General features: G+C 43.5%; 1 long non-coding RNA gene across 1 annotated transcript; it reads right to left on the bottom strand.

Moving 5' to 3' along the window:
• Positions 1-49,951: 49,951 nt before the first annotated feature.
• On the bottom strand, positions 49,952-97,843 carry LOC137521037 (uncharacterized). The gene is made up of 4 exons (XR_011021999.1): positions 97,648-97,843; positions 92,998-93,095; positions 77,421-77,518; positions 49,952-50,031 (listed from the first exon to the last, which is right to left on the bottom strand). It is a non-coding gene; the product is annotated as an uncharacterized lncRNA (long non-coding RNA).
• Between the last annotated feature and the right edge of the window lie 46,336 nt (positions 97,844-144,179).

The raw sequence follows: 144,179 nt of genomic DNA on the forward strand, positions 1-144,179 counted from the left end.
CAGTCTTGCTTTGCAGTGCTGGGTCGGTCCTGGTTTAAATCCCAGCCAAGGCACTATCTGGAAGGAAATTGTATATTCTCCCCGTGTCTGCGTGGGTTTCCTACGGACACTACATTTCCTACCACATCCCAAAAATATAATTGATAAGTTAATTGGCTTCCCCCTACATTGGTGCTAGACATACACTACATGATACATACATAGATATATGACTATAGTAGGGATAAGAATGTCAGCCCCTCTGTAGGGCAGTTAGATGACAAGACAATATACTCTGTACAGTGCTGTGGGGATCCGTTGAAAAAGGCGACTGAGCTGCCGGTATGAAAAGGGTGCCTCCATAGACATCAATGTTATTACTGCAATATCGGCTACAAGGTGGTGAAAAGGGCACCCCAGTTTTGACATAGGCTACAAGCGGGCACCCTTTGGTAGCCCATATTTTATTTAGCTAGTTTCGGCTACAGTAGGGCACCCCTTTGTAGCCCATATTTTTTAAGCTACAAGGTTTTCTGCTACAATAGGGCGGCCCTTTGTAGCCCATATTTTTTTAAGCTACAAGGTTTTTGGCTACAGTAGGGCACCCCTTTGTAGCCCATATTTTTTATTCAGCTACAAGGTTTTTGATTCTGCTACAAAAGGGCGCCCCTTTGTAGCCCATATTTTTTATTCAGCTACAAGGTTTTCGGCTACAAGGTTTTTGATTCTGCTACAAAAGGGTACCCTTTTATAGCCGAGATTTTTGATTTGGGGGTACAGGGGATGTTAGGATTAGGCATCACAAGCGGGGGGGGGGGGTCTTAGGGTTAGGCACCACTAGGGGGTTTGGGGTTAGGCACCACCAGGGGGGGTATAGGGTTAGGCACCACCAGGGGAGTCTTAGGGTTAGACACCACCAGGGGAGTCTTAGGGTTAGGCACCACCTGGGAGGTCTTAAGGTTAGGCACCACCTGGGGGGTCTTAGAGTTAGGCACCACCTGGGGGGTCTTGGGTTAGGCACCACCTGAGGGGTCTTAGGGTTAGGCACCACCTGGGGGGTCTTAGGGTTAGGGACCACCTAGGGGGTCTTTCGATTAGGCACCACCTGGGGGGTCTTAGGGATAGGCAGTAAGCACCACCAGGGAAGTCTTAGGGTTAGGCACCACCAGGGGAGTCTTAGGGTTAGGCACCACCTGGGGGGTCTTAGGGTTAGGCACCACCAGGGGGGTTAGGGGTAAGGGAGGGTTCTGTGTGAGAGTAGCGGGAAGTTAGGTCATAGTAATCACCAGGGGCTGTCTTAAGGTTAGGCACCACCAGGGAGGGATTAGGCACCACCAGGGAGGCGTTAGGGTTAGGCACCACCAGTGGGGTTAGGGTTAGGCACCATCAGGGGAGGGTTCTGTGTGAGAGTAGGGAGAAGTTAGGTCATAGTAATCACTTTTCTCAGCTATATCTAGAGCCCTTTTATAGCCCAACAAATTTTGCCTATAACAGCATCCTTTTTATAAACTAAAACTAGCTTTTTTGGCTACCCCAGGAGACCTTTGTAGCCGAATTTTGGATATATGGGCTACACCAGGCACCCTTTGCAGCCAAATTTGGCATATATGGGCTATACCAGGTGCCTTTTGTAGCCAAATTTGGAATATATGGGCTACATCAGGTGCCCTTTGTAGGCGAATTTGGAATATATGGGCTACACCAGGCGCCCTTTGTAGCCAAAGTTGGTATATGGGCTACACCAGGCTCTCTTTTTGTAGCCGAATTTGGCATATATGGGCTACATCAGGCGCCCTTTTTTTCAGGCGCCTTTTTCAAATAGACGCGTGCTGCGGAAGATGTTGGCGCTCTATAAATAATAATAATCATAATTAAGGACCCCAACATATTTTGGTGGAGCCATCATTGCAAGATCATACAAGGCATGGACTCCTTAACCGTAAATATCAGCTATAGTCTCCATTTCTGTCCATTCCAGTATGTGCAGAACTATTTTAATTAACTGAAATGTACCATTTTACTTTGACTATTAAGAAACCTTTGAAGATGCAGCTTATATAGCCTAGCCCTTAGCCTTCAGTCATGTAAATTAAAATATATGTTAATGCAACTCCTCCAGGACCACTTGGCCTTCCAGCGAGTGTAATACTTTCTACGGTGAGATGGGAAATCACATAAACTGTGAGCAATATTATGCTACTGATATCTCACTGTCAGGGATTAAATCAGGGGAAGTCTCACGCTGTGGCCATTTCATCACAGAGACTCCCTGTGGACGCTGGAGAAGCTGGCTGGTTATTTATTTAATTTTTTTTTATCTTTCGTTCTCTACTCGTCTCCGCATAGGCGAAAAAAAAAATCACATGATCATGCTGATGTTTGTGTATATCATTATAACTTCCCATTACAATTATTCACCAAGTGTGAGATGTAATTGAGATATATGGTGCAATTTAGTTTTATCGCTAGGGGAAGTTGCTAAAAATACAAAAGCATAATAAAGAAATGGTGGGCTTTTTTTATTATTATATAAGCTCAAAAAATATATATATAAAAATGATTGCGGCGCCGGTACAGTAAGCACAACTGTTTTATTTGGTGGAAAGTAAAGCAAAAAAAAATATATAATTTATCTCTGAGCAGAAAAATCTTGCTTCATTCCATTTCGTTTTTTGCATTCGGTAATTCCAGTTATATCTTCGGGGACATTCAGTGGTAAATGGTATGCAGGACTTGATTTTGTGAACCACCCAATGCATTTTAAGTGTTCTCTATAGTGCAGCAGGATTTCTAAAAGGCCAAGCACAAAGACCTCAGATTGCTATTAACAAACAAGTACTATTATTTATCAAGGCCAATTCTGCTGAGAAATATCAGTAGATGAGGAGCAGATGTCGGATTGACAATAACATAAAAAAAATGAAAAAAGAAAAAAAAGGAAAAGAAAAAAAAACATAAAAAAGTCCTACTGTATTTTTTAAAAGGTCACATTTTTGAAGGATAGGAAATACATCACTGATGCATTTCACCTGTTTCTTGCTTTGGAATACTGCTACATGTGCGTTTGTCATCCTTTTCAAAAAGCAAAATGGTTTTATTCAGTTATGCAATTAGGCAGGTCAATGATTTATTATAGGCTGCGCCCCGGCTATTGTGTCTGTGCAGCGGGTAAATACTGTCTGTGAGACTCTGATATTCCCTGAGCTGTCGGTAGTCTCGTTTTCAGTGTCATCTTAAACACTCAGCAGACACTAGCCAGGTTTCCGTCAAGCACCTACATTTTAATTTGCTTCTTGCTTTTTTTCTTTCTTTCTTTTTTTCCCCCATCCTACTGAATTGAACAACTCCACTGCTTGCAGCACAGCAGATGTGTGGGGTATGGCTCTCTGCAAAACAAATAGCAATCATATGTTAGCCTTTGTAGTGAGGGCTCTGAAAGAATACACATTTCAACTGCTGATCAAATGCTGTCTGCTTCAGAAGATTTATCATGATCTTATGAAAAAAAGATGGAGTTTTCAATTGTAAGATGTTTGTAATTTAAATGTATTGTAGTGTTAATGCTTTACGGAAGAACAAAAAAAAGAAGAAATGGACATAAACATATTGTGAAGATAAGTAGATAAGGTATGCAAAACGCTCAATGATTTAAAAAACTATCATGCAATGGGGTTGTTTTATTTAAGTAAAGTTACTGTACGCAGGTTGCGCAAGTACAAATCTTTGATGGGGCCACCAAATCCTTAATTTGCCTCTTCTTGATGTCCCTCACAGCCTGGGGACCCATCTCACAAGGGTCATAAAACAAGTGTGGCCATCAGGATAGTCACACCTATAACACGTGTAGCCACAAAAACACCTGATCTGGAGTATCAGAGAAAGAAAAGGTTAGTAGCTGGAGCCCCTCTACAGCTGTAGCCATGGGCTGCCCCCCCATCTACGCCCCTACCATGCCAATTTCCACTTCTGCGGAAAATCAGCTTTCCGCCATTGCCGATTACCACTACTGATTCCACTTTCCGTTACCGATTTCTGCATTCCGATGTGTTTTTTTGCGGTAATTTTTGTGGAATTTAATATCGATTTTCTCAAAAACTACCAGGTCTTTTTGAAAGATTGTTTTTCCTCTTGTTACCACTCTTCTGCTTAACATACCCTAAAAATTTGACTTTAGAGGTTAATAGCAACGCCCCCATAGGCACTAGAAACACCAAATTTTCAGGGTTTGTTAAGCAGAAGAGTGGGAACAAGATGGGAAAAATCTTTCAAAAAGACCTTGTAGTTTTTGAGAAAATTGATGTTAAAGTCAGCGGAAATTTCCACGATTTATGCAAAAATCCGCCTGCACACTTGCATTACCGATTTCCAAATTCCGATGCAGAAATGCAATTTTCGATCGGAAATCCAAATGTGCATTGCGCTACATCTTGCTAGCAGTGCATGTGTTACCTAGAAAATGTACTGTAGGTTGCGTTATTTGCGCAATGTGCATTACACACTTGGTGTAAGTATCAGTAAAATTGGTGTGTCCTGCCTGCATGTTAACAGGCAGTATTCTTGCAACTCTAGTACTGGCAAAAATATTTCATATAAAAAATATTGCTGTTGTGTTCCACTGTAGTATGGACAGCCATTATGCAACCTCTTCTGGCTCCAGGTTAAAAAAATACAGTCATTATGCCCTTCCTCCTTTAAAGGTATAGGTTGTATATCTCTATAGTAGTCGCAATTGTAGTGCCTATTATTATAGTGACTTTCACTTTAATGTCTCCTGTCATAATCCTATTATTGATCATGTCATGTCCTCTGTGATAGCCCCCTCCATTACAGTGTGCAAAGTCGCTGTCCCCTTCATTATAGCGCTCCTTGATGTGACCTCCTTCATTATAATGGACCTTACTATAGCCTACTTCCCCATTATGTTGTGCCTTTGATAGAATCCTCCATAATCGTGTTCCCAGCCATAATGCTCCCAGTGCAACAGCCATAGCTCCATCTGCAGAGATCATCCATGGACTCTAAGTACTTATCTTTTCCCTGGACCTGCTTCTTGCTACCGCTGTCCATATTCAAACCTGCATGAGAATCCTTCCTTGTGTGATCTGTTCCTCACACCCAACGTAACCTGAAAAGCTGTCCTGGAGAACAGATGAGACATGGTGGGAAGAAGAATTTCAGAAGAGGATATTAGGATTGAGGAAATGTAGCTATACTTACACTCCATGTCAGTCTCTGAAGTGGAGACAAGAAGACTGAGATTGTCCCCAGGTATGGGCCCCAGCTCAAATAACTTAGTAACACCACTGTGTAAAACCAATGTCAATCATTGACGTTGGCTTGTTTACAGTAGAGTACCACATTGTTGCTTGTGTCAGTGTCAATGTATCACTGACCAGACTGTGTTTTTGGCGGTATTGTTGGGTTATAGTGTGAAGAAACTGGGCCCAGAAAGTTTTTTGTGAGGTGCCCTACACTTTTTTTTTTTTCAAATAAGTTTTATTGAAGAAAATGTTTTTCGTATACAAACATGCATTACATTGATAACATCAACCCACTCACCCCACCCTATCCCAATCTGAAATTCCACCCCCCCCCCCCCCCCCCCCTGCCAACCTTATTTCCTCTCACAGTCCCCAACCACACAGAATCATTTGTGAGCTTACACATCAGTGTCATAGGCAACACCATGTTTCTTAAGGTGTTCTAACCACGGAATCCAGATACTGTTGAATTTTAGGGGACAATTCCTCTGAATATAAGTTAATTTGTACATGGGTATGGTAGCATTTACTATTTTGATCCAGGCTGCCACGGATGGGGTCTCTGACTGTATCCAATGCAGGACAATGGTTTTCCTGGCAAAATATGAAAGTATGTCCCAAAGCAGAACTAATCTCCTAGAGGGTGTAATGTCGCCTGAAATCCCCAGTAGATGTGTTTTAGGATCCAAAGAAATAGGTATTTCAAATATTTTTTGTAGCAATTCGTTAATCTATATAAATACTAAATAATAATAATAATAATAATAAAAATCTGATCCCAATATAGCTGAATGTTTGGACAATTCCAGACCATATGCATAAAGTCTCCAGGGGACTGCCTACACCTAGGACATTCATCAGATCTGTCAGGGTACATATTTACTAACCTGGCTGGAGTGTAATAAATACGGAATATAAGGTGCCCTACACTTTTAAGGTTATCAAGCGAAGGGATAGCTAGAAATGAACGGCTTCAACCCCCTTACTTACTGGTGGTGCTTGGTGCAAAAAGAGCCTGCGGCACACCATGATGCAATAGAAGGCAGTTGACGCATTCTGGACATGCAGGTCCTTAGTTGACTAAAGACCTGTGTGTCCAAAACATGCCAACTGCCTTTCTTATCCTTGTGGATGTGCTACAATAAAGTTTGTGGATTTCATTGCATCATGGTGTGCTGCGGGCTCTTTTGCGGAAATTGGGTATAAAGTGCTATGCTTACATAGGTGCATGGTGCTACCATTAACAACAGTCACCAATCAGGTAAAGCTAGCACTCCCACATATATTCAATCAGCCCATAAGTAGAACTGTATTTTTTATCAAAGCCAATCTTTTTAAGACAGCTGTGGGTCCTTTCATCAAGGCGGAACAATAAGGGCCTGAACATTTTACGGAAAGGCTCATACCCACACTGGTCTGAAATCGGCCATGGGGGACGATAACAACCGCCATGGCTGAGAATCAGACCAGAGTGGGTACAGCTGAACAAGACAATTGCTAAAGATCTGGCATCACATTGTTCTTTCCGTTCGCCCATCCGCTGGCAGCCAATCGATGACAAGGCGCTCTTCGTTCACCCGCCCCCTGCATAGCAACATATGCCACATCAGCCAAAGGCTGATGATGCGTATGAACACCATCATGGCTGCTCTGTTGCCTAGTAGCAACTATTAGGTAAAAATGACATAACCTGGGCAAATCCAGTGTATTGTTGAAAGCAAATCCTAGTCGGTACTTTAACCATCACAATGTATGAGTGAGATATGAATTGTCATATTTTGGTCATCATGGTTTTTTTTGTGTGTCACTTGTGGCAAAGAAAAGTTAGGGTAAAGCTGCTTCTAAATAAAAGAAAAAAAAATATTAAACCTATTTATAGATTGTTCTTTGATTTTTACAGGACTGTGCATGAACACTGCTATTTAAAATTACAGAGAGTTTATCTTATAAAAAGTATAATCCCTGGCCTTCACACAAAGCTAAACATAGAGATGTAGTGTTATATGCAGAAAGGAAAGATGGGACATAAAATTTCCCATTTTTAAACATGGCTTTAGAGATTAGATGGCAGTCAGACCTGATCTGCTTGCCAGAACATTAATTTATCCCTGGAACCTGCTGAGATATGTATAAGCCTAGATGTTCAGCTACCCACTTCGCTACACTTATCTCTGTACCAACACTGGGGGCCGGTAGGTTGCTGGTCAAAACATTCTGAACTCAGCTGATAGCCTTTTTCCTCCAAGGGTGGTACAGTGCACAAGGGAGTCTCTTCTGTGACTAATAGACAATCTGTTGTGTTCGGAGATCGTTAAACAGAAAGACAGGAAGACGGGAGATGTATATGGGATTCAGAAGGAAAACAGTGTCCCCCTTTTATTCCATATCTCTAAGTGAGAACACCAACAGCTGCTCGTGTTAAGGCTCTCTAAAAGTTACAACACTACAATGTAAAGAGCTGGCCTGACATATTCCTAAATATTATACCATCTGCTAGCATTGCTGAGGCCAAAATCCACAATGATTTTTTTTCACATTATTTTTATTTTTTAGTTATTTGTTTATCACATACAGTGACATAAAATCATATAATGGGAGATAGGAAGAAACAAATCATATCAGCAAAACACTCTACAGTATAAAATGTGATTATTTACTAGGAATGAAGGGAAAGGTATTTAGGAGATCATGTGTAGTTAAATATATGCCATGCTTTCAGACTAACACGTTGACACGCAGTGGCGTAACTAAGGAGCTGTGGGCCCCGATGCAAGTTTTACATAAGTAATTATTATGAGCACAGGACAAATAGAGAGCTAATACTGCAGTTCAGGGAGGACCCCTTGGGGCCCCTCTGACCCAAGGGCCCCGATGCGGTCGCAACCTCTGCACCCCCTTGCTATGCCCCTGTTGACACGGTTGACACGGTATAGATTTAAAAGACAAAAGTGAGAGGGATATGGAAGCGACCATATTTATTTCCTTTCCGCATAACCTGGACATCTTGCTGATCCTCTGCATCTAATACTTTTATCCACAGACCCACGAACAAGCAACTAGCAAGCAGATTAGAAGTTTGACTTACAGAGGAACTGTAACCAAAGATTGAACCTTATCCTATATCAGTAGCTGATACCCTTTTTTCCATGAGAAATCTTTACCTTTTCTCAAATAGATCATGAGGGATGTCTGTATAAGAGGCGATCTTTGGGGGAGGAAGGGGGGGGGGGGGGCAAGTGGGGCCTGCAATCATGTTCACCATGCCCATTTAGGTGGTAGTGCAGGAAAGGGCTACAGAAGTCTAGCTGTTTGTGATCTGAACAGTAGTAAGTCATTTACAAATACACAGATCTTCCTATTTTGTTTTATGCACCTTATATTTTGCACAGACGTCCCTTTTATTGCTTAGGTTTTTGTCTTCAGCATGCTTTACTGTACTTTGCCGCTTGTATTTTTGTAATTAATTTCTACACTGACATGAAGCTTGCCGAATGTCAGATTAAGTTACGTGCAAGAGCCTCAGCCTGAAGGGCCCAGGGGCTTTTAGGTCAGTCAGTGGAGCATGACTTAGAGCTGGGGGGGGGGGGGGGGCTCGGGCTGGAGCCTCCAGATTGGCTGGGGATGGGTGCTAGGCTGACTGGGGAGATGGAGATGGGTACTAGGCTGGCTGAAGAGCTGGGGATGGGTACTAGGCTGGCTTGGGTGCCTAGGATGGGTACTAAGCTGGCTCAGGATGGATGCTAGGCTAGCTGGGGAGCTGGAGAGGGATGCTAGGCTGGCTGGGGAGCTGAGAATGGGTACTAGGTTGGCATTGGTGCCTGGGATGGGTACTAGGCTGGCTCGGGATAGATGCTAGGCTAGCTGGGGAGCTGGAGAGGGATGTTAGGCTGGCTGGCGAGCTGAGAATGGGTACTAGGCTGGCTGGGGATGGGTGATAGGCTAGCTGGGGAGCTGGGGGTGGATACTAGGCTGGCTGGGGATGGGTACTAGGCTGGCAGGTAGTTAAAAGCCACTAAGCCTGTTTGATTACATTACGTATTGTAATTGTTCTTATATTGGTTGGCTTAGTGGCCTTAATTGTTTTTGAACAATAAAAAAGTGTACTGCATTAGAGGCGGACAAGCCCGTGGGCCTGGTGGTACGGTAACATGTATGGCCTACACTTATGGCTCAAGGCCCCACATATGACACTCGCCCCAGGCCCTGTGTACTCTAAGGCCGCCTCTGGTCTGTATGGCTGATATTGTGGTAAAGCCCCTCTTACAGTGTGATGTCAGGAACACAAGTGCCTATAGCACTCTGAGCCAATTCGCTCTTACCTTGAGACACTGTTTTATTAACCTGAGGAATCGGGTGAATGCCCACAAATCCCATTGTCCAGTGTTTTTGAATAAATTATTTTTGTAACGTATATATTTCCTCATCTTGGGGTACTTTTTTCTTTCCTTTTTAACTGTTTTAAACCATTTTACACATCCTTTCCCTTCCAGTATAGCCCGTGTACAAGGCATTAGAGATGATATATCATGGACATGTTTCATGTGGCATTACATTGGTTATTGATACTGATATTTCAACATTGCTTACTTTCAGTTTAGATATTTGTACCATTGGCATTGTGGAAAGTGGAAAACCCACCTAACTAAAAATAGTGCTAACTCAGCAGATATGTCTAAAACTAAAGGGAACTGAGCACAAAAAATTGACATTGAACCTCCCCATAAGGGAGGTTTGTAACACTGAATGTTGTAGGGGCAGGGTTAGGGAGAGTGCAAATTGGCTACCTACAGGGTTGGAGGTGTTTCTCCTCATCTAGCCCCCCGTCCCTGTGACGGTCACCACCACCTCATATGCAGCAAACTCACTTCAAAGAACCTACATCTGAAGCTCGCTCCCAGTGGCAATGCATGCTGGGAGCTGTATGTCGCAATGCATGCCAGGAGCTGTAGTACATCTCCCTGGTGGAAGATACACGCACATCTACAGACTACAGCTCCAGGCATGTATTGCGGCATAGAGCTCCTAGCGTGCATTGCGACAGGGAACGAGCTTAGGATGTAAGTCCTTTGAAGTGCTGCTGGCTGTGAACGGAATAGCGATCATCACAGGGATGGGGGCTACATGAGCAGCGCCCCTATGTAACCACTTAAGCTCCCTTTAACCCCCCTTTCCACAGTATTCAGTGTTACAAACCTTCTTTTTTCTGTGCTCTGTTGCCTTTAACCCCTACTACAGAATAACACTTAAAGAGGGGGAGTCTGTATGGCTGACGTTGAGGTGAAACCCCTCCCACAGTGTGATGTTATGAACAAGGTCCTGACAGTTTGCTGTCTGTGAACCACATTACATTGTAGGAAATAATGTAGGAAACAACAAACATTCCATACATATCACCTGGCAGAACTAAAAATGTCACCACCAGTGATACATTTTAGAAGGTAAATTAGGGAGAGGAAAGTAAGGAATTTTATTCATGATGTTATTTTCACGACAGTTCCTCTTTAAAAAGCTGCGGACCACCAAACGCAGATTGGCGGCGGGTTTGCAGTGCTTGTCCTTCAGCGATGCATGTATGCATCATCTCGCGAGGAATGAGATTTGATGGGAACTCACGCTCACACGAGCTGCGCTCCCATCAGTGTGTGCAGCCTGCCAGCCAATGACCGACACTGGCAAGCTGTTCATTTTATTTATATATTCATTTTAGTATGTATATAGCACTGACATCTTACGCAGCACTGCACAGAGTATATTGTTTTGTCACTAACTGTCCCTCGGAGGGGCTCTAATACCTACAATAGGCATATGTCTATGTATATATTGTGTAGTGTACGTATCGTAGTCTAGGGACAATTTAGGGGGAAGCCAATTAACTTATCTGTATGTTTTTTTTTGTTTTTTTTGGGGGGGAGGGGGTTTCTTTTGTGAAAAATTTATTTTTTGATTAATATACTTTAAACTACAAATAGCAGCAGCAATTAAGTACCACCAAAAGAAAGCTCTATTTGTGAGAAGAAAATGAGGTAAAATTCATTTGGGTGCTAAGTTGTATGACCGAGCAATACACCATTAAAGTTGTGAAGTGCTGAATTGTAAAAAAATGTCCTGGTCACTAGGGGGTATAAACCTCTGGTCTTCAAGTGGTCAAATGCCCTTTAGAGCCCTTTGTTAACCTTCTGTAATGCTGGGGGTCATACTTTCTGACCACACAGCGCAACAAGGCTAAGAGCTGGATAATTGAAGAGATTACACGGGCTGCCCAGAGCAACTGCAGCTCTGGGCTTCCGATATCGCTGCAAATAAAACACAATGGCGGCGCAGTGCGATGTTGCGCTGCCTTAGTTCGCATTGTGCTGCCTTAGCGATAGCAAGCATTCAGATAGGTACAAGACAGGACTATAGATTGGAGCGTAACTAGTAGCAACCGCAGCTCACAGTCACATCCACAGAAGCAGAGCAAGCAGGATAACAACAGTCACCAGCAAGCATCCACCCAGGCAAGACTACAGGATAGAACGTAACTACTAATAGCAACCGCAGCCTATAGTTACGTTTCCAGAAACTAGAGTAGCAGGAATACTACAGTCACCAACGTGGTGATGGCAGAATCCAAGCTATCTGGATAATGGACTTCACTGATCCACCATGGATGCAGCGAACGTCCATCAAGCATGGAACTAGGCAATACACAATAATAAGAAAAATAACAAACGGCTCAAGTAACGGATAAATATATATTAGCAAGTCTGCATATATATTTATCAAGAACAAGCTAAAGCACAAGTAATAAGGTCACATAGAACTACAAAAACAGAACTATATAGAGTAACAAGGTGCCCAGTAGATCAGCGTACTGACCACTATGACGGGTGGGGTATCAAATGGGAGGCAGACTTTTATGCTGGCATCAGCCAATGGATGCAGGTATGTAAATCTCCACACAGCTGAATGGTAATCACTCAATCCTGAGCTGGCTTGATTACCATTTGCTAGCTGGCTGTGAATGCAAAGGACTCCCATAAGAAATACCTGCAGTATTATGTAACAACATGCATGCAGGAAATCCAGGGCTATCTGGCAGCAGCTCAGCTGCAACAAGCAATTGATGGAATGATGACAGCATCCTGAGCTTCCCAGAACTGCAGAGCGATTGCAAATGACAATGAGACCCATTGCAAATGCACAACTGAATGCAAGCAGATAAGCCAGAACTGTCCGTTTGCAGCTCCACTGCAACAGACAGAATACGCTACAGGAGGGATCATTACACATTCATGTTGTTTTTTTGTTTTGTTTTGTTTTTTAAAGCTCTAACTAGACCATGATTAAATAATGAATACATATATAAGCATACATTAGTCAAAATACTTTACAGCAAGAAGTGACCAAAAATAATTTATTGTGTTGCTAATCATAACTAATTGAAGCAGTGCTCCTTCTCGAGCACGGCTATGCAGTGGAGATTCACTTCTCCTGTTAATATCGTTTTGATAATTCAAACTACCAAATGGTTTATTTTTTTGCAAGATTAGACAGAAGAAAACATAAATAAAGGAGGTAACAAAGAGACAACAAAGTCTACACTCTTGGGTTTGCCCTTTATATGTACCAAAATGATTCTATGAATTCTGTCCAGCAGGTTCAGAGTGAGCTGAAGACTAATTAACATGTGCGGCTGTGATAGACAGACAGAGACAGGATGTCTCTTTTCTTGCAGAGCTTCCTTCAAGACAGCTATGTTAAAATCAGAATGAGAAATGAACCAAGTTGCTGAAGGAGTGGAGGTGTGGAGCGGAGGTGTAAGGTGATAAGATAAGATTTAAAGAGGATCCGCACATAAAGTATAGCATAATAAATAATTTAGGAAGCCCATTTTTACCTCAATTATCCTGATTTGAGCATCAAAAATCAAAAAGGCTTCTTATATCTATATATTACTGTATTGTGTATTGGTAAATTACCCCGCCCTCCCAGTGGTGTTTAGGCTAGGCTATGAAGTCATGCAGCCTTCACCCCCTGAGCACTTTGGGAGATCATGTGATATTCCTGCTCAGTTCAGAGAGGGGTAAAAGATCCATTCCAGATTTGATGGGAATTCACCTTGCCAGCAGTAAAGATATTGGCATCATTGATACATTGAAAAATGTACATCAGGAGGGAGGTAAGATTTTAAAATGGGCAAACACTGACTAAACAATTTATAAATCAATATTGTAAAAAAAAAAAAATTAAGACATTTTTTAATAATTAAAGCGGAATATAACCCTGCATTTCAACTTTGCTCTAAAACATTATTTACAGCATATTATATGCAAAAAAGCATTTTTTTTAGTAGACCAGCATTGGAAGGGTTAAACACAGAGGTTTACAGTTCTGTGGAGAGATATGCAGAAGTTCAGATAGATACATTCTATTTAGTTAAATGTATCTATTGAGAAATGTTACACACTCTTTGGCTGTCCTCCAGCTCCTTCTCAGTCAGAGACAGTGAGTCACATGCCACACTTAGATACATTTATGTAAACAAAATGTATCTATGTCAGCTTCGGATGCGTCTGCAGAAATCTCCCAGAACTTTAAAGCCCTGTGTAACCCTTCCAATGCATATAATATACTGTAAATAATGTTTTAGAGCAAAGTTGAAATGCAGGGTTATATTCCGCTTTAAGTTATATAAAATTCCTTTTAAAAGTGCAAGTACACGCCAGTATATGTAACAGTTACTGTTGCCTGCAGGGATGAGGACTCAATTCCTTAGGGGACAGCTGGGGCCCGAGTGATGTACAGACATGAGGGGGAAGGAGGGGCAATGCACAGCATACGATGGACCAGCTTCGAGTGGGAGGGGTAAGGAGGAGAATAATGTGCTCAGCCTGCATGGCAGAAACAACTCAGAACTCTGTCCTGTGCAAGAGTTCAGGTCCAATTTATAAATCTGAGTTGTGCATGTTTTTTTCCCAATGGTAAATTTAAGCACTTATAATATACCGTATTTTTCGGAATATAAGACGCTCCGGCATTTAAGACGCACCTAGATTTAGAGGGCAAAAATCAGGAAAAAATAAATAAACTAAACCTAGGTGCGTCTATGGTGCAGGGGCTTCTTATGGACCTCCAACGCCCCCAAAACTGTCTTTATCTAAGCTACACTGCCCATCTATACTAACACCTGCTACACTACACTTCACTTCACCCCTGCTGCCCCCATCAACTACACATTACTTCACTAACCCCTACTACAACTACACTACACTACACTACAGTATACTACACTTCCCTCACTAACACCTGCAGCCAACCCAAACTACACTACACTTCACTAAGTAACCCCTTCAGCCAACCCAAACAACACTACACTACACCCCTGCTGCATCTCACCTGATCCTGTCGCCGCGATCCTCCCCTCCTCCATCTGCCTGTCATCACCCGAGAGTCGCAGCAGCCGTCATCTGAGGGTCCCATTAGGTGTCATCAGAGGGTCCAGCAATCCCATCCAGTATCCCCGCTCTTTAAGTGTCCAGGTTGCCGGATCCTCTTCGCTGCAGTCATGCTTGTATGCAGCCTCGGGGTGATCACGCGGTGATTACGCGCTGCCGGGGCCGCCTTCCTCCATAGTTACAGCGTCCTCTTCTTAGATACAGTGCCCCGTTCTGCGTGACGAGCGGCGCACGTGCGCCTGACGTCATGCGTGACCCCGGCGCACATGCGCCGGTCGTCACACAGAAGGGGGCACTTTATCTAAGAAGAAGACGCCGTAACTATGGAGGAAGGCGCCCCGGCAGCGCGTAATCACCGCGAGCCTGCATACAAGCATGACTGCAGTGAAGAGGAGCCGGCGACTTGGACACTTAAAGAGCGGGGATCAGTCGGGGATACTGGATGGGATTGCTGGACCCTCTGATGACGGCTGCTGCGACATTGGATGACGGCGGACAGACGAAGGAGGCTAGGATCGCGGCGGCAGGATCCGGTAAGTATGTTATGGGGCGAAAATACCGTACCTTTGGAATATAAGACGCACCCACTTTTTCCTGGGAAGAAAAAAAACTGGGAAGAAAAAGTGCGTCTTATATTCCGAAAAATAAGGTAACTGCTAATAACAGTGGCCACTGGCCAGACCTTCATAAAACTTTTGAGATCTTAGAGACGTCTTTTAGCATCTTGCATTCTTCTTGTATTTGGCTGGATTGCCACAACTGGCATAGTTGGCAATTGTTTTTAACTCTCACATACTAGATAATCTTCCACAAGTGAAAAGATTGGGGTCCAGTTTGGTGGTCTCTTCTACTCCACCCCGAGACTGACTCATCTCTACTTGCCTTTCAGAAGGCTAACACCAAACACTTCAGTGACAAAGTGCAAATTAACTGAGATGTTCAAGCCTTAAATATAACATACTAATATAACCCTTTGCAATCCAACCCCCACCAAACAGACCAACAGCTAGCAGACATTTCATACAACAAAGCCTAACTGAGAGCATATTGAGGTCCTGAACCTTTTACAAAGAGAGCACATGCAACATGCATCAAACCAGTTTTACGGGAGCAATTAACTTAGAAGCTCACACCATTTATAAAAATGGGCTTTAATGACATAAAGATAGAAAACATGGACACAGAGATAGCTATGACTAAGGAGCGATTGTGAGGCTCTGATACGCGTGAGCTGTTTTGCTATGTCCAGCATGCTTTGCTTTCAATAAAGATTGGACTTTTTATTCCACCGGTCGAGCAGAACCTTTTTCTGTACGTGAAATATATAGTTCCAATGTTTGTAAGAAGATTTCCATTTTATTAATTTCATTTTTAATTGCAAGGGTTTAAAACAGTGTTTCATATATGCAAATGAGGCAGACAAATGCAGATGCAGCTCTCCAAAAAGTAAATAGAAGCCAAAACACTTGTATCTGGCTGAACAAACACTGCTGATAAAAGGATAGTGCTAAAAAGTAAAAAAAAAAGTAATTATTGCTCTCTGTGCTTAAGCTAAAAATGAGAATGTGAAACTTCAGGAAAGAGCTATATGCCATTAGAACTATGCATACATTTAATTATCTCCTTAGTGGGTTTTTTTTTTTTTTCAGTTCAAGTTTGCTTTAATTTAAAAAAATAACACTTCATCAGGACTACTGGAACAATTCATTGGTGGTAAAATACAACCATCACCATTTGATGTCATAAAATATAAATTTTATCAATTAGACATGACAAGACAAAGAACATTTATATCATGTTTTTTACCAGGAGCATTAAGAAGCCTTGCCCAAAGACTCCTTACTGGTTTTTACATACTGGCTTGAGCTGGGATTCGATAGTACCTATGAATGGGCCGCCGGTAGACTTGGGGGCAGGATACAGCCAATATATGGCTTACCCTGCTTCTGCACAAGTACCGGTGGCATTAATTACTATTCAAAATCCAGGTCAACGTGGATGGTGGGGAATGATGTAATTCGACTTCCAGCTATCGCTGAATTACAGTGTTTTAAAAGTAATCTAAGCTCCGTCTTCTGAGGGCGCTGAAGTTACTCACTGTGCGCCGCTATAGCCGCAATTCCTATTACGGCCTATGTTTGCGCCGGGTGCGCCGAAATCTCCTGCGCTGTTTTAACAGCGCTCGGGGATTCAAAAACTGCCTTACCAGTATGCTATCCAGCTGACATGAACACATACATGAACACATACAGTACATTAACATGAACAGATACATACACAGCAGACTGTATTATTGATTTTAAACTGTGGATATTAATATAGATTACATTTTGCACACCTGGGATTATAGGTTATTACAGTGGGTTGCAAAAGTATTCGGCCCTTTGAAGTTTTCCACATTTTGTCCCATTACTGCCACAAACATGCATCAATTTTATTGGAATTTCACGTGACAGACCAATACAAAGTGGTGTACATGTGAGAAGTGAATCGAAAATCATACATCATTCCAAACATTTTTTACAAATAAATAACTGCAAAGTGGGGTGTGCGTAATTATTCGGCCCCCTGAGTCAAAACTTTGTAGAACCTCCTTTTGCTGCAATTACAGCTGCCAGTCTTTTAGGGCATGTCTCTACCAGCTTTGCACATCTAGAGACTGAAATCCTTGCCCATTCTTCTTTGCGAAACAGCTCCAGCTCAGTCAGATTAGATGGACAGCGTTTGTGAACAGCAGTTTTCAGATCTTGCCACAGATTCTCGATTGGATTTAGATCTGGACTTTGACTGAGCCATTCTAACACATAGATATGTTTTGTTTTAAACCATTCCATTGTTGCCCTGGCTTTATGTTTAGGGTCGTTGTCCTGCTGGAAGGTGAACCTCCGCCCCAGTCTCAAGTCTTTTGCAGTCTCCAAGAGGTTTTCTTTCAAGTTTGCCCTGTGTTTGGCTCCATCCATCTTCCCATCAACTCTGACCAGCTTCCCTGTCCCTGCTGAAGAGATGCACCCCCCGAGCATGATGCTGCCACCACCATATTTGACTGTGGGGATGGTGTGTTCAGAGTGATGTGCAGTGTTAGTTTTCTGCCACACATAGCGTTTTGCATTTTGGCCAAAAAGTTCCATTTTGGTCTCATCTGACCAGAGCACCTTCTTCCACATGGTTGCTGTGTCCCCCACATGGCTTGTGGCAAACTGCAAACGGGACTTCTTATGATTTCTGTTAACAATACCTTTCTTCTTGCCACTCTTCCATAAAGGCCAACTTTGTACAGTGCATGACTAATAGTTGTCTCCCACAGAGTCTCCCACCTGAGCTGTAGATCTCTGCAGTTCGTCCAGAGTCATCTTGGGCCTCTTGACTGCATTTCTGATCAGCGCTCTCCTTGTTCGGCCTGTGAGTTTAGGTGGACGTCCTTGTCTTGGTAGGTTTACAGTTGTGCCATACTCCTTCCATTTCTGAATGATCGCTTGAACAGTGCTCCTTGGGATGTTCAAGGCTTTTGAAATCTTTTTGTAGCCTAAGCCTGTTTTAAATTTCTCAATAACTTGATCCCTGACCTGTCTTGGACCTGTCTTGTGTGTTCTTTGGACTTCACGGTGTTGTTGCTCCCAATATTCTCTTAGACAACCTCTGAGGCTCTCACAGAGCAGCTGTATTTGTACTGACATTAGATTACACACAGGTGCACTCAATTTAGTCATTAGCACTCATCAGGCAATGTCTATAGGCAACTGACTTCACTCAGCTCAAAGGGGGCCGAATAATTATGCACACAACACTTTGCAGTTATTTATTTTTAAAAAATGTTTGGAATCATGTATGATTTTCGTTCCACGTCTCACATGTACACCACTTTGTGTTGGTCTTTCATGTGGAATTCCAATAAAATTGATTCATGTTTGTGGCAGTAATATGACAAAGTGTGGAAAACTTCAAGGGGGCCGAATACTTTTGCAACCCACTGTATGTGTTAGTAAATTATACAGATTTTTCATACTGCAGAAATATTCTTAATGTAAACCTATTTTCTTTTATTATTTATATTTTTTTTTGTATTTTATTTTGTAAAAAAAGCTACAGTATATTCTGTTATGCTAATCAAAACAATGACATCTATCCTTAAAGCTGAACTACATACTTTCTGCATGCAAAATAACCCTTTATAAGGCCTAAAGACACCAAAATAAACTGCATAGTTTTAAGATTTGTACATAATGCAAGCAGTCATAATGGCTGTCTCCAGGGACACGGGCTAGCATCTTTCTCCGGGTGATATGCGCTCTGCCTAGTGCAGATTACATCAGTTGTCCCCAGTGCACTTGTAAGGAAGACCTTGAAGTCTTTGGCAAGGGAAAATTCCCAGATGGAATCTAAAGATAAGCTATAGACTATATAAAGATATTTTTTAAAGTAAAAGAACATGGTCGGTATACTGTACACTGTGATGTGCAAGCATTCTGTGCACACTGATTTAGAAAGAATAATAGATGATGGGTTCCCTTCAGACAATATTTTCAATAATAAATAATTATACATCTTCATCTACAAATATGGTAGATGTGGAAATAGTAGATTTCATCTTCCTGGGATTAACACTTTGGGGACTGGCTGCCTAACCCCCCTTAAGGACTAGGCCATTTTACATGGGGGGGCGCATTTGGGGGGGGGGGGGTCAGGCAGCCGGATCCCCAGTATGGCTGGGTAGGTATGGTTTTCCCTGTGTGGCCAGGTGTCCCCCATATAGCCTGCAGCCTTTACTCACATCCCAGGCTCCAGCGATGAGCAGCTGTAGACCCCTCCGCTCCCGCTGGCATCCTCGCTTGTACTGACATTAAGTTTCGGGTCGCAGCTTGATGACATCATCAAGCTGGGACCCGACACTTACGTCAGAGCGAGTGGGGGTGCCGACCAGAGTGGAGGGGAGTGCCGATGGCTAAGGGAATGTCAGGAAAGAAAGTGGATCCTCGTCTTCCCAGCAGCAGCTCTAACAGTGATCACTACGATCTGCCAGTGATCATGTGATCAGGAGCCAATCGCGATGGCTCCTGATCACTGGGTGGAGATGTCAGCTGTCATATGACAGCTTAATCTCCCCTCTCGGGTGCGTACGATCGCATTGAGAGCGGAAACAGCAGGTGGCGTAAATCCTACGCCGCATGAGGCTTAGACAGCCACAAGTGCGGCGTAGGATTTACATGCGGCTGTCCCCAAAAGGTTAAAGACTGCAGCCATGAGATTGAAAAACGCTTGTTGATTGGAAGGAAAACTATGGCAAATCTGGACGATACTAAAGGAAAGAGATGTCACTTTACCTAGAAAGATCAGGATTATGAAAGCTATGGTCTTTCCAGTAGTAACATATGGCTGGGAAAATTGGACTATAAATAAGGTCAGGCGTAGAAAACTGATGCTTTTGAACTGTGGGTGTGCAGAAAGCTACTAAGAGTTCCCTGGACTGCCAAAAGATGTAAGCAATAAACAACGGAGAAGGCACACAACAGGCTTTTCAACTTGTGTTTATCTAAACTTTAGCAAATACACAACATGTTTCGGGGGTTACCTCCTTCATCAGGTGTAAACCTGATGAAGGGGTAACCCCGAAGCATGATGTGTATTTGCTAAAGTTTAGATAAATGCAAGTTGAAAAGCCTGTTGTGTGCCTTCTCCGTTGTTTATTGGATTATTTGAAGTGGATTGGTGACCCACTGGAGGATCAAGCAGCGGCGACTCAGGATAACCTAACCTGAGTAGGTTACCGTTGGTTACATCTGGTTGTGAGAAAAGATGTAAGCAGTCAATATTTAAATAATAAGAAGACCATATTCTTTAGAGAAATCTTTGATACTTGGAAAAATTGGGTGGAGCAGTGAGGAGAACTTACAGGGACACATTTTATTCAGTGCACCGGGAACAATGGCACTACAATAAGACACACTGCCCTGCACAGCCAAGCTGCATTATCATGCCCTGCTGTCAGTTGGCTGACCAGAGAGCAAGGCTAGGGTTGACTACTGCTATGTAGTGTCCCTCCACCAATATCTGCACCACCCTCTACTACTAATTGTCACTGCCAAATTTCACTTATAATTATACACTGGGTATCACTATTTATTATTATTTAGTATTTGACGATGGTGTTATCCATTCATTCGTATCCGACTATTGGTGATCCTATGGGTTAGCTCTCTCCATGCTGTCTGTACCATTTCTGCCAGTTACCTTAAACTCAATCCTGTGTCATGGTGTCAAGCCAACGCGTTCTCTGGTGGCCTTGTTGCTTTTTGCCTCGGATCAGTCTTTCTCTAAGGAATTTGATCGTGTCACATGGCCGAATTATGTGAGTCTCTGAGTCTGGTGATCTTGCCTTCCAGTGACATGTCTGGTCTTATACTTTCCTATGCTTCTTTTTTTGTCATCCTTGCTGTCTATGGAATGCAAAGCAATCGTCACCAGCACCACAACTCAAAGGAGTCATTTTTCTTCTATCTGCTTTTCTTGGGGTCCAACTTTCGCAGCCATACATGGTTATGGGGAAAACGATGGCATGAACCAGTCTACATTTGTTCGTAATGTTAATGTCTTTGCTATGTCTTTTCATATAATTTGTCTTTGTCTATGTCTTTGCATAAAAATGTATGGAAAGGCTCTCAAATGTATTTAGTATTTATATAGCACCAACATTTTCCACAGTGCTGTACAGAGTATATAGTCATGTCACTAACTGTCCCTCAGAGGGGCTCACAACCTAATCCCTACCATAGTCATAAGTCTACATATGGATCATAGTCTAGGGACAATTTAGGGGGAAGCCAATTAACTTATCTTTATGTTTTTGGGGTGTGAGAGGAAACCGGAGTGCCCGAAGGAAACCGACGCAGACACGAGTAGACCATACAAACTCCTTATGATATTGCTCTGGTTAGAATTCGAACTGGGAACCCTGCACTGCAAGGAGAGAGCTAACTGCTAAGCCACCATGCTGCCCTAGTAATTAACATTACTAGGCGCCTCCAAATTACCTGCTGGACACCTGAGTGAATCAGGCCTGGTGTTCTAGGTTTTTTTTTCCTTTTTTATAATGTAATGCCATTGCCTTATTTGTTTCTTATATTTTATAACTGTGGTTTAGTGATATTGTTAATACAAAAAAGCAGTAATGAAAAATGAGAAGAGTATGTGCAGATCTTTTGTAAATAACAAATATTTGATTTCCATGTGCTCTTTCCTGTGTGTGTGTGTGTGATTTTTTTTTCTTCCATTAAACACAGGATTGAGTGTAAAATTTACATTTCCTCTGAAGAGCTTACGGATTCCCGTGTGGACGCTGCTGAACAGAACCCCAGCAGACACTCAGATTATCTGCTGTCAGTTCCCTGCAAATTCCATGCTGCTCTCTGCAAGCCTTAGGGGAGATTGCCCTATCACGTGCTGCAGAATCACCTTCCCTTCCATCTTCAGTGATCCATCGCTTAGCTGTTTTCTGATCGTTAGCTTGCCTGTGTCACATTCATTAAGCTTTACACATTTTTTTTTTAAGCCTACACTTGACCAGGAGAATTCCGTGGGTTTTTCTCTGTGTCCCCTTTTGCCCTAATGTAAACAGCACAGTAAGAGCGCAATTAATAGAACATTGTATCTGGCAGAGTGCAGCTGTCATGTACATTATAATGAGCCTTCATTTTAAATGCATTTGATTTTAGAATTCATGGACTTGGCTTTACCCAGGCCTGTCAAATGTCAGGTATTTTCATTATGAGAGATAAAAGTGGTACACAGTGCCGGATTCTTACAGAAATCTAATTTGGGCATTGTGTGTACATGTTAAAAAAAATGCAGAAACCATATGAGCCGTATAGAAATAACGGGTCTGGAAGTGAATAAACAATGAGTACATTTACGATGTAAGCTTTGTTACTACTAATGATGGCGCTGATTAAAAATAGGAACAACAACATAAGTAACACTGTAATGGATCCATGCATATAAATTCCCTGTCATATCCTGAAAAAGAAGTATGTAATAAAATTACAGTTGTTTCTTCTCCTACATATATTTTCTTCTGCCTTATCCAGTTTACACCATCTTGAAGATAGCAGGCATCTCCTATGTATCTTGCTCCTCCTCTGTACTGGGCAGCAGGTGTAGGATGCGATCTTTTACATCTGCAGCTTCCTGAAAAAGGGAGAAGGGCACCATCTGTAATATTTTATACCTCACCTTTTTACTAAGGGCCCGTTTCCACTACACGCAGTGCAATGAGGCTACATAGCAGCATTGCACCGCAGCCGAACTGAAACCAATGCACGGCAATGGAACAGTTTCCATTGCATGCTGGTTAACCAGAGCGGTGCGGAGGAATCAGGGGGGGGGGGGGGGGGGGGGAGGATTATTAACAGTGTCTGAGACAAAATATTGGAAGGTTTTCAGAAATCGGTGCAGAACTGTCTCAGACATGCTAAGACATCACTAGATTCTGTATTGTCGAATTTCATATAAAATAAACCTACCATTCCGTTCGGGGACATTTCCTAGTCCCCTCTCTCATGTTTTCGCCGCTCCCCGCCGCATTAAACAATTAAAAAATAAGTTTTAAAAATCTGTTTATAAACATAAAAAATGGCTGCTAAAACCGGAAGTACATCAGTGAAATCGGTGCCCGCTGGACGTCTCCGTGCACGAGAGCAGCGTAGGTTAGAGCATGCGCTGTATGCCCTCTCTGATGCTGGATCGTTATCAGCGCACATGCCTTCTCTGAGCCGGCTGCAATACACAGATCAGTTATTGTACGTTCAGAAGTTTTGCAGCCGGATGTACCTAGAGAGAGGCAAGCCCAGGCAGCTCCTTTCAATGCCAGAGGAAGATGTCTCACGGCCAAAGATTATAAAAATCAGCTCTCTTCTTGGTCAGCAGCCTCACAGTCATCTCTCACTGACAAGTTGAGAGAGCAGAGATGCTGCCTAATGTAAATAACAAACACTCACACACACACACACACACACACGGGAGCGAGCATAGAGGGGCGTGGAGGGGGCGTGGAGGGGGCCTGCATAACAGATAAACATCACTGAAGAGTCAGCCCCTTCCAGAGATGGGGCGACAAATCCGACAGAAGATAGATACGTTGATTTATTACACTCGCTCTGCAACTAAAAAGTGCTGAAGTAAGCCAGATCATGTTAGATTAGGTTTAGGAACCTATAGAATAGAAGAAATAAGGCTGAACATTTTGTTACAGAGTCTCTTTAAAGAGACTCTGTAACAAAATGTTGAGCCTTATTTCTTCTATCCTATAAGTTCCTATACCTGTTCTAATGTGGTCTGGCATACTGCAGCCTTTTCTAGTTGTACTGTCTCTGTAATAAATCTTATCTTCTTTCCTCTGTCAGCTCTGTCGGGCTCAGGCTGGAATGTGTGGAAGGTGCAGCACTGCTTGTGATAGGCAGAAGCTTTACACACCCTCTCCAAGCTCTCCTCTGAGCCTATCACACTCTGGTTAGCAGCCATGTCTTTTGTTTGTAAACACTGTCTAAAACTGGCAATTACAAGCCAGGATTGCAGCAGGGAGTGGAAGAAACAGCACAGAGGGGCCCAGGAGAACATAATGAATAGAATGGTATGCTTTTTATTATAAGAATTTTAGAGTACAGATTCTCTTTAAAGAGGAACTTCAGCCTAAACAAACATACTGTCATTAAGTTACATTAGTTGTGTTAATTAAAAAAGATAGATAATATAATCTCTTACCCACCCTGTTTTAAAAGAACAGGCAATTCATGAGGGCAGCCATCTTTTTGGTTGAAAGGAGGTGACAGGGAGCATGAGACACAGTTCCAAATGTCCTGTGTGCTGATCACTCCTCCCAGTTGCTAGGCAATGTGAATAACAACATAGGAAATCCCATCATGCATTGCACAGCATCAGGGAAAAAAGCCCAGGCAGTTTTCTTCGATGGGTTGAGCTTAGCTAAAAATGCAGCTAAAAATGATGCTTTGGCAGTGGCGTTTCTACAATAGGGCGCAGGGGGGCGTGGCGCACCGGGTGACAGCCAGGCAGGGGGGTGTCACCATGACCCCCCATTGTTGCAGCCGCAGACAGTGCATGAGGGGAAGAGCAGCGCTGGAAGGAGGGGTGACAGGGATAGCGGTGGTCAGGGGGGAAAGATCCCCCCCCTCCCTCACCTGGGTCCCCTCCTTCTGCCTCTCTTCCCCTCTAAATGACAGCGGGGGCAGCGGGCAACTTAGAGTAAGGGCAGGGTGGGCAGAGACTACTCACTTTACTTCTGCGTTCCAGCAGCTTGAACGCTGGGTCGCCGTCACGTGTCTCTTCTGCGCCTCCATTGCTGTGACACGCATTGGAGGCGCAGAAGAGGCACGTGACGGCGACGGAGCGCTCCAGCTGCTGGAACGCAGAAGTAAAGTGAGTAGTCTCTGCCCGCCCGCCCTTACTCTAAGTTGCCCGCTGCCCCCGCTGTCATTTGGAGGGGAAGAGAGGCAGAAGGAGGGGACCCAGGTAAGGGAGGGGGGGATCCTTCCCCCCTCCCCGCCGCTGCCCCCATTGCCCCTCCTTCCAGCGCTGCTTCCCCCCTCCTGGAGCAGCTATACTGGGGGCAACTAAACTAGCTATACTGGGGGCAACTAAACTAGCTATACTGGGGGCAACTATACTAGCTATACTGGGGGCAACTAAACTAGCTATACTGAGGGCAACTAAACTAGCTATACTGGGGGCATCTATACTAGCCATACTGGGGGCATCTATACTAGCTATACTGGGGGCAACTAAAGTAGCTATACTGGGGGCAACTAAACTAGCTATACTGGGGGCAGCTATACTAGCTATACTGGGGGCAACTATACTAGCTATACTGGGGGCATCTATACTAGCTATACTGGGGGCAACTAAACTAGCTATACTGGGGGCAACTAAACTAGCTATACTGGGGGCAGCTATACTAGCTATACTGGGGGCAACTATACTAGCTATACTGGGGGCAACTAAACTAGCGATACTGGGGGCATCTATACTGGGGGCAGCTATACTAGCTATACTGGGGGCATCTATACTAGCTATACTGGGGGCATCTATACTAGCCATACTGGGGGCATCTATACTAGCTATATTGGGGGCAACTAAAGTAGCTATACTGGGGGCAACTAAACTAGCTATACTGGGGGCAGCTATACTAGCTATACTGGGGGCAACTATACTAGCTATACTGGGGGCAACTAAACTAGCTATACTGGGGGCAACTAAACTAGCTATACTGGGGGCAGCTATACTAGCCGTAATGGGGGCAGCTATACTAGCCATACTGGGGGCAGCTAAACTAGCTATACTGGGGGCATCTATACTAGCTATACTGGGGGCAGCTATACTAGCTATACTGGGGACAACTATACTAGCTATACTAGGGGCAACTAAACTAGCTATACTGGGGGCATCTATACTGGGGGCAGCTATACTAGCTATACTGGGGGCAACTATACTGGGGGCATCTATACTAGCTATACTGGGGCAACTATACTAGCTATACTGGGGGCATCTATACTAGCTATACTGGGGGCAACTAAACTAGCTATACTGGGGGCAACTAAACTAGCTATACTGGGGGCATCTATACTAGCTATACTGGTGGCAACTATACTGTGGGCAACTATACTAGCTATACTGGGGCAACTATACTAGCTATACTGGGGCAGCTCTGGGGGCAACTATACTATCTATACTGGGGCAGCTATACTGGGGCAACTATACTAGCTATACTGGGGGCAGCTATACTGGGGGCAACTATACTAGCTATACTGGCGGCAACTATACTAGCTATACTGGGGGCAACTATACTGGGGTAGCTCTGGGGGCAACTATACTATCTATACTGGGGGCAGCTATACTGGGGCAACTATACTACCTATACTGGGGCAACTATACTAGCTATACTGGGGCAACTATACTGTGGGGAACTAAACTAGCTATACTGGGGGCAAATAAACTAGCTATACTGGAGGCAACTAAACTAGCTATACTGGGGGCAACTATACTATCTATACTGGGGCAGCTCTGGGGGCAACTATACTAGCTATACTGGGGGCAACTATACTAGCTATACTGGAGGCAACTATACTAGCTATACTGGGGTCAACTACACTAGCTTCACTGGGGCAGCTATACTGGGGGCAACTGTACTAGCTATACTGGGGGCAACTATACTAGCTATACTGGGGGCAACTATACTAGCTAATACTTTAAATTACAGTTAGCCCCACCCTCATCCGGTCATGCCCACGCCCAGTTTTTTTGCCGGTCGTGGCCACGCCCATTTTTTAAAGGGGGGGTGTCTTTTAATACCCAGCACCAGGTGCCAAATGCCCTAGGTACGCCACTGTGCTTTGGTAAGAAAAACAAAGTTCTGATGCTGTGAAACTGTTAAAGAAACACCAAGCCTTTTCAGTTCTGCTGAGTAGAATTTTAGTCCGGAGGTTCACTTTAAACTGTAGTAAAATAGGCGGAGCTAGGAAGGTCTCTAAGACAGTGCAGTGTATGAGGGGAATTGCTGTTGCTGAGGTAACCAATATATCTGCTGTATTGATACCAGCAGGCTCTGAGGAGGAATTCAGCAGAGGGGAGGAGCAGTTCACAAATCATGTCCAGTCTACACTCTGCAGAACTGCTATCAAGCACTTCTTAATCTGCAGCAGCTCAGGGACGGATTTGCACTTTTCTTACCTGTAGTGAGGCTCTAGAAATTCATGCTAAACTACTGCTATTACCTAGGATTTAAGAAGGTTCTTACTATCATGCAGAACTGTTCTCCCTGCTGGTTAGAACAATTTAAGAAGAAAAAACGGTCAGTAACGGGTTGATAAATCTGGCCCAGAGAATCTGTAGCATGCTGCAGATTCTTGCACAGCCGCATCCGCCCCATCTCCTCCATTCACTTCCGCATCAGGGTAATGCGAATGGGAGTGGAAGTGATGCGTAGCTGCATCGCATCCCTTTGGCTCCCATTCGCAAATGGAAACAGGCCCTTAATGACAGTCATCTGCCACAACTTGCTCATGACATTTAGCAAAAACATCAGCATTATGCGTGCTATGTAGATGTTTAGCTGTATGTAGTCTAACCCAAAGCCAGATTTATAGTTTTTGTGCCCATAGGCTGAGTATGTTGTGGCTCCCCTTTCATGTGCAGTAGTGCCCCTCCCCTTTCATGTGCAGCCCCCTCTTCTATCTGTATCATCCATGTAATGAAGCCCTCCTCCTTCATGAACAGCTCCCTTGGGCATCTGGGCATCAGTTCCCCTTTTTCATGTGTTGCACTTCATTTTTCAGCCCTTTCTTTCATTTGTAGCAACCCATCTTTCATGTTCGGGATCCCCCTTGGGCTGCAGCTGCCAAAGGCCCAGGCCCTTGTGGCCTTTTCAGAAATCTGGCCCTGAGTCTACCCCCCCCCCACCGCACACTTCACTTGTTCCAGAATCAGTGGCTAGAGGGCTTTCCTCTCCTGCGACTGTCTCTGCATCTTCAACCTCTATCTCCCTTCTTGCTGATGTCATATAAGTGCTCTCTACTTGCCTCTATTCATAGGGAAAGAAATTCCAAAAACTGCCTCTTTGCCCTCCTCCTTTGAATGCACCTTTCTCACCTGCTTGTTTTCCAATCCCCACCCCATCCTCAAAAGCTAGTATGTGGTCTATCAAGTTTGTTGGGCAGACTACTAAGACCACTTGGAACCATAAAGGTACCTAACCTTTTATACTGATGCTGTACTATGATCCCATTCTGAATTAAAGTGTACCCGAGGCGAATGCTATCTGTGGGCTATATGGACACAGAGGCATGTTCCATACCCAGTGACATTCCTCTATGCCCTCTCTGCACTGCTCTCTTTTCCCCCTGATGGGGCGTCATTTGCAGGAAAGGTACTCCTACAGAATGCCCACTTTGGCGTTAGAAGCGCTCCTTGCCCACTTTTCGCTGCCCCTTCTCCACCCCTTTCCTGCCCCTCTCCGTCCTTCCCCAAGCCATGCTTTGCCTCTCTCTGCCCCTTCCACACCCCTCTGTGTCACACAGCACAGCTCTTAGCTCTATGAGCTATGTGAGAGCTGAAATGCTGCAGAATCGTGACCTCTGGGGTTGCGACCATCTTGAAAAAGAAAAAAAAAACTTCCCTGTAATCAAGCAGATGAATGGAGCATCTTAGGACAGTTAGGAGCCGATTGTTAAACTCAAGGAGAAGATCTTAGTTGTTTTTTTGTCTTTTTTCTGCCTCAGATTCTCTTAAAGCAAACCTGAGGTCTTAATCTTTTTAAAATAAGTGCTTCATTTTTACAATAATTATGTATAAATGATTTAGTCACTGTTTGCTCATTCTAAAATCTTTCCTCTCACTGATTTACATTTTGACATTTATCACATGGTGACATTTTTACTGCTGGCAGGAGATGTCAGTGGAAGGAGATGCTGTTTGCTTTTTTTGCAGTTGGAAACAGCTACAAACAGCTATTTCCTTCAATCATCAAACAATAAACACCCCGATACTGCGCTCATATAAACGAGTAAAAGTCCAGACTTAGCAGGCAAAAAAACACTGATCAGTGGATTGTAATAGTGGGAGCGCTATTCCCAGATGCGTTAACCATCAAGTCTTTCATGTATATGAATAAGCGCTCAAAACTTGCTTGCACATCGATTTTAGGTGAAAATACAGGAAAGATAGCCCCCCCCCCCCCCTTTCAGGGAAAGACTCACCAGATGTTGCGGCCTTCAGGGCCCATTATCGCTTCCGGGGTATTGGCCACCCCACAGCCTCACTGGCAATCCACCATCTGCTGTTCAAGATCTGGGAGGTGAAGAACTCTGCTCATCCGCTTGGTCTACCTGTTCGCCGTCAGTGAATGGTGAAGGAGGGCTCTTCTGATCATCATTATATCGGACAGGGGACGACACCCACAATAAGCGTGCCGACCGCACAGCTGGAGCTGCCAGGCCTGCAGGACAGGACAGAGCAGCAGGCAGGCTTCCTACAATGCAACAATTTTCACAGACAAGAAACTGCCAGGACCATGGTCCTCACAGTTTCCTGTGGGAGGTGTTTCACCACAATATCAGCCATATAGACCCCCCTGATGATCAGTTTGTGAAAAGGAATAGATTTCTCATGGGAAAGGGGATAACAGCTACTGATTGGGATGAAGTTAAATCTTTGGTCACGGTTTCTCTTTAACTAAATTATGCAGTGCTGTTTCTTGTGGGGAAGAGGAGGCAGTTGGGTTATGCCACTGTTCCTTCCTCACAGGTCTGTCAGTTACAGGTACATTAATAAAAAAAAAAGGTTGCACAGCAGTAAGAACCACCTGCGAGGGAATTTTTTGATCCGAACCATGTCAGTAAAGCTGCAGGGCTTCAGTTTATTGTAAAGAATGGTAGGTCTTGGAATTAGGTACAAGAAGTATTTTCAATTGGATAGAGCACTGTGAAGCATGTACTTTAATGCATGTATAGGTAAATGTGAGTGTTAATTTCATGTTTTTGTGCCATATTGCCCCTTTAATGTGATTCAGAACATAGTTAATGGACACCCGACCTGCCATGTGACATGATGAGATAAACATAGATACATGTAGCACTACCCCTGCTAAATAATTGTCTGAAGTCCATTTCTGTTTTCCAGTACACCAAGTGATAAAAACTAGAGCTGTTATGCAAATGAGCTTATACAGTAGCTTTTTGAATTCAGGCCATTTTCCTGAAAAGTAAATAGACATCAAAAGAATGTTATCTGAGTGAAAAAGGCATATGAAAAGGTTTTAGTGCTAGAAAGTCCAATAGGTTTTTACTTCTGTTTGTTTGTCAGCCCAGCAAGGCAGATTTGTCACAGCTGCTGGTTAGAATTCAGTCTTCAAAATGAAGCCCTTAAACTGGACATTAAAATATAAGACTCATTTCTCTGTTATTTGTACCTTTAGTAAAATATATACATTTCATTCAAATACATACATTTCATTCATTTTTTATTGCATCTCAATCAAACCTCTCACATTTTAGTCAGAAAAAAAAATTGCGAGAAAAATTAGGGGGCCCCCAATTCAGAAATTATCACTACCACTTTCAAAACTCAAGTTGGTTTCCCCACTCAGATCACAAAAACATGTTTTCATAAAAATTCTATGTTCAACAATTAAATTAACATTAAAATTAATTTCATCTTTAATAAAGCAAAGAAAATAAGTAACTTGTAAATTAGTGTCAGCAATGACATTTCCCAACTATCTGTCACCAAATCTCCCCTTTAAAGGACCATTCCAGCGAAAAAAGTAAGCAGTTACAGTTTTGGACTAGTCCAATTCCTCATGGGGGATTCTCAGGGTTTTCTTTGTTTTCAAAAGCATATCCTGTATGGCAGTTGCCAAGTGTAACTGACAAAATAGTTTGCAAGTGAGTAGGGAGGCTGGCTGATATCTTACTGTTTTAGCAGTTAAACTGCCATTCAGGAAATGCTTTTAAAAATAAAGAAAGCCCTGAGAATCCCCCATGAGGATATGGACTAGTCCAAAACCAGTCAGTTCTGTCAGATTTTAACTGCTTCCTTTTTTTCGCTGGAGTTGTCTTTTAACCTGCTACGCTTGTATTGCAGGTTGCTGAAATAAACATTCAAACTTCACTGGCACTTTCTTTGAAGATGTATTTTGACCTCACACTTCTGATGATAAACACGCCGGCTGCCTTTTACCTACTGTAAGGCGCTAATAAAATAAGGAAGATTGATTTTGTTTAGCCAGGAAGAAAGGCCCAGAACACACCCATCCAATTTATTGGAATAATCTCAAACATTATCGACCTTAAACTATTCTTAGAGACTAATTAACTTACACGTGTTGTTGGCAATTGCTTTGTGTTCTTTGCGGTGGATATAGCACTCTTTTTCAGACATCCCAGCGACCTGAGATTCTGCTGTAAATGATTTATATAGCTGGGAGACTTGACATGGAGCGTGTGCTCCCCACCGAGAGGCTAGCAGGCAAGGAGCGCGGGTCTGAGTTGTTCTTTTTCATGTCGATGTGCTGGTAGCTTCTTTAATATTGCAGACTTGCAGCATTGGAGGGGATGATGAAAGGCTACAGTCAGCAACATTGCTCTACGCATTGAAATGCATGAATCACAAATGTATGTGTTTGTATTACATGTGCTTGTATAATAAAGGGAACTGGAACAATACTGAATAGGATCAGTGAGGAAATACAGGACAGGAATAACCATTGCTGTCTGCAGACAGCCAATACAGCAAGATTGTTAAGTGGAAATTACAGAAACCAATGATGCCTTCTAAAGTATACTATTGTTCAGGTTTAAGCCTATCAGGCAAAAGGAAACATCAGGAAAAATATGTCCGTTTTGGGCACTCTGGATAGAGCTTAGTAAAGGGCTTTAACCAAGAATTGAACTTCAACCAAGTCAGTAGCTGATACCCTCTTTCCCAAGAGAAGTCTTTGCATTTTCTTGAATAGATCATCAGGGACATCTGGTATGGATGATATTGTAGCAAAACCTCTCCCACAGTGTGATGTCATGGCCATGGCCCTGACAGTTTCCTGTCAGAGAGCATCATTGCATTATTATGGCGGCCATAGCCCCTTAAGAGAAAGTGTCATTAGGACCTTGCTGAAACATAGATTGTAGTGTAACTATTTCAACTAATGTACCCTTCTTAAACTTGAAGATTGTATACAAATGTAAGCGGACTGCAGAGTGGCGCAGCGGAAGTGTGCTGGGCCCATAACCCAAAGGTTGATGGATTGAAACCATTCTCTGCTAGGTATGATTTCATTTTTGCACCTTGCTTTATCGCATGGGCAAAACGGTTTCCATAGCCCTGTAAGAGAAAGTGTAATAAGGGCCCTGCCATAACATAGATATTACGGTAGCTAAGACTACTCCTGGGCCTTTCTTGTAGTTGAAGAGATGAGTGAACTGTGACACCACACTTAAAAAAAAACAACAACCAAAAAACTGCAAACAGAGAAGCTTCCCCATATTGGAGCATTGGATTTGGTAAAGTTTTAAGCCAATGTGTTGTGAGACACAAGTAAGCTTTAGGTTAGCAGGAATGGTTGCATGGCCACCTAGCTTTTTATCCTTCCCAGGCCAGCTAGGCTGGCTTCAGCCTGTAGTGTTGGTAGTATAGTGGTGAGCATAGCTGCCCTCCAAACAGTTGACCTGGGTTCGATTCCTGGCCAATGTATGTGAGTGTGCTTTTGACATCCTACAAATCCCTGGAAGACAAGATCCTCCTCCTCCAGAGGAGGCGAGGGAGGAGGGAGAATTACACTCCCTGATTGATGTATACACATGCAGTAGTGTAGGCCTGCAATTTAGCATTGAATGTGATTTCTGCCCTTAAAACACTGCTTTGTGTGTAAACTAAATTTTTTTCTGGGACTTTTGACGTGCATCCCAGTCAACCATGTTTCCCTCCAGGTGGTAGATGCCTTGAAACATATTTTCCATCACTTTTCTGCCACCATAATTTTTTCTAATTTTTCAAGTTCGCCTCCCCATTGAAGTCTATGGCGGTTCGCGAATGTTCGCAAGTTCGCGAACGTTTGCGGAGGTTCGCGAACCTAAAATCGGAGGTTTGCGCCATCTCTAAATACCAGTTGCCTGGCTATCCTGCTGATCCTTTGCCTCTAATATGTTTAGGCAACGACCCTGAACAAGCATGCAGCAGATGTGGTGTGATATTATTGTCAGATCTGACAAGATTAGCCGCATGCTTGTTTCTGGTGTGATTCAGACAATACTGCAGCCAGATAGATCAGCAGGGCTGCCAGGCAACTGGTATTGTTTAGAAGGAAATAAATATGGCAGCCTATTTATTCTTCTCACTTCAGTTGTCCTTTAGGCTGGAAATAAAAATATGCAATGCAGTTTTACCACCGTAACAAATTCTTAACTGATTCCGGACCGCATTAGTTGAAATCTACGTCCTGCAGGTGGCTGCGCAGCTCTTATGGGACATAGATTTCAACCAGCCTGCCACGTGCTCCCACCACTACCGCCAATCTTCCCACTCTGCCCCCGTCGTAGTTCACTTGCCCTGCCGTCTATATGATGGCAGAGCCGTGTGAGCCAGTCAGAAGCCGCTTTCATTGGTTCCTGTCCTGACCGCCTGATCACTGTGAGCCATTCACACTAGCTTACAGTAGTGAACAGGGTCAGGAGCCAATGAAAGTCCGGTGCACAGAGCTCTGCTGTCATAGTGACGGCAGAAAGAGGGGCCTGCGGCAATGAGAGAACGGCGTGACCGGCGAGAGCAGTGGGTATGTGCAGTGACTCGTCAGTGGCCAGAGGATGCTGGTACGCAAGGGGTTAATCTATTTACCACTAGAAGCTCACATATAATTAATGATCTCATACATTCATTTTCAGTATCGGTTTACCTTAATCCTTTTATGCGTTAACTTTTTATTCAACTTTTGCACACTTTGTACATTTCAGAACCCCGCTAGGCCTCCTTTAAGAGTCAGGGTTGAAGTCTGAGTTACAGACCTTCAGGGGTGTTGTGATAGCGGGCAAGTAGTAGGCAAGTCATGAAGGTGAAGGAGGAACTGCAGGTACTTGCTTCAGACAAGACTACACAGAGTACAACTAGTATCACATCAATAACCACAGTCTTTGATGAAATGACCCCTCGGCCACCAATGAGACAATCTACAGGTATGCTAAGCAATCATGTGAGTTATGTTCGTTTTCTTGGAATTTTATGATAGCTGATGGACTGAGTGCTAATTATTTGCTCAAATCTTAGCTCACTGTTCAGGTAAAATCCATATTAAACCTCAAAGCCTTTACAAAACATCTCTCCTTAAAACGTATGGATCAAATATAATCGTTACCAACCGAAAATATAGAATGCCATCTTCAAATATCCTTAAAGGTGTACTTAAACAATCCTTTTATACCAAACCATCACACGTATAACTACCTCTTTTAAGTCGGCAAAACCAATCCTGATATAAAATAAATTATACACTAATGCTCCCTAAGGGCATAAATCTGCAACAAAGATTATTTTCTGGCTAAATGCAAAGCTTCTCATACTAATTCAGAACATGCTTCTCTTTCCCAATATTTAAGTTACACAATAAAATACTTAACGTTAGCCTAAGTTGCATTTAGTATGATTATCTGAGAAGTATCGTTCCGAGAAGGACTAAGCCTGGTTTTGCAGTGCAAGAAAAAAAAAAAAAAACCCCTCTGTTTGGAATTTATTATAAATAGAAGTAAACAAAACAGTTAAAGGATAAGCACATGCACAATTACGGTGGCCATACATCTGTAGTTTTGGCGGCCAATGGACTGTTAGAGTCAATAATTATTATCAAATCTGATGAAAATCGACGCAACCAAGGGCATGCCCAATCAACAATTTGACCAATTTCGGGCTAAAATTGGTTGCATGTATCAATCGGACATGCTGGAGAATCTCGGGCCGACATGCTCGATCGTGTGCGCAGTGGTAACGGCGATAATCACTAACAATGAATGTGACGGAAGCTCCCAGCAGCTGTCCCCCCTGATGTTTTATGTCTTCCCAGTGCCCTGCAGTCTGACATCCACATTAAAGTGGACCTGAGGTGAACTTTTACTCATTGCATAATTGTGTTCCTTTCCTATTGTTTATAGGGCAGTCCTCAAGCCAAATACTTTTTTGTTTTTGTTGTAATACTCTAATTCCCTATAAACTAAATAAACCACGCCCACAGGTTTTCAGAGAGCCTTGGCAGTAGCAAGGGCTCATGGGAGCTCAGTCTGGGCAGGAGGAGGAGGAGGTGTTACTAGCTATTGATTTCAGAGGCAGAGGGGAGGAGAGAGGAGGAGGGGGGATTAGGCTGAGTGCTCAAGATACAGATAAGCCTGCCTCTGTGTAATGTTTACAAACAACATGGCTGCTGTCATTGTATCACAGGAAGAAATAATCATTTTCTATTAAAGCTGTTTGCAGCTAGATTTGCTGTGTAAACTATCTAAACTTTAGATAAGATGTATAGACAAGTTACTTGTTATAGTTAGTTTTTCATCTCGGATCCGCTTTTAGTGATTTAGGCAATTGTGCCCCACGTGGCAATTGAGGAAGTACAGTGCAGACACTTGGAGAGCGGCGTGACAGGTAAAGTGTAACTGCACAGGTATTGGGGGTACATAAAACATTAGGGGGAACATAAAACATTACGGGGGACTGCAGCTGGGGTTGGAGATGTGGTGTGGCGGCATCACAGGGCTGATTCCCTGCAGTTTATGGCCAACATATCTCTCTTCGATCAGAGAGAGATCTGTTTCTCAGTCGATCGCTGGCAAAATCACGATATGTATGGCCACCTTTAGAGTTGCTCGTGCATTGCGGAACACCTGAAGAACCATGTGATCGGTTTGATAAGGTGATAGATTTGTAAGGCACTGATTTGCTGTGATCATTTCTGCTTTAGCCTACTCATGAAGTGACACATGATGAAGGCCATGAAATCAGAAGCTTATAAATCTCTCAAAGCGGATCACATGCTGCTCTATAAGTTTGCATCAAACATGCTTTCTACCACACAATGGGGTTGAGAAACTAAGTCATGGTAAAATTGGTGGGCACACATTGTAGTGGATCTGTGTATCTACTGCTGTATCCTAAAATTAAAGTGTTTAAAAAAAGCACTGTACAGATGATGTTTCTTGATAGAAATAGCCAATAATTTAAGTTGCATACAAATTGTACCAAAACTTGCAAGTTAATTGATGATTTTTGTTTTTTCCTTTGAATACATATTCTTCTTCCTTATCTAGCCATATGAAAAAATCCCACAGGCCACTTTAGCCTGCTTGCTCCCACAGACCACTTTAGCCTGCTTGCTCGTTTTCTCCCTTTTGATGACTCATGCAATCTGTACTTCACAACAACAGTCATCAGAAGGGAGTCAATAAAAAGTGATATGTGAAGTCAGCAAGTTCACCTACACTACTCAGGACTTTGACTGGGTGAGGCTTGGTCTGATCTGTTCGCCGCAAGGGAGAGCGATGAATAAACTGATATGTTGATAGATCTCATGCTAAATATAGGATCTGTTCATACATGTGCATTATTGATGGATCCACAGTCTCCGTTACAGCCAGTGGAATGCTGGGCTGTGTGGTACACAATAGTTCTGGCCCCCGATGAAAGTCGAACATGTCATACATAGCAATGCTGTGTATGACATGTTCAATGCAATGAACATGGAGAAAATCTGAATGAGGGATTCTTGCCATTAACAGTGCACTGCTGTCACCGGTCATGTCTTAAATTCATCATAGAGTGGATCAAGCCTAAGATAGGAGAAAAGATATTCAGGGTAAGGAACACCTAAAAGGTTTATCTCGGCTAAGAACAATATGGAGTTCACAGTGAATCAAAACACACATATACTAGTTTTCTATCTCTAAGATAAAGATTACTAGTGTTGCAAGTTGCAGCACATTCTTCATTGTGCCAATTCCACAGTTAATCCGACAATTATTTTGGCAGCCTCGCAGGGTCTCTCTTTCCCAATGCATATGCCACACGCCTTGAGAAAGGGAGACCCTGTAAGGCTCTACAACTATTGGATTAACTGTGGAACTGGTACAATAAAGAGTGTTCTGCAACTTTTGAAATTGGTGTGTACAACCCATTCCCTGGAGGTAACAAGTGGTATTGCTTACATCACATTGCCAAGCACCCAGATTTACTTCGATGGTGTGCCTACTCTACCTCTGACTGCAAGATTGCTATAGTGATGTCATTCACATCATGAATGAAATAAACAACTATTAGATATTCTAATAAAAAGAAGTACATGTGAATGAAATAAAATGCTCACATGTAAAGGAGAACTCCAACAATTTTTTTAGTACACCATTTCAAAGACAAAACTCTGTGTGAGAGTAATCTCTCTCTTGCTGGTGATCCATAAGGAATCTTTCAATTGTTAGATTTCACTGTCTTTGTGGCCTTGAGCACTAATACTTATTCTACTCTACTGTTTTGTCAGTTAATTTACAAGCACCTACAGTGTACATCAAAATACTATAAATTATCAAACCTCTAAGGGAGATGCAAGATGTTTGAGGAGAGCAGAGAGCTGCTATAGAGCTATATGGAGTGAAGAGGCAATACCAACATTTTGAAACTAATAACTTAAAAAAAGGGAAAAAAGGAGTAAAAGTATTCTATGACAAACCAAATTAAACACTGGTGTTCTCCTTTATGAAACCTTATCATGAAAAATAAACACCATATAGCAAGAAATAGTGTTGTAGACTTATAATTCTTATTTTAAGTTGAAGTTTTATTTTTTGCAAGGAACAGTAACAATGTACAGTGAAATCACAATAAGAATCAATTTAGAACATAGAGTATATTGATAAATAATAATAATAAAGCTGTCCAAACAGCAGCAGCAATAGTAGGCTACTGTTCGCCAATTAGAAAACAAGAGTGGTCATGCAGCAGTATACTATAACTTTTCATGAAATAGACATTAATCCATGTGAGTACTAGTAAGATATTGTGATACATGTCAGTAACCAAGAAATAAGGAAAAGAAAGAAAAAGAGAAAGACTATCCAGTCCCAAGTCCCTCAACACCTTACAGGTAAGTAATAGGCAACCCCACCTCCACCAACCCAAGTGTACACATGGTTAGGATCCATATCAGTCAAGGATTGGGATAAAGTACAGACCAGCTGGGTCCATATTCCTATTCTCCCATATAGCTCAGATCTTCAACAATCATTCTCCAAATCCAATATCAGTTATGTAACTTGAAAATGTATAATGAGCTACCACAAGGCAATACTTCCAACAGGGGTTACTCCAGATCTTGTGTAAAGAGGAGCTATCCTATATCCTCAATCTCAAGGGGTTGCATACTGAATTAAGCAAGTTAAATTGCCATTTAAGATTGCCAAAAGAAGAAGTTCCCTCCTGAGACTGAATGTGGCTAATAGTTTTAATATAAAATAGAGTCAACACTGTAGGATCCAGGACAGAAGAAAAAATGTAAAAGTCTAGGATTAACTCAAAGCCTATGCATGGTGAAAGTCGTTTTCATGGCTAAGGTCATGTTAGAACCCATACCTCTATTGGTGACCTCTTGTTCTTTATTTTGATGGGTGATTTGAGACTGGGCCCATGCATCTTTGATAGCATTCATATATTGGCCTTGAATTAAAGCCTTGGTGGCATCTCACTCAGCTTGGGAGGAAGCAGTGCCCTTGTTCAATATCCTATATGACCTAATGGATGATGTGAGAGCTATATGCTTGAGTAAATAAACAACAAGTGAATGTTTGATTTTAGAGTTAAGCCCCCTCACATTCCATGATATAAATTTAACCATAGCCATACCAGATATATTTAGCATTGTAGAAGTATAGGCTGATAGGAGAAAGAACACCCACCTAAACAATGCAGAAGGTATATGAGAGAGGACTGGGCCTAAAGAAGGAAGAAAGGGTGAGAAGAAAGAAAAAGATAGAAACCTAGAGTACAGTAAGTCAACAGTATCTCCCCTAAAAAGGGTAAACCCCACATCCCCACCTCAAACTTGAGGTAATGTCTGATCCCATAACATAACTACCAAAGTATTATTACTTAGGTATATTGCCTGCGGGGATGAATACAAGTCACATAGTAAACCATAAGTAACCATCGTAAGTTGTTGCTGATTCTCATGTATGTAGGTAATAAGAAAGGCACAGCTTGTCCACTAAGGTGCATAACACCTATCGTCAGTGGCAGTCATGTAAAAATCAATGACTCAATGAGTTTGCGGTGTAAAATGCCCCCAGGTTTGAATCATAGAGAAGACAGGTGAGGTCAACAGGCACTGCATGCACTAACCAAAACCCCTGCAAAACAACCCCCACATGCATAATTTTATTACAAGAGTAGTAATTCACAGGTATATAAGCAAAACTGTATATAAACCTCAGAACTATAAACAATAAACAGTGATACAGCAACTCTGATATATAATTGAAGTGCAAGGAGAACTATATAGAAGTTACTGTATATGAGAAAATATGGCTAATGCATAGACACAAACACTTCATTATTAATTATGAAAGTAGGCTATGAGACAGCTTATCATCCCATAAAGCAGTGTATGCCATATGACGGCACCAATGGTCTAATAATTGTCTTGAAAACTTGAGATAAAAGTTCCACAGTACAGACATTTGTTAAACCATCAACATGCTTTTCAAGTAACAACATATCGTTGAGTGTAAAAAAAAAAAAAAAAAAAAACAGAACGAAAAAAAATAAATTAACATAAATCGGCTGGAAGCAACAACAATTCCAAACATGAAATGGGTAGGCAATCTAGGCCAGCAAGTAATGCATGTTTACAGCAATAGAGACAGGGGCAGGATGCCCATTGTCCAACATTCAGGTAATGAGCAAAGAAGGAGGAGAGGGTCGGGATCGATGACCCATGCAGAAACAAAGATGTGAGACCAAACCGGTACTCCTTCCTGGATCCAACCCGCCAAGGCTTTCTCCAAAATGCAAGGAGACTCAGAGGCTCCACTGTCCACCATTGAAGGACGAATTGGAAAGCAGGAAAGAGTCTAATGTGGACAGCTTGAAACCCCCATGTGTCCAGGTCCCAACTCACAGGAGCTCTCATATTCAACTACAAGTCTTGTGATGCGGTGCCCCCATCCTGGATCCAGCCGGCCATGACATCCTCCGGAGCACAAAGAGAGCTATGAGTGCTGCCATCTGCCATTTTAAGACAGGCTGGAAAGCAAGATGGGTATAAGGAGCATGGCTTGAAATTTCAATTAGGCCAGGTCCCTCCCTTTATAAGTCTATTGTTCCAAGTTCCATTCTTCTTTTATGCAATGCCATAAATTCTTTTAAGACTTCTTCAACTGCTGGGGGACTGCTATGAATGTAAAGCTGAGCCAAGCCATTCATCCTGTTTTGACCCATAGTACTGCGCAGATGAGTTTTCAAGAGTTTCAGGGAACTAAAACACCGCTCAGCTTCACATGTGGTAACTGGGAGAACACATAAAATCCGTAGAAGTGTTGTAATATTTGGATAGGCTAAATCATTAGCATTTAAAAGAGCCTCATATGGTGTAGCAGGAAGATTTTCCTGTGTCTTCTAATAATTTTTCCATAGCTGCAGTTCAGCGTGCAATGTTCTTGGAGAGGGAAGATCATCTTCATATTTTGAAATGAAGTTTAGGAGACCCTCACCAGGAAAGTCAGTAGCTGTTGCAATCACTGATGGAACAATGGTTAGTGCCATTATTGATGTCTTCTGATGGTTAGCAAACCGTGATTTCAATTCAGTAATTAAGTAATCAAGGTATGGAACAGAGAGGATACGCCTGAAATAAATTTCAGTAGTTTCAGCAGGAATGTTACTCCTCAGAGTTTGTTTAGGACAGCGGCGAGGGGTAGATGGTGTAACACCAAATCTGGATGCTAGAGCTACAGCTTGTTTAAACAGTTCTGAATGTACATTGTCAATGTCTTCTCTAATTGCTGATATAGTAGAACTTACTCCATCAAGGCTTGAACAAATTTTTACAATGTCATTGGCTTTGGCTTGTAGAGATATAGTAAGTCCCTTTATGTAAGACATACAGTACTGTACCACAGTTAAAGCGATGATGTGATCAAATGTGGTCAAGGCAAGAAAGATAGCTTTAGCATCAACAACAGTGTCTCTGCTCCATGACATAAGACTCTCAGGTGGTGGATCATAAATGTCTTGAAAACAGTTAACTATTGCTGGATATAAGTCCAAGAAAGTCTCTAATGCATGATGCCTCTCTATCCAGCGGGTTCGGCAAAGTGACTTTAATTTTGTTCTTTGTGCTACAGGACATTCTGTCATGATGGCAGCTTCTAAAGCAGTCTGCCGCTTTGGATGGGAGTCAAAAAATGTGTGTACCCTATCTATTAACCCAAACATGTTCCTAACTATAGGCAGGCTTGAAGCTGACATGATTGCAAGGTTTAAAACATGTGAGCAACAGTGTCCATATACAGCTTTAGGATGAGCTGCAGATATGATGGCTGCAGCACCTTTAACTTTTCCAGCCATTGAACCAGCACCATCATAGCCCTGGCCTCTAAGTTTATCTACATTCAGTCCAGATTTTTCAATACCACTAAGAATCTGATTAGCAATATGCTGCCCAGTAACACCATCACTGCAATCGATGAACTGTAGAAACTACTCTTTAATGCAGTTCTGCTTACTCACAAAACGAATTACCAAGACTAATTGTTCTTTATTGCTGAAGTCAGCAGTTTCATCAGCAATGACACTAAAGAAATCTTGGACATCAGATACAATACCTCTAGTCAAAATTTTACCACATATTTCAATTATTTCATTCTGGATAATTGCGCTGGTATATGTTGCATTTTTTGCTGCCTTTTTTAAATGTGCTTTAAGAGCAGAATCACCTTCACTTCTGTATTCTAAAATGGCTTTGAAGTTACCTTTGTTTATAGATTCACATTTGTTGCTGTCTCTGTGTCCTCTCAGTGCGATATTCTGTCTACCACATAAGATTACAGTGCCGATGATGGTCTTAAGTTTTGCCCTATTCTCCTCAAACAGTGCAGCTCTCTCTTGGCAGAGATAATGATCCACAGCCTTTTGCTTTCCCTGGTAGACACTCTCAAAGTCGGTGGCGATGGCAACAGCATTACAGTGTGTAACACTAATTTGATGTTTATCTAATGCTGTGGTCATTCTATTCCAGTTAGCATAGGGGACTGAAACAAAATTTTCTGCTGCTGACGAAATCTTTGGGCTAAAAATTGAACAATAAACACAGAGACCAGCATCTAGACACTTAGAATAGGCTAGCCATTTGTAGTTAGAAAGGTACCCATAATGAAATTTTCTTTGTTTTCCATACATTAATTTCTTAGGGAATTTAAAGTCTACGGGTGGTTTATAGAAGTTGTGCAAAAAATCAAACTTCTCCGAGTCTGTCAAAATATTGGTCAATACATGGCTTATATCTAGTCTTGGAGTAGACTCCTTCTCTACATGCCCTCTTTCGATGCAGCTCTGTTCTTTCTGTGTCTGCTCTGTTACTGTGAAATTTTGCTCTGCTGGAACCTCCTCCGTTAGTGTGCAACTTTGCTCCGCCTGCACCTCCTCTGTAACTGTGCAACTTTGCTCCGCCTGCACCTCCTCTGTAACTGTGCAACTTTGTTCCGCCTGCACCTCCTCTGTAACTGTGCAACTTTGCTCTGCCTGCACCTCCTCTGTAACTGTGCAACTTTGCTCCGCCTGCACCTCCTCTGTAACTGTGCAACTTTGCTCTGCCTGCACCTCCTCTGTAACTGTGCAACTTTGCTCTGCCTGCACCTCCTCTGTAACTGTGCAACTTTGCTTCGGCTGAACCTCGTCTGTTACTGTGCAACTTTGATCTACTTGTTCATACAACTTTTCTATGCAGCTCGCTTCTTTCCCTGCATTCTTTATGCCTATGCTGTTCTGCAAACATGTATTCCGCTTCTCACTTTTTTGTTCACTGAAGTATACCCCTTTTGCTGATGCATTATCTTTATTGGCTGCTGTTTTAAAGTATTTCAGGATGGCCCCTTTTTGGGATGATGGACGTTTTGACATGTTTACTTTAAGCTATAAATGTAAAACAGAAAAAAATTGATATAAATTACTTATCTGGAACATACATAAGTAACAGTTAACTTTATGAAGTTGGCTACTTTGGGCAGATTACATGTAAATTAGGTGAATTAGATCTTGTAAATTGGTTGAAAATCTTTTTTAGCATCCAGATAAGAATATCTAAATGTCTGGAGGGATAAGCTCAAGCTTGAACAAAGCTGCCCACAGAGACCTAAAGCAGGCTGTAGGGACACAGACATAAATCAAAAACAAAATGGAAAGGCTAGTAGCACACAGATCACTACTAGTGATGGCCCGAACCGTTCGCCTGGCGAACCTTTCTGGGCCTCTTACTACTTCCGGGTCGCAATGACCCGGAGTAGTACGCCTGCGCTGCCCGGCGGAGCGCGTCCTAGATCGCGCTCCCGTTGCCGGGCACTTTCTGCGCATGTGCGTGACGTCATGAGTGACGTCACGCTCATGCGCAGAGAGTGCCCGGCAACGGGAGCGCGATCTAGGACACGCTCCGCCGGGCAGCGCAGGCGTACTACTCCGGGTCATTGCGACCCGGAAGTAGTAAGAGGCCCAGAGTAGCAGAGCGGTTCGCCGGCGAACGGTTCGGGAACCGTTCGCTACATCTCTGATCACTACACGGAGGCTGCAGACACAATTCCCTACACAGATCGTTACACGGAGGCTGCAGACACAATTCCCTACACAGATCACTACATGGAGGCTGCAGACACAATTCTCTACACAGATCACTACATGGAGGCTGCAGACAATTCCCTACACAGATCACTACATGGCGGCTGCAGACAGAATTCCCCACACAGATCACTACATGGAGGCTGCAGACACAATTCCCTACACAGATCATTACACGGAGGCTGCAGACACAATTCCCTACACAGATCATTACACGGAGGCTGCAGACACAATTCCCTACACAGATCATTACACGGAGGCTACAGACAATTCCCTACACAGATAACTACATGGCGGCTGCAGACACCCATAATGTAAATACAAACCCCCGTTTGAAGTGAGACTCTCACCCTCCCTCCGGTACTGCGTTGTCCGACTCTCCCCAGTAGCCTGTCACAGACCTTCTAAGTTCAGCACAAAACAGAAGAGCGGCCAGCGGCTCGCAGTGATCGCACGTACACCTCAAATGCAGGATGTGACTAATAACATCACTTCCGGCATTTGAAGCGCACCCACGGTTCCTGTGAGCTGCTGGCCGCTCTCCTGTTTCTATGGAAATGCTGAACACAGAAGGTCTGTGATATGCTACTGGCGAGAAGGACCAGAGGGCACAGTGGGACCGAGGTGGAGGGGAAATAACGAGCAGACGGCCAGGGCCGGTTCTAGGTGAAATGAGGCCCTGGAACAAAAAAACCAAAGGGGCCCCCTACATGACACTTGCTGTAAATACTGTGCCCTTTTCAAAACATATGCAAGTGGCAAAGCAACAATAAATGTACAGTTTGACATTAGGCAGGGATCCCCTCCAAACATATTAAAGTAGCATTTCATATAAATAGGCAGGGGTCCCACAAACACATTGAGGCAGCATTAAGGCATACCTCCCAACATTTTAAAATTAGAAATCGGGAAACAGGCAACACCCCTAACCACACCCCCAACACACATCCTAGTCACGCCTACCATAAAGTTTTTTGAAGATTTTTTTTAATATTGATGCCCATATATATTTTTAAATAAATATATCTCTCATATACCCTGCCCGTGGGTGGGGCTAACTGTAATGTAGTTATACCAGCTAATGTAGTTACATAGAAAAAATATGAAGTAAATGCACATAATGACAGACAGCGTTTCCCCAGTAAATGCACATAAGAGACAGCGTTTCCCCAGGAAATGCACATAATAAGAGACAGCGTTTCCCCAGTAAATGCACATAATAAGAGACAGGTTTTCACCAGTAAATGCACATAAGGGACAGCTTTTCACCAGTAAATGCACATAATAAGAGACAGCTTTGCACCAGTAAATGCACATAAGAAGAGACAGCTTTTCACCAGTAAATGCACATAATGACAAACAGCCAGTGTCCCCAGTATATGTAGCCAGGGATATATGTGCCCAGTACGTGTAGCCAGAGGTATATGTCCCCAGTATATGTAGCCAGGGATATATGTGCCCAGTATATGTAGCCAGAGGTATATGTGCCAAGTATATGTAGCCAGAGGTATATGTCCCCAGTATATGTAGTCAGAAGTATATGTGCCCAGTGTATGTAGTCAGGGGGTATATGTCCCCATTATTTGTAGCCAGGGGATATATGTCCCAGTATATGTAGTCAGGGGGTATATGTCCCAGTATATGTAGTCAGGGGGCATATGTCTCAGTATATGTAGCCAGGGGGTATATGTCCCCAGTATATGTAGCCAGGGGGTATATGTCCCCAGTATATGTAGTCAGGGGGTATATGTCCCCAGTATATGTAGCCAGGGGTATATGTCCCAGTATATGTAGCCAGGGGGTATATGTCCCCAGTATATGTAGCCAGGGGGTATATGTCCCAGTATATGTAGCCAGGGGTATACGTCCCCAGTATATGTAGCCAGGTGTATACGTCCCAGTATATGTAGCCAGGGGGTATATGCCCCCAGTATATGTAGCCAGGGGGTATATGCCCCCAGTATATGTAGCCAGGGGGTATATGCCCCCAGTATATGTAGCCAGGGGGTATATGTCCCCAGTATATGTAGCCAGGGGGTATATGCCCCCAGTATATGTAGCCAGGGGGTATATGCCCCCAGTATATGTAGCCAGGGGGTATATGCCCTCAGTATATGTAGCCAGGGGGTATATGCCCCCAGTATATGTAGCCAGGGGGTATATGTCCCCAGTATATGTAGCCGGGGGTATATGTCCCCAGTATATGTAGCCAGGGGGTATATGTCCCCAGTATATGTAGCCAGGGGGTATATGTCCCCAGTATATGTAGCCAGGGGGTATATGTCCCCAGTATATGTAGCCAGGGGGTATATGTCCCCAGTATATGTAGCCAGGGGGGGCAGTATATGTAGCCAGGGGGTATATGCCCCCAGTATATGTAGCCAGGGGGTATATGCCCCCAGTATATGTAGCCAGGGGGTATATGCCCCCAGTATATGTAGCCAGGGGGTATATGTCCCCAGTATATGTAGCCAGGGGGTATATGTCCCCAGTATATGTAGCCAGGGGGTATATGTCCTATATGTAGCCAGGGGGTATATGTCCCCAGTATATGTAGCCAGGGGGTATATGTCCCCAGTATATGTAGCCAGGGGGTAAATGTCCCCAGTATATGTAGCCAGGGGGTAAATGTCCCCAGTATATGTAGCCAGGGGGGGCAGTATATGTAGCCAGGGGGATATGTGCCCAGACTGTATATGTAGCCAGCAGGGGGATATGTCCCAGTATATGTAGCCAGAGAATGGCTGGCTTCCAAACATTCCACCCAGCTGCTGCACTTGCCTGAGGGGAGACCGCTCGCATCACTACTCCAACGAGCCTCACTTCTCCAGGCAGTCTCTCCACGGTCTGGACTTGAAGTGTCCAATCATGGCCAGGGGGAGGAGCGCGGGCCGGCCGCTGCATGGCGTGGTGACGTCACGTCATCCGGAAGGTAGCCATGGAGACCAGTGGGACGCCATCACCGGCCGCCGCCGCCGCCGATAAGGTAATGTATCTGCTCTGGGCCCCCCGCTCTAGTCAGAGTCCTCCTCGCCGCACACAGATATGAGCAGAGGCGGCAGCTGCGCATCTGTGGCTGCCGCTGCTCAGATTGGAGACATATTTTGCGAATACTCTGACTTCCGGTCTTGGTGCAGGGGGGTGTTCTGTACACCCGGAACAACCCCTTCCGTGCGCTTCTGGCAGTATCTGCTCACTGCTCACCTACCCTCCTGAAAATCTGACTTTCACCTAAAATCAAATAATCAGAAAGGATGGGGCGGAGTTTATGGCAGTGTTCCCACTTATCACCAACCCATTTCCTCCTCTTCCTCACCCCATTTACTCATAAATGGGAAGAGAAGAAGAGGGAATGGAAGGGTAACAGGAGGGAATATCGCTGCAAGCCTGCCTCTTCCTGTCTGAAGATTTGACTTAAAGTGTCCCAGAGCTGGGAGGTCCGCACATGCGCAGAAGGCCACAACTGACGCGACTGAGCCTGTTACCGAGGTTGATAGCGGCTGAACGGTATACCGTGGGAGGACGGCGAGGAGCCCACACATGCTTATGGGGCGGGAGGAAGCCCCGGGTAAGTATTGATTCTTCTTATTAACTCAGCTCTGGTTTACTTGAAGCTGAAAGTCAAACATTTTAAGGAGTGATTACTGGAGAGAAACAAACAAAACACAAAAGTATGTGAAACCAGCATGAACATACATCTGCGCTTACAGTAGCTTAAATAGCTTTGCTTTTGGTCAGGTGTGCTTTAAGTTGGGGCATCAGGAAGGGGTTTGTGTTTAAAGGATACCTGAGGTGACATGTGACATGATGAGTATGTGTATGTACAGTGCCTAGCACATAAATAACTATGCTGTGTTCCTTTTTTTTTCTCTGCCTGAAAGAGTTAAACATCAGGTAAGTAAGTGGAAGTTCCTATCTGAGTCTTGACTGGGTCAGACTACAATGTGACCCTCACTAATAAGAAATTACAACTTCTGAGAGCACGAAAGAGATAAAATGGGGTCAATAGATTATAGATTTTAGCTCTGGCATACTTCAATGAATGTGTCACTGAGCAAAAACAATAAAACAGTAAAAAACTAATAAGTAGATTCAAATATAAAATAAAACTGTGGAATATCTTAAAAAGACATTTTAGGAGAAAGAGGATAGATACAATTGTTTATTTAATTCGTTTATTTTCACCTCGGGTGTCCTTTAAGGACAACTGACATGAGAGGGATATGGAGGCTGCCATATTTATCTCCATTTAAACAATACCAGTTGCCTGGCATCCACCTGATCTTTCACGCAGCAGTAGAATCACACACCTAAAACAAGTATGGTACAAATGCAGTCAAACTTAAGTCAAACATCTGATCTGCATGCTTGTTCATGGTCTATGACTAAAAGTAATGGAGACAGAGGATCAGCAGGACAGCCAAGCAATGTGCATGCTTAAAACAGGGGTTCTCAAACTGGGTGTTGTGGCAAGCTGGTGCGCCTCAGCATTCATCCACATCCTTTGGGTATTGCCATAAGATAATGCAACTGCACATTGATATACAATGGGTGATCACTTGGAGGTGGGATGCTGCCTAACGGGCGTCGATGACTACTTGGAGGGGAAACATCACCTAATAAGCATCACTAGCTACTTGAAAGGAAGGAAATGCAGCCTAGTGAGCATCACTAGCTTTTCAGAGGGGGGATGTTACATGCTTCCTAATTGGGGGTTATCACTGACTACTTGGAGGGGGAATGCTACATGCTTCCTAATTGGGGGTTATCACTGACTACTTGGAGGGGGGATGATGCCTAAAAATCATCACTAGCTACTTGGAGGGGGAATGCTACATGCTACCTAATTTAAAGCGGACCCAAACCAAACATTTTTTTTATGCAAAATATTTAGTTGCACCACTCTGACACATACAAAGATAAATAAACACTCCTTCAAACCTATGATTATTTCAGTGCATGCTTTTCACCCTTCTCTTTTCACAACTAGGGTCATACAGGTGGCAGCCATTAGCAATTCCTCCTTTGCTGGACACCATCTACTCCACCAGTTTGCCGGATTATGTGCCGGCAATATGAAAGGAAGGGAGGGGTTCCTCCAATAAATGTAAAATATTTTATATTTGTCATCTTGCAGCTGAAAAAAGGCTGCTATTTATTATTATAATTTAGAAAATAGATTTTATTTCTGAAATCTTGTATTTTTAATGAGTCCACTATAAGGCGGGGCGGTGGGGGTTATCATTGACTACTTGGAGGGTATGATGATGTCTATTAATCATCAATAGCTACTTGGAGGGGGGGGGACACGCCTATTTAAAGTCATCCCAGCATTTCAGTAGTTGTTTTTATCCAGGGGTGCCTTGGACAATTTTCAAAGCCATCAAGGCACCCTCACCTCAGTTTGACAACCATTGGTTTAAAAGGAAACAAATATGGCAGTCTCCATAGTCCTCTCAGGTCAGTTGTACTTTAAATATTTAGTTGAATGACTATTAATTTAGATGAAAACGATGTTGGATAGTCCAGGAACAAAATCATTAGCAAACACATAGCTGATATCCCGTCCTCCCGTGCCATATTCAGATATACCACTATTGGCAATAGCGAAATGCCCTTTACACTTCAGCATTGTTCTCTTCACTGTCTCACAACATAAGGCTGCAAATGTTGCTGTAATGCAAAGATGGCAAGACCAGCAAATATAGTTCTTAGCTTGTAAATCATTCTACAGTTTAAAAAGGGCTTGCTTTAAAATAGCTTCAATTAAGTAAGATATGACAGCCATGCATCATAATTGGGGGCATAAATATCAATTTAATGTGCACTTCCAAGTTCATACAGTTCAATCAGATATACCATTTGTGTCTCACTGTGTGTAAGCTATCCAGATAATGATATATAATTCTGCCCAAACATCAAGGCAGAGATGCATCAGTATGCAGTAGGCATGTGCTTCACTGTCAAGGGGAGACAAAGATATAGTCATTTTAATGAAATATTATCCTAAAATGTGAGGTGCAAATTATAAGATAAACAAAAAAATGGCAGGAAATAGGAATGCTGCAAAGAGGGAAATGACACACACAAGCAAGGGTCAATTAAAAAAAAGGAACCACACACTTTATTTAGCGCAGCTGTGACTGTTTTTACAATTCCTAAATGGCCATATTCAAATAAATCATTTCTTTCCTATGTCCACTAAACCCTGCTTTTCTACCTGTACAACATAAGCTATTGCCAGGAATGGGGATTTTTGGCAATGGCTACATTTTAGAACCAGGCTATTGGCACAAGATGAGAGCCGGTAGTACAGAGACTGGATTGCTATGCCTGCAAGCCACATCCCACACAGAGGGAAACTTTAACCCTTGTCTACATAATCCCTTTACATTTACCAAAATCACTCTTTTTGTTGAAAATATTGTGTAGCCTTCTCTCAAATGTGGAGACAAAGCTGTGATAATAAAGCTAGTTCTCTACAGTTACCTATTCAAATTCACATCTGCGATGACAAACAATGGCTGGACAGTGATAGTTTGAATTTACATATGATGGTTTAGCAATGTTGAAGTCTTTTGTGTTTACAGTTGCAATAATGCAATAACATTTGTAAAGTGCTTTTCTCTCATAGGACTCAATGTGCATAGAAATGTCTCAGATCAATACATGGTTGCAGGCTGTACTGTATTACAGAGGAAGTAGTCAGGTGTTCATAAATACCAGACTAAACGGGTGGCTTTTCAGTGTCGACTTAAATGCTTCCTGCTTCCAGAGCTGGAGAAGTCCTGATTGGGTGTGGAAGAGAGTTCCAAAGTGTAGGGGTAGCATGACAGAAGGCTCTGTCTCCAGAGGTTTTGAGGTGGACTTTAGAGGTGACCAAGTTATGATATCCTTTTGATCTAAGATTTTTTTAAATTTAATTTTTATTGAAGAAGTTTAAACAACCTAATAGAGTTTTGTAGTTGGTTGAGAACATAGCGTCAACATTTTAACAGGAATTGAGCTTAAATGCCCCTATATAGTAATTAGAACGGTAGCAAACATACCCTGAAGCCAATCAATAAATAGAAGAAGAGGTGCACAAAACCATAAGCCCAGGTCACTCCGAAGTGCTCCAAGCCAAATACAGTTCCAGCAGGTCAGGGCAGTGAAAAGGCACAAAGCGGCTGGGCACATCCAGTAAAAACAGGCATTTATTATGGGCAGCACGGTGGCGTAGTGGTTAGCGCTCTCGCCTTGCAGCGCTGGGTCCCTGGTTCGAATCCCAGCCAGGGCACTATCTGCAAAGAGTTTGTATGTTCTCTCCGTGTCTGCGTGGGTTTCCTCCGGGCACTCCGGTTTCCTCCCACACTCCAAAAAACATACGGATAAGTTAATTGGCTCCCCCTAAAAAGAATTGGCCCTAGACTACAGTACTTACACTACATAATATAAACATATAGCAATGGTAGGGATTAGATTGTGAGCTCCTTTGAGGGACAGTTAGTGACAAGATCTATATATATATATATATATATATATATACACTGTACAGCACTGCGTAATATGTCAGCGCTATATAAATAATAATAATAATAATAATTGTATATCCATTAAAAAACAATGCATAAGACCGGAGCAATAGTCAGTCAGGAGAGAGGGTGACAAGCATGAAAAAAACGTCTACAGCTGTTTCGCACTCTGCTCGGAGCGCTTCATCAGGTCCTGATGAAGCGCTCCGTGCAGAGTGCAAAACAGCTGTAGACGTTTTTTTCATGCTTGTCACCAGGGGTCGAGTCCTGCGTGGACGCGAGTGAACAGCGTTCACCCACTTTTTCTTCAGAGTGAACGCCGTCCACCCTGGCTTGTGTGGAGGGAGCAGAGCAGAGAAGGCGAGCTATGGGGACAGTGGGGATGGGCGGACATCTCCCCCCCATCCCTTACCTTTGTGCTCCCCTTCCTGCCTCTCCCCTCCAGCGTTGTTAAGTGTCGGGCCCGGCAGCGAAAGTGGGCGGAGACTTTCCGCCTTCTTCCAGCCACAAGGGACGCTCCGCTCTGTGTGCGGCTAGAAGACCAGACTAGCCGCACACAGAGCGGAGCGTCCCTTGCGTCTGGAACGAGGTAAGTCTCCGCCCACTTTCGCCGCCGGCCCGACACTTAACAACGCTGGAGGGGAGAGAGGCAGGAAGGGGAGCACAAAGGTGAGGGATGGGGGGGGGGAGATGTCCGCCCATCCCCACTGTCCCCATAGCTCGCCTTCTCTGCTCTGCTCCCTCCGGGTGGGGGGCTGGGGGCACACCTGGGTAACCTGGGCACATATACCCCTGCCTACATATACTGGGGACATATACACCTGCCTACCTATACTGGGGACATGTACACCTGCCTACCCATACTGGGGACATATACACCTGCCTACATATACTGGGGACATATACACTTGCCTACATATACTGGGGACATATACACCTGCCTACATATACTGGGGACATATACCCCTGCCTACATATACTGGGGACATATACACCTGCCTACATATACTGGGGACATATACACCTGCCTACATATACTGGACACATATACCCCTGCCTACATATACTGGGGACATATACACCTGCCCACATATACTGGGGACATATACGCCTGCCTACAAATACTGGGGACATATACCCCTGGCTACCTGGGCACATATACCCCTGCCTACATATACTGGGGACATATACCCCTGCCTACATATACTGGGGACATATACACCTGCCTACATATACTGGGGACATATACCCCTGCCTACATATACTGGGGACATATACCCCTGGCTACCTGGGCACATATACCCCTGCCTACATATACTGGGGACATATACACCTGCCTACATATACTGGGCACATATACCCCTGCCTACATATACTGGGCATATATACCCCTGCCTACATATACTGGGCATATATACCCCTGCCTACATATACTGGGCATATATACCCCTGGCTACATATACTGGGCATATATACCCCTGGCAACATATACTGGGCATATATACCCCTGGCAACATATACTGGGCATATATACCCCTGGCAACATATACTGGGCATATATACCCCTGGCTACATATACTGGGCATATATACCCCTGGTGACATATACTGGGCATATATACCCCTGGCTACATATACTGGGCACATATACCCCTGGCTATATATACTGGGCACATATAACCCCTGGCTATATATACTGGGCACATATACCCCTGACTACATATACTGGGGACATATCCCACTGGCTACATATACTGGGTACATATACCCCTGTCTACATATACTAGGCAACTATACCTCTGGCTACATATACTGGGGACTAGGGATGCTCAAATTCGGCTTCGGGAGATATCCGGATTTTTGCTATCCGGATATCTCCCAGTAATGCTGTGCGGGCTGGTCAAGCTTACCTCTCTGACGTCTTCTTCGGTCGTCCCTCGGCGCCTCCCACGATGCGCTCCATGCGCGTCACGTGATTACAAACACTTCCTCCTTCAACCCGGAAGGAGGAAGTGTTTGTAATCAGGTGACCGCCGCTTGGAGCGCATCGTGGGAGGCGCTGAGGGACGACCGAAGAAGACGTCAGAGAGGTAAGCTTGACCCCCCCGCCCAGCCCGCACAGCATTACTGGGAGATATCCGGATAGCAAAAATCCGGATATCTCCCGAAGCCGAATTTAAGCATCCCTACTGGGGACACCTATAGACCTGGCTACCTGGGAGTACCTATTTTGGGGGAACTGCTGTCAGATTATCTGCATTTTTGTGGAACCGCTGTTATGTATTTTGGGTAACAGCTGCCAGATTATGTGTATGTTAGGGGAACGGCTGCTGCCAGATTACGTGTATTTTGGGGAACTGCTGCCAGATTGTGTATGTTTGGGGGACCACTACTGCCAGATTATATGTCCTTTGGGTGTTACGTGTATTTTGGGTGATCCGCTGCCAGGTTTCGCGTATTTTGGGGAACTGCTTCCAAATTATGTGTATGTTGGTGGAACTGCTGCTGCCACATTGTCTATTTTGGGGGAACCACTTCCATATTATCTGTATTTTGAAGGAACTTCTACCAGATTATGTGTCTTTTTGGTGAAATGCTGTCAGATTACATCTATTTTTGGGGGATACACTACGGCAGAGCTCAAACTTCCTCGGCAGACCTTTTACATCACTGCTAAGGTCATGTATATTTAGCCCCACCCATGACCACGCCCACGGGGTGCTTGACCATGCCCATTTTTCGGCGCGCCGCAGGAATTCTCCGAGTGAGTCCACTCACTTCTTTTCCCAGGACTAGACCCCTGCTTGTCACCCTCTCTCCTGACTGACTATTGCTCCGGTCTTATGCATTGTTTTTTAATGGATATACAATAAATGCCAGTTTTTACTGGATGTGCCCAGCCGCTTTGTGCCTTTTCACTGCGCAAACATACCCTGAAGCTTTTATATGTTAGAGAAAAGAAAAAAGAAACTTAAAAAAAAAAAAAAAACTTTAAAACACTGGGCAAAGGAGGAGTTGCATTTTGTACTACTATGAACTTTTGATCTAATATTGTGGCGGGTGTGATGCAGTTGCAACAAGTCCTTCAGGTATCTGGGGCCAAGACTGTGCAAAGATTTGAATGTCAATAAGCTAATCTTAACCAAAAGTCTCAATTTTATTGGTAGCCAGTGGAGCAAGTAAAGGGTTGGTGTTATGTGGCAATGGCGGCGTTGGCTAGTTAACAGCCTTGCAGCGGCATTCTGTACTAATTGCAGGTGGTGCAAGGCTTTTGTTTGAAAGGCCTGTGTAGAGATTATATTATAATAAGAATCATGTTATAGGCTGAGGCTTCCAGGTAACGTACATGTGGTTCCAGCAGTGGCTATTTGGGCACAAGGAGAAGCTGGGAGAAGGCTCTCCCTGGGACAGACAATGAAAGGGAATATATTACAAACATATTCCCCTACTGATTGCCTAATTTGTCCCTTTGAAGGAGTAATTCGGGATTTGTCTATTGCCGGCACCCAAATTACAGTGATTTAATGAGAAATTGCCCCTGTGCCGCCATAGCCATAACTTACATTACAGTCTATAGCAGCGACCAAATCAGGCGTTACATGATACCATGCAGGCACCGAGATAGCATGACTCATCCCGTGTAATCTCTGCAAGTGTATATGCTAAATGACCAAACATGGTAAACTTCTCATCCCTTTAGTCTCGTATTTCTCTTCATTATTACTGCATTTAGCACTGGCCACAGGCTTCCATCTACCTAGGTACTTACCTTATCTTTTTTTATTATTTCACCTTGAATTCACCTTAAAATAAAAGGTATTGGCAATCATTCAGCTTTTAAGGATACATCCGGCAAAAATCTGTTATAAAAATTCTTACCTATTGCTGTCAGTTCTGTCCAGCAGGGATAGATCGTGTCCCGCCCTCTCAGTATTTGCTCTATCCAGTCTAGGCGGGTCCTGTGAATTGGAAGTATTCAATCCACACCTGCACAGTCTAAATTTGGGATTGGCCGCAAGCAGGTGCAGTTTGTTTCCTCAATGTTCGCTTGCACATGCGCAGTTAATATTTCCGTACGAACTGTACGAACTGTACAAACTGCACCTGCATGTGGCTATTCCCGGATTCAAACTGCTCAGGCAGGAGGTTGAATACTTCCAGTTTACAGCCTCTGACCTCCGAGATCAGGACACAGACCGGACCGAATAGAATAAATACGGAGCATCTCAGGGGGGAAAGGAGGATGCGATCCATTCCTGCTGGACAGGACGGACAGCCATAGGTATGTGTTTTTATACAACATTTTTGCCGTATTTATCCTTTAAGTGAATAAGAAAGATCACTGCTAAATACACATATATTCTCTTTGTGCCCCTAAAAGCCAGACACACACACCCAGAAGCACTATTGTATAGCGAGCCTATAACTTATACATTTTACAGAGCCTTACTTCTCGAACATGCATACAAGGTTTCAGAGCTTTAGCTCCTCATCTCTGCAGGGCATGGATTAATATACAGTAGCTTTATGAGGTGAGACTTTGGATCAAGTAGTACAGACTAGTATCGAGACAGCTCATGATGACCCAAAACCACTGGGGAAGTAAAAGTGGTTCAAAGAAACTGAAAAATACTTACTAAAAAAGTTATGCTTAATATAAATGTATCTTCTTAAAGCAGAAAGTATTAGCAATCATTCAGATTACCATAAGCTATCTTATCTTAATATGTGCTGTGTAATTATAACACATGGATCGAATTAGCAGTTTCAATTAGTGGCTACAAACTTAGTGGCAGAAGCGGAGTGATTTAGCAGCGGTTGGACTGAATTAGTGGTTTCAATTAGAGGCTATTGACTTAACGGTGGTAAAAACATGATTTGGCAGTGGTAGGAGCAATGGCTAGGGGGGAAGCTAGTGTTGTGACCTGACTTTGCCTGCCTAATGTCTGCCATGACATTTGGCTTCTAGCCATCCAACAAGACCTCTGCCAGCTCTGCAATCAGCCTGTTCATCAAATTTGTCCTCTCCACACCGCGGTGTCTTCCCTGTTCTCCCTGGGCCAGAAACGTGTAGCCAGGGATGCTCACCGGATACTCTCACGAGTAATCACGAGTGATTACTCGTGATTCAAATGAGGTTTAATTGGCGCAGGTGTGTGGCGGGCATACAAGGGGTTATTTACCCATAATTCCGCCATCCACCCTGCATTCCAAACAGCTTGCACGCGTCCTATTGGTCGTGTTGCAAGCCTCACACCAGTGCACTTCCTCCTTCCGGCTTGCAAATTTGGTGATTGTAGTATGTATGGGTGCTATTAACTGCTAAAGTCAGCATTCTCGTTCATCCCTAGTGATGACTGCATCAGTTGCCTGGAGCATAAATCTCCGTAGCAATGGGTGGGCATCATTTGATGGTAAAGCAACATGAATAGTTGCATGTGCCCACCAACTCGCTGCCCTTTTACGAATAGTGAATTTGCACTTGAGATTTCTCCTGAGTAGTGAATGACCTCCTACAGTTGATTTAAAAGGCCAGGTTTTTACCAGTGAGTGACAAGTGGGTGGGACTTAGATCAAATCACAAGCTTTATTCTCTTGGGGCTCAGTTTCCATAGCAACCTCTTTTTTATTATCTACACTATTCACTTTACTGGTACATAACCTTCACTGAGCACTTTCAGTATTTAAAAATGAGCTGAAAATGAATCAATATTACAACCCGAGACACTTAAATATATTGGTTCAATAACAACATGTTTTTGAACAATTTTGCTCTCCAGAAAGTTATGCAGATTTGCATGAATATTTAATCATCTGTTCATTTACAAAAGTGATTTTAATACACACATTATGCACATTCGCTGCTCGTAGATTATTCATGATAAAACAAAGAAGCTGAGAGACATCAGGTCTTTAGTGAGGAGTTACTAATAGCTGCAACTGATACTGGCCAAGCCTTCAGCCCTCTAATGTGTATCTTTGTGTGTGGCAAGGGCTCCCTCTAACCCCAATTTTAAAATGATGTGTTGTATTTGTTTAGAAAAGTCTCTTTGATTATCTTCCCTGTTTTCTTCCCTACTGACAGGTTGTTGATGTGCTTTGTTTAATATTCTAATACAGGCATGTCCAAAGTCCGGCCCAAGGGCCAAATGCGGCCCACCAAGCCTTCTCTGGTGGCCCCTGAAACACTCTACAGTTGTTAAAGTGAATGTTTACCAACTTAAAAATAAAAAAGTCAGATACTCACCTAAGGAGAGGAAAGGCTCGGTCTTAATGAGCTTTGCCTCTCCTCTCCCGGTGCCCGTTCCCACGCAGGATCCCCCGTGGCAGTATTCGACCAGTTCAGTCAAATACTGCCACTTCCGCAGCCGAAGGAAGCTTTCGGAAACCTTCGGAAGCACTCGGGCTCCCGAAGACGGGCCGATCCATACTACGCATGCGCGAGCGCCCTCTATGACGCACTCACGAGTGCGTAGTATGGAGCGGCCCGTCTTCGGAAGCCCGAGTGCTCCCGAAGACCTCCGAAGTCCCTGCGGCGGCGGACGCGAACGGGTGAGCCAGTGCAGCACTGAGGGCACCGGGAGAGGAGAGGGAAGGCTCATTAGGACCGAGCCTTCCCTCTCCTTAGGTGAGTATCTGACTTTTTTATTTATAAATTGGTAAACACTGGCTTTAAGTCCATGTGGCCTGCAGGCCATAGCTGGGGTGCCACATGCAGGGGCAACCTTCACCTTGTATGGCCATGCTGCCACCCCCTTTGCTCGCCTTTAGTTTATCAGCATGACAGCCACCACTGTAGCAGTAGCAGCCACTGATTAGAAGCTGCCACTATGCCAGCAGCAGTAATATCCACTGATTAGCAGCTGCCACTGTGCCAGTAGCAGCTACTGATTAGCAGCTGACACTATGCCAGCAGCAGTAAAATCAACTGATTAGCAGCTGCCACTGTGCCAGTAGCAGTGGCAGCCACTGATTAGCAGCTGCCACTACGCCAGCAGCAGTAACATTCTCTGATTAGCAGCTGCCACTACGCCAGCAGCAGTAACATTCTCTGATTAGCTGCTGCCACTATGCCAGCAGCAGTAATACCCATTGATTAGCAGCTGCCACTGTGCCAGTAGCAGCCACTTATTAGCAGCTGCCACTATACAGGCGGCAGTAACATTCACAGATTAGCAGCTTCCACTATGCCAGCAGTAGTAACATCCACTGATTAGCAGGTGCCACTATGCCAGCAGCAGTAACATCCACTGATTAGCAGCTGCCACTTTGCCAGTAGCAGCTGCCACTATGCCAGCAGCAGTAACATCCACTGATTAGCGGCTGCCACTATGCCAGCTGCAGTAACATCCACTGATTAGCAGCTGCCACTGTGCCAGTAGCAGTAACATCCACTCATTAGCAGCTGCCACTGTGCCAGTAGCACTATGTCTGCATATTGCAAGGGACATGCTAACTGCGCACGGTATATGGGTTATTTCCATGGCAATGTATTTTTTGACAAAATGTTGCAGGCATTGACTATCATTCATAAATCATTCCCGTATGCGGTAATGCTGAAAACAGCTGACTTTACCGACCACTTAGCAAAATGTGAATTCATAAAAGCTGTTTCCGCATGAAAAGCTGATATTCCCAAGCAGAGCAGTAAATTAACGCCTTGTGCAGTGATTATATAAACACATGTCACTAAAAGTCAATTCATAAAGATTAGAGCAGGCGGTATTGGGACGGAGAATACTGCTTGCTTTAAAGAGGCGATAAGCATGTGGATAACAGCAATGTTAATGGAAACAGACCTCCCAGGCAGCAGCAGTGAGAGCAGAACAAAAAAGACTTTCCAGAATACCCAGGCTGTGTTTTTTAACCTCTTGGGTACCTGATTTCAGTCAGATAAATTTCACATCAGAAAGCCTGCATGTGTAACATTTTTTTTAAGTTCCTCTAAGCTGTGACAAATAAATAGATTGTTTAGAAAGACTATTACACAGATTCAGTGCAGATTCAGGGCAAAGAGAGGCAGTTTTAAAAAAAAAAGGAAGTTGGGGCTGCCTCTTTTACTGTAATGCTGTCTCTGCACAGAGAAGTTCTTGTATATCAGATCAGATCTGCACAGAGAAATGTAACAACTCAGCCAGCTTCTCGTGTTACCACAAGCCTTAGTTCGGCAAAATACCAAACTTCTATTGCAAGTGTAAACATTTTTTATGAATTAGCACACAGAAGTCTAAAATACAGAATGCGGTATTTTCCCGACAAGATTTTTCTACCGAACACACTTTTATGAATGATAGCCATAGTGTACCAAATAGCAATCAGCAAAATTGTATTTAATCTCACTAGTTCAGCTACCTAGCACTCTCAAGAATGGTGATATGGCTCTTGGCCTAAAAAGTTTGGATACCCCTGTTTTAAAGGATACCACAGTCGAAAAAAAAGTTTGCAGCAGTGTGTGGGGGGTTAATATTACATACCATTAGCCAGTCCTGCCCCCTCCGTCTGCCGCCGTTAGTCTGCTATAAGTCCCGGTGCCCAGCGACTTGATTGACCCCCACCCGGACATACTGCGCCCTGTGCGTGTGCACTCCATTACACTTAGCGTCACATGCTAATCATGTGACGCTAAGTGTAATGGAGCGCACACGCAGCACAGGGGAGGCAGAGGAATGAACGTGCTTCTGAGCCGATCGCTATGCGCCAGCCAGAAGTGAAGAGGGGAGGACATACTGCGTGCACAGGGCGCAGTATGTCTGGGTGGGGGGATCAATCAAGGCACCGGGACTTATAGCAGACTAACGGCGGCAAACGGAGGGGGCAGGACTGGCTAATGGTATGTAATTTTAACCCCCCACACACTGCTGCAAACTTTTTTTCGATTGTGGTATCCTTTAAAGAATGCTTTCTGGTCATCTGGGGCAACAAGCTATTATTGGGGCTGGCATGGTAGAAACAAATCTCCTGTAGAGTTCTACCATATATACTCACATATAAGCCAAATGTTTGGGACAAATAAAGTGTCCCAAAAGTGGGGGAGTCGGCTTATATGCGAGTCGTGTGTGGGGTGTGGGGGTATAATTACTTTTCCTCATTCCTGGCAGCTTCTCCTGCGCAGCTCTGCTTGCTAGATGAACAGGTTTCACTTCCTTTTCATCATGGGGAGCTACTTCCTGTTTCCCTTGCAGTTCCGTTCTCAGCCACTAGATGTCAGGAGCGAGTACAAAACGGCAAGGGAGACGGGAAGATGGCTGGCCACAGACCAGAAGACACTGAAGCCGGGATTTAGTAAGTGCAGAGCTGCAAGGGAGATGGGAAGATGGCCGACGAGGAGAGGTATGTACGCTTCACAACACACTGCACCATATACACTCTTTACATACTCTGCATAATCAATCATATGCACTCTGCATAATCATACACATGCACTCGGCATAATCATACATATGCACTCTGCAAGCATGTTTCACATTGTATCACATTCACCACATACAGGGGGGAGGCACTCTGCCTATATACAGGGGGTAGACTAATGGGAGACATAATGGGGTCAGCTTATCCACAGGTGACACATTATTAGGGCGTTTCAGTGACAATAGTTGAGGGGGCCAGCTTATACACGGGATGGCTTATACACGCGTATATATGATACATATTTTCTTTGAGTTAATTAGAAATTTTTAAGGTTTTGTTCATTAGCATTAGCATGCATGCATTCAGGGTATAGAAGCTTGGCCTGAGGTGTAGCTCACAATTAGCAGCAAATATGTCGCTTCTGTGAACGGGTTGCTTATGGGATGGAATTTTTGAGATGATTTATTAACCAGTTCAGCCTTCAGTGATTTTTTCACCTTATGCATCTGAGCAATTTTCACCTCCCATTATTTCGTCCATAACTTTATCACTACTTTTCACAATGAATTGATCTATAGCTTGTTTTTTATGCCATCAATTAGGCTTTCTTTGGGTGATACATTTTGCTAAGAATTATTTTTTTCTAAATGCATTTTACCAGGAATATTAAAAAAAATGTATCACAATGTATGGTGCCAATATTTCATTTGGAAATAAAGGTGCATTTTTTCAGTTTTGCGTCCATCCCTATTTACAAGCTTATAATTTAAAAAATAATAGTAATAGACCCTCTTCACATGCATATTAAAAAAGTTCAGACCCTTAGGTAACCATTTATGTTTTGTTTGTTTGTTTTTTAATTGTAATTTTTTTTTTATTGAAAATTTTATTCAGGTAATTTTTGGTGTGAGGAGTAAACAGTTAATTTTAAATGTAATAAATTGTGTTTATTTACTAAAAAAAATTATGTAGATGTAGTTTTACTATTAGGCCACAAGATGGCCACAGTAAATTTTTTATTTTTAATCCTGTAAGCGAGCGCTCTCACTTCCAGGAAGTATAGGGAGGACTGGAAACTTTTTTTTCTTTAGAAAGATTGCGGCTTCTCAAAGAAGCTGTCGGTCTTTCTACTGGGGACTTAGATCAATGCATGGGAACTATGTTGCCATTCATTGATCTCCGGGCTAACGCGTGGCGGCATGGGAGCTTGTGATCACGTGTGAGAGCACGCAGCAGCGCACAGCAGCAGCCTTTTGGACGTAGTAGCAATCTCCAACAGGCCAAAGTAGTTAAAGAGAACCCGAGGCGGGGTTCTGACAATGCAATCCACGTACAGAGGCTGGGTCTGCCTATACTGCCCAGCCTCTGTTGCTATTTCAATCCCCCCTAAGTTGCCCCTGCGCTCTGCAATCCCCCATAAATCACAGCCGCGCTGTGCGGGCTGTGTTTACCTCTGTATTGTCAGTCACGGCTCTCTCCCCCACCTCCTGCATAGCTCCGGTCCCCTCCCGCGTCCCTTCCCTCCAATCAGCAGGGAGGGAAGGGACGCGGGCGGGGACCGAAGCTATGCAGGAGGCGGAAGGAGCAGCAGACTGATAGTACAGAGGTAAACACAGCCTGCTGTGACACGCTGCGTGGCAGCAGCACGGCTGTGATTTATGGGTGATCGCAGAGCGCAGGGAGGGCTTAGGGGGGATCTGGATAGCAACAGAGGCTGGGCTGTATAGGCAGACCCCGCCTCTATATGCGGATTTAATTGTCAGAACCCCACCTCGGGTTCTCTTTAAGGTTGGCGCCATGAAAACTGGACCAAACATGATACAGCATCGGAGAGCAACTAGAATCCATTTTCTTTTACCAGCTTAATCTTGACTGTCAGCAATTGTTCAAATGTTAGTTCTGAGACCCACTAGCAGCACATAATGTGTGTGATCTCACTTGAGGGATGTGATTTTTAATAAATCCCCTGTGAGAATCCGCTTAGCTGCCTGTGCAGGCAGCTTTTTGACCATTGTTTGGGTTTGCATGCTGCAGGACTCTGGAAAGAAGAGTTTCTGTCAGTTTTGCAGCTTGTGCTTGCTGAGGGATTTGCATACGTTGTCATGCAAATTGCCTGGCCACATTCATTGGAGGCGTGTACTATAAGTACTATGTGTTTCACACAATGCTTTGCTGTACATAAGGAGTCTTCCAGTGAAACACTCTGGAGAGTGTCAGCCTTACTCTCTGTTTGAAGATCAGCTTAGAGTAATTCCTGGAAAACTGCACTAGGCAGGTTTCCTTAGTGCAGTTAGGATTGCTTATCTGTTTGTTTGTTCTGTTGCCATTGTCCTGTCCCAACGGTGGTCGACAGGAAATGGTTCTGATCTCTGTTCTTGGAGTATAGCTGGTGCAGCGGTTGCTACCAGCTATCTCTTCTGATCTGTCTCCTTGGATTGTGCTAGCCACTTTTCGCTAGCGCTGTGGATCCTTCTGTTCTGTCTCCTGGGATCGCGCTAGCCACTTTTCGCTAGCGCTGTGGATCCTTCTGTTCTGTCTCCTGGGATCGCGCTAGCCACTTTTTGCTAGCGCTGTGGATCCTTCTGTTCTTTCTCCTTGGATCGCGCTAGCCGCTTTTCGCTAGCGCTGTGGATCCTTCTGTTCTGTCTCCTGGAATCGCGCTAGCCACTTTCCGCTAGTGCTGTGGATCCTTCTGTTCTGCTACTCTGTACCTGGATCACGCTAGCCACTTTCGCTAGTACTGTGGATTCTATCTCTCGCTTGTCCCTGTTTTCGTGTGTCTGTCTTGTCTGCTACGATCGCTTGATGGAGGCTCGGTGAGGTAACCGTTAAAGGGACACTTAAGTCAAACAAAAAAAAAGAGTTTTACTCACCTGGGGCTTCCAATAGCCCCCTGCAGCTGTCCGGTGCCCTCACCGTGTCCCTCCGATCCTCCTGGCCCCGCCGGCAGCCACTTCCTGTTTCGGTGACAGGAGCTGACAGGCTGGGGACGCGAGTGATTCTTCGCATTCCTGGCTACAATAGCGCCATCTATGCTGCTATAGCATACAGTGGAGGAAATAATTATTTGACCCCTCACTGATTTTGTAAGTTTGTCCAATGACAAAGAAATGAAAAGTCTCAGAACAGTATCATTTCAATGGTAGGTTTATTTTAACAGTGGCAGATAGCACATCAAAAGGAAAATCGAAAAAATAACCTTAAATAAAAGATAGCAACTGATTTGCATTTCATTGAGTGAAATAAGTTTTTGAACTCCTACCAACCATTAAGAGTTCTGTCTCCCACAGAGTGGTTAGACACTTCTACTCAATTAGTCACCCTCATTAGGACACCTGTCTTAACTAGTCACCTGTATAAAAGACACCTGTCCACAGAATCAATCAATCAAGCAGACTCCAAACTCTCCAACATGGGAAAGACCAAAGAGCTGTCCAAGGATGTCAGAGACAAAATTGTAGACCTGCACAAGGCTGGAATGGGCTACAAAACCATTAGCAAGAAGCTGGGAGAGAAGGTGACAACTGTTGGTGCGATTGTTCGAAAATGGGAGGAGCACAAAATGACCATCAATCGACCTCGCTCTGAAGCTCCACGCAAGATCTCACCTCGTGGGGTGTCAATGGTTCTGAGAAAGGTGAAAAAGCATCCTAGAACTACACGGGAGGAGTTAGTGAATGACCTCAAATTAGCAGGGACCACAGTCACCAAGAAAACCATTGGAAACACATTACACCGCAATGGATTAAAATCCTGCAGGGCTCGCAAGGTCCCCCTGCTCAAGAAGGCACATGTGCAGGCCCCTCTGAAGTTTGCCAATGAACACCTGAATGATTCTGTGAGTGACTGGGAGAAGGTGCTGTGGTCTGATGAGACCAAAATAGAGCTCTTTGGCATTAACTCAACTCGCTGTGTTTGGAGGAAGAAAAATGCTGCCTATGACCCCCAAAACACCGTCCCCACCGTCAAGCATGGGGGTGGAAACATTTTGCTTTGGGGGTGTTTTTCTGCTAAGGGCACAGGACAACTTAATCGCATTAACGGGAAAATGGACGGAGCCATGTATCGTGAAATCCTGAACGACAACCTCCTTCCCTCTGCCAGGAAACTGAAAATGGGTTGTGGATGGGTGTTCCAGCACGACAATGACCCAAAACATACAGCAAAGGCAACAAAGGAGTGGCTCAAGAAGAAGCACATTAAGGTCATGGAGTGGCCTAGTCAGTCTCCGGACCTTAATCCAATAGAAAACCTATGGAGGGAGCTCAAGCTCAGAGTTGCACAGAGACAGCCTCGAAACCTTAGGGATTTAGAGATGATCTGCAAAGAGGAGTGGACCAACATTCCTCCTAAAATGTGTGCAAACTTGGTCATCAATTACAAGAAACGTTTGACCTCTGTGCTTGCAAACAAGGGTTTTTCCACTAAGTATTAAGTCTTTTATTGTTAGAGGGTTCAAAAACTTATTTCACTCAATGAAATGCAAATCAGTTGCTATCTTTTATTTAAGGTTATTTTTTCGATTTTCTTTTTGATGTGCTATCTGCCATTGTTAAAATAAACCTACCATTGAAATGATACTGTTCTGAGACTTTTCATTTCTTTGTCATTGGACAAACTTACAAAATCAGTGAGGGGTCAAATAATTATTTCCTCCACTGTATATCATATACCATATAGCAGCATAGAGGGTGCTAATGTGTCTAGGAACACGAAGAATCACTCGTGTCCCCAGCCTGTCAGCTCCTGTCACCGAAACAGGAAGTGGCTGCCGGCGGGGCCAGGAGGATCGGAGGGAGGCGGCGAGGGTACCGGACAGCTGCAGGGGGCTATTGGAAGCCCTAGGTGAGTAAAACTCATTTTTTTTGTTTGACTTAAGTGTCCCTTTAAGCAAGCGCTCACGTCCTCTGTTTCATGTTTGTCTGTCGATGGTTAGTTAGGCGTGCTTGTCTCTATTGTGCTTATTAAGTGGAGACCGCGCATAACCGCGTGCACTGTTGCGAATGAGTGCGCAGTTCACGGTTAGCTAGCATTTGTTATTTTCCACATCTCCTCGTATGATTTGCTGTGCCTTTGCTATCCTCGTATTCTGTTCTGATCTGCCTTGTGTCACGTCTGGCGATCGCACCTCTCACGATCGCGTTTCTGTTTCGTATCTGCTGTTGTGTGTGCGCGGTCGCGGGGTGGCGACTAGATTGGCGCACACACATACAACCTGTCCCTTTGCTCGTTCTCATTCGCAATCCCTTCTCTTGCGATTGCGTTCTGTGCTTCGTACAATTCCTGTCTGGCATTTGTGGAGGTACAGAGGATTGGTTCCTCTGCACTCCCCAGCGCCATCTGCCGACAGGAATTTCCCTCTACGGGTGCGTACCACCTTTTGCTGGGTGCCTGCAATTATACGCTTGTGGAGGATTTCCGCCGTATCAGTGCACGGGTTGTGCGCTGATCACAGAGAAAGTTCCACAATCGTTACATCCACTATAGCATTACATTAGCAAGAGATTTTCAAATCACACTGCTCGTGGGTCCCAGGCCTTACTCTCATTTTCTTTGTACCTGTCTTGTGAAACCTTTGCCAGTAGGTAGGTCATTTTGTCATGCCACAGCATTTTGTCTTCTGTTTATGGGTAATGCATATTGCAGAATACATAGATTTATATTTGTAACAAATGTAATGGTGTGCCAGTGCCCTACAGACACTGGCGCACACTACAGACAGATGCTGGTTTGAAGTCAAAAGGTAGTAACACCAAATATTGACTTGATTTTACTTTTGTTTCCTCGCTTTGCCTTTCGTAAATTGATAACAATAGAGATTCATTATTTATATTTCTGAAAGCATTCTTTGTTTCCAGCATATTTGTCACACAAGCCTAACACTTTTGGACAGTACTGTATACATACAAATATAAATATAAATATATATATATATATATATATATATATATATAGAGAGAGAGAGAGAGAGAGAGAGAGAGAGAGAGAGAGAGAGAGAGAATGAATGAATGAATATGAGAGAGATTTTTGTTTTTGTTACTCTTTCCTTTCCAGACAGTTTAAAACTCTGAATTATTTAGGCCTCTAATTGCTGTAAGGGTCATTACTTTGTTACACGTTTTTCTAGTTGTGGCAGCTATAAAGGCTTTTAAATAGAAAAATCTGTAGGAAATTAGTACAGACATTCTGATATTAACTACTTTACATGTAATAATTCATAAAGTGTTACATTTATTGGCAAGAGCAGTCATCTGCTAGGATCAGGGCTGTGGAGTCAGTACAAAAATCATCCAACTCCTCAGTTTATGAAACCACCGACTCTGACTCCAACTCAGACTCAAGGTACCCAAAATAACTCCAACTCCTCGACTCCGATTCCTTATGGTGGCCATCAATGATCCAATCTTTTTCATCCAGTCTTACCATTTCTTTGTAATATAAGGGAACTGCCTAAATTATCCATTCAATGTATTCACTCAGTTTACCCTTCTACTACATAGATTTGGTAAAATTGGATGAAAAAGATTGGATCATTAGTGGCCACCATTAGTCTAATACTTACCAGGGCTATGGATTTTGTACAAAAATCATCCGACTCCTCAGTTTCTGTAACCACCGACTCCAACTTCGACTCAAAATTGCTCCAACTCCTCGACTATGACTCCAACAGCCCTGGCTAGCATTGATATGATAAGTGTTACTCATGCATGGCTGTATTTGATTAGGCAGCTGTTCCGCTGAACATATAAAAACGTGTCACCAGAACAAAAACCCAAACACAACTGAAATCAATGGCAAACCCAATCTGGGTGGCTGCTGCACATACCTTTGAGGAACATGTTGTATTTAAAAAAAGGTGGTGAAAATGTGTACAGCAGTGGGGAGGGGACATTTAATGTCGTTTCCAGGGCAACATAGGGAAAGATCTTTTAATTTGCAGCTGTGAAAGGGGGTTCCTCAAAAGCTGCAAACTTAGTTACAGAATCTCTTCAAGCCTGTTCTCAGTAAACTCAAAGCAGTGCTCACCACTCTTCAGTGCCTCTTTCTTTCTCTCAAAGAACCTTCTTTCTACTAATGCCTATGCACCTATGCCCCACTGATCCCTAACCCTAACCAACCCCCCACCCATAATGGCTAACCCTCATCGATCCCCCACTGATGCCTAACCCTAAATGACTCCTTACCAATACCTAAGCATAACCTACCTCCCCACAACTATCCCCCTCCCCCCTGCAAACCCACCCTTTTCCACACTCCTGGCTTTACAGAAAAATATTGGGCACTGTCAAAGTTTTGTACCTACTATTAGTAGCCCCAGTTTACAAAGGGGGAGTTTTTTTTTCTATCTGTTACAGATAATAACATGGGTGCCTATGGGGTACCTAAACACATAGATATGAATTTGCCGCAAGGAGACAGTCTATGGCTTATCCTGCTGCTGCACAAATCCTGGCGGCGTTAATTACTATTCCCCCTCTAGGTCCACGTCGAAACTCCTAACCCTAACCTACAAAGCTCTCCACAATCTCTCTCCCTGGTACATATCCTCACTAATTTCCAGATACAAACCCAATCGCAATCTCAGATCTGCACACAATCTTCTGTTGTCCTCCTCTAGAATCACCTCCTCACATTCACGCTTACAAGATTTTGCACGTGCTTCACCCCTCCTCTGGAATGCCCTCCCACAACACATCCATCACTCGCCAACCTTTGTTACCTTTAAACGCTCTCTAAAAAATGAATTTGTTCCGACAAGCATATGCGCTACCTTAGGCCACTTCCCTTCGTCCTAACACCAAATTGCACTCCTACTAGGTATCCTAATTTAAACACACTGCCTTTATATATTTTATCGTATACTACCCCTCCTCTTGTTTCCCCCCCATTCCCTTTAGATTGTAAGCTCGCAAGGGCAGGGCTCTCTCCCTCTTTTGTGTTTTGGAAATCATTATACATTTTATGCATCATGTTACTTATATCACTGTCAATACCAATTCTGTATTTTGTATTCTGTATGCTGTATCATTGTTTGTATTTTGTCACTAATTATGTATCTTGTATATTAGTGTACACCATTGTCTGTATTATGTACCCCATGTTTGTTTCTTACTTTGTACAGCGCCACGGAATATGTTGGTGCTTTATAAATCAATAATAATAATAATTGTGGGGAATTATTTAATTTGGCTTCCAGCTATTCCTGGAGGCTGAATTACAGTGTTTTAAAAGTAACTTCAGCTCCATCTTCTGACGGCGCCAATGTTACTCACTGTGTGTCGCTATAGCTGTAATTCCTATTACGGCCTATGGTGGCACCGGCTGCGTTCAAATCTCCTGCGCTGTTATTACAACGCTCGCACCTAAAGTTTCGCACTGCCTTCGGCATCTAAATCTCCTACTTCCTCCTCAAGTACTCCCAATGGTGCATGTTTTGTAGAAAAACACAAACATTCACAGGTGTGTTAATTAGTGTCTCAGCAAGAGTACATTACTGGGTAATTTATTAATTTACCTTCCATAAAAAATGTAATTTACCTTCCATAAACCACTTCAGCCTACAGCGTCGAAATTCTTAAGCATCCGAGCAATGTTCACCTCCCATTCATTCGCCAATAACTTTATCGTTACTTATCACAATTAATTGATCTATAGCTTGTTTTTTCCGCCACTAATTAGGCTTTCTTTGGGCAGTACATTTTGCTAAGAGCCACTTTACTGTAAACGCATTTTAACAGGAAGATTAAGATAGAAATGGAAAAAAATCATTATTCCTCAGTTTTTGGCCATTATAGTTTAAAATTAATACATGCTACAGTAATTAAAACCCATGCATTTTATGTGCCCATTTGTCCCGCTTATTACACCGTTTAAATTACGTCCCTATCACAATTTATGGCGCCGATATTTTATTTAGAAATAAAGGTGCATTTTTTCAATTTGCGTCCATCACTATTTATAAGCTTATAATTTTAAAAAAATTAATAAGATACTCTCTTGACATGTATATTTAAAAAGTTCAGACCCTTAGGTAACTATTTATGTAGTTTTTTTTTTTTTTAATTGTAATCGCGCGCACCACACGGCTGCAGCAGCAGTGCCCATCTGGACGGATATATCCGTCCAGATAGGGCGAAGTGGTTAAAAAAATGTAAAAAATAAAAATGGACCTAATTCTCAGATTCTTTCATCTTTTCACTTTTAAACCAAGACTTAGAGTTCTGCTTTCAAAACATCTAAGCCATGGCAGCTCCTATATTTCTACCCTCAAAGCCTAACTTTAAGCAATGAAGAGCTACAGAAGTGAATGGCTTACAAGACTACAAAATGGCCCATATGATCAGATGGTTTATATGGTGTTGCGAAATTGAAAGGTGCAAATGTGTTTGGACGCCTACAATCTAGGCATAAAGAACAAGATGAATTGTTGCATTCTGCCATCCCAACCACCTAGCGAATGGGAGAAGCATGTTTTAATACAGTCTTGACAAACAATGGCATTTTACAAGCTGAGTGTTTTCCCGCACTTCTCAGAGACCACCGTTTTGTAAGACTCATTGTGCGCATCTCGGCGAATGTTCCAGCCATTTCCATTTTTTATTTCCTCGTTAGTTTGTACTCTTCAATTTCCAGCTGTTTCGTTTAAATCTCCAAAACTCCATCGCAAGGGAGTTCTGTGTAATTGCCCATAATATGCAGTGCATTATCCATTTCAGGAACCATGCTAAAAGACAGCCGCAATAAAGGCTTTTCTGAAGGCAGTCTGGTTTACAATAATGGATCTAACAGGAAGGAAATGCAATTTGAAAGAAGCTGATGCATATGTTCTATTGTTGAATATACTGTTTGATTTAATTATTAACTGTCAGTGATGGAAAGGCAGAGCCTGCTCACTTCATGTTAAAAGGGTGCTCTTTGCTCTGAATGAGAGCACAGTAACATGGAAAAAAACAAACACATTTCAGTGCATAATTCTCTAGCATTGCAGGATTTTAGTCCATTTTTTTAAAATAATGCTTCTTTAGAAATAATCTTCTTTATGGGTGGAGCTTTTTGTAATGCAGTTTATTACAGCTTAGAACCATAATTCTAAATAGATGCTGGATTGCCACCCTTAGCCTCTTAAACATAGTCACCTAATAATTTCTGTAAGTAAATTTGTTAAAGAACAAGCAACATCGATGCTAACTTAGAAATAAAAAACACATATATAAGTAGATAAATACTACTTCTACTTACATAACAGATGTATTGTGCTATCCATGTAATGATTCCTGTGAATTTTATAAAAGAAAAGCAGAAAATCCTATTCTAGGCAGTGGCCATCTTGCCAAGCTAATGCTGACATCATATCCTCCCTGACTCTTGTTTTCTCCCCCTCCCTTCTCTTGCTCTTTGTGTATTCATTAGCTTCCCTCCTCCCAGAGTCTTCAGACACTCCCACTGAGGTGTATACTAACAACTGCCCTGTCTATTTTATTTACACATCAAATCACTGAGTCACCTCAGCCTTGCTTGTAAACACAAGTAATCAGAGGGTTTTTCTGATAAGGAGCTAGGCAGGAAAATAAATAGAAGAGGAGGAATATATTATAGATAAAAAAATTGCTTGTAAACACAAGTAATCAGAGGGTTTTTCTGATAAGGAGCTAGGCAGGAAAATAAATAGAAGAGGAGGAATATATTATAGATAAAAAAAACTCCCAGCATTTAACTCTTTGGCATTGTTTGGCACTAGGGCCAGTGCTCCTAAAGTATGTGATAACCATAACAGCAGAAAACGTTTTGCAAGTTTTGAATGCAGGATTAGCATCTTTATCACTTAATACACACAGACCAGTTGCTGTTGAAATTAGATTTTTATGGTGACAATACCGCTTTAATAAGTATTATTATTATTATATACCACCGTTATTTTCTGTGGCACAAAAGAGTAACAAATATAGGGTCATGAAACCACATGCAAGGGGAGTATCTCTGGAAAACAGCGCCTATGTCTAACATTGAAATCCACCCCAGGGAAAAGAAGGGGGGTGGGGAACACTACTTAAACAATTTAAGGTGAGTGTCAGTTGAATTGGTTGTGTCCAAAGTGATGTGAAGCTTGACCTGTAAGTATGAAGTATGGCAATAGGTCAGCCTTTACATATTGCCCAAATAACAGGCAGCTTGTCCCCCCAAATAATGTAACCAGGCAGCAGAATGCCACCTAGATAAAAAAAACAACAACTAGAATCTACTGTATATGGAGAACACCAGGGATGCTATGGAGCAGCGCCTCCAATAAGCGGCACCCATGCCATACATGCACTCCTGTAGGTACGCCTCTGCGCATAGAGTTGGTAGACAAGATACATGCCACAGTGACCAAAACATTGTGGCAAACAACATATGGAGCAAAGAACAAGAAACAAAAGGGAGAAATCACTGCCCTCATTAGCTTACAATCTAAAGGACTAGCGAGGAAACAGGTAAGGCAATGAGTGATGGTGTATATCCATAGGTGATGCATTGTTGAGTCATATTTTACTGGCAGCAGAAAGAGGTCAGAAAATGAATGGAAGTGACTTAGGTTAGATCAGTGGTTCCCAACCTTTTCCGGCCCGGGGAACACTGTCTGACCAAATTTTTCTCCGGGGAACGGCGCGGGGCGGGGAGGATGCGGCCCACGGTTGTTTGCGCGCCCTAGTGGACAGTGCCGTGCGCAGCAGGCTATGAGGGGGGCTGAGGTGCGGCTGCATAGCTAGCATAGTTGTCCCAGTGTAGGGAGTTTAGTTGCCTCAGTGTAGCTAGTATAGTGCCCCAGTATAGCCAGTATAGTGCCCCAGTATAGCCAGAATAGTGCCCCAGTATAGTGCCCCAGTATAGCCCCCCGGTATAGCTAGTATAGTGCCCCAGTATAGCCAGTATAGTACCCCAGTATAGTGCCCCAGTATAGCCCCACAGTATAGCTAGTATAGTGCCCCAGTATAGCCAGTATAGTGCCCAAGTATAGTGCCCCAGTATAGTGCCCCAGTATAGCCCCCCAGTATAGCTAGTATAGTGCCCCAGTATAGCCAGTATAGTGCCCCAGTATAGCAAGAATAGTGCCCCAGTATAGTACCCCAGTATAGCCCCCCAGTATAGCTAGTATAGTGCCCCAGTATAGCCAGTATAGTGCCCCAGTATAGTGCCCCAGTATAGCCAGTATAGTGCCCCAGTATAGCCAGTATAGTGCCCCAGTATAGCCAGTATAGTGCCCCAGTATAGTGCCCCAGTATAGCCCCCCAGTATAGCCCCCCAGTATAGCTAGTATAGTGCCCCAGTATAGCCAGTATAGTGCCCCAGTATAGCCAGAATAGTGCCCCAGTATAGCTAGTATAGTGCCCCAGTATAGCCAGTTTAGTGCGCCAGTATAGTGCACCAGTATAGCCAGAATAGTGCCCCAGTATAGCCCCCCAGTATAGCTAGTATAGTGCCCCAGTATAGCCCCCTAGTATAGCTAGTATAGTGCCCCAGTATAGCCAGTATAGTGCCCCAGTATAGCCAGTATAGTGCCCCAGTATAGCCCCCCAGTATAGCTAGTATAGTGCCCCAGTATAGCCAGTATAGTGCCCCAGTATAGCCAGAATAGTGCCCCAGTATAGCTAGTATAGTGCCCCAGAATAGTGCCCCAGTATAGCCAGTTTAGTGCCCCAGGATAGCGCCCCAGGATAGCCAGTATAGTGCCCCGGTATAGTGCCCCCCGCCCGTCCACGGCGCTGTTATTACCTTAACAGCTGCCACTCTCCCCTCTCTGGCGCGTGTATATTCAAGCAGCGTATCTCCGGCTGCTCTGTGTGATGTGGAAGGAAGCAGGGCAGCGGCTTCCTGTAACGGCGATATGTATCGCCGTTACTATGGTGACCGAGCCCTGCCTCCTGCGCATCACATACAGAGCAGCCGGGAGATACGCTGCTAGAATAAATACATGCGCTGGAGAGGGGAGAGCGGCCGCTGCTAAGGTAATAACAGCGGCGGCCGCGGGGACGGGCGAGAGGGGGATAAGAGGACGGCACACCAGGCAACGTTTCAACACTGGTTGAAAAACGCTGGGTTAGATTGCATGCTGAAAGGGTGAGCTTTGAGGGTGCACATAAAGGTGTTAAGGATTGGAAAGTGATCTATATATTTGGGGAATGGAATTCCAAAAGAGCGGAAGGCTCCTGAGAAATCTTGCACATGGAAATATGAGGAGATGATTCTAGTGGAAAACAGAACAAGGCTGTGTGCAGAGCAGTGACAACTGTAAACTAGTAGGAGATGTATAGGCATAACATATTGTGGCAAGCTTTGTAGGTTAGAGATAGAAGTTTAAAGTACACCCTCTGTTTAATTGGCTGCCAGTGAAGAGCTTGGCAGAGAGAAGAAGCAGTTGAAGAGTGAGAAGAGAGGTGGATGAGTCGAACAGATGAATTCAGTATATACTGGAGGAATGTTAGCCAATTAGTTGGTAGTCCACAGAGAAGGGTGTTGCAGAAATCAAGGTGGGATATTAGTAGGGCATGCACCAGCATTGTAAAAGTGAGTGAAGAAGGAAAAAACACAAATCCAGGCATATCACCTCAAGTTGGACATGCAATGAATGTTTGCATGTATGCACAATGTATGTTGCAGGGCCAGAGTTAGGACACATACAAATTCTGGGGTCCCTTGACACGTTGTGTGTGCCCTCACAAGAGAATGTATTCTTTTGTAACCAAGACCCTGGCTTTTAACTTAGCTGTAGGAATCACAGTGGTTCCTGGATGATTGATTTGGATGAAAGCATATGCATCAGCATTTGCCTGCAAGTGTGTGAAGGGTTAACTGACTTTGCTGAGTGAATAAGTGTCGTATGTGAAATATGTTCTTGAGTTGGAGATATCAGCCAAAATGGCAGGTGTTACTAGAACCTGTTTTGCTTATATCATTTTGACTCCAATTCATATCTTTCATATCAACTGACTTCCGTCATTACATTTACGGTATGAGAAGCACATGCTCAAATTTCTTGGTACTTTCCAATAACATACTTGGTGACGAATCATGAATAATTACACTTACGTAATATCCTAACACACTGTTGCCACCTTTATACTGATGATGTAACATTTGTTTTTTTAGACTACTTTTTTGGAATCTGTGTGACTATATGAATTATTTATTCACGTTTTGTGAGATTGTGATGTTTAATTACTGATAACAGATGTTTCTAATTGTTGATACGTGCCTTATCGCTGCTATATGTGCCCTTTTATATTTCAGAATTATTAATACCATACTTATTGGCTAACAATTACTCAAAGGATACAGTGTAAGCTCCTCACCCTATCGCACAAAGATCTGCATAAGATACATGTCACCACCTTACATTTCCTGCAGATACCATCCCCCCCAGACCCTTTGCTCCTCACAGGAGACCCTATTGTCTTCTAGCTTAGTCACATCCTCTCACTCCGGTATCCAGGACTTCTCACAAGCATTACTTCTCCTTTGGAATGCACTCCAACAACTCGTCCTTCATGCTCCGAGTCTGTCAACCTCTAACATCACACCTGGCCAGGCAAGCATATAATTTGCTATAAGTAGCATCTGCGTTTCAGTGGCTCATCCACTAGCCCTGTGTATCCTTCCCTAATGTCTACAACTCACTATCCTTTAGATTGTAAGCTCGCAAGGACAGGGGCCCCTTTCATAGTGTTTCTTATTCTGCTTATTATATTAAAATATACCAGTATTGATGATTCCCTAAACTACACATCAACTATATATGTATTTGTCCAGGATTCAAGAAACAAACTCGTGCACCATCCGTCGTCAGCAATTTATTGTGCAAATTGTTGTGCAAATAACAACAAGGATACAGTACCATCCAGATTACATACACCTTACACGTTTATGGCCCTGGTTTGGGTCTCTGAGTGAACCTAGCAAGAAGGAGGTTGGTGGCGGGTACAAGTTCAGGGAACAGCAATGGCCATTTTGCATCTAAACTACGCTTGGTCATGCTCCATATGTATTTGTATTTCTGGATCTCATGTATCTATGCTACCCTCTATTTATTTTTTACCATGTACAGCACTACAGAAGATATTGGTGCTACATAAATAATAATAATACTAATAATTTAGTTGTTTTGGGATGCTTTGCATAGGATTCTAATATTTTATATAGTATGTTTTTCTGGTTCTGATTACATGACAGTATAAATATTAATGTGCATAGTCTGAAATCACAATCCCCATAAGCTCTAAAACCTCCTCCATTTTCATGTCTGCACTGTTATTCTCACAAAACTTTATGCAGGACTTTGACATACAGAGCAGTTTGTAGCAGCTACAAACTGCCATCTGCAGTTACTGCTAATGTTATCTGGTGCAGCTGGTAACAATTAAAATCCAACTCCACTTCTTTTTATTTTATTTTTGTACAGTGTGCAAGAGGGTTAAAACCTTTTAGGGTTGTTGGAGAGATGTTTTCTCACTTCATGTTTATAGGACCTTCGTGGAGCTTAGTGGATTCAGTGGGACATGAAATGAAGGGAGCAAATACTGTAAAACTCATCACAGTTTCTAACTATTCCACACATTAGTAAATCATTTACGTTTGTTGTCTCTGTCCCTTTTGGTGGGATTTCCTCACTTCCGGTGGAAGTGGGAGAATTTCTTGTTTTCCACCAGTATGGACATGATAGAGAACAGAGAACGGTTGTGTGGACAGAAGGTAGGCTAGTAGCCGAGACGCAGTTAGAAAGGACTGATGACTTTTCAGAGTCACTTTATTAGTGCCCTAGTCCCATCGGATTGCTATGAATGTTAAAGCAGCAGGGGCAGCCATACTATGCTAGAAAAAAAGCACATATATAAGTAGAAAACGACTTGTTCTACTTAAATAACATATGTATTGTACTGTCACATTTTGATTTCAGTTAATTTTATACAGTAAATGAAGAGAAAACTGTTCCTGGCATTGATCTGAATAGGAGGATGCTCTGCCGGATTTTATCTGCAACAGCACCACGCATCGGCAGCCACTTTTACCTAAGTCGGATTATAGAGGAAAAGGCCAATGTTGGACATAGCCAAGTGTTATGAAACACAGGATTCACTTTAACAATTAAAGAAATATACATGATATTTCCTTTCATGACTTGCAGATCCATAAAACAGCATTTGTTGGGATAATTTGAAAGAATTCAGAATTGAAAGCTAACATCAGCCAATATCCTCTCATCTCTCCTCTGCAAACAGGCACTGAACTAACATGGTGACCTGGCACTAAGAGTGTGCTTCAAGAAGCTCTGTGTTCATAAAGTCCTTGTTTTATTCAAACCAAAGTAAAACTTAGGTTAAGAGTTGCTCTCCATGAATCCCTAACCTCCATAAGTCATATTATCTTAGTGTTTATTTGGAATGCAAATGAACCAATGAATTATTATGCTGCCTCTCACTTCATCGTGAATCTCCATATTCATAAATGCATTTATACCTCTGTGTCCTGCTCGGCTGCATGTCGAGTGTTCTATCCCATGAGTGCCCTGTGCTCCGACAGTAACTCAATCCACTCTATAAACCTAAACAATGGATCTGGGAAACCAAAGACACAGTCATTGTTAATTATCAAAAAAAAAAATTGAGGCGGATGGAAAAGAACAGTAAAATGACTATATGGCTCCATAAAAGGACGTAGCTTTAGCACAGCTGAAACAAGAAAGACAAGTAAAGTTGTCACAAACTCATTAATCAAGCACCCTAAATATTAACAGTGAATATAAAAATGTGAAATGTTAATATATTACTTGAAATAATTTTAAGGTAAATGCCCATGAAAGATGTATGAGGTTGACTTATTTTAGTAATTGCACTCAGTGGTGCTTGGATACCACTTGTCACTATCTGGATCTAATTCTGGTCCGGATACCCAGATATCCGTTCCGGGTCGGATATCCGAGTTTAAAATTTTCCAATCCGGATCCGAATTGGATATCCGACCTCAGTATCCAGTCGGATTCGGATATCTGACCTCAGCATCCAGCCGGATTCGGATATCTGGATAGAAAACCGGAAGTGACCTGAAATGGCTTAATATGCTTCCAAAAGTCTCTCTCTCTCTCTCCCACCTCTCTTTCTCTCCTCTCTCTCTCTCTCTCTCTCTCTCTCTCTCTCTCTCTCTCTCTAGGCCTGGATGCCTTCGAAAGGGATTTTTGCCATTGAAGGTGATTTTGGCTTCTGCTCGGATATCTGATTTCGGATTTCAAATGGGAAATCCGAGTTTGCCTGGATAGTCTATTTGGATTTTAAAAAAATATACGAATTGCTATTCAAAGTTTGGATAGTGGAAAAGTTTGGATTATCTGGGTAGTTCGGATATCCGAAATCTTGCTGAGCACCAAATTGCACTCTCTGACTTCTTGGCCCACTTCCAACCATGTTTCTGTCCAGTGGGGTATATTAGTGAGAGCAGGGGCGTAACTAAAAGAAGCAGTGCCTGTGACCGCAGAGGGGCCCACAATAGTAAGGGGGCCAAATGACTACTTTAATCCATTCGATAAAGGGGTCCTTCCTTTAGATCATGTGTGGCTATTCTGTGGCTACACTTGTTATAAGTGTGAGGATTATGATGTCCACACTTGTTTTATGACCTTTGCAAGATGGACCCCCAGATAGTGAGGGTCACCAAGGGTAGGCAAGAGAAGTGGTGTGGTTAATATTAGGGGGTCCCATCAAAATGTTGCTGGGGGGGCCCCATGATTTGTAGTTACGCCCCTGAGTGGGAGGTGCTCTACTGAACTACTGGATGGCAAAGGACAAATCAGTGAACCAGGTAGTGCCCATAATCAAAAATGTGAAACACAAACACAGAGCAGGGCACTGGCAGTGCTCCTCCTGTCCCTCCTGGCACAAAGGTGGAGGTAGCAGTCATGCTGCTGGGTTTTTGCCCTTCGTTGCCCTCCTACGGCCTCCTCCACGTCTCCCGATGTACTGGCCTGTCTCCTGGACGCTACACTGAAAGACTCAGCAAACCTTCTTGCCACAGCTTGTATTGATGTGCCATCCTGGATGGGCTGCACTACCCGGGCGGGCGGCGGTAGACTGAATACATACCTCGCTAAGGAGGTATGTATTCAGTCTATCTACCGCCGCCCGCCCGCTCGCTGCCGCTAATTATTGCAGGAGCGGCAGCACTGAGAGGAGACCCCGAGGTGGGTGGGGGGGAATGTCCCCCCTCCCTACCGATCTGTGGCCACGCTCTCCTCTTATGTTGCTACCCCTCCTGCCCCCAAAAGTCCCTGAGCGGGCCCTAGGTGGGCCCCGGGCCCCCACCCGCGGGGCAGCGGTCGCATCCCCTATTGTTACGCCGGTGTTAGCAAGGCAAAGGATCAACAGAACAGCCAGGCATTTTGCATTGTTTAAAAGGAAATCAATATGTCAGATTCCATATCCCTCTCCCTTCAGGTGTACTTTTAATCACACTGCTGGATATTGGTGCCCCTATAAATTAACCCTAAACTGTGATAGGAACATTAGATTGTAAGTCCCAGTGAGGGACATTTAGTGCTATGAATAATTTGGTGCACTGTGAAAAATGTGTGAGTGCTATACATAATACTGTATATAAGAATGTAATAGTTATGCATTTTGGCTGTTTACTTACAGCCCAGCTACACTATTTTTAACTTCTCTCTCTTGCTCTTCCTAACAATGGGGAGGATCACCTCTTCCCCCATCTCCCCATTGTAACCAAAGAAGTACTTTCACATTCGGACCACCCAAAGAAGCTATAAATCTTTATTTGACTGACAGAAAAAGGGACAATCGAGAGCCCACTTTAGTGTTGTATGTTTGAATATTGAATCTATAAAAGTTTAAATGGCTACTCACAAGGGTGGGTTATCTCCTAGGGAACCACTGTATGTACTGGTAAGGAAACTGACCTGTCCTAACTCAGGTTAAGAAATCGCTCTCTGTAGAAGATGGGGTGACACCCCTCCACCAGGGTGAATAGCTGAAGTATTATCAAAACAGAGACACCAGTGTAGCATAAAATCTATTAAAAACAGTTGGGAGGCAGTAGTGGACTTACCTCCCCATTGAAGACTCAATATAACAATATCAGATAGGAACAAATATTTATTGATCACTTCAAAAATGCTGCAAGGCGTTTCACGGGTCTGTAGCCATCTTCATCAGGAAATAAAAAAAATAAGTGAATTGAAGAGAAGTAAAGATAGATTGAGCCTGGCCTACTCGTTCTTATCTGATATTGTTTTTTGTGTCTTCAATGGGGAGATAAGTCCACCACTGCCTCCCATTTTAAACTGTTTTTAATAGATTGTATTCTACACTGGCGTCTCTGTTTCGATAATAAATCTTTATTTAGTGATTTACAGATAATCAGCACAAAATAGGCTTACATGTATCATCCATGACATGGCCCTTAATCACGGCCTACAGATTCTCTGATTGATTCTAACATTTCCCCACCAATATTTAAAGGGACTATATGAAATTAGATTTAAACATTCATAAATAACCCATGAATGAGCATGAGGTTCAGAGCCACCAGATAAATACTTGCTGTAAGCTACATAGGAAAAAATACATTTGTAGTGCATTATACTCTGAGATAAATGTACCTCTTATAAGTACGTGCAAATCTATTTTAAATATGACAGTGTTTCATTATAGTTGACCTTAAAATAGTGTTATGTGATAGGAGGGAGACAGTGGCGTAGCTAGAGATCATCGTAAGCAATGCCACCTGTCCATACCCTATGGATATGAGTTAACTGGGCAATTTACATTTTCATGCAATCAGCACTGCACATAGTTCATGGGCACTGAGACACAGTCAGAGGTTGGAGAAACGCAAGAAAGTAAATGGTGAATACATTAAGTACCACCTGGGTGGCTCAGACTGGGCCCCCTATACTCCAGGGTCCCATAGCAGAAGCTATGGCTGCTATGGTTATTGCTACACCCCAGGAGGGAGAGGTTTGCTGGATTTTAACATTGGGAACTTGGTGACTGAATTCCAGATGCTATGTCAGTTTACTATTTTAGTCCACACAGATTAATACATTGATATGCATGACCATTATTATCAATTAAAAAATACAGGGAGTCAGACAAGTGAGTGTTTAGTCTGTGGGCTGTGCCCGACATCACGGTGCTATAATGATTGCAGTGTTTATGTGTATTATGTTTGTTGACTCACTAGGGCCTCTGGTGTAACAGAAATTTATACGGCTGTTTTTATGTCCTTCCATTTAGTCCATTTAAATGTTAATGGGGAAAAGTTAAAACTAATCAGGGAATCTTCAGTCCTGTTTAAATGCTGAACCATTTGTCAAGTTTGAGGCTATGATTAAGCCCAGTGCTCTGGTAGAAACCAGTAAACATGTTTTGTCCTGATTATTTCCTAATAAAGACAATTTTAGTTTTTTGCACTGCTTGGATGTCTGAGTGCAGAGCTTCTTCCTCAGAGGGATGGTCAATGAGATGAACATCATTCTGAGTTGATACACATTTTATGGTAATTTTATACAAATTGATGAATCTTGAACATGGACCAATGAAATGAAGCAGTTGCTGTAGAGCTCATTTCCACTAGGGGGAATTCGGGGAGATTCTCCATACGCAAATTCAGATGGGGAATCGCTGCCTACAGAAATCAATAGGCTGCTTCCAAAATCGCATGTGGGGAAAAAAACAGACAGCAGCATTTTTTGCATTGCACATGCGAATCCCCATAGACTTGTTTGGCACTACTAGTGGAATATGGATGCATACTCGCATCAGACCTAGTGCCAGTGTCTGTCACAAAGACGGATGCTAGCCTAAGTGGAAATCCCGCCCTTAAAGTTACCATAAAATTATTTAAATTATTTGTGTGTGAGTGGGGGGGGGGGCGGGGGGGGGGCTGGGATGGCGGGGGGTTCAGAGCGTGGCGCATAGAGGACATAGTGGAATTTAATGGACCAGGGAACGTGTCTCTGTGTCCCATCCACCCCCCTTGAACCGCGTACACTTTAATCATCTCTACTTCCTTATATTCTGTATTACTTGCATGGCTTGCTGACTGGCACCTTCTCCTTGGATGCTGCAAGGTCTGTTCAGAGTAGAACAGCTCTTATCTTTGTTTAACCACTTGAGGACCTAGGGCTTTCTACCCCTTAAGGACCGGCCACTTTTTTTCCATTCAGACCACTGCAGCTTTCACGGTTTATTGCTCGCTCATACAACCTACCACCTAAATGAATTTTGGCTCCTTTTCTTGTCACTAATAAAGCTTTCTTTTGGTGCTATTTAATTGCTCCTGCGATTTTTACTTTTTATTATATTCAGCAAAAAAGACATGAATTTTGGCAAAAAAATTATTTTTTTAACTTTCTGTGCTGACAGTTTTCAAATAAAGTAAAATTTCTGTATACATGCAGCGCGAAAAATGTGGACAAACATGTTTTTGATAAAAAAAACCCCATTCAGCGTATATTTATTGGTTTGGGTAAAAGTTATAGCGTTTACAAACTATGGTGCAAAAAGTGAATTTTCCCATTTTCAAGCATCTCTGACTTTTCTGACCCCCTGTCATGTTTCATGAGGGGCTAGAATTCCAGGATAGTATAAATACCCCCCAAATGACCCCATTTTGGAAAGAAGACATCCCAAAGTATTCACTGAGAGGCATAGTGAGTTCATAGAAGATATTAATTTTTGTCACAAGTAAGCGGAAAATGACACTTTGTGACACGAAAAAAAAAAAAAAAAAAGTTTCCATTTCTTCTAACTTGCACCAAAAAAAAATGAAATCTGCCACGGACTCACCATGCCCCTCTCTGAATACCTTGAAGGGTCTACTTTCCAAAATGGGATCATTTGTGGGGTGTGTTTACTGTCCTGACATTTTGGGGGGTGCTAAATTGTAAGCACCCCTGTAAAGCCTAAAGGTGCTCATTGGACTTTGGACCCCTTAGCGCAGTTAGGCTGCAAAAAAGTGCCACACATGTGGTATTGCCGTACTCAGGAGAAGTAGTATAATGTGTTTTGGGGTGTATTTTTACACATACCCATGCTGGGTGGGAGAAATATCTCTGTAAATGACAATTTGTTAATTTTTTTTACACACAATTGTCCATTTACAGAGTTATTTCTCCCACCCAGCATGGGTATGTGTAAAAATACACCCCAAAACACATTGTACTACTTCTCCTGAGTACGGCGATACCACATGTGTGGCACTTTTTTGCACCCTAACTGCGCTAAAGGGCCCAAAGTCCAATGAGCACCTTTAGGATTTCACAGGTCATTTTGCGGAATTTGATTTCCAGACTACTCCTCACGGTTTAGGGCCCCTAAAATGCCAGGGCAGTATAGGAACCCCACAAATGACCCCATTTTAGAAAGAAGACACCCCAATGTATTCCGTTAGTAGCATAGCGAGTTCATAGAAGATTTTATTTTTTGTCAAAAGTTAGCGGAAAATTGATTTTTATTGTTTTTTTCACAAAGTGTCATTTTCCACTAACTTTTGACAAAAAATAAAATCTTCAATGAACTCACCATACTCCTAACGGAATACCTTGGGGTGTCTTCTTTCTAAAATGGGGTCATTTGTGGGGTTCCTATACTGCCCTGGCATTTTAGGGGCCCTAAACCGTAAGGAGTAGTCTGGAAATCAAATTCCGCAAAATGACCTGTGAAAGCCTAAAGGTGCTCATTGGACTTTGGGCCCTTTAGCGCAGTTAGGGTGCAAAAAAGTGCCACACATGTGGTATCACCGTACTCGGGAGAAGTAGTACAATGTGTTTTGGGGTGAATTTTTACACATACCCATGCTGGGTGGGAGAAATATCTCTGTAAATGGACAATTGTGTGTAAAAAAATCAAAAGATTGTCATTTGCAGAGGTATTTCTCCCACCCAGCATGGGTATGTGTAAAAATACACCCCAAAACACATTGTACTACTTCTCCCAAGTACGGCAATACCACATGTGTGGCACTTTTTTGCACCCTAACTGCGCTAAAGGGCCCAAAGTCCAATGAGCACCTTTAGGCTTTCACAGGTCATTTTGCGGAATTTGATTTCCAGACTACTCCTCACGGTTTAGGGCCCCTAAAATGCCAGGGCAGTATAGGAACCCCACAAATGACCCCATTTTAGAAAGAAGACACCCCAAGGTATTCCGTTAGGAGTATGGTGAGTTCATAGAAGATTTTATTTTTTGTCACAAGTTAGCGGAAAATGACACTTTGTGAAAAAAACAATACAAATCAATTTTCCGCTAACTTTTGACAAAAAATAAAATCTTCTATGAACTCACCATACTCCTAACGGAATACCTTGGGGTGTCTTCTTTCTAAAATGGGGTCATTTGTGGGGTTCCTATACTGCCCTGGCATTTTAGGGGCCCTAAACCGTGAGGAGTAGTCTGGAAATCAAATTCCGCAAAATGACCTGTGAAAGCCTAAAGGTGCTCATTGGACTTTGGGCCCTTTAGCGCAGTTAGGGTGCAAAAAAGTGCCACACATGTGGTATCACCGTACTCGGGAGAAGTAGTACAATGTGTTTTGGGGTGTATTTTTACACATACCCATGCTGGGTGGGAGAAATACCTCTGCAAATGACAATCTTTTGATTTTTTTACACACAATTGTCCATTTACAGAGATATTTCTCCCACCCAGCATGGGTATGTGTAAAAATTCACCCCAAAACACATTGTACTACTTCTCCCGAGTACGGTGATACCACATGTGTGGCACTTTTTTGCACCCTAACTGCGCTAAAGGGCCCAAAGTCCAATGAGCACCTTTAGGCTTTCACAGGTCATTTTGCGGAATTTGATTTCCAGACTACTCCTCACGGTTTAGGGCCCCTAAAATGCCAGGGCAGTATAGGAACCCCACAAATGACCCCATTTTAGAAAGAAGACACCCCAAGGTATTCCGTTAGGAGTATGGTGAGTTCATAGAAGATTTTATTTTTTGTCAAAAGTTAGCGGAAAATGACACTTTGTGAAAAAAACAATACAAATCAATTTTCCGCTAACTTTTGACAAAAAATAAAATCTTCTATGAACTCACCATACTCCTAACGGAATACCTTGGGGTGTCTTCTTTCTAAAATGGGGTCATTTGTGGGGTTCCTATACTGCCCTGGCATTTTAGGGGCCCTAAACCGTGAGGAGGAGTCTGGAAATCAAATTCCGCAAAATGACCTGTGAAATCCTAAAGGTACTCATTGGACTTTGGGCCCTTTAGCGCAGTTAGGGTGCAAAAAAGTGCCACACATGTGGTATCGCCGTACTCGGGAGAAGTAGTACAATGTGTTTTGGGGTGTATTTTTACACATACCCATGCTGGGTGGGAGAAATAACTCTGTAAATGAACAATTGTGTGTAAAAAAATCAAAAGATTGTCATTTACAGAGGTATTTCTCCCACCCAGCATGGGTATATGTAAAAATACACCCCAAAACACATTGTACTACTTCTCCCGAGTACGGCGATACCACATGTGTGGCACCTTTTTGCACCCTAACTGCGCTAAGGGGTCCAGAGTCCAATGAGTACCTTTAGGCTTTACAGGGGTGCTCAAAATTTAGCACCCCGCCCACTTGCCAGGACAGTTAACAAACCCCACAAATGACTCCATTTTGGAAAGAATACACAACAAGGTATTCCATGAGGGGAATGGTGAGGTCATTGAAAATTTTATTTTTTGTCACAAGTTAACGGAAAATGACACTTTGTTAAAAAAAAAAAAAAAAAAAATTCTGCTAACTTGTGACAAAAACTAAAATCTTTTATGAACTCACCGTGCACCTCACATAATACTTTAGGGTGTCCTCTTTCCAAAATGGGGTCATTTGTGGAGTCTGTCCTGGCATTTTAGGGTCTCTGCAATCATTACATGTATGGCCAGTATTAGGAGTTTCTGCTATACTCCTTATATTGGGTATACAAGTAATGCACTCTGGGCTGAAAGGAAAAATGAACGGCAAACATACCTTGCTCCACATCAATGGCAGTGATAACCTCAGGAGAGAGACACCCCGTGCCACCCTGCACTCAGGGTGAGCCACCAACTTATGTGACTGGGCCTCAGAACTTTAGTATACAGCATTATGCCTGTAGGATACAGCAATATGCCTGCCAATAGAGATGACTCTGTGTGGCATTAAAGCATCATCATAGGCCCAAATCACATATAAACCGGGGGTGTCCACACTCAAGGGAAATTCAAACATGCCGTCTTATATCGCCAACCCAGGACAGATCAGCAATATCAAGCATGGAAACCGATCCTTCTTCCCATTTTTATGCTTACCCGTTTGGTCTTCAAGCTTACCTCTCCTCTCCCTGCGACAATGTGCGAAAGACCACTGAGTGTGTGCCTACTCCTGTGTCTGGAGTTCCCTAGGTTCTAATAGTGTACCTGCTCGTGGTACCTCTCAAAACACGGCCCTACGCATAGACCAGGCTGGTCAGGACAGCGGGGACAATAATAAACGGTGTCACTCCTTGTTCCAGCCCTGCTGCAGACACGGCAACGTTTTCTTCGGATGCGTTGACCTGGGGCACACGGAAGCTGATAGGCGTAATGCCTTCCATGCAGTCGGCTAGTTGCATCTGGGGGGGGGGGGCCTGGCACCTCCTGGATACAGGATGTCCATAATGATCTCTTCCTGAAATTGGAGGAAAGATCCAGTTCTCCCAGCCTTACTGTAGAGAACAAAGCTGTTGTAAACTGCCAATTGAATCAGATAAAAAGACACTTTCTTATACCAGCGTCTTGTTTTCCGGGTAACTAAATAGGGCGCTAACCTCTGGTCATTGAAGTCCACCCCTCCCATGTTGACATTATATTCGTGGACGACAAGGGGCTTTTCAATGACCGCAGTTGCCCGTTGAATTTGGACTGTCGTGTCTGTGTGAATGGTGGACAGAAAGTAAACGTCCCTCTTGTCCCTCCATTTCACCGCGAGCAGGTCTTCAGTACGCAAGGCGACCCTCTGCCCCCGTAAAAGTCTGGTGGTAACGAGCCGTTGGGGGAAGCCCTGGCGACTAGGCCGCGCAGTGCCACAGCATCGGATTCCTTCTAACTTTAAGTGCTGAAAGAGGGCCACACTTGTGTAATAATTGTCCACAAAAAGATGGTACCCCTTCTGGAACAAGGGTGACACCAAGTCCCACACAACCTTTCCACTGCTCCCCAGGTAGTCAGGGCATCCGACCGGCTCCAATTTTGAGTCTTTTCCCTCATAGACCCTAAAACGACATGTATAGCCTGTGGCCCTTTCACAGAGCTTATACAGTTTCACCCCATACCGGGCGCGCTTGCTTGGGATGTACTGTTTGATGCCAAGGCGCCCGGTAAAGCGTAAGAGGGACTCGTCTACGCAGATGTTCTGTTCAGGGATATAAGCATCTGCAAATGTTGATGACAGGTGGTCTATGAGGGGCCGAATTTTGTGGAGCCGGTCATAAGCAGGGTGGCCCTTTTCATGACAGGTTTTGTCGTCGTTGAAGTGCAGGAAGCGCAGGATGGACTCAAATCGTGTCCTGGACATGGCAGCAGGGTACAAGGGAACATGATTTACTGGGTTCGTAGACCAATACGACCGCAGTACATTCTGTTTCATTAGTCCCAAGTGAAGGATAAGGGCCAAAAAGATTTTAATGTCGGAAACTTGGACTGGTTTCCACCCGAAAGGCTGGGCATACATGCTCTCCGGGTGCTCGGTGATGAATTGTGTGGCTTTACGGTTGGTCTCAACCACAATTAAGTCCAAGAGAACCTGGGTGATGAACAGCTGCAAAAAGTCTAGGGCCGTTCCTAGATGAGCTGTCGCCACCTGGACTCCAGACTGGGCGGTGAAAGGGGGCACTACGGGTGCGGCGGAATCAGGGGATTGCCAATCTGGTTGTGCCAGCACCTCTGGGAGTCTATGGGTACTACGGGCCCGTCTTCTTCTTGGTGGCTGCGACGGGGGTACTACTGCACTTGCCACCGTACCAGTTTCAACTTCCATGCTGACGCTCACCACTTCGTCAGGGTCTACGGAAGCACTGGCACTAAGTCCAGGAGATGCTGCGCTGCTGGTGCCTGCCTCACCAAGAAAACTATCAACAGCGCTAGCACCACCCTGCTGCCCTTGAGGCGGATCCTGCGCCACCTGCGGTCTAACGACTTGGGGTCTGGTACGCCTGGCTCTAGCCGGGACCATAGCCTCGTCATCAGTATCGGTCAGGGAACCACTGCTTTCTACAGGTTCAAAATCGGACCCGGAAGATTCGACGGATGATTCTTCCCAAAAGAACTCATCCGACTGGTCCATGTACCTGTATACCTCGTCATCGGAAAGCCCCCTTCTTGCCATTTTGGATTGCTAAATTTATGGGGTTTTCCTCCGAGACTACCCAGAAAAAAAGAGCACCTACCTAGCAAAAAGGGAGTATTTGAGAGGTATTGGGGTTGGTGGGAAGTGGGGTCTCAGAGGCAATCAAACAATCACGGGACAATCAAATCCAATTACAGCACAATCGACTCCAATCACAGCACAAGCAGATCTGATGCACTCGGAAGGTGATGGGGGGAGGGTGGGATTGGGTGTGGCGGGAAGTGGGGTCTCAGGCAATCAAACAATCACGGGGCAATCGAAGCCGATCACGGGACAATCAAATACAATTACAGCACAATCGACTCCAATCACAGCCCAATCAAATCTGATGCACTCGGAAGGTGATGGGGGAGGGTGGGATTGGGTGTGGCGGGAAGTGGGGTCTCAGGCAATCAAACAATCACGGGGCAATCGAAGTCGATCACGGGACAATCAAATCCAATTACAGCACAATCGACTCCAATCACAGCACAAGCAGATCTGATGCACTCGGAAGGTGATGGGGGGAGGGTGGGATTGGGTGTGGCGGGAAGTGGGGTCTCAGGCAATCAAACAATCACGGGGCAATCGAAGTCGATCACGGGACAATCAAATACAATTACAGCACAATCGACTCCAATCACAGCACAAGCAAATCTGATGCACTCGGAAGGTGGTGGTTGGAGGTGGTGGGGGGGTGGGGGGTGGGGTTGGGTGTGGTGGGGGGGAGGGTGGGGTTGGGTGTGGCGGGAAGTGGGGTCTCAGGCAATCAAACAATCACGGGGCAATCGAAGCCGATCACGGGACAATCAAATACAATTACACCACAATTGAATACAAGCGCAGCACAATCGAATACAAGCGCAGCACAGTCAAATACAATGCACTTGGACGGTGATTAGGGGGGGGGGGTCTGAGGGCGATTTGAGGGGGTGGGGGGTTGATCAGGAGCCTGCACGGGGCAGACTGAGTCCTGATCTGATGAGAGGCAGACACAGGGGGTTACTGATCGCAGATCAGTTAGTGATTGCTGGGGAGGACAGATGTAAACAAAGAGCAGGGGATGTAATCAGAAGGGGGGTATGAGGGCAATCGAGGGCCTGGGCAGGTGATCGGTTACCCCCGTGGGGCAGTTAGGGTCTGCTCTGATGGGTGGGGGTGCCAAGGGGTGATGGACAGGTGATAGACAGGTGATCAGAGGGGGATCAGAGGGGGATCAGAGGGTAAGGTAGCTGTATACAGATGTATACAGTATACAGGGGGGTAGTCTGGGATGGGGTCTGGGGGTGATCTAAAGGTAGGGGGGGGGGATCAGGGGTGACTAGGAGGCAGTTAGGGACCTAACGCAGGGGATAGCGTTTAAAGTTAGTGATAGGTGGGGGGGTTGGGGTTTTTAAAGGGGTGCAAGGGTGCTGGCAGGGGTCTGCTGGGGTGTTAAGGGGGGGTATGAGGCCTGGGGTGGGAGATCAGGGGGGCTGTAGGCAAAAAAAAACGTGTGTGCTGTGATACTCACAAAGTGCTTCCTCCTCGCTAGTGGTCTCTGCAACAATGAGACCACGAGGCGAGGAGGAAGCACGTATAAGGCACTTTGTTTACCTAACAAAGTGCCTTATACTCAGGGATTGGCTGATCATGCGGATTCCTCCGCTCGCCGGCTCTGCTAAGTGGCCGGCGAGCGGAGACAAAATGCCCGTGCTTCGATCCCGGGCGGAGGATCGCGTCACGGATGACGCGATCGCTCCGCCCATGCCCTTAAATGGACTGCCGCCTCTGTGGGTGAGGCCGTCCTGCAGGGCTCCACTTCCCCGCCGCCCCTGTGTAGTGGGCGGTCGGGAAGTGGTTAATGCTGTCCAGTGCTGATGTTTCACAGCAGTTGCTGTCCATACCGCCATCTGCCTCTGGAGCTGGGCTGCTCCATCGTCAGAGCCTACTTCTAGGTAGAGATGGCCCGAACCTCCGATTTTCGGTTCGTGAACCTCCCGCGAAAGTTCAGTTCGCGCGAACTTTCGCGAACCGCAATAGACTTCAATGGGGAGGCGAACTTGGAAAACTAGAAAAATTTATGCTGGCCACAAAAGTGATGGAAAAGATGTTTGAAGGGGTCTAACACCTGAAGAGGAGCATGGCGGAGTGGGATACACGCCAAAAGTCCCGGGAAAACCTGGATTTGCCGCAAAACAGCATTTAAGGGCAGAAATCACATTGAATGCTAAATTGCAGGCCTAAAGTGCTTTAAAACATCTTGCATGTCTATACATCAATCAGAGAGTGTAATTGGAGTACTGCTTCACACTGACACACCAAACTCACTGTGTAACATACCACAAACAGCTGTTTGTGTAGTGACAGCCATGCTGGACTGGTGCGCACCATGGCCAGAGTGCAAGCCGTGGCAGTTTTCAAGCCTATATGGTCGCCGGGCTGAGGTAGCTGAATGACAGAACAGTGACTGTCCAGCTGATCAAATTTGGTCTGTCCACAGTGAAACAATGACCTTATTATCTTGGGTGTGCCATCCCCCATGCCCCCCCCCCCCCCCCCAGAGACACTCATATAGCTGGCAGTCATTGCTTTATTGTGACACGCAAGCCCCTTCACCACGGCAAGGTAATGATCCCGAAGGGGAATTGGCACATGTACATGCCTTTTGTTTTGTTGTTGCAGCCGCAGTGCAGCCAGAAAAATTAGACAGGTATGTACATGCACCAGAAAAATTATTATAGCGGCCGCTGCTAGCACTGAAGTGAACAACAGGTAGTAGGTATATGCAGGGATAGGTATTACATGTGCACCTGTCACACACAGACAGGTACCGGATAGGCACAGTGACACTGCATGCGCTCACGTAGGTAGGTGGGTGCACTGAAGTGAACAACAGTTAGTAGGTATATGCAGTGATGGGTATTACATGTGCACCTGTCACACACAGACAGGCACAGTGACACTGACTGACAGGGCTGTATATAATGCAAGTGGGCCGCACAAAAAAAAAAAAAAAATAGATCACAAGAAGAAGATTAGCTGTCAAAAGAGCTAGTGTGGGGTGCTTTTTTTAGCAATAACAATCAGCCAGGAGCAAGCTAACAAGCCTAAAAGAGCCTAACTAATCTTTCCCTATGAGAGTCTGCAGCAGCTATCCCTTCACTAATTACTGCAGGCACACGAGTGAGTCCACTGCCTGACGCTGCCTGCCTTTTATAAGGGGGGGTGGGGCTCCAGGAGGGAGTGTAGCCTAATTAGCTACAATGTGCCTGCTGACTGTGATGTAGAGGGTCTAAGTTGACTCTCATGATGCAGTATGGGGGCGACCAAATTTCCGGAAAAGTTCCCGGTTCGCCGCGATCGCGAACCATGGAAGTTCGCCGGGAACCGTTCGGGCCATCTCTACTTCTAGAAGGGGTTATCATGCTCAGGCAATTCCTCCCCTTCCCCTTCAGTGCCAATTGGAGAGTGGCATGTGTGTTGCAGCCATTCACCTCCCCTCAGCCAGTTTAATGATTGGAAGAGGCATGGCTACATGTATGATGCAGCATCGAGGCTTGGGAATTTTGGATCATTGTGGGGGCTCTGGGATGTACTGCAGCAGGAAGTGGGAGGGGCAGAGCCAGGACAGTGCAATTGGAGCTCAAGTGAATCAGAGGATCAGAGCTGTCCCTTAGATAATGTGACACCTTATGAGAACCCTTGCAGGTGAATATGTGGGATGTTTTAGCGGGATGTGGTGGATATAGCATAAGACTAATTAAGTAAACTTCCGGCTGTAGGATTTAAAGGGGACCTGAACTCACATCTTCCTCTCTGCTGTAAAAGATAAGCAACAACATAATAACCTTTATAGAAAACATTTCTTTGTTACCGTTGATACAAATCCTGCAATAAATTTGCAGTGTGTCTACTTTCATGTAAGCAGACATAGGGTTAACATACTGTGTTTACAAATTAGCTGTTCTGCCAAGGCAGCCAGCTGACACAGCTGAGACATCAAATTACAGATTTGATTAGTCACAGATGAGGGGGAATTAGACAGGCTAAACTCACTAAATACATACAGGGTGTACCTCTCTGTGTTTTTCTTCTGTCCTGCGCAAGAATTCAGGTCCACTTTAAGTTTACCTGTTTGCATGAATATTATTAGTTTACCTTGTCTACGGAATTAGGGTAGCCATAGAGAGGCATGTTACAATTGTTATTGTTAATGTTATTATTACAGACACTGAATCATCTGCTCCTCAAAAAGACACCTATAGCACTAGGACCTCCCAATATCGTGAATGAGTTCAGTATCTTCTCACTGTAAAAAAGAGAATACATTGGGGGGAGAGGGTGTGTGCAAATATTTCCCACAATAAGCAGTCATTAATAAAGGCTGTAAGGTTGCTCATCACATGGTTGTCAAATTGGTAACCGTGCTTGTTGGGTCATGCAGGGCCAGCCTTTCACCTGTACTATTTTTATGTGTTGTTTTGTCTTTCCTCCTATTGTTGCAATATTAAAAATGACAAACAGGATAAAAGTTTTATTAGAAAAGTTGATTTAGCCTTCTGCTGAAAGATTCCCATTCCCCTGTTAGTTCTGTTGACTCCAGTGAAACCCACTTTGAGACATTAAACTGTCTAAATTACATTGACAGGCCCTGTATCATTTATGCAGGTGGAATGTCATCAGCTCCTCAGGTTCTGACCTTATCCGTGATTTTCCATAGTTTCCTGTCTGTTTCTGCTAGGCCATTGATATTCAGGTCTTCTCTGTGAATGTATATGGATGCTAAAATTCTGTGCTCTGGGGAGAGAATATGTCAGTTTATTTTAAAGGAAAGGACTGTACTGCCTCCTGCTGGATACGTTTATTATAACATCTCTAAAAACTCTTTTTTGGTTATATTTTCATTTTTTTTCAGGCACTGACAGCAATCAGACAAACATTACAAGCAGACATATACAGAAATCTGTCATGATTAAATATTTACATGTCTACACACAACAGAAACAGACTCTTGATTACGAAAAAGTCCATGTGGTTTTAGTTAATATGGATTAGTATCAGTCTGCCTTATTTGGGCATATAAGGGCACTATAGAAGTTTAGGGGTTGACAGGTTACCATTGTAGGTTTTTGGTGCTTAAAGTAAACCTGAGGTGAAACTTGCAACAAATAACAGATACTTACCTAGGTAAAGGGAGGTTTCCTGTGACCTCCTCCTCACTCCTACCGTTGATGCCCTGGACCCTCTAGAAATTTGCAGCCGCTCTCCTATCCATGCACAAGGGCAGTCATACTGTAACCATATGAGTAAGGTGGCCGCACAGTATGGCTTTTTCTGCTGCTATGGTTTGGAGTTATCACATACCTTAACAGCACTGGCCCTTTAATTGCCATTGTCATCAGCTGGCAAAACAGTTGCATGCTGTAAGGTCTTTTTATCTATAATCTATTCCTCCTCTTCCCTTTATGTCCCCCTCCTTCTAATGACATAAACCAGTGCACTTCCTAGTATAGACCTTAGTGGGAGTGTCTGAAGACTCTGGTAGGAGGGCAGGTAACAAATATGCAATTAGCAAGAGGAGAAAAAAGAGTGAGGGAGGAAATGATGTCAGGATTAGCTTCATTCAAAGGTAAACAAGATGGAAACAGTCTAAAATAAGATTCTCTGCTTTTCTTTTATAAAATTCACAGGAGTCATAACTAGAGTTGGGCCGAACCTCCGATTTTAGGTTCGCGAACCGGGTTCGCGAACTTCCGCGGAAGGTTCGGTTTGCGTTAAAGTTCGCGAACCGCAATAGACTTCAATGGGGATGCGAACTTTGAAAAAAAAAATAATTATGCTGGCCACAAAAGTGATGGAAAAGATGTTTCAAGGGGTCTAACACCTGGAGGGGGGCATGGCGGAGTGGGATACACGCCAAAAGTCCCCGGGAAAAATCTGGATTTGACGAAAAGCAGCGTTTTAAGGGCAGAAATCACATTGAATGCTAAATGACAGGCCTAAAGTGGTTTAAAACATCTTGCATGTGTATACATCAATCAGGTAGTGTAATTAAGGTACTGCTTCACACTGACACACCAAACTCCACTGAACAGAACAGGTATGCAGTGGCGGGTTCACTAAACAGGTATACAGTGGCGGGTCCACTGAACAGAACAGGTATGCAGTGGCGGGTTCACTGAACAGGTATGCAGTGGTGGGTTCACAGAACAGGTATGCAGTGGTGGGTTCACAGAACAGGTATGCAGTGGCAGCAGGATCACTGAACAGGTATGCAGTGGTGGGTGGGTTCACAGAACAGGTATGCAGTGGTGGGTTCACAGAACAGGTATGCAGTGGCAGGATCACTGAACAGGTATGCAGTGGTGGTGGGTGGGTTCACAGAACAAGTATGCAGTGGCAGGATCACTGAACAGGTATGCAGTGGTGGGTGGGTTCACAGAACAGGTATGCAGTGGCAGCAGGATCACTGAACAGGTATGCAGTGGTGGGTGGGTTCACAGAACAGGTATGCAGTGGCAGGATCACTGAACAGGTATGCAGTGGTGGTGGGTGGGTTCACAGAACAGGTATGCAGTGGCAGGATCACTGAACAGGTATGCAGTGGCAGGATCACAGTACAGGTATGCAGTGGGCTGAGGGCTCACTGAACAGAACAGGTATGCAGCCAGGAAGAAGTTAAGCCTAACTAATCTTTCCCTATATGAGAGACTGCAGCAGCTCGCCCTACTCTCACTAATGCAGGCACACGAGTGGCCGTAATGGCCGCCGCTGCCTGCCTTATATAAGGGGGGTGGGGCTCCAGGGGCTAGTGTAGCCTAATTGGCTACACTGGGCCTGCTGACTGTGATGTAGAGGGTCAAAGTTGACCCTCAGGTGCATTATGGGGCGAACCGAACTTCTTCCGCAAAACGTTCGCGTGCGGTACCCGCACGCGAACCACCTAAGTTCGCGCGAACCACGTTCGCCGGCGAACCGTTCGGCCCAACTCTAGTCATAACGTGGACCGTGTAATACATCTGCTATGTAAATAGAACTTGTATTTATCTACTTATATATGTGTTTTTATTTGTAGGTGAGCACAGATTTCTAGGTCACTTGTTCCTTAATATAGGACACTTTATCCTAAGTATACTCATCTGAGTCATATTTATATGTCGTATTTTATATCTAGGTTCAGAGATATGTGCATTCTGTACCCCTCACTAAGATAGAGAATAAGGTTTATGCTTTAGGAGGAAAAATCCTTTACCACATGACAGAGCAACAAACTAAGGATGGTCAGTGAGATGCCAAGAAAATCTCAGGATTATGCAAATGTATTTGCATAACTGCATAACAGTTGCATAATACTGCATCAACTCAGAATTATTTGCATCTCATTGACTATCCCTGCTGAACTGAATTCAGAATATGGAAAACATGGAGTTTATTGTACTATAAACGATTCATTGGTCCTATAGAGGTACAGAAGGAGATTTATTTTAGATATTATCCATTTTTCATGCATCACATGCTTCATAGGTAGGATTGCCAGATATTTTTAATGCCACCCAGTCTCTTTTTAAAGTAACCTCAAAACAGACAAAACAAGCCAATAAATGTGTGTGCATAGAGGCAGAAGGTGTTTGTGTTATACAAAGGAAAGTAGAGGCAGAACTTGGCCAGAGGCTCAGAAACCCAACATTGTGCCAAGTGTTTGTGGGTCTGCTTTTAAATCATCCTAATACTCTTAAATCAGTGCTGTTTGGAAGCTTGTGGGTCTGGTAACCCTGTCTGCAGGGGAATGGTAATGGGTAGGATGGAGGCGCCCAATGTGTGTTCTAAAAAAAAAATAATTAAAAAAATATAAGAGAAAGGTAATTGCTTACCTCTCCAGAAGATATAGACACCAGTTCAACTGGAAAGAAAAGATTTTATTCAAAAGCATATACATAAGCATATTAAACTGGTATCATCTGGAGAGGTAAGTGATTACCTCTCTTTTTTATTATTTTTTATTTTAATTTTAAAACACTAAAATAGAACACACACTGGGCGCCTCCATCCTACCCATTACCAGTCTGACCTCCTTTGAAGGTAATAGATTTGCAGTTTTTCTGGAAAGTCTATCCTTCTATAGGAGAGCAACCATCCAGTATCTAGCAGGGCCTGGAGTACCGAGCAGGGACGGTTAATTCCCCGCAGGCCTATACAGTGGTTGCAGGAGCTGAAACCCACCTTTGTGAATATATATCTATATAAGTTTATCCTCCCTATTTTTTATGATACTGCACTATTGGACTCCCGCTCTCTCCCTAATTCTCACCTAGTTATTCTTGGTCCCTACAAGAATCACCAAAGTAACCCCCCTACTGCAGGAAAATGCACTGAGAAGCCTGGCTGGTTTACAAAGGTGATCCTCCGATACATCATTCATGAGTTATTTTATTTATTAAGTCAAGAACACAACTACAGAGGCAGAGAGACAATGTGGCTCTCCTTTCCTTCCATATTTACAAGGTAGATTCCTAAAAGTACAAGTTCTGAATCAGGCAGAGGGGAAATAGTTAGATATTTATCTCAGTAGATGGAAACCTTGGGATGGTTCAGAAGCTTTCCAGACCATTTCAGCACAGGACCCCTCTTTATCTTCTGTCCGCACTTCCAGATATGGATGAGCACAGCCGGATAGTAAATATGCAGTAGAATGAAGCTGCTTATGCACCTCTTTTTTTTCTCAGTGCATTAGTGTTCCTTTCTACTGGGCATGCCCAGACCTTACTTGCACATGCTCACTTCAGATGGGCCTGCCCATGTCCACTTTTGACCAGAAAAAACCTATTCAACTCACACTGAGTGAGTCAAATAGACAAATAGATATAGAGGAACCTTGTGCTGGAACAGTGGGCAGTTGGAGGATCCTATCCTATAACACGCCCCCCCCCCCCCCCCCCTTACTGTATGTTTCATTGTACGCAATGCAATGCGCAGATAATGTGCAACGCCACTTTTCCAATCTGTTGCGTTGTGTTTCCGCAATGCGATGGCCACTGTGAATCTAGCCTGATAGTAATAATAACACTTGTTTCTGTGTGAACTTATCAATATTATACAATAGAGTCCTGAGTTACAGATTGCCCAGCAAGGTGATGGTGAACCAGAACTCCCAGGAGTGTGTAAGGGGCTAAAAAGGACCAAAAAGTCCTCTTACTAAAATGAAATGCAAAACAGAATTTTCCTTCTTAAAACAGAAGGTATTTGCAATTATTCAGGTTGGAGTGAACATATGATGCCTCCCACAATGCATCACTGCTGAATATGCAAATTGTTGTCCCTGAAAGCTAAACACACCTCAAGCTAAACACACCTGATGCCTAGTCGTGCCCCTGCAGGACAGTACAATGCTTGCTAATTGGTCCTTCCAAGCAACACCAAATGCCTCTGTGGGTGGCCAAGCTGGGATCATTGGGGGACATTTATCAAGAGTGTCTGAGACAAAATATTAGAAGGTTTTCAGAAATCTGTGCAGAATTGTCTCACGCATCCTAAGAAATCACTAAATAGTGCAGATTCATTCTTAAACTGTTAAGAATAGGAGGAGTGAGGAACGTCTCTCAGGCAGTGCAGTGTGAGGGAAATTGCTGTTGCTGAGGTAACCAACACATCTGCTGTCAGCAGGCTTTGAGTGAGGGGGGAGGAGCCCTTCACAAATCATGTCTAACCTGCACTATCTGTCGAACTGCTATTGAGCACTTCTTAATCTGCAGCAGTTTAGGAATTCGATTTGCGCTTTTCTTAACTGTAGTGCAGCTCTAAAAATCCACACTAAACTGCCACTGTTATGTAGGATTTGGGAAGTTTCTTACTATCATGCAGAACAGTTCCTCTGCTGGTTAGAAAGGTTTTAGAAGAAAAAACTGTCATCAATGCTTTGATAAATCTGGCCCGTAGTGTTAAAATAACAAAATAATAACATAGTATTTAAAGTACCTACTAGGACTAAGAAAAAAGCAGTCATACAGTTATTAAACTGCATCACAGATACCTAATATCACCGATCTATGTTCCCTAATGGTATATTTAAATGTAAATATGATTATAATGTTGATTACATATTCAGGTTAGCATGTAACATTTAAACCAATTCTTTCTAGCATGCAGAAACAATTATAACATAATGTAAGAGGCAAGAAACCCATACAGGTATTTTGCTGCAGGAGCCCAGAGCTGCTGGAAACATTCTGTTCTAAATATAAAACCAGGCAACATTTACAATGTGTAAGTATGAAGATTATTTCATATTAAATACAATTAAGGTGGATGATGTCAGCAGGAAGTTTTTATTCAGTTTTAATTAGAAATAAAATATGTGGCGTAGCTAGCAGCGGCTCTGGTGACAATGATATCAAGTAAACAGATTAGACTGTGATGCCGGTTATTAATAATTAATAATTGTTTGCACCAATTTCATATTGAATATTGAGGCGTCTCATATAAACTAAGACGATCAGCATTTTGTGCCTAATTGCTGAGGTTCTTTAGCAGCGATTCCGCACGACATCCTAATGAATATCTGTATATTTACCAGCCATATAATTGTATTTGTGGTAGTGTGCTCTCCATATTGAATTACACTTATAAGTAGCTTTATTGTTTCATTGTTCAGACTGTAATTAGTAAATATAAACCAATGCTTAAACAAAAATTCCACTGAAAACTATTACAAGACTAAATACAGAAAAAGCGAGTAGAAGACTATGAGGGCCGTTTTCCACTGTTCGCACCTTGCCAAGTTTGGCTTATTAGCGATGCACAAAGCGGAAGGACATGGGCAACTTAATGAAAATTATAGCAACATGTTTCCAATTGTGTTAGAAAAGGTGGTGACTGTGGGGATACCACGGTCATCAGTATGACAAGGCGAGACCAGGAGCCAAATGGTGCAGTATTGTGGGGTATTAGATGTTAGATTGTAGTACAAGAATATTTATACAAAGGTGGGTTGCAGTCCCTGCTACCACCGTATATCACCTACGGGAAAATAACCTTTCCCGCTCAGTATTCCTGGTCTTACTGTAACTGGATGGTCGCACTGCTAGTTGGTCCTTCTTGGCTGTAGATAACACCACACCTGGAAGGTGAACACCTCCAAAGTAGATGTAATGTTTGGTACTGGGGGGTGGAGGAGCCTAAAAATAGGTAATGCCATGAAACAAAAAATAACAATAAGGGGGAGGGAGGTGTCTTTACCATTCCAATTGTAAGAACCCAAACCACAGGGTAAATGTAAAAAGAATAAAGCATTTATACAGCATGATTAAAAGGACAACGCGTTTCACGGGTCTCAGCCCGCTTCTTCAGGTCAATACAAGTGCCTTTAAAGTATGGTCATAAGCATGGACGCCAGAAAACCTGCAATGCTTAAACAAAAATTCCATTGAAAAGTAATACAATACTACATACAGAAAAAGTGAGTACAAGACTATGAGGACCGTCTTTGACTGTTTGCTAGGGATGCTCATTCGGATTCCACGGAAATGCAATTTCAAAATTCCGATCGGAAATTGCATTTCCGCATCGGAATGCGGAAATCGGTAATGCAGGCTCCGTAGGCGGATTTCCGCTGGAAATTTCCGCCGGAAATTCCACCCGACTTTAACATCGATTTTCTCAAAAACATTAAGGTCTTTTTGAAGACTTATTTTTGCATCTTGTTCACAAGATTCTGTGTTAATAAACCCTCAAAATTTGGTGTTTCTAGGACTTAAGGGGGCTTTTCTATTAACCGGATTTTTACTGTAATGTAAAATGCAGAAAATCTGCATCTGCCTATTTCCTGCATTTTACATTAAAGTAAAAATCCGCAGACTTTAGCGGTTAATAGCAAAGCCCCCGTAAGTCCTAGAAACATCAAATTTTCAGGGTTTATTAACACAGAATCTTCTGAACAAGATGCAAAAAAAGTTTTTAAAAAGACCTTATAGTTTTTGAGATAATCGATGTTAAAGTCGGGCGGAATTTCCGCGATTTCCGGCGGAAATTCCGCATTGGAATGCGGAAATCGGTAGAGGAAAGCGGAATCGGTAATCGGTACATGACGGAATGCGGATTTACCGGGAAATCGGAAATTGGCATTCCGACCATCCCTACTGTTTGCACCTTGCCACATTTAGCGGCTTATTAGCGACGCGCAAAGCTCAAGGACATGGGCAACATAATGTAAATTATAGTAACATGTTTCCAATTGTGCGATCCGGATTAGGCCCAAGAGCAAACATCCGGCTTGCTAGATTATTTGAGTGTTGCTATGCAATTTTCTTGCAATATTCCTGTTTATTTTTATTATTTTTTTATAGAATTGTCTGAAATGTACACATGATCATACAAATTGCACCATGGGAAACTAGTTGATGAAAACTGCAAAACATGTTCCAATGTACCTTTCTAGAGAGCTGTGACTTTGTTCTGATTGTGTAGAAAGGACATTGCTCTGCACGATGTCCGTTGCAAAATATGAATCTAATTTTATTGATACAAGTAAAAACACAAGAGCTGGGTAGCTACCATGTTTCAGGCTCACATTGGTCTTTAGTGATAGCATAAGTGTACACTGTGACACATCACAAATATATATTATTATTATTTAGTATTTATATAGCGCCAACATCTTCTGCAGCACTGTACAGAGTATATAGTCTTGTCATATATACAAGACCATAGTCATATGTCTATGTATGGATCATGTGGATGTATGTATCGTAGTCTAGGGCACATTTTTAGGGTGAAGCCAATTAACTTATCCGTATGTTTTTGGGGTGTGTGAGGAAACCGGAGTGCCTGGTTGAAACCCACACAGACACAGGGAGAACATACAATCTCCTTGCAGATGTTGACCTAGGTGGGATTTGAACCAGGGACCCAGCGCTGCAAAGCAGAAGTGTTAACCACTAAAGTCCTCCCACCTCAAATGTATCCTTTATAATTTAAGGGAACACACCCAAAAAAGGAGGAGGGAAGAGAAGATCAAGCTAAAAGAAAAAAGGGAATATCCCACATAGAAATAAAAGCAGTAATCACATATGAGAAGAAAGGAGATAACAAACGTTCTGATTGTGCCAGATATTTATGGTTACAGAATGTGATAATTTGGACTTTCCTTTAAAGCACATCTGAACTAGACTGAAAAATGTGACTTCTTCCAGTCCCCCTATAGTGGGCCAGGTCCCTTGGTGTCGTCTGGGTTTCCTCTGTTCTCCCACTGGCATGTCTAAAATATCTGTGGCTGGAGCTCCATGAATGCGCTCGCTCCTGTTGACAGGTGCATTCTTGTGCATGCGCTGTTCCTTCTTTTGAGAACTGAAAAGCGCAGAACGTAATCATAGACCACGCGTCGGGACAAGACCATGCCTGCGCAGAAGGTGTGACTGATGCTCTAGTCACAGATATTTTGGACCTGCCAGTGGGAGAACAGTAAGTAAAAGTCAAATTTTTCAGTCTCATTCAGGGCTCGTTCACACTAAGTTTTTGGCCCTTTTTCAAGTGCAGGCGATTTTCAAAATCGCTCTCAAAACGATTGTGCAATGATTCCCCATGAGAGAGTTTACATCTGAGCGGTTAATTTCCGATCCGTTTAGCAAAGCGGTGCCTGTACCATTTTTGCTTCAATGGTATATAATGGTATATATAACGGTATAGGAAAAACGCAAAACGCTCACAAAATCGCTTTGTGCAGCGATTGCGTTCGCGTTTTTAAGAATAAATCCTTTGTATATATTATTTTCCAGATCAAAGAGTTCACTTACTGACTTGTGTCTGGGAGTGAATAAATGCAATTGCTCTGCAAAACGCTTAGAAAAGCGCTTTTAAAAAACCACAGCGCCCACCCGAGCGCCGGGAGGAGAAAACAAATTGCCCACAAAATCGAAAATCTCTGGCCTCAGCGATTTCAGTTTTAGATGTGAACGAGGCCTCAGGGGTGCTTTAACATGAGCTACATTGCACTTATTTACATTATTATACGTATCACAGTCTAGCCCACAGGTGTCAAACTCCAGGCCTTGATAGCCATATTCCTGCCAGTGTTTAGGATGGACGGAGAAAAGGAGAAATGTTTTGTACTTGATGAACCACACCTTTCCTGATTCAGTCTCATTCATTAATTTTAGCTGTGCCAAAAATGTGTGAGGACCTTGGCCCTTGAGAACTGAAGTTCCACATCCCTGGTCTAGCCTGTCTACTTCCTTTTTTCTCACCACCCAGCCATCTCATCTATTTATCTTTTCTTATGTGCTCAGGCTGGGGCTCTGTATTTGTAATATTTTTATTTAGTTCTGTCTTATCTGGTTATTCACTATTTGGCCTCATGATCTGATCCTACCCAGATACATCACATGATGCTGCCACCAATGATATGCTGACACATCTTTCAGTGGGCAGGACTTGCCATACTTTAGCCAGGTAACTCCCACAAGTGTTCCAGTTGTGTGCATTCTTGCAGCGGCCTAACAACAATACACAAGTGTATTTTGAATGTGGAAAGTGCTCAGTGAGAAGAAGCGTTTTTAGGCCGGTTGCACACCTAATGTTAGCAATGCGGTGCAAGCACTGCATCGCAATGCAGAAATCAGCCAACATATGACCCTACACCACAGTGAAGCGACGGGGTCCTATGCACAGTGCACAGTGACGTTCGCATGGTTGGGCAGGAAGTACATCACTGGGATTCCCGTCGGTCCACACCACGCTCCCATCATGCACATCCATGTGGTAGGCATGGATCATGCATTAATGCCCTGCAGTCTTTGCGTTGGGGTTTCAGCAATCTGGATACTTCCGGTGCACCGCTTCCCATTGCGTGAAGTGTGCAAATCTCCACACACTTGCATGGCATTTGTGGTGGGGAAGCTTAACGCGGTGTAACGCAGCACGCAACTGTGCAAGGGGCCTAAAACTTGAATGCAGCTTATGATAAACACTGGGATTGGTGAAGGTTTCTTTTTTGTGCATTGCCTGCTTTGTATTTGTAGAATGATCAGTTTATTGGTAGCCTGCAGCAGTAAGCTGATGCCCTCATTACTCTACATTTGGTGTTGCCATCTTTATACAGTGTGGTGCTGACATTCTTCAGAGCATGTTTTTTATTTCAGTATAGGATGCTTTAGAGGAGCACTTGATGTGTTGTTTATGATGGATGTTGAATCTCATCTCTCTGCTGTTATATTGCTCTGCATGGACTGTATTACTTACGACTTCTCATTATGTGTACTTATTTGTGTTTTCATTATGACTGTCTGAATTGATTTTTTGCCCTGAAGAAGGGGCACTACATGATGCTGAAGCATTGCTTTGTCTGAGTTAAAGGGAAGGTTCAGGGAGGGGATTAAAAAGATAAAAATAAATTTCCACTTACCTGGGGCTTCCTCCACCCCGTGGCAGGCAGGAGGTGCCCTCGCCGTTGCTCCGCAGGCTCCCGTGGTCTCCGGTGCCCGACCCGACCTGGCCAGGCCGGCTGCCAGGTCGGGATCTTTTGCGCTCCATTTCCTGGCACTTCTGCGTCCCACGCCGGCGCGCTGACATCATCGGACGTCCGCCGGGCTGTACTGCGCATGCGCAGAACTACTGCGCCTGCGCAGTACAGCCCGGCGGACGTCCGATGACGTCAGCGCGCCGGCGTGGGACGCAGAAGTGCCAGGAAATGGAGCGCAGAAGAGCCCGACCTGGCAGCTGGCCTGGCCAGGTCGGGTCGGGCACCGGAGACCACCAGGAGCCTGCGGAGCGGCGGCGAGGGCACCTCCTGCCTGCCACGGGCTGGAGGAAGCCCCAGGTAAGTGGAAATTTATTTTTATTTTTTTAATCCCCTCCCTGAACCTTCCCTTTAAAAGCTTACTTATGACTACTATTTGGAGTGCTGATATGCATATGTTCTTTGGAGTCAAATTAGATCTTCCTGCTCTGCTCTTCTGACATTTGATGCTTTTTCTGTTCCCCTGCTAAGGATTCCATTTCGGTAAAGGGTTCCGGAAGCAATCAGATCTACAGTATTTAGATAGGGTGTTCTCCTTGGCCATATGTCCAGGGAAGATTACCCTGCTTCCAGATAAGAAAGGATGGATCACTCACTTAAAGCTGAATTATCGCAAGTACCTTCTGTTTTAAAAAGGCAAATCACACCAAGCATTGCTTTTTAGTAGGAGGGCTTTTCGGTCTCTTTTAGTCCCCTATACTTTCCTAGCTGATTGGGTCATCCCAAGCTACTTGGTTACTCTGCTGTACTGGTCCAAGCCCTATCCCATAGAGCCAAATCAATCCCTGCCATGTACTAAGGAGGACTAAAAGTTCGAAACAGGCTGTCTACATGTAGGGTTGATGTGGCTCTGTAAAATGTAAAGCTTTAGGAGTGCTATACACCAGTGGTTCTGAATACAAGCCTGGCCTCAAAGCATAAAGAGATGATTTGCATATTCAGTACCAGTGCATTGTGGGTAACCAGAGATGTTCACTTAAAGCTGAATTATCACAAGTACTTTCTGTTTTAAAAAGGCAAATCACACCAAGCATTGCTTTTTAGTAGGAGGGCTTTTAGGTCTCTTTTAGTCCCCTATACTTTCCTAGTGGTTTGGGTCACCCCGAGCTGCTTGGTTACTCATGTTTTTCTAGTAGCTGACTACATGCAGAGTCATGATGCTAGTAATTTCACATTATAGGTTAAATGCCAATATGTATCCTGCACATCCTGGAATGGCACAGGACTGTTTTCAGGACACTTACCATAAGCTCTATTAGTGTTTTGCTTTTTTTCTTCACAATGAATGTTTATTTTAACTTGAATAACTCTTTCTGATACACAAAGCTAGCAGCTACAGGTGACAAGTTGATTTGTATTTAATCTTTATGTTCTAGACCAGGCATGGGCAAACTTGGCCCTCCAGCTGTTAAGGAATTACAAATCCCACAATGCATTTGCCTTTATGAGTCATGACTGTGGCTGTCAGACTCCTGCAATGCCTTGTGGCACTTGCAGTTCCTCAACAGCTGGAGGGCCAAGTTTGCCCATGCCTGTTCTAGACTTAACATTAGATATAGGCTTTGATTGGACAATTATTGAATTAGTTTAAAAGCAGTGAGTTTAGTTTTAACCATCCCAGAAGTTTTAGAAGTTTTTGGATTGGTTTAAAGTTCTTTTTTTTGTTAAATTTCTAGTGTATTTGGCAACCTAACTTTTAAAGATTACTCTTTGTTCTTTGTATGCTGGGTTGATACAGATGCAGTGGCGTTGAGACCAAGCTTCCTTACATTAGATATTGTCCCATTGGGATATAGATACACTCTCTACCATACCAAATTTTTTGTCGTTTCAGTGCTTGTCTTCTGCGACTGTGAGACTGGCTCCTCCGCTCGCTTTGGATGTAGCTGCTAGGACATTTAAACTTCATTTGATTCATATAAATGATCCACATATGACTTCAACCCCTAGTGGAGGACACATTATTATGAAACCCTGCATCCCCGTGGCAGAGCAATCTACTCTTCAAGGTAGAGGCAGCGCTTTGTGCAGTAGCTCTGCCTCTGCTCGTGTCAATCTCCATCGATCTCGGCCTCTCCTCACCCCTCTCAGTCTTCTTTCACTGAGAGGGGCGGGGAGAGGTGGATATTGGCGGAGATTGATGCGAGCAGAGGCAGAGCTACAGTGCAAAGCTCTGCCTCCCCAGGGCAGCAAAATCCATGACCTGGAAAGTCGTGGAATTTTGCCATGGGATTTTGGGGGTATAAATAGATTGTTCTGCCACGGGGATGCTGCGTTTGAGCTATGATCTTATTGCTGAAGAGGACTGGCCATTCAAATAAGGGGTATTTTTTGTGCTGTAGACTCTTTTTAAACAATGTCACAGGTCAAAAAGGCTGTTTTCTTAATAATAGGTAAAAGCAGAAATGGACATCTGTTATTGTTACAAATTTTTCAGTTTCAGCTGTTTGGATTTGTGGGTTAAAATGTACCATGTAACATGAGCAAAAGTTTAATGAATTAATTCAGCTACATAGTTCCCAAAAAGAACAGCAAAAAGTAAGGAAATGTATAATTTGCTTCATCTGAGGCACAAGATAACAGGGACAGGCCTTGGCTGCCATCCTCACCAGCAGGATTTGTACTCTTTACCGCCCAAGGCTGCTGTCACCAGCTGCCCCCCTTCAGTACAAGTAGCCAGATGACCCCTCCCTCTTCCCTCTAGTATACAGTAGGTAACCTGATGACCCCCACCCCTTCAGTATAGGTAGCCAGATGACTCCTCCCCACTTTCCCTGCAGTATAGATAGCCAGATGACTCCTCCCTACTTTCCCTCCAGTATAAGTGACCAGATGACTCACTTAAAGTGGACCCAAACCAAACATTTTTTTAATTAAAAATATTTAGTTGCACCACTCTGACACATACAAATATAAATAAACACTCCTTCAAGCCTATGAGTATTTCACTGCATGCTTTTCACCCTTCTCTTTTCATAACTAGGGTCATACAGGTGGCAGCCATTAGCAATTCCTCCTTTGCTGGACACCATCTACTCCACCAGTTTGCCGGATTATGTGCCGGCAATATGAAAGGAAGGGAGGGGTTTCTCCAATAAATGTAAAATATTTTATATTTGTCATCATGCAGCTGAAAAAAGGCTTCTATTTATTATTATAATTTAGAAAATAGATTTTATTTCTGAAATCCTGTATTTTTTAGTTTGGGTCCACTTTAAAGGGCATCTGAAGAGAAAGGAATATGGAGGCTGCCATATTTATTTCCTTTTAAGCAATACTAGTTGCCTGGTAGCCCTGCTGATCCTCTTCCTCCAATACTTTTAGCCATAGACCCTGAACAAGCATGCAGCAGATCTGGTGTTTCTGACATTATTGTCAGATCTGACAAGATTAGCTGCATGCTTGTTTCAGGCGTTATTCAGACACTGCTAAAGCCTAAAAGATCAGTAGGGCTGCCAGGCAACTGGTATTGTTTAAAAGGAAATAAAAATGGCAGCCTCCATATCCCTCTCACTTCAGTTGCCCTTTAATCCCTACTTTTCTCACTACCTCCCCCCCCCCCCCTTTCAGTATAGGTAGCCAGCTTGCCTTCACACCCCAGCAGCTATCAGTGTCACTTATTTCTCAGCTTGTCTCTAGTGCCAAAGCTTCCACTTCCCCTCTTTCTCCAATGCTGTCAAAGTCCATAGCCGCCCACTATGATGCAAACCTGCACAGAGAGCAAGGGGGCTGCTGCACAGGCAGCTGGCAGCAGAGTACCGTGGCCAGGCACTCCCCTGAGCTGCATTGCAGCATTTGCAAGCTTGAAAATGCTGCATAAGTTTAGCCTTTGGTGCCCTTGCTCCTGTGGTGCCCTATGCCATGGCCTAGGTGGCCTTGGCCTAAATCCGGCCCTGCCCGCCAGGTCCTAAAGATAGCTAGCAGTCATGATGATTTGAAGTTATCACAGTCAGCAGTGCAACAGCAAAGTAGGCAGCTGAGGCAGTGGGGCCCATCACAGAGGCAGTGGGGCCCATCGCAGAGGCAGTAGACCAAGGCAACAGTGAATATGCAGCCAGACACCAGGGAGTGCGACAGATGTCAGTAACATGCACCTTTACAGTATGGGCTTTTCATAGTTTATGGGCTATCATAGTCAGGATGAATTGCAGGTCATATGTTTGCTGTGTAGCCAGTAGACCAGCAGAGGGCGGAAGGGGAGTCATTTGGAAATGAGTGTCATATTTATATCTCTATGAAGCACCATGTTATCTTGCAGTGGGAGCAGTAAAACAAAACAAAAAACGAAGGACCAGGGCAGGGAGGCTTACAGTCAATCCATGCATTACAAACTGTAAAAACTAGCATCTGTGACATGCCTACTTCTCAAGCTTTCTCCTCTAATATTAGTTATTTCTTTGACAGCCAAAAGTTCAAAGAGCCTGTCCGTTAGAGAAACTCATTATAAAGTTCTCTAGCCCAACTGTAAAGTCCCCTGGATTCTGGTCATGTCAGCCAACTATGACACAATATAAAGTAAAAGTCCCTCATATAACAAAAAGAAAAAAACAAAACAAAAACAGCCCAGCTACTCCTGTTTCAGCTTTTAAGAGCAGATTGTAACGATTTGTGTCAGCAAGAGACAGAATTCTGATTATTAGGTGATCTGCAGTATCACCTATAATGCAGATATATACCTGATTATAAGGTGATCTGCAGAATCACCTATAATACTGGTATATCAGAAGCTGATGTGACAACAAATACAGATGGTGTTAATAGGTGTAGCGCTTGGTGCAACAATAGTACTGATAGGTATGACAATGCCACACCAGAGGAGCTGGTGGGCACTAACAGTATCAAACCGCTCACCAGAGAATAGGGCCCTCTGGTGAGAGTAGAGTGGTCAGACTAGCAGAGTTTGGCAACAGACTGGCAGATACGGTACAAAGTCAGAAAGCAGAGACAAGAAGGTTATAACAGGCAGAGTTGGCAACAAGATCAGATGGGTAGAAGTACAAAATCACTGAGAGTAAGAATAGTCAGAACGAGCAAGAGTCATAACAGATAATACAATATTCAATTATAATTATGGCTATCAAACAATCCTATCACTGTGTGAAATCCCCGGTTTCCTCTATCTAAGGTCTGAGCGCTAACACGAAGTATTCGCAACAGCAGACCAGTTGCCACTGAATCCGCCGTGCTTAAGAAGCGGAGAAGACCCCTGAGGCACGCCCAGCGCATTTCATCCAATCAGAAACGGCGAGCGTGCCCAATGACGTCAGCCGACCAGCCGATCAGCTGACGCACCTCCTCCTGGCATAAAGATCCTGACGGTGAGCGCGCGCACGCGCTAATAAAACCCTGTCAACAGCAGAGACACCCGTCCTCTGCGTAATAGACGCCCGAGGTGCGGGAAGACTGGCAGGCAGAGAATAAGAAGCAGCTGCGGTGGTAACGCCATCCACCGCCGCTGCCATGTTACTATTCATTACACAGATTTTTATTTTTATTTTTGGAGAGAACATTGTTTACAAATGTGTTTCTTGTTTGCTTGCTTTCTTTGTTTGCAATTCTTTTCATTTGGTGTGTCTTGTACCAGTGCAATAATGTCACCTCTAGTAGAACATTAACAGTACCCCAAACATTATTATTAACCATGGCTCCTGTAAAGAGAAACTACAAAAACATTTGACTATTTGCCAAAGAAAGCAAATCTTAACCATGCCCATTAAGAAAAAAAAAACACCAAAAAGTATGTTTGTCTCTCTTGCAGAGATCAACCCGAGTTAAGAATACTCACCAAATAGATGACTATATTTGCCAAATTTTCCAAATTGTCACTGTTAAAGCGGACCTAAACTCGTCCACAGGAGTGAAGGGAAAAAATACAGAGAAACCCACCCCGTGTGTATTAAGAGATAACAGCCTTTCTAATTCTCCCTTAAATGGAAGTAATGAGCCACTGTAATTTGAGCAATCAGCTCTGTCTGATCTGTACCTCGGGTGTGCCAACTTGTGTACTAATATGTAAATACAGGAGGTTACCTCTTTCTCTGCTCCCATGAAACCAGGCAGAATCTCAGTAGGAGTTCTGTGGTGGGGAGTTGTTTGTAGTTATTGACAATGGTTTCAATTCATCAAAGGCTGTTTAAAAAAAAAAAAAACAAGTCGGGAAAATACTGCATACGGTATTTTACACTTTTTTTGCTAATTCATCAAGATTTTCACAGGTGCAGTAGAAGTTTGGTAATTTACCGAAACCCATGGCTTCAGTTTACAAAAACTCTCTGTTTTGTTACATGCTGTTCATGTTACATGCTGTTCGTGAAGTGAGCATTACACAAGTAAAAGGCATTCCAGACCTTTCTTAACATTTTATTTAATTTCCACAGCTTAGATGAATTTCCAGGAGACATTACACATGCCATGCTTAGGTGATTTCCCCACTAGCTACTCTGCATCTTCAAGCAGGAACCTACAGGGTTAAGCGGCCGAAGATCTCTCTCCTCCGCTGGGGGGTAGGGAGAGTAGAAAAGCTCGACCCTCCCAAGAAGGCTTCAGATCGTATCACAGGGACTTGCAGGAGACAGCGACTGTTGCTATTGGCTATCTGCTCCTGTCAGTCATAGCTTATCTTAGCTTTGCTTCTGTGCTCCCACACAGTCTCCGCACTGTTTCCAACACGGGATTGCTGTCGGTAGTGATTGAACATGATACTGGGCTTTACCGCATGCTGTAATCTTGTTGGATTGACATTTGCTGACATTTTGTTGAGGTGTTTACAGCACAAGTCGGTAATTTACCTCACTGCTCAGTAATTTCAGCTTGCCATGTAGTAATAGCCTTAATAAATTGAGATTTTACAAAATTCTCTGAAAAATAAATTGTTTTTACCAAATGCGGTAATGCTTGATGAATTGAAGCCAATGTGCTAATAATAGTACATGGGAGGAAATAGTTTGCAGGTGGATAACTAATAAAATGCAAGTTAATGGGTCTTCTGTGCATACTTTGGGTGAATTGTGGTAGACAGTAGATATTCACCATTTTTCAATACCTCACTACCAGAAAATAAACAAAAAACAACTATCCCCTTTTATAAAAGTAGTATTATAAATGTGGTGATCAGGATTTGAATCTGTAATCTTTATGCAGCACTCTAACCAACAAAACATTCAATGCAAAAATCTGATTCACAAAATCTGCCCTTTAGTCACGTGCGATGGTTGACGTAGCTGCAAGCACGTCCCGAATGGCTGACCTTTCCAGAATGATTGTTTGTGATCTCCTAGTGTGTATGTGAGGAGTTGTGCTAAAGATGAGGGAGAGGATATTCCAATTTATTTCAAAGGTTACACATGAAAGTTGAACGTACAGTTATATTATCATACAGATAACATCTCGTGGGAGAGAGCCTTCCAATTATTTGTTCAAATTGATTGCATTTGTTGTTATATAAAATTAACAGTGATCTCTGGACAGAACCAAAAAAAAAAACAACCTGGGCTCCCCCACCGTTCCTTTCCTTGCTGACTGTTAGTTACATTGAAAATGTCATTGACTGAATATACCTTTCTGAATTCTGAATTTGTGGTCATGTGACCTCTGCAACAATTTGTCTGCTATTTATCTGCAATGAGTTGCAATTTCAATAGCTTATATTAGCGCCATGACACTGGATTGTGATTTAATCACAGTTATAACTAGGAATAAAAGGGCCCCATATAGATGTGAAACCGCCAATGAGAGGTTTTCTAAAATAATAACAAAAATCACTCTATAGTTTAGTAAACGCTTTCATAAAAATGGTGTAACATTCAGAAAATGTACTTATTTCTATCCCGTTCCTTTGCCAAATGTAATTTCTGTTTGCATAAATCTTTATATAACCACAAAGAGCCTCCTAGCTGTTATTACAATTGTATCACTATAACAATGCTGCAAGTAAATAAAGATGTCCCTCTAGGGCACAGGCAAAGTGACGCCATCCTAGAGCATCGATTGGGCGAAACTCATTACAACATGTCTGGGAAAGACATGGGTTGAGATCATCCTGAACAACTCTTAGTATGAATTTTTAGTCCTCTCCACCAAACACGCACTGAATGGCATGCACGGGCTGCCTGCAGATCTGAGCTGGGAACTCAGTACAGGCTGAAACCCACTAGCAGCCTTTTTTGTAAGTGCTAGTGATTTGAAAAAGCTCTTGCTAATGCAATGCTATGGGCGATTTTTATTATATCACATCGCTCAAGTGGGATCACACCCATAGCATTACATTAGCAAGAGCTTTTCAAATCACAAAGCGCTCAGAAAAGTGCTCCTAATGGGTTCCAGGCTTTAAAGGGATACTTAAGCCAGCTGAAAGAGTTTCACTTACCTTGGGCTTCTACCAGCCCCCTGGAGCCGGCAAAACCGAAACTAAGTCACGGCAAGGAATGGAGGATCATAGAGGACCAGCGCGGGCATAAGGAAGGTTGCAGTGGGCTGGTAGAAACCCCAGGTACGTAAAACGTTTTTTTCAGTTGGCTTCAGTATCCCTTTAAGTGAGTGACTGTGGTCTCCCACAATGCTTCCTTACTGAATATGTTAAAACAGAAGGTATTTACAATAATTCAGCTCTAAGTGAGCGACTGTAGTCTCCCACAATGCTTCACTGCTCACTTAAAGCTGAATTATCACAAATACCTTCTATTTTTAGATATTCAGCAGTGAAGCATTGTGGGAAACCACAGTCGCGCACTTAAAGCTGAATTATTGCAAATACATTCTGTTTTAAGAACACAAACTACACTGAATCGGAAACAATCCCAAATTCAATGTGTTCAGGGCTGGATTTAGGCCAAGGCCACATAGGCCATGGCCTAGAGCACCACAGGGGCAATGGCACCAAAGCAGCAGGCTAAACTTATGTAGCATTTGCAAGCTTGCAAATGCTGCAATGCAAGGAGATCAGGCAAGTGCCTGACCACGGTACTCTGCTGCCAGCGGCCTTTGCAGCGGCCATCTTGCTCTCTGTGCATGTTTGCATTGTGGCGGGCGACTATGGACTTGGGCGGCCTTGGAGACAGAGGGGAAGAGAAAGCTTCAGCACTGGAGATGTGCTGAGAAATGAGTGACACTGATGGCTGCTGCGGTGTGAAGGCGAGCTGGCTACCTATAATAAAAGATAATAAAAGGAGGGGTGAGTGGGAAAAGGAGGGATTAAGGGAGTCATCTGGCTACTTATACTGGAGAGAAAGGGGGGAGGGGTCATCTAGCTACCTATACTGGAGAGGTGGTCATCAGGTTACCTATACTTGAGAGAAGGGGAGGGGTCATCTGGCTACCTATACTGAATGGGGCGGCTGGTGACAGTGGCCTTGGGCAGTAAAGAGTACAAATCTGGCCCTGAATGTGTTGTTGCTGAAATACAGTACAGACATGATTTTTAATAAATGTGAGCCCTGCTTTAATCTGAGCCAGATAGATGCTATTTCCTTCGTTGCTGTAGAATATTGCATGTTACACATTGCTTTCTTAAAAAGAAATATCCCTGTGCTATTAATTAATCAAGCTGTGAGGTAATTAATCATTAGGTTTCTGAATCTGATTAGCCCTGTGCTAAGTAGCAGTTCAAGCAATATACGCAACCTATTGTTAATAAGTATTACAAATTGGTTGCACATTCTGCAATTTAGAAGACCTAAAATTGTAAATGAAGCCTTCTCCTAGGTGATGCTGACATCTAACCAACAAGCATTAATCAAGGTATTAATCAAGGTGTACATCGTTTATTGCAAGCTTGAAACTGGACTACACTACACCGGCTTAAGCTAAGTACACATATGAGAAAAAGTCTTTGGAAAATGAAATATCAAAGACCAATTTTACCACTGCCATAGAGTATGAGGGCCAGCAGATTTTGAATACTAAAGCTGGGTGCACACAAGATAAAATCTTTGAAAAATGAAAAATCAAAGTTAATCTGCAGATAATCTTTGTAGAAAAAAGTTCATAAAAGACCTCAAACGATCGAGACGAAAGATATTTATCTTTCAGATTCATCCCGGTGGATCTGATCTGCAGATGACTGTTCATTATGCTAGATATAAACCGATACAATTTTCTGACAGAGTTACTGTCAGATCAACCATTTCCAACATGATCTGATTTCTGATCCGATCGATCGAAACGTATATAACGTGTATGCCTTTTGCATGCTTTTTTTTAATGTGTTTTATGCAGATAACCAGAAAGTCAACAGGAAGTGGAAATACATCATCAAACTTGTTTTAAAAAAATGCATGCAAAACGCATACAAAACGCACTAAAACCCAATACCTCTGCATCACCATTGACTTTCATTATGTGTGTTTTTGATGCGTTTTTGAAAAATATGCAACAAAACGCACATAGCAGAATGCAAACATATACTTTTTTTCATGCGGCCCATTAACTTGCATTAGGTGCATTTTCTGCTGTGTTTTCCGCAACACTAGCGTTTCTGCCTAGTGTGTTCCCATCCAGAGGGAGATGTTATTTGGGGTCTGGCAGTCGCCACAGCCCTGCATTACTGTAACGCGCCCCGCGCAGCATTACATTACTGCTATGATGGCGCCCAGCTCTGGCGCTCGCCTGAAACAAGCATGCAGCTAATCCCGTCAGATATTTGTCAGCAACATCTGATCTTCTTGCTCGCAGAGGATCAGCAGGACAGCCAGGCAATATGTATTGTTTAACCTTTTAAGAGCCCTTATTTCAAGTTAGATAATGCGTGCCAGGGTGTCTTCTAACGGCATATGCCTTTGTGTTGCCTAATGTAGCCATGCAGAGCAGAGCAGAGCAGGGAGCTTCTTTATATTTACCTGTACCGGGCGGCTGTAGTGGCTTCTCCTCTTTATCCACCTGCGGCGCTGCAATCCCGACATCCTCTTCCAAGTTCCGATCACGTGATATGACATGTGATCTCAACCCAGGGGATGGTGGCCATGTTGCAGCGCCACCGGGTGGTGATAGTGACTCTTCTATCACCCCTCTTCCACCACCGGGTGGTGTTGAAACACTGACACCACCCCCGGATTCCGATCACGTCATGTCAAGTGATCGGAACTCAGAAAAGGATGTTAGCATTGCAGCGAGTGGAGGAGAGGAGATGCCATCCAGCCGTTCGCAACAGGTAAATATGACAGCTCCCGGCGCTGCTCTGCATACCCTGCCAGGCTGGGGAAGGCACACTTCCCCAGCGGCAGAAAAAAAGATTGGCCCTGCAGCGCACATATAGTTTTGTTATATGTAGCTGATAAAGCGCTAAAATGAAAATAAAATGAAAGTACTCAGAGTGGGGCATTGCGGTGTGAGTTTATGGAGGCATTTGAATGCAGAAATTTGATCCAACGGACTACAGTATCGCAGCACAGTACATGCAGTGCGTTACTGCATAATGAGTGTGTTAATTTCAGGACCGGTTTAAGGGGAAAACTTAAGCTGGGTCCCCCTACCCCACAGTCTCCCCCTGACTGCTACAGGGGCTCCGTGCTGGAGGACCCCGCCAATTTGACACCCGCACTACACTGCTCCATGGGCCACTGCATTTGATGTAGCTGCAGATGAATAACTCACCCGTCCCGGGTTCCAGCGTTTATCCATCCGTGCCTTCTCCATCAGGTGTGTGTAACATGGGCCATGTCATAAAGAAGAGGCAGGCAACATGGCTGGGGAAGGTATGGATGGACCAGCGCTGGGACCGGGAAGGGAGAGTTATTAATCTGCAGCTACATCATGAGCAGTGGCAGGGGAGCAGCATAGTGCGGGTGACAACATGACGGGGTCCAGCGGCGCGGGAACCCTGCAGTGGTCGGGGTCCCAGGGGCCCTGGGGAAATTGTCCCCTTAGCCTGAATGGCAGCGCCCACCCTGCTTACTGGAGGCAGTGAAGCATACTTTTCATTAACTAAAGCAGAGGGACACCAAGAGCCCCAATAGTGTAATTCGTCTTGGGGACAACAAAATAAATGAGAAGTTAAAATTATACTTACAAACCAGGGTTACCAATAGGCAACCACTGTATAGGCAGGTGGGGAGAACAATCCTGACCCCACTCAGGAATAAAAAGTCGCTCTCTGTAGACAGGAAAATAGGGTAACAACCCTCCACCCAGGGTGGACTCAATGTAGTGTACAAGATACAGAGGCGCCAAAAGAATAAAAGGTAATTAAATGAACTTAAAAAAACAACTGGTTAAACAGAGGAGGCAGCGGTGGTCTTACCCCCTCCAAACAGACACAGGCAAGGACTGCGATTCAGACAGTCAACAATTTATTCGGAACTCCAAAAAACAATTTAACGCGTTTCACGGGCCATACATCCCGCTTCCTCAGGCAAAATACAGTAGGAGTCACAGCATCTGTATTATATCAGCGAGCTCGGCGCCGAGCTTGCTGATATAATACAGATGCTGTGACTCCTACTGTATTTTGCCTGAGGAAGCGGGATGTATGGCCCGTGAAACGCGTTGCATTGTTTTTGGGAATTCCGAATAAATTGTTGACTGTCTGAATCGCAGTCCTTGCCTGTGTCTGTTTGGAGGGGGTAAGACCACCGCTGCCTCCTCTGTTTAACCAGTTGGTTTTTTAAGTTCATTTAATTACCTTTTATTCTTTTGGCGCCTCTGTATCTTGTACACTTTTCATTAACTGTACGCTTCAGTGTATGCAACACAACAGTCGCATCATGTGCTGTCCCATCCTTTCCATTGCGTCCCTGTTTTTACAGGGAACACAACACAGCTCCCACTGTGAACAGGGCCTTACTAACAACAACAAATCTGGGATTGTGAGCTAGAGTGAGCCTTGAGTATGAGAGATAAGTAAATCTACAGCTCCCCCCCCCCCCTCCCCTCCCCCAGGTCATTTTGTCTTTCCATTCAGGGTTTTAATCAATGAACTGTGTTATGCTTTGCATATAATACTGACAGCCTGGTGTCCACAGCTGTTCATCCTTGTTCTACTTTTTTCTGTAATAATATGAAATGTTTAAATCAGAGTAATGGCTATAGAAAAGGCCAAATGAAAAAAGGCAGCCCGTACAATCATACAACAATCCTGGCTTATAAAGCATGCAAGCTCTGTCACTGAGAGACTGGTGTTATCATCTGCCATCTACTGGGTCACGATTTTCTCTGATCTCTGCTGATACAGCAGAGGCAAGCAAGCAGCACTCTGTACTGATTTGCAGGCTAGTGACAGGGAGCTTGCCTGACGTGCACAGAATATTACATGGGCATATTGAGTGAGGATGGACATATGCAAAGTGTTCATTAGTTTCAGAATGATCTTGTTCCCCTGTGTGTAGGAGCCGTACACAGCAATGAAAGATTGATACATATAATTCAGGCCATTTGATTTTAAATGACTGTGTGGTTATGTGTGGGTGCAGATGTTATACATCACTTGGTGAAGGATTGCTGAATTCCTTGGCTGGCCTTTACAAATAGGACACTGTCTATTGTCTCCATAGGATGACTAGCTGTACTGTTTGTCTAGAAAAATACAGATCAGCCAACAGGATCAAAATGTGTAAGTACAGCAATAGCACGTATATAAACTTGTCAATGCACTTAGTAACCGTAATGTACAAATCTTTAGTAAGCAGATTACAACAAATACAATCTTTACTCCCTTTTAAAGGATACCCAAAGTGACATGTGACATGATGAGATAGACATGTGTATGTACAGTGCCTAGCACACAAATAACTATGCTGTGTTCCTTTTTTTATTTCTCTGCCTGAAAGCGTTAAATATCAGGTATGTAAGTGGCTGACTTAGTCCTGACTCAGACAGGAAGTGACTACAGTGTGACGCTCACTGATAAGATATTACCCTTTTTATCTCTTTCTTGCTCAGAAGCCATTTTCTGCTAGGAAAGTGTTTTATAGTTGGAATTAGTTATCAGTGAGGTTCACACTGTAGTCATTTCCTGTCTGAGTCAGTACTGAGTCAGCCACTTACATACCTGATATTTAACTCTTTCAGGCAGAGAAAGAAAAAAAGGAACACAGCATAGTTATTTGTTACTCATACTGCTTAAGGTAAATAAAAGGTAAAAAGAAGATTTTATAATGGCTTCAGACTCTCTAAAAATAGGAAATAAATCAATGTAAGTGTTAGAAATAACATTTAGGGCTTGATTCACAAAGCGGTGCAAAGTGTTTGCACGCTGGTGAAAAGGCCCTTATCACGCCTAAACTCACTTTAGGCATGATAAGAAGAAACTCGCGCGAAGTTACCGCGCGTACGCGCGTAAGTGCGCGCGCAGCACCCGACGCTTCGCGCGAAGCTCCCATTAAGTCCTATGGGACTTTGCGCGCGCTCTCACGCGCGTACGCGCGGTAACTTCGCGCGAAGAGCAGGAAAAAGCGGTGATAACTCAGTGGTGAAAAGGTTATCACGCCTAAAGTCTTTTAGGCGTGATAACTGAGTTATCACCGCTTTGTGAATCGAGCCCTTAGAGTCTACAAAATACATACATTACTGTATATTTACATAGATCTGTGCATGAGTCTTGAAAGAGGGACAAATGAGGAAGAAAGAGGGACAGAGGGATTTAGTTCCTCTAAAAAAGGGACAGTTGGGAGCTATGGGATATGAAGGCTGCCATGTTTATCTCCTTTTAAACAATACCAGTTACCTGGGGTCCTGCTGATCTTTCATGCATCAGTATTGACTGAATTACACACCTGAAACAAGCAGCGGCAAACCAGTCAAATTTAAGTCAGACTCATCTGATTCAGGGCTTGTGGCTAAAAGTATTAGCTTGGCTTGGAAGGAGTAAACAAAGTCATGTGAATCATTACGTGAACCCCAAGTGACTGAACTCCTTGTGACCTTGTCCACTGATGTGGGTGCTGAAGTGTGGTGCATGGGGGATCGAACACCAAAACATAATCGATATAAAAAAATGTCCCCTGAATATAAATCCTTTTCTGTAGGACTCTCACTTTGGCAGGTATGATCCTGGCTTTGCGGCTGTGCACCCCAACGGCTGAAGTCCTGATAAAGATTTGGCTGCAAGCAGCTCTGATGTTGAAGCCTTGCAGTATTTGAAGAGCTGCAGAGTTTATGCAAGTCTCCATGAAGATACAAAACACACGCACAAGATTTTGTAATTGTGTCACAGAAGAGCAGAGAGGAAAATTGCCACGTCATTGTGCTCTCCCTACCCTATTACACACTGTTGCTTGATCAGGCTGAGACTGAGTGGCTGAGAGCCCCACAGTGGCCTGGCCCCAACAATCCCCCATCCAACCTTAATCTCTTAACTGACCTGGAGTCTCTGCAGTTTCTCCCCTTCCACATCAGACCTTGCTGTTGACATAGAGGGCGCACACACTCCACATTCAAAATCCCTCGTTCTTCCCTGTCCTGGTCAAATCTAATGCCCAGACCGGTGTGGTCAAAATAAATACAACTTTGTTAGAATTGGAAGCCTCTACCATTCTTTTCCTATTTGGTGCAAATTCTGACAGGTTGCATAAAATGCTACCTGTAGTGAAAATATTTGCAACTTTATCAGAATTTCTCCATCTCACACGAACCTTCCAACCTTTCTGTCTAACACTAACCTACTCTATCCTGTGCCTAAAACCACCATCCATCCATCTCATGCCTAACCTGCCCTATCCTGTGCCTAAAACTACCATCCACCTATTCCAAGCCTAACCTACTATATCCTGTGCCTAAAACTACCCTCCACCCATCCCGTGCCTAACCTACCCTATCTTGTGCCTAACACTACCCTCCACTCATTTCATTCCTAACCTACTCTTTCATGTGCCTAACACTACCATCCACCCATCCCATGCCTAACCTACCCTATCTTGTGCCTAACACTACCCTCCACCCATGTCATTCCTAACCTACTCTATCCTGTGCCTAACACTACCCTCCACCCATCCCATGCCTAGCCTACCCTATCTTGTGCCTACCACTACCCTCCACCCATTTAATTCATAACCTACTCTATCATGTGCCTAAAACTACCATCCACCCATCCCATGCCTAAACAATCCTATCCTGTGCCTAACACTAATCTTCATCCATCCCATCCCTAACCTACCTTATCTTGTGCCTAACACTACTCTTCACTCATCCCGCACCTAACTCTAAACTACCCTATCCTGTGCCTAAAACTACACTCCATCCATCCTCTGCCTAACACTAACTTCCCCTCTCCTCTGTGTATCACTAATTTCTTATTCCCTCTGCCTAACACTAAGGGCCATATCCTATTCAAGGTAATAAGTAGCTTGCAGATGCGAGCTACTTATCACCTTGCCATCGCGCGAGGATTACCGGCAAATCCTATTGCCCATATCCTTCGCGCGATGGCCGATCGTTAGAGAGCATTACTCAGGCGAAAGCCTGAGCGATGCTCCCTTTTACCGAGCGATGGGGAGTGAGGTTTACGCTGTGGTGCTGTCCATCAGCACCACGGCCTCACTCCCCACACATGCGCACTCGCCCGCCGAACATCGCCGACATCTTCCGCCGCAGCATCTGGGGGTCTCCTTTAATAAGGAGACCCCCAGAGCTCCCCGTCGGGTCGCCGCACAGTTTAGAAGCCCCCGCGCAGCTCTGCCGGGCTCCCCTGTCATATGTACCGCCGCCGATCACCCGCCGCCTCTCGCCGCAAAATCCGTCACGTAATTACAGTGTATCTAACACTGTAATTACTGTGCGCATAGAAGGAGCCCGGGCAAAGCATCTTTGAATCTGCAGCCGGGCTCCCCATTTGTCCGCTGTCTGAGCCATTTTATTGGTTCAGACAGCAGACCAATGGGGAGCCCGGCTGCAGATTCAAAGATGCTTTGCCCGGGCTCCTTCTATGCGCACAGTAATTACAGTGTTAGATACACTGTAATTACGTGACGGATTTTGCGGCGAGAGGCGGCGGGTGATCGGCGGCGGTACGTATGACAGGGGAGCCCGGCAGAGCTGCGCGGGGGCTTCTAAACTGTGCGGCGACCCGACGGGGAGCTCTGGGGGTCTCCTTATTAAAGGAGACCCCCAGATGCTGCGGCGACGACGTGCGTTAGCTAGTTTAGACCTGCTTTTTGCAGGTCTAAGCTAACGCTCATGTCTGTCGGGAAGCATCGCTTCCCGGAGACATGATAAGGGTAATTGGATTCTGTGTTAAGAACTCGCTGGGCGATTATATCGCCCAAGCGAGTTCTTTTCCGCCTGGGGGGGTCTAAAGTTTAATTAGATTAGGCGATGCCCCCATCGCCTAAGTTAAGAACTCGCCAGTGCTTAGCGCTGGCGAGTTCAGCAATAGAATATGGCCCAAAGTGTCTCCTATGAAATGCAAATTTTGATAGATTGCAAAATATGCTACCACACCGGCACCAGTATCCTCTACCCAGAATCTTCTCTGCTCCGATTTAACCAGTCAGCTCCACAGTGCACTAGAGATGGTCTTAACGGTTCAAACGCGAACTTGTTCGCGTGAACAACGCAACTTTTTTTGCGAGTTCGACCCGCACCTATACTACATCATTGGGCTAAACTTTGACCCTTTACATCACAGTTAGCAGACACATTGCAGCCGTCAGGCTACACTCCCTCCTGGACCCCCCCCCCCTCACCTATAAAAGACAGCAGCGTCAGCCATTTTCTCACTCTGTCTGCTGCTTTTAGTGAGAGAAGGGAAGACATTTGAGAGATAGGGAAAGCGATAGTTAGGTCTGTTAGCTTGCTCCTTGCTGATATTTGTTGCTGAAAATAACCCCAACAAAGCTCTTTTGAGAGCTAATGTTCTTGTAATGTGTTTTTTTTTTTTGTGTGTGGCCCACTGACACTGCATATACAGCCCTGTCTGTCGCAGCTGGCCCTTGCTAATTGCTATACTATGCCAGGCCCAGCACATTCAGTGCATACCTTTTCACTGCACCTGTGTGACTGCACCTTGTATTATAATACCAGTTAGTGCATACCTGTTCACTGCACCTATGTGACTGCACATTGCATTATACCACCATCAGCAGTCACTGCATACCTTTCACTGCATCTGTGTGACAGCACGCTGTTTTATATACCAGTTAGTGCATATCTGTTCACTGCACCTGTGTGACTGCACCTTGTATTATAATACCAGTCACTGCATACCTTTCACTGCATCTGTGTGACAGCACGCTGCTTTATATACCAGTCAGTGCATACCTGTTCCCTGAACCTGTGTGACAGCATCTTGCATCATAATAACAGTCACTGCATATCTTTAACTGCATCTGTGTGACAGCACACTGTTTTATATACCATACAATGGTATGTTTTATATACCATTGTATTCTACCAGAAGTCAATGCATACCTTTCACTGCATCTGTGTGACAGCACGCTATACATGTGTCAATTCCCCTTCGTAAACATTTCCTTGCTGCGGTAAAGGGGCTTGCATATCACAATGAAGCAATGACCGGCTATATGAGTGTGTTGGGGGGCACACTTGACCCAAGATAATAAGGTTGTTGCTTCATTGTAGACAGACCAAATTCGATCAGCTGGACAGTCACTGTTCTTCTATCATTGAGCTACCTCAGGTCGGTAACCATATGAGCTTGAAAACCGCCATGGCCTGCACTCTCGCCATCATGTGCACCAGTCCAACACGGCCATCACTACACAAACAGCTGTTTGCGGTGCGTTACACAGTGAGTTTGGTCTGTCAGTGTGAAGCAGTACACTACTTACACTACCTGATTGATGTATACACATGCAAGATGTTTTAAAGCACTTTATGCCTCCAATTTAGCAATGTAATGTGATTTCTGCCCTTAAAACCCTGCTGTGCGTCGAATCCGTAATTTTCCCCGGGACTTTTGGTGTGTATCCCACTCTGCCATGCAAAAACTCCGATGTTAGACCCCTTGAAACATCTTTTCCATCACTTTTCGGGACAGAATGAATGTTTGAAGTTTTGAAAGTTCGGCCTCCCCATTGAAGTCTATTGCCGGTTCACATGGTTCGCGTGAATGCAAACTTTTGCGGAAGTTCGCGTTCGAGGTTCGCAAACCTAAAATCGGAGGTTCGAGCCATCTCTACACACGCATCCTTGCTGGTGCTGGGCTTCTGTGAGATGTGCATAGCAGTAGCATGGGTTTTGTGTTTTATGCCAATACTCATGCTGCAATGGTGCCCCACTTCTGAGCAGGGGTTGAGAGCGTGACTGCTGGCTTGTGTGCAGGGTGGTTTGTTTCCCCCCCTGGTGCTTATACAGCTTGTTTCACCAACAGCTGCACTGACACACTGAGGAGTGAGGATATAATGGCTGAGTTTTTTTTTTTTACTGCTCTTTCTCTCCTTTTCACAGCACCTAATGCTCTTGCCTCTTTCACCTCTGCCTCAGCCCAGCCCTACTGGGCAAGCCAGTAACCTCTGGAGGAGCGAAATAATATTTAAGATGTAAAAATCCTTACAGCAGACATGAAGGCTTCATTAGAACAAGCACATAAGAATCCTGCTAAAGCATATATTTTACATAACCCCCTTTAGCATACCTGCAGGCAGGTGATGACAGCTATCCAGCAGTTATCAACATAATCACTTGTTTGTAGGCTACCTGCAGATTCTGTGGGCCAAGTGCAGTAAGGGGTTTAAACAATCAGCCATGCTGGAAGTCCATATCCCTTCACAATTATTTTGAAAGGCATCTGCTGGTAGATTGTGTGCATAATACCCCACCAAGCAACACACATAGATGTATTAAGCAAAGCCAAAAGCTGCTGTTTGGAAAGCTGTCAACAGACTAGATGATCTGGAGGAGGTGAGACATCCATCTGCCCGCATCTCTAGTTAGTCTATTATTAGGGTTTACTAATTACTTACAGGACGTAATAGTATGCTGATGTTCTAGAAATAAATAATAACAACCATAAAACCTGTGTATAGTCTGAGTGACTACTTTGCTACACCCTGTGCTAGGGATCCAAAGCTTCTGAACAAATTTGAAATAATTATGAGATTATTTGCCATATTGATAGCACTTCCAAAGCCACTAGCATGCTAATTAGGAAAGACATTGCTGTACCATTGCCTATTCCATTCCTCTCTTTATATAGCTTGCAGCTTTGCGTCAAAATTCTACATAGAACATTTGCCATGGTTCTATGGCATCCTGTCCAGCAGTGAGTGCCAAAGGAACTGCCTATTTTGTCTATGACAGAAAACGCCTATGTATTCTAGTTTCCAAAATACATACACATATAGACAGTGCCATCACCCTATTCTTTATTATCCTTGCTGCATATGCTCAATCACAACTACAGAATATATTGTCTATAAATACATCTTCCCGCAGTGTATGAATTATATTTATTTGTGTTAATATCATATCTTACGCACTGAAAATAGTGTTAAAGAGAAATCATAACCAACAATTGAACTTCACCCCAATTAGTAGCTGATACCCCCTTTCCCATGAGAAATCTCTTCCTTTTCTCAAACGGATCATCAGAGGGCTCTGTATTTTGTGGTGAAACCCCTCCCACAGTTTGATGTCAGCGCCTCACAGCACTGAGGTACTGACATCACACTGTGGAAGCTTTGTTGCAATTGTGGGAAATAACAGCTGTTTCCAACTGCCAAAAATGCAAGCAGCATCTCCTTCCAGTCACATCACCTGCCTGCAGTAAAAAATGTCACCATGTTATAAATGTCAGAATGTAAATCAGGGAGAGGAAAGATTTTACAATGAGCAAACACTGACCAAATCATTTATACATACCGTATATTCCGGTGTATAAGAAAACTGGGCGTATAAGACGACCCCCCAACCTTTCAAGTTAAAATATAGAGTTTGGGATATAGTTGCGGTATAATACTCTTCCAATGCACTTCAAATAATAAAAACAAAAAAAAAAATCATATACTAATGGTATGTTTGAAGAGATACTGGTGCTGTACTGTATGTGGTACCCAGTATATAACAGTATAGGAAAAAGAGGTACTATAACTAGACGCCAGTCCATGTTCCCCACCGATATCGCTGCGCAAGACTGGATTAGGGGAAGTGGAGGAGGAGTCACCTGCCCCGGTGTGGACCAATCAGGCTCTATTTACCCGACGCTCCAGAAAGGGAAACGTCAGGAATCCCTGCAGACCAATCAGGCGCTGCCTGTTAGACGCTCCCGAAAGGGTGACGTCACGGTCTGCCTGCGAATCAGTGGCTCGGGGCGGCGCTCGTTACTCGGCGCGCGCTCGGCGGTGGGGCGTTCAGGAAGTGCGGTAAGCCTACTGTCATCTATCATGAAGTGTATATAATTGTGTTTTTTGCCACTGTATTGTCTATTGTTGCCTCTGAAGAAGCAGTTTTGTCTGTGAAACGGCTGTTAGGCCTCTACAATACTTTGTCAGGGATCTTGGGGATGGAATAAAAGGTGTTGTTTGCAGCATATCCTGCTGGCTGGTGCCCGGATTTCTACATGCTCTTCCCTTTACCATAAATATAACAGTATATAGGTGATTGACTGGTTGGATTTGCAACTCTCTCCTAAGTGGATTGGCCAGCTCTCCTTGTCTCCCTGTTTATCAGAGCGGTATAGAAGAATAGATTGCTCAGTGCCCATAAAACACACCTCTTTCACCTTTCTGGCCCGCCCTTGTATCCTATTTACCTTCTTCTTTGCCTCTCAGATCTTGCACATGCTTGCCTGCGCCGCTTCACTACAGTCCTCCGCAGCGAGATCTGAGAGTCGGTAACAGGATAGGGCGTATCACCCAGCATCAATGACACCTGGCGTATAAGACGACCCCAGATTTTTCAGATGATTTTCAAGGGTTAAAAAGTAGTCTTATACGCCAGAATATACTGTAATTATTGTAAAAATTAAGCACTTTTTTATAACATTGTTTTCAGTGGAGTTCCTCTTTAAAGTAGGCAGGATTTCTGGGAAGGCCACAAAGGCCCTGGCCTTGGGCAGCTGCAGCCCAAGCGGGCACCTGAACACAAAACAGGGGTTGCAACATATGAAACAGGAGGCTAAAAATGTGGAGCAAAACATAAAAAAGGGAAATGATGCTCAATGGACCTGTTTATGAAAGAAAGGGGCTGCTGGCAGGTAACCTCTTTATTTTCACAGCTACGCTCTCCTCTGTGTGCAAGCATGGGTACACTGTAAAGGAGTTCATGGGTTCATGCCTGCCTAGTAGTATGGAGCCACTTGTGCTTGGAGAAAGAAACCATGCAGGAGCGGCTCCATTCTACTGCGCAGGTTTGCTTGTATACGGAGAGAGTAGCACAGCTGAGCAGCAATCTTCAAATGTTAATGTTGCAGATAGTTTAGAGGGTCCCAATGCAATACAGGAGCACAGGGAGTCCAAAGAAGCCGTTGGGCCATCCAGAGACTTTACACTACTGAAATATCTGACCTTTTTCTTTTTTTAAGGTTACAGGTACCCTTTGAAGAGAAGAGCTTTAACCCAGGATTGAACTTCCTCCCAATTAGTTGCTTATACTGCCTTTTCCATGAGAAATCTTTACCTTTTTTCGAATAGATGATCAGGGGGGGTCTGTATCGCTGATATTGTGGTGAAACCCCTCCCACAGTGTGATGTCATGACCATGGTCCTGAAAGTTTGCTGTCTGTGAATCTCATTGCATTGTGGGAAATAATGGCTTTTTACAGCTGCCAAGCAAGCAGTATATGCCTCTGTGCATAGAACTCTCATTCATTCTATTATTTTGGCTAAAGTTGCTCTTTAAATAAATTATTGTTGTAAAATTCTTACAACAAATGTTGTTTCTACTAACCACTCTCTGGCACAACCATTTACATTTTGAAATATGTACATATTTTATGACAAAAGGATGTTAATTGAGCAATGTGACAGGCATATGCTCTTAACACAAAGAGAATTGTGATTACCACTGAAATTTGATTTGAACATAAATACATAATGGCACAATCAATTAAAAATAAAAGAACATCACAAAATGCAACAAAAAAAGGAATGTGTTAAAAGAAAAGCAAACAGTGATACATAAAGGCAATGCTACTGCTGGAAACATATCTGTCTACAGGAAACCCTCTCTTTTTTTTGCAAGCTAATTTTGCATTGTTAAATCTTTGTTAATAACAAAAAGCTTTTTTTTTAGAATTAACCTGCCCTCATTCACAATATCGCAATCATTTCCCTGCCTTATAATTTACATTGCGACAGTATCATGCCCTCAAAACAAAAGGAGCTGCAGTAAGTACAGAACATTGCACTTAACCAAAAAATAAAAATACAAAAATAAAATGAAGTCTGCTTGACAAGAAACATAATGTACAGAAAACAAAAAAAAGGAAGGTGGGGGGGCTGGGGGGGATGTATGTGACAGTTACATGAGGGGCGGAGGTGAGTGTGAAATTATTATAGTTATGAAAGTTTGTCAGATTGCATTGGGTGATCTTTAACTGAAATCCAGCTCATTAGAAATGTCCAATTAGCAATTCTAAACTCACTTCATTTCTTGAAATACCTAATTATATACATACATGTATCAAAGGTAAATTAGTCATTGTTAGGGAGAATCTGAAATGGGATTTTTATACAATAGCAGCATCTAGTGGCCACTGAGCATATTGCAGCTCAGAAATTCTATGATTGTCCTAATACTATAGTAGTTAAAGGACAACTGTAGCGAGAGGTATATAGAGGCTGCCATATTTATTCCCCCTTAAACAATACCAGTTGCCTGGCAGCCCTGCGGATCTATTTGGATGCAGTAGTCTCTGAATAACACCAGAAACATGCATGCAACTAATCTTGTCAGTTCCCAACATTAACGTTTAGGGTCTATGGCTAAAAGTATTAGAGACAGAGGATCAGCAGGACAGCCAGGCAACTGGTATTGCACAAAAGGAAAAAAAAACATGGCAGCCTCCCTACAGTTGTCCTTTAACCTTCTGGCGGTAAGCCCGAGCTGAGCTCGGGCTATGCCGCGCAGAAGGATTTCTCAGGCCCTGCTGGGCCGATTTGCATAATTTTTTTTTAATACATGCAGCTAGTACTTTGCTAGCTGCGTGTATACCGCGATCACTGCCGATTCGCCGCTACCCGCCGCGTTAGAGGCCCCCCCCCCGACCCCATGCGCAGCCTGGCCACTCAGTGCCAGGCAGCGCTGAGGGGTGGATCGGGACTCCCTCTGACATCACGACGTCGATGACATCGGTGACGTCATTGCGATCGTCGCCATGGCGACGGGGGAAGCACTAAAGGAAATCCCGTTTAGAACGGGATTTCCTTATGGGCAAGCACGCCGGCGGTGATCGGAGGGGTGGGAGGGACGCCGCAGGGAGGGGGGCATCATGTAGCTAGTGCTAGGCTAGCTACATGATAGAAAAAATTTTTTGCAAAAAAAACCTTCCCGCGGCCGCAGACCACCAGGGAGATTAAGTCTTACTGTGTTAGCTGTAAATAGTAGAAGAGAGAATAAGAGTTGCTATTGTAGGTGATACTTTTTATTGGCTAGCTAAATATATTTTTAGAAGAAAGCTTTTGAAAATTCTCAGTTACCTTCCTCAGGCATGCTGTTATAGAAATAACTGAAAAATTACTCATCATACAGTAAAAGTGCCATGTACAGTGAAGGACAATGAAACAGTACAAATGCTACATACAGTGAAAGACAATGGAACAGGTGATATTATTACAGAAGTCAAGTAGTGCTGCAACTAGCGAGAGTCCAGAAAATGTGAAATGTAGTTTCTTCTAATGCTGGCTGTTCTTTTTAGTAGCTCAGATCTGCACATGACCTCCTGTCCTTCTCTAGAATCCCCTCGTCTCATTTACATATAGAAGATTTCTAACATGCCTCACCCCTACTCTGGAATCCCATTCCAAAATACATCCGCCACCCTTCAACCTTTGAAATCTTAAAGCGCCCCCTCAAAGATCACTTTTTCCAATATGCATACACTCTAAGCTAGGCCATTCCCCTTCACCCTCTGGCTAAGTTGTTACTAAAAATAACCGAAAAATACACTGCCTCTAGATATACATATTTATATTACCCCACCTCTTGTTTCCTCTCTATACCTTTAGATTGTTAGCTCGCAAGGGAAGGACTCTCTTATCCTTTTGTGTCTTGGAATGTGCTTTACGTTAGGTCTGTCATGTTGTCACTGCAATTACTATGTCTATTATTATTATTATCTATTTATATAGCGCCAACATATTCTGTAGCGCTTTACAAAACACAGCAAGACAACACAGGGAACATAGGTACAATCAAAATATATACAGCAGAGTCTCAAGCAGCACAAATATTGCAACGAAAACAGTAAACATTAGGAGGATGACCCTGCCCTTGCCAGCTTACAATCTATCAATTTTGTGTTATGTACCAGTGTCTATATTTTTCTATATTTTTGTGTATATCATTGTCTGTATTATTATCAACCCCATGTTTTGTTTCTTACTCTGTACAGCGCAACGTAATATGTTGGCACTTCATAAATCAATAATAATAATTTGCAAGGGCTTGTTTACACTAAGGAGGGAGGGTTTACACATGGCCCAAGAAAAACACACATGGTTTCCCTTGCATGATTTTTCCTTTCTAAATACGTGTTTTCTGCATGCAATCGGGTGACAGCAGCTTACTGTATCCAATAGGAACTGAACGATGCATAAACTCAGCGTTTCTTCTTTGCTCTAAAAGTTTATTTACAGCCTTAAACCTACTATCACAAAGAAAATGTATAGCAGAACAGCATTCATACAGTTAAACACAGGACTTTGTTCTGCAGTGGAAGCTCCTTCAGTTTATAAGTTGCATCCAAAGAGGTGATAACAGTATCTTTTGTTTACATTCCTCTGTTACTACAATTAGTTACAGCCAGCCACGTGGTAAAATGGAACTGTACTGAGCTGACAAGCAGAGACAGATGAGTACATTTTCACTATATAACTGCTGTATTTATACATTACAATTTCTGAATAAAATGCAATGGTAGCTTTTCGAGCAGCTAAACTGTACTTTGGGACCTTGTCATTTGTAAAAAGGCAGTATTACTTGTGCACAAAAGCAAATATGGTAACTGAATGGATAATAAAAAGTAGGAGAACACCTTTTTATTGAATGTTATGTCAGAGTTTTATTCCACTTTAAACTTTTTTTTTTCTCTGCATGCTAAAACTGCACTACATGTGATCTAGCCTATATATTAACTCGAGGTGTCACATCTGGTGCGATTCTGCATGATGGCCTCAAATGTGAACCCTGCAGAAAAGTACTGCAGAGTAGTGCTTACTGGTCTACACCACCTGTTGCCTGCCACTTACTGGGCTCTCCCTTCACCAGTGTGTTGTTGGTGAACCCAGGAGCAATTGTATTTGCCGAAGTCAGGTGGCCTCATTCACTTGTATTGAACGGGGCGGCACCATTCCATTGAGGCCAGTGTGCACTTGGCATCACTGCCTGTTTGAACAATCCCTAACTGTGAGATGGTCTGCTATGAGCAGGGCCGGAGCTACCATAGAAAAAATTGGGCAATTGCCCCAGGGCCCCAAAGCCTGTAGGGGCCCCCAAGGTGTCCCTCCCTCATCTTAACTGTTGCTCCCCAGGGAGTCTGCAGAGTCTGTTAAGTTGGGAGGTGGTTGGGGAAGGGTCAGCAGCCAGTTCAGAGGCCCAGGAGGGAAATTTGGCTGCAACAAAGGGCCTCTAATGATGCTTTTTGCTCGGGGGGTGTCTGTTGGGGGGCCCCCAGGCTAATTTTGCCCTAGGGCCCAATTGTTACTTGAACCGGCCCTGGCTATGAGCAATAATGTATTTGTAAAATGGAACACTAACTTATGCTCAGTGATATTGCCATAGTACTGTAGGCAGGTGCCCTGATTCTCCAGCCACCACAATCAGTTGTTATCACTATTACTACTTTGAGTGTTATATAGTAAATCTTGAGGTCATTGTAAAAAAAGAGGCTGTTCAGTTTAGCAAATATGGTGTATTGGATACTACTAAACCATGCATGCTTAGAAAGTTAGTTTGCATTTACAATAACCCATCAATCACCCCGAGGAGGGTGTAAAATTCTGACATGAGATGCAGTGATGCTTCGATGTGGAACAATATATGAAGTGTACTGTATGAGCACAATGTATGAGGTTCATTAAAGTAGTGGTTACACCCCATAGTGATCTATTGCCTTAAAATTGTTAAAACAACTGCTATTTGGTATAAATGTGACAGAGACTAGAAAACACTTCCATCTGAAAGCTTGGGAAAAGGACATGGGTATAACCCTCTCCTTAGAGAGCAGGTCCAATGAATTTTCTCTAATCACCAAGGTCACTCAATGTACCGTACATTGTGAGCTTTCACAGAAATTAAACTAGTGATGGTACCGTACTCCAGACTTGGTTGCAAGATATGATAGTTCACAGACAGACAGATGTTGGAGAAACTGTAAATGTGTGGGCTCCATGATACATATATGGTGGCAATGTCCTGTGATTGCTGACTTGTGGGTTAACATCAAACAATTGGTATTTACACTAGAGTGACTAGTGTGAACCCAGATTCTAGGAAAATTGGCAGCTCTGGATACACAGGGAGGACTATAATGAAAAAAAAACCCCGAGAGTTCAGGTACCTATGTTGTCAACACTCACACTAGGGCGGGGTGTCAAACTCAATTACGTAAGAGGCCAAAATCTAAAACATAGTCTAAGTTGCTGGCCAAATTCTTGACCAAGTGCTGCTTTGGCAGAAAATCTTCAAGGTGAATTGTGGTCCAAGGCAAGATGTTAGCCACACAAGAAAGTTTGAATGGTAATCCCATAGGTTTGAGGGGTCCCATAGGTTGTTGCTGCACCTCACCTCAGTCTGACAAAATTTCAACTAGAAACTACCACCGGTGTGCTCCTCTGGTTGGTAAAGCAGTGTGGTGGTGTCGTTTTACTGCTTACAATGATGCACGTTTCAAGCTTTGACAGGCCACGTAAAATAGCATGGAGGGCCGCCGCATTCGGCCCGCGGGCATCCTGTTTGACACCTGTTCACTGAGAAAGTGAGATATGCAGGAATGAAGCAAATGATCTCTCTGACATACAGTGCTCTATTGAGCAGTAAGACTTCCTGTGACAAAATTATGTTGTGTTGTTGTTTAAACGTTGTTTTTCTTACATTTACAGATCTCATTTGACTGTAATTTTTCTTGTTACTCAACTACCATGCAGAATTGTTGAATTGAAATTTAATTTCTATTACATTTGATGAGAATGCATTGATATGCTGCCTACCGTATATACTCAAATACAAGTCGACCGCATGTATAAGTCGACCCCAAAATTTGACCCCCTTAAGCTGGTATTTTTTCAAAGTCTCAAGTATAAGTCGGCCCAGGAAAGTTGATGGCTGCAGGAAGGAACTAGGTGGGTTTCTGACTCTGCACTTGGGAACCAGGAGAAGTAATGTCTGCACTTGGGAACCAGGAGAGATTAATAAATAACTATACTGCATAAATTACTGCAACCATTAATCCCTCCTGGTCCCCAGGTGCTGCTAATAACACCTCCTGGTTCCCAAGTGAAGATATTTACACCTCCTCCTCCTTAATTGCAGGCAGCACCTGTCCATCATTGATCTCCTGTGCCCTGTATGGCTGCAGCTGTGTCCTCCCTTCTGTGTGCCTTGTGATTCCTTAATTTGCCCACCTATGGACCAATCTGATCAATCCCCAGCTCTTCTCGCTCCCCACTCCGAGTGCCCTGTATGCGGAGTGCACAGTGCAGTAGAGCAGGCATATATTCCTAGGGCAGAGTTCCCCTACAAACCTACCCACCCTTCCCAGCCACCATTGTGCCTGCCTGTCACTCTAGCTCTGGGTGCCCGACGCTCTCTCCCTCTGGGTGCACGCCACTCTCTCCCTGTGTTACGTGAATGCAAACTAACATACATTACCTAATCCATAAACCCGACTCCCGATGTCACATGGTACTGGAAGCAGGTGAGATGCTATAGTATGCTCACCGGCATCAGCGAAAATTAGATCAAAGGACAGAGCGCACAGAGGTGAATTAGGTAATGTATGTCAGCCCTGCTTACTTCTCATTCACGTAACAGGGAGAAAGCGGCAGGCACCCGAAGCCAGAGTGACAGGCAGGCACCATGGCGGCTGGGAAGGGAGGTGAGGTTTGAAGGGGAACTGGCCATAATTCTAAGGAGGAGGAGGCGGGAGGGAGGGAAAGCTAGAGAGGGGGGCAGTTCAGTATAGTGTAATTAAGAGAAAGAGGCACTGGACCTCGACTATAACTTAGGAAATGTAGGTTTGCCTCGACTATAAGTTGCCCCCCCCTTTTACACTGTGAGTCAGTCTTAAATTTCTCGACTTATAGTTGAGTATATACTTTTTGTATATTTGAAATATTTCTTTAATAAAACTTCTTGACCTTCTTGACCTAAAGTAGTGGCTACAGTCGACTATAGCTCTGCATCATGATTGTCTGTGCCCCTGGATGAGTACACATGCACTGGCATGTGTGAGTTCATGAACCAGGCATTCCAAGTGCTCATGCACAAGCACATTTCTACAGTGCATGTGTAAGTTCATAAACCATGCATGTCAAGTCAAAGGATTTGTTTATATAAAAATGTGTTTGAATGCTTCAGTTTATCTAGCATAGGCACATGCTACACTGCTTCTCCCATGGCTGTGTATATACAACACTTGGTGGAAAGTTCGGTGAGTCACACTGAGCATCATTAATCATAAAAAATATGTAAAGTTCTGTATTGTGTTTTCCACATCTTTAGTCAAATGGAATAGCAGCTTTTTTGGTTTCTGTTGGGAGTAGAAGAGAACACACGGTTATCCGTAAACAACATATGCACTCTTTTGCAACTTTATCCACTCAGCAATATAGCAGATGACATCAACAAATTGCAGAAATACATTCTTTTGTATTTTGGTTAAATGTCCCATCATTTCCCAGCATGGCCTCTAGACTACATGACATGCATGGATACAATAAATCCTATGTTTATTTTACATGTTTTAAAAGGCAGTTCCAACATTTTCTGTGTGTCAATGTCTTTATTTTGCAAATACTGTACTTGTTTAGATCTTCAAAGCTTGTTGGTATCATGGTTTCTGTATATTCCGTGTCTATTGCAGTTTCAAAAGATTCACAGTCAAAACTGGGGAGTTATTTCCTTGTCTTCTCTCTCGTTGAGTTTTTTTTCTTCTTTTTTCCTCTGGAGATACATTTCAATCAGTTATGGTTTCTTTTTCATCCTGTGTACTGTTGGTTATTTATTCACTTTCTAAAGTAACTAGCACATGCACAGTAAAAATGTGCAAATTTATGATTATGCATGCTTCTGGTGAATTAATAGATTTAAAAGGGAAATGGCATGTGGGAGCAGGGGTAGGCGTCATACGCCCCTTCACCCCTCCGCCAAATTGTGCCTGTCCCAGTACAGGAAAGTATTAGGTAGCCCCCTCCCCTGTATAGCTAGTCAGATGTGCCTCTACTGCCCCCCTACCAAGTATAGCTAGCTATTTGTACCCGCAGTATTTGGTGCCCCCTCCACATTATAGCTAGCCAGATGTGCCCACAGTCAGTATTAGGTAGCCTCCTCCCTCGTATAGTGAGATATGCCCCTAGTCTTAGGTAGCCCCCCTCCCCGGCATTGATATCCAGCTGTTCCACTAGTATTAGAAGCACCCTACCCATTATGGATATCCAGATGTCTAGGGGGCAGCTGAGAAAAGGAACATAAACTCTGAAAGAAAAAAAAGCAAAAGCATTGCCTCCAATAGTGCAATACTTTATGAAAATACAGCTGCTATGCTGACAAAATCTGCTTACAAAACCCATGCAGATCACATCAGCGGTAAACTAAGAACAGGAATCAAGAAACCGTGAGTCAAAAATCACGCAATGGCCAAACGAACTGATGAGTGCACTACTCCACGTTTCCTTTTCCTGCTCAAGCATGTCCACCCTGGATCACCAACATCAGTGTTATGAGCCCCCCTTTTCAGCATAGATAGGCAGCTATTCCAGGCGACGTGAGCGGGAGTAAGGATGTGGGCAGCTAGGGTCGCGCAGGCGCAGTGGCCACCGAGGGGTGGAGAGGAAAGTGAGCCGCGGCGGGTACCGGATGATCGTTTTGTCCTGGCATAGGCACAGGACATCTGCAGGGAGCTGAGAGAAGCCCCAGGTAAGTACAACTTTTTTTTTTTTTTTTTTTACCTTATTACAGGTTTCCTTTAACCATTTACCACCATTCTAACATATTAAAACGTCATGTTTTAGCCTGTTAACGGCAACATGATGTTTTAATACGTCACGTTTTTCCCGCCGCTGCTCCGCACGTGTGCGCGCCGCTCCCGCCGCCGTTTCCATCGGGATTCCATGTTCAGTGATTGGGGAAGAGGACCAAGCAGTCCTCTACCCAATCGCAATGCCTGGAATGAATGGACGTGACCGCGATCAGCGGCCACGTCCATTCATAAAACAGGAAGCTGTCACATTGTATTTAAATGTAGAAAAAAAAAGTGAACACTTTCTATAACGGGAAAGTGTTCACGAGCGCCATCTTGTGGCCAAAAAGTAAAATTACACATACAGACACATACATACTTAACCAATACTAATAAAATTAATAACTTGCATTACCAAAGCCCCCCCCCCCCCCCATAAAAAAAATTCAGTGAAAAAAAAATACATAAATAGTTGCCTTAGGGACTCAGATTTTTTTTATCTTTTATGAGGGAAAATTACTTTTACTTTACTACATAGGGGCTTGTAATTATGACAAATGAAAAACAAAACAGAAAAATAACACCTATATTTCAAAATAATATATTGTTGCCATACATTGTGATAGGGACATAATTTATACGGTTTAATAATCGTGACAACTGGGCAAACAAAATGTGTCTGTTTTATCCACAGGAGAATGTTTAATTTTAAAACTATAGAGGTCGAAAACTGAGAAAAAAATGATTTTTTTTCATTATTTTCTTATTTTTCCCATTAAAACACATTTAGAATAAAATAATTTTAGCAAAATGTACTACCCACAGAAAGCCTAATTGATGGCGAAAAAACGAGGTATAGATCATTTTCTTGTAATAAGTAGTAATAAAGTTATTAGGGAATGAAAGGGAGGAGCACTGACAGGCAAAAATTGCTCTGGTCTGTTAGGGTAAAAACCCTTGGGGGTGAACTGGTTAATGTAGAAAGAAAACTTGGGCTCAGCTTTGCTTTAAATCTTGTTTCCCATTATTTTAGTTATAAAACAAAGATGAAAAAGAAAACGCTGTAGAATAAAATGAAATCTCTGCACTCTCCTCTCAGTATCTGAATCATCTGTTTCAGTCAAATATGGAGATGACAGCATAAATCATACATGGCACAATAAGTATGAAATAATGGACACAATCATTCCTTCAATTTTCATCTTATTCTTACAGGCAAAATAGCCCTTCAAAATCCCTTCAGTAATCATAATGAGCATTCAGCATTTACAAAGTCCATGATCAAATGTGTACAGTAACTATTGACTGTAGAAGCCTTTCATTTCAGGAGGAATCAGCCCCTGAATGCAATATGAGTGTGAATGCAATGTAGGAAACAGAAGAAGGAACAGCTGTTCGAAGTGCTGAGACCCTGGTGAACTCCCCTGTAAATCTCACGCTGCTTCTTTCACTGTATCCCATACTCTTCATAAACCTGCTGCAGTTAGTTTACATTTGTGCAGAACAAAGAAAAAGATTGTACCTACCTAACCTCTTTTCTGAGTAAGCAATGCCAGCCAGGTGTGACCAGTGTGGCTGTACAGGGCACCATGTTAATCAGTGTAATCAGGAGTACCTGGCATTAGGACCTCTTTTGTAAAGATACGTGTCAGCAGAGTTGTCCCTCCAAATGAAGTCAGGTCAAGCCATCCTTGCTGATTGTCTGGCAATGGCTCATACAGTACAGCACAACTCAGATCTTCATGTGTTAGTGGGAATCAAAAAAACCTGGAGTCAAACAGCATACCGTGGTTTATCAGTGAGCAGCCTTTGAAATGCATTTTGACATTCTCCTTTCCATGGCAGACGGATGTTGGTTTCCAGGGTGGATATGCTTGAGACATCATCCTTTCCGTGGCAGATGGATGTCGGTGATCCAGGGTGGACAGGGGCAAACGCAGGATTTTTAAGGGGGGGGGTTCCTGAAAGGTCCAGAAGCACGTATGTCCCGAGTGCTTCCGAATACAGGTGGCTCCATACTGCCCATGCACAAAAGTGCGCTGGCGTATTACGGAGCTGCCTATCTTTGGAAGTACTCAAGGACACTAGTGTTTCTGAGGGCTTCTGGTAGCAGCAAATGTGAACGGGGTACAGCGCTGGAACAACTCCCCAAGAGAGGAACAGGAGATAGACTTAGTTTGGACAATTCAGTGGAATATGCTACATAGTTTCACATAGCGCAAGCGATACCCATATGATGCAGGGATATATGCATCTGCGGAAGATGGCGGCGCTATATAAATACTAAATAATAATATTTTGCCTCACCAGGATTGCACTTTTATTTAGCTTTCCTGTAAGACAAGAACACACAGTCAGCTCTAGGGGAAGAGGGAAACAAAGGTGAATGAGGGAGGGCTGGTGCACACCAAGAGTGCTTCTGAGCATTTTTCAAATCAACAGTGATTTGAAAAGCGCTTGGCTAATGTTACCCTATGTGGGTGTTCCCACAGCAGCGTTGTGATTTTTTCAAAATCGCAGGTATACTGCATGTAGCATGTTTTTGAGCAATTCATTCAAAAATCGCTCTGAAAATCACTTCACAAAATCACACTCACAAATTGCTAGCGATTGCTATCATTTTGGCGTTGCACTAGCCCAGAGAGAGGAGTGGAGAAATTGAGAATAGCCTGAGATGGAGCAGAGAACTTATCTGTATTGAAGTCCCACATCACACAGGCTACTTGCCTGTAATCGGACTCCTGTCCCTGTCAGTCTCTCACACAAGTCAGAAAGAAGCCCTCCTGGAGTCTAGGGACTGTCAAAAACTTTTCAGCTTGTTATCCACACCTTATCTACACATGCAGTCATAACAATGGGGAGAGACCAGACAGATGTTTGCCCACAGACCCTGAGTCCAGGCAAGCTCTGCATCATGCTGTGCATATTTACCAGCTTGCCTGCACTCTCATTTCATCATGTCTGACACTTCTGTGCTGTGGAGAGTCCAGGACTCCATAATCAACATTCTCTCACTGCAGGCTGCATCTTCTTGTGAGGGTTGTGAGGGAAGCTCGGCTGCCTCTCTCATTCTATTAGCTGGAGGGAGGCACCAGAAGTAAGAAGAGAGGGAGAATGAGGCTGTTTATATTATGCAGGCTTCCCTGGCTGAATACACAGCTCAGTGCAGGGGGGAGGTTCCAGACACCCGGAATAGCCCCCTGAGTTCGCCAGTGGTGGACATGCTTGAGACATCATCCTTTCCGTGGCAGATGGATGTCGGTGATCCAGGGTGGACATGCTTGAGCATGAAGAGGAAACAGGGAAGAGTGCACTCATGATGAGTGCACTCTTCGTCAGTGCCTTTGGTCATGGTGTGATTTTTGACTCACGGTTTCTTGTTTCCCGTTCTTAGTTTACCGCTGATCTGATCTGCATGGATTTTGTAAGCAGATATTGTGAGCATAGCAGCTGTTTTTTAATAAAGTATTGCACTGTTGGAGGCAATGATTTCACTTTTCTTCTTTCAGAGTTTATGTTCCTTTTCTCAGCTGCCCCTAGACCTATACATACATGCTTGCTAAACTATATTTTGTGTTTGGACAATTCTGCCATTGATTTTTAATTGATTTCTGTGTCTAAAATAAAATGCTGGGTTATCCATTTTGGAAGCAAATGTTCCCTCTTCAATTGCATAATTTTGCAACCTAGTTGTATTTAATGCTGCTAATGTTCCAGCTTGATGTAAGTCATGATGTCATGAGTGTAGAGGGGTAATGATTGTATGGAAACTGAGGTTCTTGTCATCAGTTGTCAATTGTACTAACTAATGTGATTAAACCAGGGGCGTAGAGACAAAGAATGGGGACCCCCAGCAAAAAATGTGATGCCCCCCTCCCAATGTTCACACCCTTTCCCTTGTGTACCCTTGGTGACCCTCACAACCTGGTGGCCCATCTTGCGATGGTCATAAAGCATGTGTGGACATCATAATTGACACATATAACAAGTATGGCCACAAAAACACCAGATCTGAAGAATGGACCCCTTTATCACAGGGAGGGAAGTAGTATTTGGGGTCTCCTTAAAGCTCGGGGCTCTGCTGCAGTCCCAGGGGATGCTCTCCTGTAGTTATGCCCCTGAATTAAACTTCAGGAATTCAATCATGACTGTTATATTGCAATATTACTTTTTCAACAAAGGAACATTCAAAAAATTAAGCACTCCATAACACTAAAGGATCTTCGAACCCTAGTTATAATTTGCCTTTTGTAACTTTCCGCACAGCAGGTCCAGGGACAGAACAGTACGCTCTTCTCTCCCGAAAACATACAAGTATATTTATTGTCACTGAACAAAACTATGAAAAACTGCTACCATAACATTTTGCCATTTGTTCCCGATATAGAATAGACTTGAGGGCCTTGAGGTACCCAGCCCCACAGATATTGCAGAAACGTCCATATTATAAGGGCTGGGATCCACTTCGATTGCAAAACGCTCTAAAAATTGGTAGCTTTGTTGAGAGAGATCTTAAGATCCGTACAAACAACCAATTTTTATCTGCAGATGCCTGGCCAATTTTACCACTTCCATGTAACATGAGAGCATGCCTACACAACCTGTTCATAGTATTCCAAATCTGCTGGCCCGCATACTACATCGCAGTGGTAAAATTGTTCAGTCATCTGAAGATTACACTTGGATGCGTGTACAGAGCCTTAACTGTAGAGCGATTTACGGGAATGTGATTTTGGGCTATCCTTTCACTTATGAAATAGATAAATGCTGGATGCAGAGCAACTGTGGTTTTGGCAAATGGCATTCACTCATGTAGGATCACATGGCCTGTGATTCTTCAAAAGCATAAATTGCTGATGAAAGCGCTCTAGTGGGCCCCAGGCCAGGGGCAAACCCCGGATTTTCAAGGGGTGGGGGGATTCCTGAAAGGTCTCCTTCAGCCACACACAATACAGTATAATAGTATGGTAGGACATCATGCTGGGTACACATAATGTAATTTCCCGTCCGACTGGCAGGATATGACAATTATTTCCTAAATGTACGATCTGCTCCCGATCGTCAATGGGATAGAACAGGAGCAGTTTGGATACAGATAATAATGAGGACAGCCAATATTGCTAATTGAGGGGAAAGTGAAGCATTCACACAGCAGGGTACAGGGCTGTGCTCATACCTGACTGTTAAGTTCCCCAGAGTTGCTCCAAGCTCTGTACACACGCTGCTGCTACATCCAAAGTCAATTGTAGCAGGGAACGAAAGGGGGTGGTAGTGCTGTGAGCTGCAGGATACCTGCAAACATTCTGGTGTCTCAACTTGTGCCTGTCCCCAGACACTGCACCGGGCCTGGTTTGAGGGGGGATTCTGGGAAGCTGTAATCCCCCCCTGCATTTGCCTATGCAGGTCCTAGGAGTCATTCACACTTGTTATGGCGATTTCCTACATGCTCAAATTTGCTATTTTTCGGCTTTTTTTCTGTATGTGCGTGTGTATGTGAATTTTTTGTTTTGCGATTTTGCCATGAATACCAAAGAAGTAAATTTACAGTATATGAAAATGTATATACAGTGGTGTGAAAAACTATTTGCCCCCTTCCTGATTTCTTATTCTTTTGCATGTTTGTCACACTTAAATGTTTCTGCTCATCAAAAACCGTTAACTATTAGTCAAAGATAACATAATTGAACACAAAATGCAGTTTTAAATGATGGTTTTTATTATTTAGTGAGGAAAAAAAACTCAAAACCTACATGGCCCTGTGTGAAAAAGTGATTGCCCCCCTTGTTAAAAAATAACTTAACTGTAGTTTATCACACCTGAGTTCAATTTCTGTAGTCACCCCCAGGCCTGATTACTGCCACACCTGTTTCAATCAAGAAATCACTTAAAGCGGAATATAACTCTGCATTTCAACTTTGCTCTAAAACATTATTTAAGGTATATTACATGCAACCAGCATTTTTTTTTTACTAGACCAGCATTGGAAGGGTTACACAGGGCTTTAAAGTTCCTGGAGATTTCTGCAGACGCATCTGAAGCTCAGATAGTTACATTTTGTTTACATAAATGTATCTAAGTGTTGAATGTTACACACTTTGGCTGTCCTCCAGCTCAGTCAGAGAGATGAGTCACATTCAACACTTAGATACATTTATGTAAACAAAATGTAACTATCTGAGCTTCGGATGCGTCTGCAGAAATCTCCAGGAACTTTAAAGCCCTGTGTAACCCTTCCAATGCTGGTCTAGTAAAAAAAAAAATGCTGGTTGCATATAATATACTGTAAATAATGTTTTAGAGCAAAGTTGAAATGCAGGGTTATATTCCGCTTTAAATAGGAGCTATCTGGCACAGAGAAGTAGACCAAAAGCACCTCAAAAGCTAGACATCATGCCAAGATCCAAAGAAATTCAGGAACAAATGAGAACAAAAGTACTGTAATTGAGATCTATCAGTCTGGTAAAGGTTATAACCCCATTTCTAAAGCTTTGGGACTCCAGCGAACGACAGTGAGAGCCATTATCCACAAATGGCAAAAACATGGAACAGTGATGAACCTTCCCAGGAGTGGCTGGCCGACCAAAATTACCCCAAGAGCGCAGAGAAAACTCATCAGAGAGGCCACAAAAGGCCCCAGGACAACATCTAAAGAACTGCAGGCCTCACTTGCCTCAATTAAGGTCAGTGTTCACAACTCCACCATAAGAAAGAGACTGGGCGAAAACGGCTTGCATGGCAGATATCCAAGGCGCAAACCACTTTTAAGCAAAAAAGAACATTAAGGCTCGTCTCAATTTTGCTAAAAAAAATCTCAATGATTGCCAAGACTTGTGGGAAAATACCTTGTGGACCGCCGAGACAAAAGTTGAACTTTTTGGAAGGTGCGTGTCCTGTTAAATCTGTCGTAGAAGTAACACAGCATTTCAGCAAAAGAACATCATACCAACAGTAAAATATGGTGGTGGTAGTGTGATGGTCTGGGGTTGTTTTGCTGCTTCAGGACCTGGAAGGCTTGCTGTGATAGATGGAAACATGAATTCTACTGCCTACCAAAAAATCCTGAAGGAGAATGTCCGGCCATCTGTTCGTCAACTCAAGCTGAAGCGATCTTGGGTGCTGCAGCAGGACAATGACCCAAAACACACCAGCAAATCCACCTCTGAATGGCTGAAGAAAAACAAAATGAAGACTTTGGAGTGGCCTAGTCAAAGTCCTGACCTGAATCCTATTGAGATGTTGTGGCATGACCTTAAAAAGGCGGTTCATGCTAGAAAATCCTCAAATAAAGATGAATTACAACAATTCTGCAAAGATGAGTGGGCCAAAATTCCTTCAGAGCGCTGTAAAAGACTTGTTGCAAGTTATCGCAAACGCTTGATTGCAGTTATTGCTGCTAAGGGTGGCCCAACCAGTTATTAGGTTCAGGGGGCAATTTCTTTTTCACACAGGGCCATGTAGGTTTTGAGGGTTTTTTTTCTCACTAAATAATAAAAACCATCATTTAAAACTGCATTTTGTGTTCAATTATGTTATCTTTGACTAATAGTTAACGGTTTTTGATGAGCAGAAACATTTCAGTGTGACAAACATGCAAAAGAATAAGAAATCAGGAAGGGGGCAAATAGTTTTTCACACCACTGTAATTAACTTCAAAATAGTGCACAATTGACTTTCATCTAAAACATGAATCCTCCTCTCACACGAAAAAAAAGCAGATCTGCTGTCTGACTTTTAAATGCAAAAAAAAAAAATCACAAAATGCATACGAACACACAAAAGATTGTAATGCTTTTCAAATACATTAGATGTGTGGTAATCACGATTTTTTAAAACAATGCAAAACATGTGAGATGTAATAAGTGTGAACCCTGCCTAAGCAGGCCACATTCTGAAAGTATTGTTGAGCACATAGTCATCCTGGGTGAACATCCACTTTACCTGCTTCATTCAGCGTTACCCGAGTGCCTGCCAGCTCTCCCCCACCTACCTTGAAAGTATTATTAGGCTACTTTCAGGGGTGTCAGCCTATCCGCATGGCATACACTGTATGTGATATGTGTGTGTGGGGGGGGGCCCATATGCAGAGTGTGCTTCAGCATGTACTGCTACCTGCCCTCGCTTACACTTGCTTCCTCTAGCACCCTGTGCAGATTTCTGAACTGGCAACTAGAGCCCCAGGCTCACTGCAATCACATGGCAATGGTCCTGAAGCTCGAGTGGCCAGTTCAGAACTGCTGGGGACACTGGAGGAAGCAAGGCGGAGGGAGGACAGGTATCAATACATACAAAAGCATGCTTAGCATTCTGCATGATGGGGGGGGGGGGGTTACAGTGGCACATCGGGGGTCTGCCTATCAGCAGGTCATACTTGACCTATATTTTAGACCAAAAGTGGGCGGGTTGGTGTATTCAGTGGAGGGCTAATCCTCATATATACAGTAATTGCGCTGCATTAGAAATGCGATTCTATTGTCTGCCGCAACGTGCCAATGTGAAAGTAGCCTAAATTTGGTTATATTTGGTAACACAATATCTTCCCTTTAAGACTCTCTGCTTGATTTGGTTCATTTTATACAGCAGAGTGTTGTTTCTTCAGTCTCCTATATCATTACAGTATAAAGATCCTACAAGTATATGAGCTCCCAAGCTCTAAAGGGCATTGATGAAAATTATGTTGACTAGACATCTTGGAAGCAGAGGCATTCACCCGCTAACTTTATTGGCAATTAGAGCACAGGAAGCATTAACTCATGCCTGCACGCTTTCAGGAATATTTTAAGCTCCATTAGTTTCTGCTTTTTTTTCCCCTCAATGTTTCCATACTTTCATTATTTGCCTACATTATGTCAGCATTTCTTCAGACAGATGACAATGCATACTTGTTAATGGTCTGTTTCTGCGCTACAAATCAGACATTTGTTCAACAATCTTCGGAGTTGTAATTTAGGTTTCACCTGCATTCGGCAACGCTTGTCATCTCATTGATGTAACGGGAAAGTCTCAGCTTTTTTATGTTACCTGATCAATATCCTCCATAGTAGTTTTATGTGTGGCAGCGTCTGCCATGGAAGACTGTAACATTAATGGCCCATTTAATATTAAACAGAGGGCTAATTTATAGAGAATGCAAAGATATAAATAACCTGCATTAAGCCAG

The sequence above is a fragment of the Hyperolius riggenbachi genome, chromosome 6 (genome assembly GCF_040937935.1).
Source record: "Hyperolius riggenbachi isolate aHypRig1 chromosome 6, aHypRig1.pri, whole genome shotgun sequence".
Classification (NCBI taxonomy): domain Eukaryota; kingdom Metazoa; phylum Chordata; class Amphibia; order Anura; family Hyperoliidae; genus Hyperolius; species Hyperolius riggenbachi.